This window comes from Muntiacus reevesi, chromosome 16, assembly GCF_963930625.1.
Source record: "Muntiacus reevesi chromosome 16, mMunRee1.1, whole genome shotgun sequence".
NCBI classification, from domain to species: domain Eukaryota; kingdom Metazoa; phylum Chordata; class Mammalia; order Artiodactyla; family Cervidae; genus Muntiacus; species Muntiacus reevesi.
This window is the reverse complement of record NC_089264.1, coordinates 45,353,126-45,497,304: the sequence shown is the minus strand read 5'-3', so window position 1 is coordinate 45,497,304 and position 144,179 is coordinate 45,353,126. Positions and strand designations below refer to the sequence as shown.

At 36.6% G+C, this 144,179-nt stretch overlaps 1 pseudogene; it reads right to left on the bottom strand.

Moving 5' to 3' along the window:
- Positions 1–59,674: 59,674 nt before the first annotated feature.
- On the bottom strand, positions 59,675–134,985 carry LOC136147889 (3-oxoacyl-[acyl-carrier-protein] synthase, mitochondrial pseudogene; annotated as a pseudogene).
- Positions 134,986–144,179: the final 9,194 nt, after the last annotated feature.

The window sequence follows — 144,179 nt, the reverse complement described above, 5'->3', positions numbered from 1 at the left end:
AGATTTCACATCCATTAACTTTCAATTGATATCTGCTATTAAGCCAAGGAGAATAGTAGAAAAGTGAAAAGGAACTAATAATTATTCAGTATTAAAATTCAACTAACCACTAAAAGTAGAAGTGATCTGCACTAATAATGTATAACAAAAATTTCTATTTTTAAAATAACAGTGAAGACTTACTAAGAGCTTATTTTGTGCCAGGTACTGTTTCAAATAGCAACATATCTAATATGAATTAATTTACTAATGTTCACAATAACTCTAAGAATTTGATGAAAAAAATGAGACAGAAGGAATAAGTAACTTGCCTAAGATCACACAGCTAGTAGTGATGGAGTTAGGAATCATACCCAGGATGCATTATTACACATTCTCTTCCATTTACTTTTATTTTTATATTAACTCTTATTTTTCCCTGCTTCATACTGACTCATATCTGTACAGACAGACACACACACAAGGCAAAACAATTTACACTTTTGCCTTATTGGGTTTCTAGCCCCAGAAAAATGTGTCATAATGTAAAAGAATTTCTTCTAAGAAATAAGAGCATATTGAGGTCATTTCAGATGTTTTCTTGTCTACTTCAAAAAAATAAAAGGTGATTTCATTGAAGACATTGCCAGAATTGTGAACCCAAATAGTTTTGAAAGTCAAGAAGAATAAAATATGCTGCTAGTCCAGAGTAACCATCATCTTACTGTGAAAATGATGCTTTAAGATTCCTATTCCAAGTGATGCAACTGGAAACAAACTCTTACTTTAAAAAATCTAAAAGTAAAAATAATTCTTTTAATTGAATGTGAATAACCTTAACTAAAAGTAACAATGAAAGTGTGCTGTTGCCAAAAAAACTGTTTTGTTATATGATGAAAGATGTAAGCAAGTTTGTGTTTGTTATGTGGCATGGACCTAGTGAACACTTATTTTTGTCCTTAAATATATACATTAGCATACAAATTCTTTTAGGAAATGGATTGCAGCCATGTGATGGAAAAAGAAATAAAGAAAATATGTTTTAAGAGGCTGTACATGCATTTTAAAATTTCTTGATTTTCATTTTTATTACCCAAGTCATTACAAGCCTGTATCTACTATAAGTTAGCAAGAAAATCAGTTAATTCTTTTATATCCCTTTCCTGATAGTATAGTGACATTAAAGCAGTATGTTTTGACACACTTATTAACAAGATTAAAGTACATTTTCCTTTAATTATATTTTTTGGTGGTCTTGATGGTTTGTAGAATTATTGCTTTATTCAAATGGGGAAGACAGATAGCACTGATATATATTTATATAAAATAATATATGATATATAAAAGTATGCTAATAAAAGGCGTGCATAAGTATAAAAAGTGCTTTCCTCAGATTTTAATACATTTAAAAGGCTGTCAAAATATTTTACTTTCTGATTTTTAGATTAAATAATCTTCTATAACTATCTCTCTACATGCATTAAAGCTCTTTAAAGCAGTCTGAAACATAAAAGTCTTAGTCTCCAAGATCTTGTAATATGAATTAATTTCTTATGCTTAGTAGAGTTTACAATTTTTTTTAAGGATTGCAGCATTTTTGGAACTTTTGTATACTAAAATAGAAAACGTATTACCCTAAAATCAAAGATATTATTTAAATTTCTTCTTTTCCATCACCACCATTGTCATCATTATCATTATTTTTGTGATAATAATCAACCATCACCAATTCCATCTTTTATTACAGCTGCTTTTATTTAACAGCATTACATATTTCTTTCTCCAAACACTTACCTTCATAAACACATGTGTCCAAGTGATTAAAATTGGTTTCTCTCACCAAAATCTGCTTGCTCCTTTTCTTTATGCATTTTAAGAAATAGATTTTGGTTCATTCCTCTTCTTCATATTCACTTCTATCTTTTTTGACTCTCATTTTCATCCTCTCAATTTCTTTCACTCCTTGTTTACTTCATTTTACAACAATTATGAATGACAAAGTCCTCCAAAAATTTCAGTCTAGTAAAGGAGACAGACAAGTAAACAGGCTACAATAGTACAACCTGCCAAATTTTAGGTAGGTATAAGATATTATGAAAATCTATAAAAGGAAGCTATGTCAGTTTTCCGTGTAAGTTCTAGAAGGTCTTATAGGTCTTCATAGAACTGTTCAACTTCAGCATTACTGGCCAGGGCATAGACTTGGATCACTGTGATATTGAATGATTGGCCTTGTAACAAACAGAGATCATTCTGTCATTTTTGAGATTGCATCCAAGTACTGCCTTTCAGATTCTTTTGTTGACTTTGAGAACTACTCCATTTCTCCAAAGGAATTCTTGCCCACTGTAGTAGATATAATGGTTATCTGAGTTAAATTCACCCATTCCAGTCCATTTTAGTTTGCTGATTACTAAAATGTTGATGTTCACTCTTGCCATCCCCTGTTTGATCACTTCCACTTTGCCTTGATTCATGGACCTAACATTTCAGGTTCCTATGCAATATTGCTCTTTACAGCATCAGACTTTACTTCATCACCAGTCACATCCACAACTGGGTGTTGTTTTTTCTTTGGCTCCATCTCTTCCTTCTTTCTGAAGTTATTTCTCCATTGATCTCCAGTAGCATATTTGGCACCTACCGAACTGGGAGTTCATCTTTCAGTGTCTATCTTTTTTGCCTTTTCTTACTGTTCATGGGGTACTCAAGGTAGGAATACTGAAGTGGTTTGTGATATCCTTCTCCAGTGGACCGGGTTTTGTCAGAACTCTCAACCATGACCCATTTGTCTTAGGTGGCACAAGGAAATGGCAACCCACTCGAGTACTCTTGCCTAGAAAATCCCATGAATGGAGAAGCATGGTAGGCTACAATCCAGGTGGTCGCAAAGAGTCAGACATGACTGAGCGACCTCAATTTCTTTCTTTTTCATAGTTTCATTGAGTTAGACAAGGCTGGAAAAGGTAAGTTTTCATTCCAATCCCTAAGAGAGGCAATCCCAAAGAATGCTCAAACTACCGCACAATTACACTCATCTCACACGTTAGTAAAGTAATGCTCAAAATTCCCCAAGCCAGGCTTGAGCAATACGTGAACCATGAACTTCCAGATGTTCAAGCTGGTTTTAGAAACGGCAGAGGCACCAGAGATCAAATTGCCAATATCTGCTAGATCATCGAAAAAGCAAGAGAGTTCCAGAAAAACATCTATTTCTGCTTTATTGACTATGCCAAAGCCTTCAACTGTGTGGATCATAATAAACTGTGGAAAATTCTGAAAGAGGAGGAAATACCAGACCACCTGACCTGTCTCTTGAGAAACCTGTATGCAGGTCAGGAAGCAACAGTTAGAACTGGGCATGGAACAACAGACTGGTTCCAAATAGGAAAAGGAGTACATCAAGGCTGTATATTGTCACCCTGCTTATTTAACTTATATGCAGGGTACATCACGAGAAACGCTGGGCTGGAAGAAGCACAAACTGGAATCAAGATTGCTGGGAGAAATATCAATAACCTCAGATATGCAGATGACACCACCCTTATGGCAGAGAGTGAAGAGGAACTAAAGAGCCTCTTGATGGAAGTGAAAGAGGAGAGTGATAAAGTTGGCTTAAAACTCAACATTCAGAAAACTAAGATCATGGCATCTGGTCCCATCACCTCATGGGAAATAGATGGGGAGACAGTGGAAACAGTGTCAGACTTCATGTTTTTGGGCTCCAAAATCACTGCAAATAGTGACTGCAGCCATGAAATTAAAAGATGCTTACTACTTGGAAGGAAAGTTATGATCAACCTCAGTTCAGTTCAGTTCAGTCGCTCAGTCGTGTTCGACTCTTCGCGACCGCAAGAATTGGAGCACACCAAGCCTCCCTATCCATCAACAACTCCCAAAGATTACTCAAACTCATGCCCATCCAGTCTGTGATGCCATCCAGCCATCTCATCCTCTGTCATCCCCTCCTCCTCCTGCCCCCTATCCCTCCCAGCATCAGGGTCTTTTCCAATGAGTCAACCCTTCACATGAAGTGGCCAAAGTACTGGAGTTTCAGCTTCAGCATCAGCCCTTCTAAGGAACACCCAGGACTGATCTCCTTTAGGATGGACTGGTTGGATCTCCTTGCAGTCCAAGGGACTCTCAAGAGCCTTCTCTAATACCACAGTTCAAAAGCATTAATTTTTTGGCGCTCAGCTTTCTTCACAGTCCAACTCTCACATACATACATGACCACTGGAAAAACCATAGCCTTGACCAGATGGACCTTTGTTGGCAAAGTAAGGTCTCTGATTTTTAATATGCTATCTAGGTTGGTCATAACTTTCTTCCCAAGGAGTAAGCGTCTTTTAATTTCATGGCTGCAGTCACTATTTGCAGTGATTTTGGAGCCCAAAAACATGAAGTCTGACACTGTTTCCACTGTCTCCCCATCTATTTCCCATGAGGTGATGGGACCAGATGCCATGATCTTAGTTTTCTGAATGTTGAGTTTTAAGCCAACTTTATCACTCTCCTCTTTCACTTCCATCAAGAGGCTCTTTAGTTCCTCTTCACTCTCTGCCATAAGGGTGGTGTCATCTGCATATCTGAGGTTATTGATATTTCTCCCAGCAATCTTGATTCCAGTTTGTGCTTCTTCCAGCCCAGCGTTTCTCGTGATGTACCCTGCATATAAGTTAAATAAGCAGGGTGACAATATACAGCCTTGATGTACTCCTTTTCCTATTTGGAACCAGTCTGTTGTTCCATGCCCAGTTCTAACTGTTGCTTCCTGACCTGCATACAGGTTTCTCAAGAGACAGGTCAGGTGGTCTGGTATTTCCTCCTCTTTCAGAATTTTCCACAGTTTATTATGATCCACACAGTCGAAGGCTTTGGCATAGTCAATAAAGCAGAAATAGATGTTTTTCTGGAACTCTCTTGCTTTTTCGATGATCTAGCAGATATTGGCAATTTGATCTCTGGTGCCTCTGCCGTTTCTAAAACCAGCTTGAACATCTGGAAGTTCATGGTTCACGTATTGCTCAAGCCTGGCTTGGGGAATTTTGAGCATTACTTTACTAACGTGTGAGATGAGTGTAATTGTGCGGTAGTTTGAGCATTCTTTGGGATTGCCTCTCTTAGGGATTGGAATGAAAACTTACCTTTTCCAGTCCTGTGGCCACTGCTGAGTCTTCCAAATTTGCTGGCATATTGAGTGCAGCACTTTCACAGCATCATCTTTCAGGATTTGAAATAGCTCAACTGGAATTCCATCACATCCAACCTAGAAGGCATATTAAAAAGCACAGACATTACTTTGCCAACAAAGTTCCATCGGATCAAGGCTATGGTTTTTCCAGTGGTCATGTATAGATGTGAGAGTTGGATTGTGAAGAAAGCTGAGCACTGAAGAATTGATGCTTTTGAACTGTGGTGTTGGAGAAGGCTCCTGAGAGTCCCTTGGACTGCAAGGAGATCCATCCAGTCCATCCTAAAGGAGATCAGTCCTGGGTGTTCATTTGAAGGGCTGATGCTGAAGCTGAAACTCCAGTACTTTGGCCACTTCATGTGAAGGGTTGACTCATTGGAAAAGACCCTGATGCTGAGAGGGGTTGGGGGAAGGAGCAGAAGGGGATGACAGAGGATGAGATGGCTGGATGGCATCACCGACTCAAATGGCATGAGTTTGAGTAAACTTCAGGAGTTGTTGATGGACAGGGAGGCCTGGTGTGCTGCGATTCATAGGGTCACAAAGAGTCAGACAGGACTGAGCGACTGAACTGAACTGATGGTCCATGTGATCAGATTGATTAGTTTTCTGTGATTGTGGTTTTCAGTCTGTCTGCCCTCTGATGGAGAATGAAAAGAGTCTTATGGAACCTTCCTGATGGGAGAGACTGACTCAGCAGGAAACTGGGTCTTGTTCTGATGAGTGGAGCCATGATCAGTAAATCTTTAATCCAATTTTGTGTTGATGGGCAGGGCTGTGTTCTCTCCCTGTTATTTGACCTGATGTCAAACTATGCTGGAGGTAATGAAGATAATGGTGACCTCCTTCACAAGGTCTTAGGTATACACTGGTGTTCTCAGTGCCCTCAGTGCTACAGCTGGTCACCGCCAAGCCACACCTCTGCCGGAGACTCCTGGACCCTCACAGGCAAGGCTGGGTCAGTCTCTTGTGGAGTCACTGCTCCTTTCTACTGGGTCCTCGTCCACACAAAGTGCTGTCTGTGCTCTCCAAGAGTGTGCTTCCTAGTCCTGTGTAAGTTCCGGCAGCTCTATGGTGGGGTCAGTGGAGACCTCCTCCAAGGGGGCGTATGCCATACCCAGGTCTACTGCACCTAGAGCCCCTATAACAACAAACTGTGGGAAATTCTTAAAGAGATGGGAATACCAGACCACCTGACCTGCCTCCTGAGAAATCTGTATGCAGTTCAGGAAGCAACAGTTAGAACTGGATATTGAACAGACTGGTTTCAAATAGGGAAAGGAGTACGTCAAGCTTGTATATTGTCACCTTGCTTATTTTACTTATATGTAGAGCACACCATGAGAAACACTGGACTGGATGAAACACAAGCTGGAATCGATATTGCCAAGAGAAATATCGATAACCTCAGACAAGCAGATGACACCACCCTTATGGCAGAAAGAGAAGAGTTAAAAAGCGTCTTGATGAAAGTGAAAGAGAAGAGTGAAAAAGTTGGTTTAAAACTCAACATTCATAAAACTAAGATCATGGCATCTGGCCCCATCACTTCATGGCAAATAGATGGGGAAACAATGGAAACAGTGAGAGAGTTTATTGGGGGTGGGGGGCGGGCGGGCGGGCTCCAAAATCATTGTAGAGGGTGACTGCAGTCATGAAGTTAAAAGACGCATGCTCCTTGGATGAAAAGTTATGACTAACTTAGACAGCATAATAAAAAGCAGAGACATTACTTTGCCAACAAAAGTCTGTCTCATAAAAGCTATAGTTTTTCCGGTAGTCATGTATAGATGTGAGAGTTAGGCTATAAAGAAAGCTGAGCACTGAAGAATTGATGCGTTTGAACTGTGGTGTTGGAGAAGACTCCTGGGACTCTCTTGTACTGCAAGGAGATCCAACCAGTCCATCCTAAAGGAAATCGGTCCAGAATATTCATTGGAAGGACTGATGTTAAGTTGAAATTCCAATACTTTGGCCACCTCATGTGAAGAACTGACTCATTTGAAAAGACCCTGATGCTGGTAAAGATTGAAGGCAGGAGGAGAAGGGGACCACAGAGGATGTGATGTTTGAATGGAATTACCAACTCAATGGACATGAGCTTGAGTAAACTCCAGGAGTTGGTGATAGACAGGGAGGCTTGGCATACAGCAGTCCATGGAGTTGCAGAGTCAGACACGACAGAGCAACTGAACTGATATCAGTCTTAAGGGATTAGGATATGACCACAAAATGTTTACATACTTGTCTTTTAAGCTGAATCTGCAAGATTCACTATCAGTATTAGAGATAGGGGGCTGAATCCAGATGCTTAGCTATAAATTTGTGCCAGACTTTTCCAGTGTTATATTTCTGGAATTCTTATAGAAATAAACCAGTTTAATCAGTTTGAAACTGAGTTTTAGGTGCTAGTTAATTAGTTGACCAGTTCACCATAAAGGTTAAACTGGAATCATAAACTAGATCATGATCTATAATTTGCAATAACTCCTGGGGAGTTTCATTCTTTATCACTGACAAGTGAACTAATGACAAGCCTCTAAATCTTTGTCTTCTTTTTGCTCTTCTCTGAAAGAAAACGAAATTGCTCGAAAAATTCAATGAAAATGCTTTCCTATCACTAGGCAGTCTTTCTTCAGTTAATATTGTGTTACAATGCAAAAGAATATGGAATGGTAAATGTGAACCTTTATACTGCATTAAATAACATTTTATGAACAAAAATAGAGCATATAATATCGTAGCACAGAGGAAGAACATAAGAATGTGGAATAAGATGTAATTTATTTTCTTAAAATGGCTGTTGTCTATTACATCTCAGTTCTATATCTCTTTATAATAGATGTGCTTATCAGACATTTATCTTCCATCACTTCCTGACATAATACACATCTTGTGATTTCCAATTTTATCACACATAAACTTTATGTTCTCAAAAATAACATGAGTTAGAATTGACTAAAAATAATCCATAGTATTGCTATAGATGTTTCAAACTAAAGAACTGATTCTTTGAACTGCAACTGACTATAGAAAATGGATTTTGGAGGACCTTGAAGGATTCTCCCCAAACAATCTCAAGACATTTCACAGATTTTATTTATACTTAAATAACAGATAATTTGTTAAGACCATTACCTGAAAATGAAGACAAGACAAAAAAGATTTCTGCTTGTATTTCATCTTTTGGGGGCAGTTTTCTCCATATTAACAGTTGTGCTTAATATCAATATAAAATTTGCTTGAGCTACATCATTGTGCTAATTTTCTTATGACACACTTTAAATTAAAAATCAACAATGACTTTCTGCTTGATTATGATACAAAATTAAAAACAGTTTCAAAGCATCACATAAAATAATGCTCTACTGAAATCTACCAAATTTGAACATTTTTGCCCCATCTGTGAAATGTCTCCTTTTCCCTAATTTTGCCTTTACAATCATCATCACTATCATGTTACTAAAAGCTTCTAAACTCCTGTTTCATCTAAAATGCTTTACCAGTAAAGAAATACAATCTGTCTTATCCCTCTTATTCAGTCCTGAAATACCTATGGATCTTTCCTCCTAACCTTCTTTTACAAAATGAACTAAAATGATGTACTTTTCTATTTTTGACATACTTGATTATTTTATAAAATGAATAACAACAAATAAGCATTGTTTTGCCTATAGATGACCTATCTGGATACAGGACAGATTGATTCTATCAGATTTGATTAGCAATTTAGGGAAATTAATCATATTAACCTTATACCCATTCTTCGGTAAAGACAATTTTTAAAAATGCTTATCTGAGTGACAAATTATTAGTGTTAACATCTGACAAAATCATGTCCTTGTTATCTGCTCACTGACTTATTTTTTTTTTCACTTCTGCATTATCTAAAGTCAAATGCAGTTTAACATCTGTAGTAGTATAAATCCACTGTGAGTGGCCTGATGCTATAGAGAGCTTTAGAATAAATATTTTGCTGCAACTCTACAAAATTCAAAGAGGAATCTTGTGTTAGACAATGAGGATTTGAATTCCAGATCCAGAGAGAACTAGCTTTGTTGCCATGAGCACCAAGATGTAAAGTGATAATAACAACAGCATCGAGTTAATCAATTTATAAGGTAACAATTAGCACATTGCTTGGCACATAATATTTAAATGTCAATTGTTGCTTTAATGACCAAAGATAGAAAAGGTTATCAATAAATGGAATGATTTACATATAAATGCATTACCATATTCATTTTTACTATTTCTAAACTGACAACTAAACAGCGACTGCGCTGAACTGAACTGAAACTGAAAACTGCTACAGGGCAGAGATAAATCTTAAACTCTTCCTACAATCTATCTAACACAATCTCTGTAACTAATTTCTTTGTTGTTGTTCAGTCACTCAGTCATGTCCATCTCTTTGTGACCCCATATACTGCAGCACACCAGGCTTCTCTGTCTTTCACTATCTCCTGGAGTTTGCTAAAGCTCATGTCCATCAAGTCAGTGATGCTATCAAACCATCTCATCCTCTGTTGTCCCCTTCTCCTGACTTCAATCTTTCCCACCATCAGGGTCTTTTCAAATGAGTCAGTTCTTTGCATCAGGTGGCCAAAGTGTTGAAGTTTCAACTTCAGCATTAGTCCTTCCAATGAATCCTCAGGATTGATGTCCTTTAGGATGGACTGGTTTGATCTCCATGTAGTCCAAGGGACTCTCAAGAGTCTTCTCCAACACCACAGTTTAAAAATATCAATTCATCATCACTCAGCTTTCTTTATGTTCCAGCTCTCACATCCATACATGACTACTGGAAAAACCATAACTTTGACTAGATGAACCCTTGTCAGCAAAGAAATGTCTCTACTTTTTAATACACTGTCTAGGTTTGTCATAGATTTTCTTCCAAGGAGCATGTGTATTTTAATTTCATGGCTGCAGTCACCCTTTGCAGTGATTTTGGGGCCCAAGAAAATAAATTTTTTCACTGTTTCCATTGTTTACTCAACTATTTGCCATGAGTGATGGGACTGGATGCCTTGATCTTAGTTTTTTTTTTTTTTTTTTTTTTTTTGTAATTAATAAATTAGTAACTAATTTCTTACCAATGATTTTGATACACAGAACTAACTCCCCCCCCCCTCCCCTCAAGAAACTATAATTTAGGAGAACATAGTCCATATGACATTCTGTAAAAGAAACCTTTTGGTACATTTCAAAGGAAGATATATCACCTAACATTACTACAGGACTGTACTTTGTATATTTAACATTAACCAGTGTCCTATTAAAGCCTCACATTCAATGTTATGAACTCAAGCTATTTTTATAAATATATTTTAAATATGTATCTGTTACTGGATTCAAAGTTAAGAAAAACTCTCAGAAAAGCAGGATAATATAGTAAGAGCAAAACAATTGTTTGAACAGACTTAAGATTTTCATCACACAGTGTCATGAAAACTGGTGTAGAATTTAAAAATTCTGGCAGAGAGCCAAAGGGTTTGCAATAACAATGAGTTTTAGTTAGTTAAAACATTAGATTGGCAGTGTTTGAGAATGTGTTGATCATTTCAGTGAAATATACTATTTATTATTTGAAATTAGTTATCAGAAACAAACCTCATAATATTTTTACACATAATTGAATACCAGTACTAAATAACACTAAGAGATTTTATTTTGAAAATCAAAAAAAAACAAGATTTTATTTTAAAGCTTTATTAAAATATAGCATATGGCTACAAATAGCCAGACGTTTAGGTAGCACCTGCATTTTTAAATATGTCCTGTATAGTCTATGGCCATACCACTCTGAATGCATCCAATCTCGTCTGATCTCAGAAGCTAAATATGCCCTGTATATACTTGAAAGAGTGAAACCCATTCTGGAGGGTATGAGATATAAAATTTCACTCTTGATTTATTAAGTAGAGTTATTTTTAGTTTTCTATAAATTTTAGTGTATTTTCAAGAGACTTGGGAAGGCTATAATTATTTTAGATACTAACTGCAGCTAGTATTTAAAATAGAAAAGTAAAGCAAAAGTTCTAAGATATCAGTGGTACTGGGGGCTTATTTGGAAGATATAATAGCTGAAAGTATCCTAAGATTTATTTCTAAGCTTTTTCAAACTTCTCCCAATTGTATTAAAAAGCATACACACACATAATTTTAATGTAAAGCTGAGGGAAAGGTCTATCTTAAGCATTAAAGAAGCTAAACTATAAACTATTTAAATATTATTGTAATGTTTACATCTTATTTTTAGAGAAGTAGTTTATTGCCAAGTTGTGTCCAACTCTTGAGACCCCATGGACTGTAGCCTGCCAGGCTTCTCTGTCCGTGGTGTTCTCCAGGCAAGAATACTGGAGTGGGTAGCCATTTCCTTCTCCAGGGGATCTTCCTGACCCAGGGATTGAACCCAGGACTCCTGCATTGTAGGCAGATTTTTTACCAACTGAGCTACAAGGGAAGATTACAAAGACAAATGATGTAAAACAACTCTCTAAAAATGTCATTCAGACCTTAAAATATTTCAAAGCCATAAAGATTAAATTTTATAAAAATTTTATTTAGGCTTTATTTTAAGAAAAATTCATGCAATAAAATATTCAGTCTATTTTCTCATAATCTGAACTATATCAAATTGTATTTGAAATCTCAAGGCTCTAGAAATGGTAAACTTGGTAGTAATTTATTTTCCATAATAATTCTATGATGCTGATATCATGCAGTGTTACCTACATTCTTAAATTATCGGTTTCTCTGTCACCTGGCTTTTCTTACATTATAAATCACCTCAAAATTTAGTGGTTTAAGAAAATAAGATTTATTTAGTTCATCAGTCAGTTCAGTTCAGTCACTCAGTTGTGTCCAACTCTTTGCAACCCTATGGACTGCAGCACCGCAGCCCTCCCTGTCCATCACTAACTCCTTGGAGCTGCTCAAACTTATGTCCATTGAGTTGGTTATGCCATCCAAAGATCTCATCCTCTGTCATCCCTTTCTCCTCCTGCCTTCAGTCTTTCCCAGCATCAAGGGCTTTTCCAATGAGCCAGTTCTTCACATTAGGTGGTCAAATAATTGGAGTTTCAGTTTCAGCATCAGTCCTTCCAATGGTTATTCAGGACTGATATTCTTTAGGGCTGATTGGTTGGATCTCCTTGCAGTCCAAGGGACTCTCATGAGTCTTCTCCAACACCACAGTTGAAAAGCATCAATTCTTCGGCACTCAGCTTTTTTTAGAATCCAACTCTCACATCCATATTATTTATGTTCTATTTAGTTCATAGATCTATTTAGTTCATAGTTCAGAGAAATAGCAAGTTAGCCTAGACTCAATAAGGCAGTACTGCTGGTTTGAGCTAGGCTCGAATGATTTTGACTGGGCTTCAATATTGTATCTGCACGAGGCTGCTAGCTCCACTGGGGGCTAGCTGACAGTCAACGCTTTCCTCCCCATGGTCACTCATATTCCAGAAATCTAGTTTGGCCTGTCCACAACACCAGTAAGAAATCTCTTTTCAAGTCTCTGCTTTCATCAGTTTTGCTACTGTCCCTAGTGACTCAGATAGTAAAGAATCTGGCAGCAATGCAGGAGCTCCATGTTCAATCCCTGGCTCAGGAAGATCCCCTGGAGAAGGGAATGGCAATCCACTCCAGTGTTCTTGCCTGGAAATTTCCATGAACAGAGGTGCCCGGTGGCCTATAGTCCATGGGGTCGCAAATAGACACAGCTGAATTACTAATACACTTTATTGATCAAACAAAGTCACTTGTCAAGCCCAAAATCAATGTGGGAAAGTTTCCCTAAGATGGAGCTAAGGAGTGGCTAGGATAAGTTGGGGGCCGTTATTGCAACAATCTGCAATAGCCATTTCAGCATTTTTATTCTAATGCCAGAAACCAGTAAATCAAAAATTATTGAAAAAAGATTGGTTACCATAGAGAATTTCACATACTGGATTGTTCTTAGTAGATAATTGATAAATGTTGGCAGATTGAAGTGAGTTTTTATGAAGGGCATAAATTAACAAAGCATGTTACAAAACTACTTTCAACTAGAGTGAAAACAATAATCATGGCAACCAATTCATTATTAGAATGATGATAGAAGTAAAACAAAAAAGGAGTGAAATTAAAAGATAGCTAATTGAGAATCTTAAAATCTAAGTGACAGATTTTAATTGATTGAGAAAGGTTACTGAAGTAAGTGTTAAAAATATTGGATAGAAAAAAGTTGATTATTGATTAAATAAATATAGAATATAAATTTTGGATTGGGGGATCAGTCACACTGGATAAAAATAGACTTGAAAAATTGTTATTAACTTATAAATTTCATAATGACAGGGCCTACATATGTTTTTACTTATTATACTCCGTTGATACCTTTATGTTTAGTGAGATGCCTGGTGTAAATTCAGAACTGATCATTATTTTTATTGAATTAACTAATTAAATAGTTTTATTTTATTTCATTTTATATTTTTATTTTATTCAAATATCAGGATCAGTTTTCATTTACCAGGCTTGATGTAAAGTCCAGTATTAGTCATCTTTGGACTCTATCCAAATGCATGAAATTGTATGTCTCAAAAGAATGAGAACTGAGCCTGGATCTTAGTCCATGATGGTATACTCGGTTGATATACTTTGGTTGATATACTTTGGTATACTTGATATACTTTGGTTGCAAAATGCTGCCAAACTGGTCCTCCACATACTGTCAATGTTTCACAGAGCAAGCAATTGAGGTGTCTTTCCAGAAACCCTACTCTCTGGCTATAGGCTCTTACAAGGGACCTTTGATTCTGTCTGCAAGGCAAGGAGCTTAGTACACAAAGCATGCCCCCACCTACCTAAGATAGGTATAAGGATGAAGACAAGAGATTGTGGCCAGGAAATGATGTTGACTTCAGATAGGACAATGGTAGTGGACATAGAGGGAATTTTATGTATGTGTGCATGCTCAGTCACTCAGTTGTGTCCCACTCTTTGTGACACCAGGGACTGTAGCTCACCAGGCTCCTCTGTCCATGGGATTTTCCTAGCAAGAATACTAGAGCGTGTTGCCATTTCCTCCTCCAGGGGATCTTCTCAATGCAGGGATCGAACCTGCATCTCCTGCATTGGCGGGAGGTTTCTTTACCACTGAGCCACTTGGGAAGCCCATAGTGGGAATTAGATGGGTGTAAAATATGTCTTGAGATTGGAGTTAGTAACAGTTTCTGATTGATTCAATGTGTATGACAGTGAAAATAAGACTTGCCCAAGGTCCTGGATCTGGACACTCAATTGGATCAGGAGGTTGTTGACTCACACAGGAAACTAGAAGGTAACAAGAATAATTTATGGAAAAGATTAAGAGTTTGACTTTGTGTCTGTGTAATCTGAATTACATTTTAGGGAGTCAAATGGAATTACTGTATAGGCAAATGCATATTGGAGCTGGGCTTCCCAAGTGGTGCAGTTGATAAAGAATCTGCCTGCCAATGCAGGGGACATAAGAGATGTGGGTTCAGTCCCTGGATTAGGAAATGGCAACCCACTCCAGTGTTCTTGCCTGGAAAATTTAACAGATGGAGGGTTCTAGTGGGTTACAGACTATGGGGTTGCAAAAAGTTGGACACAACTGAGCACACATATAAGAACATGTTGGAGTTAGATGACAGGGAGCTGGTTTGGGCTGGAGTTATACATTTTCATTCTTATCATTATATAGTCACCTGAAGTATAAGCACCTGGAAGGCAGGAACAAAGGGATACATATTTTTACCCTTTTCACAATGCTTGCCATTTTTAATACCATACTAATGTGGTCAGCAAATGTCTTAGGCCAACAGTGTAACTGTTAAGGGTACACATTGGCAAACTCAGACACAGCCTGTAGTTGTGGGTAACAAAGATGGGTTCTGTCAACTTTGGAGAGATGCACGGGAGCCAGGCACAGCTGGTTCCACCTTAGCATGTTCACCAGGAGAGAAACCTGTCTTTTTTCCTATTTTTACAGAAACTTTGTAAAAGTGCTTGTGACATTTGTCTGAGTTTCTGCCATTTGTTTTAATGAAAGTGACCTTGTTTTCCATTAGAAAGACAGCATGGTCTCAACTGTCCAGAGAAATTGTAAACCAATGCTGATATTACCATTTAATCCCATAAGAAATAGAATATTCCATGACTCCTGTTCATGAGAAAGAAAGCCACTGGACCAAGGAAATCTATATCTAGGTAACCGTAGAGGTACTGAGGTCCTCAATAGATGATTCTGTTTTTCTATCCACAAGATAAGGTAAAGTATTGACACTATTTATTGGGCATGGCTACCTATTTTATGCCAATCAGTTCATAAGTACATATGAAAGTGAAAGTTGCTCAGTTATGTCCAACTCTTGCAACCTCATCGACTGTACAGCCCATGGAATTCTCCAGGCCAGAATACTGCAGTGGGTAGCCTTTCCCTTCTTCTGGGGATCTCTCCAACCCAGGGACCAGACCCAGATCTCCTGCACTGCAGGCAGATTTTTACCAGCTGAGCCAGAAGGGAAGCCCAAGAATACTGCAGTGGGTAGCCAGCCTATGCATTCTCCAGCGGATCTTCCCGGCCCAGGAATCAAACCAGGGTCTCCTGCATTGCAGGCAGATTCTTTACAAACTGAGCTATCAGGGACACCCATAAAGACATATATAGTAACTTGTTTCATCTTATTTATCATTATATGAAGGAATTATAATTATCAACATTTTCCTAGTTAAATAAACTTTGAAAGAGCAGTAACAACAACAAAAACTCACCAGTGTCACCCAGATAGTTACAGATAGAGCTATAATTTAAGCCTGATTGACTCCAAAAACACTGAATCTCTGAATGGAACTACTATGAGGAAATGCTTCTTTATTGAACTGAAGGGTAGGGGGCAGGGAGGAGTAAGCCAAGAGAGGATGAAACTGCAAAGTGAGGAAAGGAAAGTCGCCGGAAGACACGCTGCATGAGGCAGTTTGCTATTATTAGCCCACCCTGCCAAATGCTCTACTTGATTCTGCCCTTTGGTTTGGTCCTAGACAAATTCTGTGTGCCAAATCCCCTAGGTGACGCCCTGCACTTGATACTTTCATCACTAGATCGTAATACCTGTTGTGTATGCGTGTGTGTGTCTGTGTGTGCCCGCACGCATAGTGCTCTTTTAAATTTTTCTTTTAATTTATTTTTTATTTAAGGATAATTGCTTTACAGAATTTTGCTGTTTTCTGTCAAACCTCAACATGAATCAGCCATAGGTATACATATATCCCCTCCCTTTTGAACTTTCCTCCCATCTTCCTCCCCATCTAGGCTGATACACAGCCCCTGTTTGAGTTTTCTGAGCCATGCAGCAAATTCCCTTTGGCTATCTATTTTACATATGGTAATGTAAGGTTCCACGTTACTTTTTCCATACATTGCACCCTCTCCTCCCCTCTCCCCATGTCCATAAGTCTATTCTCTATATCTGTTTCTCCCTTGGAGCCCTGTAAATAAGTTCTTCAGTATCATTCTTCTAGACTCTGTGTGGATGTGTTAGAATAAGACATTTATCTTTCTCTTTCTGACTCACTTCACTCTGTCTATTTTTTATAGTTTACAGTTCAAAGGCTTTTTCAGATCCATAAACACTGTTTACTCTGAAGATCATCTTCCTGCTTTCTGAGGACTCTATAGATGCACCAAAAACATGTACTCAGGAAAGAGGCAGTTTTTATTATTTCAAATTGCAAAAATCAACAATTTTTGTGAAAATCACAGCTATCATCTGAAAGTTATATCAATTTAGTGCTTATAATATGGAAGAACTAATAGCTCAGAATTGAAGAAGCTCCCCTATATATCGGTAAGTACTTTTTCAATGCTCACTCACTGTTTTGCTAGGACACTTGGCCTTAGTTCTCAACCTGTATAATTACTCTCCTGTTTTGAGTGAAGAAACACAAATTATCTAGAAAGATGCAAACACATTTATTCCAGACCAAAGTTTGGGGCTAACCAATAGTTTTACTTCTGTTTATGAGTTAAGAACTAGTTATTGAGTGTCCACAAATGGGATCAGCTACAAGCCTAGATTCTCACCTCCTATATAGGTAGTTAGTGGTGGAATTGACATCCTGAAAATCTTTAATAGAGAACAGAAGGAAAAAGAGTTAAAGGTTATGTAAGAATATGGATTCCTTGGTGGCTTAGTGTAAAGAATCCACCTGCAATGCAGGAGACAGAGGAAATGAGGGTTCAATCCCTGGGTTGAGAAGATTGCCTGGAAGAGGAAATGGCAACACACTCCAGTATTCTTGCCAGGAAAATCCCATGGACAAAGGAGTCTGGTAAACTACAGTTGTGGGATTGCGAAGAGTTAGACATGACTGAACGACTGAGCACACATAGACAAAGAAATGGATAACTTCTCTGACACTCTTGCATTTCATGCATGAGCTCAGTGCAGTGAAAGGATTAGCATATTTAGTTTACAATTCAGTAGCTGAGGGTTGTTATGAAAGTCGAGTGATACAGGTGGTAGGCAATTATTCATGCTGCATCAGAAAACCACTATGAAGACACGATTAAACTATGATTGTTGATTAGTAATCATCATGGTTTCTGTGAGAAAAAAAAAAAAACTTTAGTAAAAATGAAATCTCTGGTGGGGATTGCTAATGCATTAGGCAAAGGGAAGGTGAAGATGTCAATGTCATTAACTGTGAGATCAGTGATGACCTAGATCATCATTTTCCCCTTCCAAAGTCTGTCAATTTAAACCAGTGCTTTTATTATGATTATATTATTATTATTATCCATGTGCCTTTCTAATGTATCACAGCAGTCATGTAGCCTTGAAGTCACTGTATTTCTTCTTTTTTAAAAGTGACCCTTATTTCCTCCTTGTTAAAGCATTCATTTAATTGGGTATTGCTTTTAAGGGAATTTGAAAATTCATAGAACATGATTTTGCCTTTGGTGAAGAACCCACATAGTGTAACAAAAAATTTCATTGCTAATAATGATAACTTAATGAGAGTTCAGTATGAGGTGAATGTGGTCAAACTGGATTCTTGTAAATTAAAGTAGATTATCTCTAACTTTGCACAATAATGTGTCAAGACAGTATGGACTGAATGGTGCCCCTGCCCCCAAATTAATGTGCTGAAGCCCTAACCTCTGATATTTGGAATCAGGGCCTTTAAGGAGATTGTTCTTGTTGTTTAGTCACTCAGTTGTGTCTGACTCTTTGTGACTCCATGGACTGCAGCCCACCATGCTCTTCTGCCCATGGGATTGCCCAGGCAAGAATCCTTTAGTGGGTTGCCATTTTCTACTCCAGGAGATCTTCCTAACCAAAGGATCAAACCCACATCTCCTGCATTGGCAGGATGATTCTTTACCGAGTCACCTGGGGAGCCCCTTTCAGGAGCTGGTCATAAAGTTAGGACCCTAAGCCAATAGGACTGGTGTCCTTTTAAGAAGAAGAAGCGGCACTCTTGGAGTGCGCATACAGAGAAAAAGACAGAGAAAAAGGCCACATGAAGACACGGAAGAAGGGGGTCAGCTATGAGCCAAGGAAAGAGGCCCTAGGGAAAACAACAACCAGCCAACACCTTGATCTTGGATATCCAGCCTCCAGTACTGTAAGAAAATAAATTTCTCCTGCTTACTCCATGTGTCATATTTTGTAAGGGCAGTCCTCATGCAACTGTTTACAAGAACCAGTCTAGGTTTGGTCAGTTCCATGCCTTTCTGATTTCATAGCCTAGATTGACTCACTGTATCTACAAATGCACTTTCAGAGCTGAATTGCTCTAATCAAGTACTAATCAAGTGCTCTTGAGGTATATGGAATTTGGGATAAGGGAGTAAATATGTTAAGTTTTATCCTTGTTTTTTAAATACCATGTTGTTTGATTCTACTTTTCTGACTTTCCCAAGTTTGGGAAGTCCAAGATTCTTGAGTGTTTTGAAAGGACTTTGAATATTTAACTCATACATGCAATGCACTAATATTTACTAGTTGCCTACTATGTTCCAGGCATTATTCAATTATTGTGGATACAAAAAATAAGACAGAATACCTCCCTAACTAGCTCTAAGATACCATCATCCTGTGGGAGTGAGAAGCACAAAAACAAATCATTACAATACTCTCTGACAATGAATTAACAGTACAGTCCATGATCTCACTCCAGTTTGCAGACTCTTACTGATCTGCCATGTGATTAGCACAGATTATGAGAGAGAACATTTAGAAATGTTTAGAATTATTTTTGCATAAGAGAAAAATCCAAGCCTTTTGTTTGTTTGTTTTTGTATTTACACAAGTATAGGTCTGGTCTATAATTAGCTGGGAATTAAAAAAGCAAACAAGCATACAAGAAATAGACCTTGATCACAGATAGATTGGAAGTCCTCTTCTGTGTATTGTCTGTGTTTACTTCAGCTTGAGGAGGGAAAATAGGAAAAAAATCAAAACTGGCAAGCAATTTACTCATGATTTATCATATATTTTTATTATGTTTACTTCCACTTGGGTCAAAAGGAAATAAATTAATGTTATATTTAGAGTCAGCTATTGAGTATATTTTATTTTAAAGTATAAAAAGAAAGAGAAATCAAGGATAATTGTATATATATCAAGAGTTTTTCTTTCTTGTATTAGGTACCTTTTGTCTCAATAAGGAAAATAAAGTAATTGAGCTTACTTTACTTAATAAAGTATATAGTAATTAGACACCCATCCTCTGACTTAGTTTTAGAAAGGTATAAAATAATTACCCAGAAGTCTCTGTTTCTTACATTACAGCCGGCAGGAAGGTGGACCAGTCAGGAGCTGGCTTTGTCTTGAAGGCTAGAGTAAGGTGGAAGCTGAGGAAGAAATTTTTCAGTTTAATTCCTTTAGGTAATGTACAGGTCATTCTTTTCTGACTTTACCAAGGTGAGACAGTTAGGAATTTGTGTGCCTAATCCTGGCCCAGGAGAATTCACTAACATCACATGGGCCATTAGTCACATGCCTCCTAAAGAAAAGAATGTCGATTGTGAGAATACCATTTGAAGCCAGGGTAGACATAGTCTTAGAAAACTGGCTGATGTCACTATTACTCTCTTGAATTTCAAATAGGTTGACTGTAAAGAAATCAGAATAAAAAATTACAAAAGCTTTTGATAAAGTGATTGAAAAGCTTTTGATAACCTAGTCCAGAAAATACCTGGCAACCCGTACAGTAGAACAATGCAATGTTAGATATAGTTATAAGCTGTATTGTCACAGGGAAAGAAATGATTCACCCTTATATGTTCATAAGTAGCAAAGTTCAAAAGATGTAACATCACATTTTTGTTAATGGAAAAAAATTAATGCTATGCATATATCTAAGAAAAATTACCATAGATATGTAATTACTAATAAACTTTTTTCCTCTTAAATTTTAACGGAAGTTACACTTGAATGTGAATTGCTCTTACTATGCAGAATTTCTACTCAGCCTGCTCTAATCTAGAAAAGAGATCAGTTTTTGTCAGTTCTATTAAAACACCTCATATTCCACCTTTCCATGCAGTGCAATCAGCTCTCTTCTTTTTTTAATTTCCACTTTTTACATAGGAGAACCTGGATAGGTTTTGTGTTTCTTTCTCCTTGGAAAAATTGGGATAGAGTGTAATAGCATCCCCGCCCCTATTCCATTACCATGTGTAAAATCTTTATAGAAGATTTGTTCCCACAGGAAATAAATCATTTTCTTGGACTTGTTCTTCATTTCCCAGATTTTTGGATTTTGTTTTGCATTTCCCCATTGGAAAGCTTGTGAAGAAAGACCAATTCAAATTTAGGGTATAATTGGTTTCTCTACTAGTTTGTGCATGCTTTTCTGTACAATTGCAGGTATTTTTCGAAGAGAATAGCCTTTCCTATAAACATTGAGATTTATTTGACTTTGAAATGTTATTATATTTGAGCAGGACGTTGGCATTCTTAATGTGGCTATAAGAATAGTTTCTTCAAGAAAAGCATCATCAATCATTTCAGTATTTTTATGATTAACTGGAAAAAAATATTTACCTATATATAACCCAAATTATTAAAAACTATATTTTAAGTTCTATAAATTATGTGCAAAATCATGGAAGTAACAGATAGCTGTAATTAAACATTATGATGTTTATTTTCCCTTTTTCCCCTGCTCAATAAACATGAAAAGAAAGAGAGAACATGGTGAAGTGCCATGGTGAGTGCAATTAACAAAGAATGATTTTCTTCCACTTGGGAGAAATTATGAAATGTAGAGTTCTTCTTTGTTAGGATCTGATCTAGCATCTTGGATCTATCACTTATTATTTTCTCAAATCTGGAAGCTTGCCTATGCTCTTTGAATCTTAAATTGAGACTAATAGGTTGCCAGTGTTAATGTGAAACAGTGAGATAAAATGGGCACATGCCCTGTTAACTGGAATGTTCTCTGTATGTGTTGATTTCATTTATTTGGGTTTCTTGAAGTTCATTTCTATTTCTTCTCTGTATAAAACTTGAAATATTTAATCATATTCTGGCCTGAGGAAAATTTTCCAAGCTCATGTTAAAATTATTGACAATATGGACTATAACTACCAATTGAGCATATTTATTTACATTAATATCTGAAATAATGGACATCTTCTTTTGCTGTTTTCTTCTGTGTGACTCAAAATATATGTCTTTTCCATAGATTTATCAGGTGCCTTCTTATACTTACTGATGTCTTTATCCATTGATGTCAATTTATTTTATAAATTTTTTTTTCCAAACTCTCCTTTTGAATTGCCACTGCAGTCAGAGGCATGGATTCTGGATCCATATCTGTGTGGCAGAGAAACTTAGATTAGCATCCTAAAGTTAATAGAAAGCATTTTCAGTGCAGTGCTCTTTCTCCCAGAAGTTTGTGGCATTCCTTGGCATCTAGTGTAATCCAGAAAAGACAAACATTTGTCTGGCTGCTGAGAACTAGAAAAATTTCATTACCCTCATTCACCAGAGGGATTCCACAGAGAGCAATGTGACATATCACAATCCTTTCAAAGAAGTGCATTTTGACCCAAGATTACATTTGTTACAAAAACATTTTCTCTTCCAAGGCAACACAGTAGGAGGTAATATTCAGGTTTCCTTCTTCTGTTGAGCTTTATCAGTTTTCTGATTTTCATGACTTACACTGATCTTGAAATCTCAGTATTTTCAACCACTTCACACTGCTGAAATAAAGATTAATATCATGCCTTTAAGATTGCAAGTTGTGGTAGTATTTCTTAGATGTGTAATGTGTGATTTAGTGTGGGAATTTGTGAATCAATTGGAGACAATCTTAATAAAAAAATCTATAGACTAGAAAACGATGAATGGTGCTGATCTCAAAAAATATATATATATTTAGTAGCAAACAGTTGAGTAATATTCTATTTTGTCCATATCACTGTCCATTCATCTGTCAGTGGACATTTAAAGTCTGTCATACAGAATGAATGACAGAAAATGCATATGTGTGGAATCTAGAAAATGGTACAGATGAATCTATTTGTAGAGTAGGAACAGAGATGCAGTTGTAGAGGATGGATATGTGGACATGGGAGGGGAGAAAGGGAGACGGACATATATACACAGCCATGTTAAAAATAGCTAGTGGGAGTCTTCTCTATAGCACAGGGAGCTCAGCTCAAGGCTCTGTGATGACCTAGATGGGTGGGATGGGGAGTGGGGTGGAGGGAGGCCCAAGAGGCAGGGGATATATTTATACACACAGTTGATTCACATCATTGTATAGCAGACACTGACACAACACTGGAAAGCAACTATACCTCAATTTAAAAAAATTAGCAGGAAACAAATGTGAATTTTAGCTGACAAAGCTACTCCTGTTTCAAGAACTTTTCACTTGGTCTTCCATCTGCTTGAGAAGTCCTGCTTCCTCCTTCCAGACCATTCCCAACTTCTGCAATATCTTGTTTATACTCATCCTCAACCACTCTCTCATATTCACTTCTAGATCTAGAAATGTTTATTTTTCTCAATACTTAGTAATATGCTAAATGAGAGATTTTCCCTGACCACTTATCTTCATTTATTTTCTTCATGATATTAAAGCATTCAATTTAACCTAAAAGTGTATGCTATTAGTTATGCATTTATAAAACATAAGTTTCATGTAGGAAGACATATAATCTGTTTTATATACCATGGGACTATTACTACCTAGAATAATGTCTGGCATATAGCGTTTCTCAGTTTTTAATGTTATTGACTAAATGAATGAATTCAAGCTTCTTTGCACCAGATCTGTCACAAAGAAAAAGATCGGATAATTAAGGAATTAAATATTTTCAACATTATATTGGAGTTGCTTTATTATTTTGAATATTTAATCTCTGTAAGTAAACATTCTAAAAGAAAGGCCATGGTGTATGCCATCAGGAAAAGCTGCATCAGCTTAGAATTCTATTATTTACAAGTTAGGTGGACTTAGAAAATAAATCATCCTATGTAGACATTAAGTTTTTCATCTGTGTATTAGGAAGAATAATATTTTCATTAATAATTTTTGTGAGGCTTTATTCTTTGAAATACCCTTTTTTCCTGACCTTACTCTAAACTCAAGATTCTTATGTACAACTACTTTCTTGAAATTTCCACTTGGATCTCTAATTCATATCTCAAAACAACATTTACAAAGCTGAGTTCAGTGCCTTTCCCAATTAGCTTCCCTTCTAATCCTCCCAGGGAATATCCCCTGGGATCTATAGTCCATATAGGCTACAGTTCGTAGAGCTGCAAAGAGGTGAACACTATGGAAGCAACTTTGCACACACACATGCACTAATCCTCCCAGCCTCGGTATATGGTAAGACCAGTTGCTTCACAACCAAGACCTTGGAGACAACATTGTATAATCTATTCAAATCTCACAATTCATAGTCTTTAAAGTTGTCTTTCCTAAAGTTAAATATGTAATCAAAATTCAACTCTTACTTCTCAAAGGCTTTTCCCTGGCTTACAAAAACATAGACATGTTGTAAACTTACTACTGTCTGCACTACCCTCCATAAATCTCCCCTGGCTCCATTCAGTATTCATTGACTTTGTTTTTATGGCTTTAATGTGTTGAGTGCTGAATGTTCATACTTTAGGACTGTTTTCCAGAATAATCTTCCCCAGTTAGCTATAGGTCTGACTCTCTTCTTCCTTTCATATATCTGCACAAATGTAATTCCATCAGACAGTTTTTGGCAGTCTGCTATGGACTGAAAGTTTATGTCCCTCCAAAACTCATATGTGGGAGGTTTATGGTGATAATATTTGGAAGTGGGGCCTTTGAGAAGTAATTAGATCATGAAAGTAGAGTCCCATGATGGGATTAATGTCCTTATATGAAGAGGAAGCAGAGAAGGAAATGGCAACCCACTCCAGTATCCTTGCCTGGAGAATCCCAGGGACAGAGGAGCCTGGGTGGGCTGCCATCTATGGGATCACACAGAGTCAGACACGACTGAAGTGACTTAGCAGAAGCAGCAGCATGATGAGGAGGAGAGCTAACTTGTTCTCCGTTTGCCTCATAAGCACATAAATAGAAATGACCATCTCCAGGTCAGGAATTGTCCCTCACCAAGAACCAAATCTGCTGGCACCTTGATCTTAAACTTCCCACTCCAGAATTGTGATAAAGAGACATTTGCTGGTTAAGCCCCCCTGCCTATGTTAATTTGTTGTCACAGCCCAAGCCAAGATGCTGTCCTATCTAATCCCTCCTCATGCCCATCTTTCCTATTTCCTGTTTTCTTCTTCACCATAAAACTTAGACTGATATAGTCAATATGAATTTATTATTCACTTACTATTAATTTTCTCACATTAGAATATACTCTCCTTGAACTAGGATACTATCATTTACTGCTTGGGACAGTAACTAGCACAGAGTAGATACTAAATAATTATTTTTGAATGAGCTTATAAATAAATGAATGACTATTTTTGGCACTTAGAAGGTTCTTAGTAAATGATATACCTTATTAAAATAATCAGTTTCAAACTAAAGGAAATCAAGAGTTTCTATTTTAAACGTGTGTCAAATAGAATATCATTTTTTTTTATTTTTTAAAGAAAAATGTTTTTCAAACTAGGTTTTTAACTACACATTATCTTTATAATACACACTGATTTACATGTTTAACATTCTCTGTGGTGAAGCTGATTTAACCCATGGATGATAACTATCTGTGGTGAACAAATGATGTATCAGATTACTCAAAACTAATAATATTTTTTCTGTGTTTTTAATCTGAGATTAAGTTTATAATCAACATTCCACAAGAGGACAAATCAATAATAATTGGTTTCTCTTTGGCACTTCTTTGCATTAATGAGACATAAAACTTAAATGGAATTCTCATGATATCTTATCAAAAATATCTACTACCAGCAATCTTTCAAAATTATACTTGATGTAAATATATCCTGATACAAGTCCTTTATCTAAAAATTCCAATGAGACTCTACCATCTCAGTCATAAGTATGCTATATCTCCCTGATTTTCTTACAATCTCCTATGAAGATCATGAATAGATTTTGTAATTTGATTTATCATGAAAAAGATTTAGTATAGGCTAAATATTAAATTTCAGTAACATCAAAAACAGCACTTTATCTCTTTTGCAATCTATATATTCTTTAAACTGTTGAAACTTCAACAAAATTTGTGATTTCATTCTTTCTTATGTCTCCCTCATTTTTCTTTTCTTCTTTCTGTCTATGAAGATATCTTTAATACATATGTTCTACATTGATCAGAGTTCCAATTCAAATACAAACAACCAAGATAAGAATGAACCTTCTTGGAGTAGTATACATTTGTGGATGGATCCCAAATCTTGTTTCAGAAATAAGAACTAACTTGAGAATGTGTTCGTATATATCTAAATAAAGCACTATTAAATGGAGTAGAAATAACATCAGTGATTCATTTTGAAAAGTAAAATGCATTTGTCAGTCTAACAAAATACCAATTATTAGATGTAAGCTTACTTTCAAGCATTATTTCATCAAATGTAATTTTATAATGTAGGCATTATATCCTAGAATTATAGATTATTCTAAGTTCAAAATCATATAAATAGACCTTTTAAACCACTAATTTGTAAATGAGAAAAATGATCGGTGTTCTTAGAATTGTTTAATCACAATACTTATGCTAGAATCTAGTTTTCTTGACTCTTAAGCTTGTTGCTTTTCTGGGTTTTTAATTACATTTAAATTGTTAATTTCTATGAACTTCTATACAGTAGGAACTATTTTTACTATTTTTTTATTCTAATTCCTACCAATTATACATACCTTGATGTAAAGTAATACTCAGCAGCGTTGACTAGATAATTATAGATATAAAAGAATCAGTTCAGTTCAGTCACTCAGTCGTGTCCGACTCTTTGTGACCCCATGGACTGCAGCACAGCAGGCTTCCCTGTCCATCACCAACTCCCAGAGGTTTCTCAAACTCATGTCCATTGAGACAGTGATACCATCCAACCATCTCTTCCCCTGTCACCCCCTTCTCCTCCTGCCTTCAATCTTTCCCCACATCAGGGTCTTTTCAAGTGAGTCAGTTCTTCACATCAGGTGGCCAAAGTACTGGGGCTTCAGCCTCAGCATCAGTCCTTCCAATGAATATTCAGGACCAATTTCCTTTAGGATGGACTGGGTGGATCTCTTTGTAGTGCAAGGGACTCTCAAGAATCTTCTCCAACACCACAGTTCAAAAGCATTAGTTATTTGGTGCTCAGCTTTCTTTATAGTCCAACTCTCGCATCCATACATGAATACCGGGAAGACCATAACTTTGACTAGATGGACCTTTGTCAGCAAAGTAATGTCTCTACTTTATAATATGATGTCTAGGTTGATCATAGATTTTCTTCCAAGGAGCAAGCGTCCTTTAATTTCATGGCTGCAGTCACCATCTGCAGTGATTTTGGAGTCCAAGAAAATAAAATTTTCTGTCACTGTTTCCATTGTTTCCCCATCTGTTTTCCATGAAGTGATTGGGCTCGATGCCATGATCTTAGTTTTTTGAATGATGAGTTTTAAGCTAGCTTTTTCACTCTCCTCTTTTACTTTCATCAAGAGGCTCTTCAGTTCCTCTTCACTTTCTGTCTTAAAGGTGGTGTCATCTGCATAGCTGAGATTATTGATGTTTCTCCCAGCAGTCTTGATTCCAGTTTGGGCTTTAATAACTAAGTTCTTGCTTTGCAGTTATAAATGCCTTGAGTATCGATAAACATTATTACATTTGATAAAGATGAAGATTCCTTTCTTGAGGAAGGTGGCCATGTGAGCAAGGTCTATGGCAACACAACAGTCCCCAAATAATTTTAGTGACAATAGTGACATTTGAAAATGCATACAAAGTTAAACTATAGTCTTCAACATGTATGCATTTAATTTTAATAGTTGCTCTCCTTGTAACATTGTTCTACCCAAAGCTATTTTTTCTATACATGAAGACATGTTAAGGGTTACTAAATTATTCCTTCTACAATCAAAACACCCATATCTCTCATTATTACAAATATGTGCAAATTATTTTCATGTTTTAAGTTCAGAAGTATCTTTAGAAACTTCCTGACTTTGCCCTCCTGACTGCGACACCAGAGAAGATCTCCTTTCATCATTTTGACAATAGGAATGATTTTGTTAATACTTCTTGAATGTATTTCACAGGTCAGCGGTCTCACTCCAATATAGATCTACATCTTAGATTAGATTATAATTTGTTTTCTGCTTCACCTTCACCTTGACATGTTATTTCATACAATGAAACAGTAAATCAATAGAGTCCTTGTGGGTGGGATTCTGTAAAGAAAACAACCTGCGTTCGCTTAATTATAAACTCGTTAAAATAAGAACATGACATTTCCAAAATACTGATCTATTCTTATAAGTCAGCTTCCACTGAAAGCTAAGTTTGGGGCTTACTTTCCAAAAAACAATCTTGGTTCACTAAAACCGTGCACAAGTAAAGTCATCATCACTGATCTGGTTGGACCTAAAGAGCCCACTGATTTTGTCCTCCAAGTGAATAGGTACAGTAGCTCACAGATAAGTAGTCTGCTCCATTACAGCTGGAATTTCCACTTAGTTAAGCACTCTAACAAAGGGGCAGCGGGAATGTATGATCTCAAAGAAAATCTCTTTTTTCTCATATGATTGCTGAGTGTTTTGATTATAATCTCAAGAGATAAACAGTAGGCTTATGTCTTATAAAAGAAATCGTGTTTGATGTTCAAGGGTCCTAATAGTCACATATAAATAGATAATTCATAATTTAACAATGACTTGCAACACACATTAATTTGCTAATATTTATTATTCTTCTCACTGGTCTCTTATTAATGGGTTTTTTTTTTTTTTTTTTTTTTTGACTGACTGTATAAAAATTATTTACCATGTTGCATTAGCTTCAAGGGCTTCCCTGGTGGCTCAGACAGTGTACAGCAAGGTAATTTAGTAACACATTTACATGCCTCTATTATTTTCCAGATTCTGAAATGCTTGTTTCACATTACCATCAGCTTCCTACAGCAGTTGGGGGAAAGCCTTCTTTGATAGCTATTATGGTTGCTGTTTGGAGCTAACCTGTGTCCAGCTCTTTGCTACTCATAGACTGTCTGTCGCCCACCAGACTCCTCTATCCGTAGGATTTTCCAGGCAAGAATACTGGAGTCAATTGCCATTTCCTCCTCCAGGGGAGCTTCCCAACCCACGGATCAAACCCACATCTCCCGCTTGGGAGGCAGATTCTTTACCACTGAGCCACCTAGGAATTTCCCTTGTTAGCTATTACTCTCTCACATAAATGGTCTTCCACTGACTAAGTCTGTCTATTCCTTGGAAGCAATGAAAAGAAGCACCTCCAAGGAAATAAAAAATGTTCTTTGGACACTGATGTAATTGCATTGGGTATATTTATGTTCTAGTAGATCAGGGTCAAAGACTTGAATTGAATTTAAAATTGCATTGTAATTCTACCTAACTGAAAAAAAAAAATTGGAAGAAATGATCTCTGGAACTATTTATCTAAAATTTGAGCTACTCACGCGTACAAGAACTTTGACTTTGAAACATACCTCCCCCCAAGGTCAATATTCCAAATAAAGAAATCCACATTACTTCTCACTAAAAGTGAGTATGAGTCAAAAAGAAACATGTCTAAGAAAACAGGCTTCTCTATACCTTCTTCATATAAGAAGAAAAAAAAGACAAGTCATTGTGGTGAGAAATAACTACTTTTGAGTTGTTATATTATCTGATATATTCCAAATTTTTTTGGTTGTTAGAAAATGTATTTGGAAATAAGTAAGTATAACTCATATACATAAATATACATCAAATATATCTAGCTATATATTTAAATGAGCTTTCAAGCAGAAATAAATATTAAGCAATAATTTTTTATTCTTCTTAAAATACTATTTCCTAGAGAGAGGAATAAGACAGCTGCAGTAAACAGAAGGGGACTTTTAACTCAAGCTTAGCACATTTAGATGTATGCATATATAAAACCAAAATAAATCTATACATTACCATTTTGGGATATGACATTTTTCAAATGCTGATGTATAAGTTAAGGCATATAAAATAATTTTTACAACTCTATCTTCCTTTGACTTTAGCTATTGCATATTCTACCAAAATTCTACACTATAGGGTACATTAACTTCATTATTTCTGTATGATTACATTATAGTCATTTGTTAAAAAAAAAAAGAAAGACAAATATATGATACTGCTTCTATGTAAAGTCTAAAAAAGGGTGTAAATGAACTTATCTACAAAACAGAAATAGAGTTACAGATATAGAACACAAGCTTAAAACCACCTAGGGGTAAGGAAAGTGGAAGGGATAAATTGAGAGATTGATATTGACATATGCACTACTATTAATACCTATAAGCTAGATAACGGATAAGGACCTACTGTATAGCATAGGGAGCTCTACTCAGTACTCTGTAATGGCCTATATGGTAAAAGAGTCTAAGAAAAATTGAATGTGTATGCATGAAAGTGAAAAGAAAGTGTTGATCCCTTAGTCGTGTCTAAATCTTTGCCACCCCACAGAGTATAGCCTGCCAGTTTCCTCTGTCCATGGAATTCTCAACCCAAGAATACTGCAGTGAGTAGCCATGCCCTTCTTCAGGGGACCTTCCAGACCCAGGGATCAAACCCAAGTCTCCTGACTTGCAGACAGATTCTTTATCATCTGAACCACTGGAATGTATGTGTATGTCAATGTGCTTCAGCCATGTCTGACTCTCTGCGACCTTATGGACTGTAATCCCCCCGTGGGGTTCCTCTGTCTATGGAATTTTCCAGGCAAGAGTACTGGAGTGGGTTGGCCATGTCCTTCTCCAGGGGATCTTCCTGACCCACGAATGGAACCCGTGACTCTAACCTCTCCTGCACTGGCAGGTGGATTTTTTTTTAACCACTAGCACCACCTGGGAAGCCCTAACTAGTATGTATATGCATAACTAATTCACTTTGCTTTACACTTGATACTAGCACAATTTTGTAAATCAACTATACTTCAATAAGATTTTTTTCTTTTAAAAGCATAAAACAAACAAAAAACCTTTTTAAATACAATGTCTTTTAAAATACAATGACCTGGAGGGTCACCTGAATGTACGTGATCCCTTCTGTATCAAGACACTGCTTTGCTGAAGGAAACAAATCCTGAAAGTGGCTTTTGGAGGAAAAAACTTAGAAATTTCATAAACATGTTTGCACTTAAGAAACAATAAATAAAACCAATGCTATGTTTTAATTTAAGGGGCAAAGTTACACTTCCAAGGTTCAAAGAAGGGTCTGATATTTAAATAGAATCAGCACTTTGATATGTTGCATCACTTAGTACTTTCCATTCTGAGATAAAGTTTCTTAAGATCTTCTGGTTATATTTACTTCATTACTAAGGGGTTTTAAAGCATTTTACATGTAAAAATTTTGCTAGCCACTCTGTATTTTAGTACCATCATCCTTAAACTATTAACTATTTAGTCATTACACTTAAATTTTGCCAATATTAATTGGAAACATTACATCAATATTTTATCCTTTACTATGGTCTGATTGTGTCCTCACAAGATTTGTATATTGTATCCTACCCCTAAAGGTGATGGTAATAGGAGGGGATGCTTTGGGAGTTAATTAAGTCACGAGCGTCAAGCCATCATGAAGGGGATTAGTGTTCTCAAAGAGTCCTCAGAGAGCTTCCAACCTCCTTCCAACACATGAGAACACAGAAGTAGGCAGTCTGCAGCTCAGGAGAGGGCCTTGACCAGAATGTAACCAGGCACAATGATCTTGGGCTTCCAACCTTCCAAACTGGGAGAAATAAATGTCTGTTTATAAACTATCCAGTCTGTGGTGCTTTAGTATGGTATAAAGCAGCCTAAACAGACTAAGATACATTTCTAGACGTAAAAATGCAGTGAAATATATATATATATATATATATATATATATATATGCAAAATATCTAGCACAATTCCTGGCATATGTTTAGAATAATGTAAAATGTTTGGGGTGTGTGTGTGTGCTTATATCTTTGTGTGTTAGTGCATAGGGGCACATACAGAGTTAATTCAGGAACAAACATATATCTGGATAGGAGAATTTGTAAAATGTTTAGCTATAAATACATTTCTAGAGATTGTATTTGTCCCCCAAACCATGTGGAAATTTCACTGAATAATATATTAATTTTGTTCCTTCTTTTTCCTTTCACAATTTATGTTGTTCATCATTTAGTTGCATAGTCGAGTCCTGTTCTTTACAACCTCATGGACTGCAGCACGCCAGGCTTCCCTGTCTATAATTTACACCAAGTAATTATTTGTGTGGAAATATCAACTATGTTGGATAACATGCAGGTCTTAATGGAATTTGTGAACCCACTTAATTTATATTTCCTTGGCGTCTACAAGACTTCTCAGTGGTCATGAAGGAATTATGGAGGAAATCACTCAAATCAAGTATAAGTCATTTAGACAAGAGTTTTAAGAATCACACCTAACCAAAAAATGTCCATTTCTATTTGGGGATCATGTGTTATCCTGATTTGTTTTGAATGCTTTATGTACATCTTATCATGTTATAATTTATCTTCAACTTGTTTCCCAGATAAATGATGTTTACTTTCTTTCTCTTTGAAGGAAAATTCATATAGCGTCTCTTAGAAACATTTCCAGTAAAACATTCCTCAGAGCTTAACAGCTCTCAACTTTATAAAGATTTCCATGATTAAACAGACTGCAATGTTATAAACAAATTTCTACATTAATAGCTTTCCTACCAAAATACCGGTGACAAAGTTTGAAGATGTGAGTTCACATCTATTTGAGTCTATTTCTTTTCCATATTAAATATAGTTTTATTTAGATCACAGTTCATAGAAGACACTCAAAGGCTCAATATTTTCACTAAAAACACAAGTGCTTAAGATGGAGTCATTCTTACATAAGACTAACAATTTTCATACAGATTATGATAAAGGATCCAGATGGCTTTTGTCCTTATTGTTTTTCTACCCCAAGTCCATCACAATATCTTAGCAGAGTACTGTATATTCAGTGGATAGTTATTAAAAAATTAACTAGGATTCTTATCAGCTATATAGAGACTTTATAGCATGAATAATAATAGAAATATAAGCAAGTGGTGTTTTAAAGGTAAATGACATTTATATTTTTTTGGATCAATGTTTTCTCCCTCTGTGTAATGTACTTGATATAATATTTAAGAAAATATAAAATACTGTGTCCTGATCACAGAGCCTTTATATTTCCTCTGGTCATTTCTTTCCAATTGAATGGTATTTTTTGAATCTGAGATCTAATTATCGTCATTTGAGGAAAGATTCTCACTACCAATTTAATATAATTTTTTTTTAGCAGTCTACAATGATACATGAAGGGAATATAACTATGTCCTTACTTGGTGTTAAATTATCTACTTCATGCAATAAGCAAATGTTGAAAATGAGGAGAGGATGTTCTGTACAATTTTTCTCAATTGACACAGATTGGATGTCCAGTAATTGGCTCCAGATTTGATTTCTGGTCAATTACTCACATTTGAGACCACATTTTATATATCAAGTTTAGCCTCTCTTTCTTGAGCTTTTTCCCATTTAATAAGCACTTTCTATTTATGTAATGCCTATATCTGAGAAATTTAATATAACTCAGATTTCTCATTAATTCTGATGATATAACTGTGAATTAGATGAGTCTGCCTTTGCAGTGATGGAAACTGAGGTAGAGATAGTTGGAGTGGCTTTCATACAATCTCACCATCTCTCATTTGTACAGATCTGCCTTCAAGGAGGAATTGTCAACTCATATCCATTCAACACTGGTAGGTCACCATGTTCAAAAATTTCCATAGTGACTCTCCCAAACTTTTATATTTTGCAGCTCATTAGCTGAAAGAGATGCTTCAGTTTTTGCTACTGCATGTACGTCTGGCAAGAAAAATCTCTGCACTCAGTAAAACAGGAGTGAGGAAAATAGTGGCTACTCAAGAGCCTCACTGGTGAAAACAGGGCAAATTTTCTTTCCTTGTTATTAATCCATTATATCAGGTTGTGAAGCAGGCATAGTTGGTCCTCAATAGAGGTCTAGTTTCTCAATATCTCAGACAATAACATATGCCAGCAACAAGGCTCAGGATCTTCGTCTAATGGTGAGGTCCTTGAAATCTGGAGAATGGCATTTCAATTTTCAATATAGGCACCAAAATAAAGGCTTTGAGCCTTCAATGGGAAGCAGAGAGATGACAATGAAGCCCTTACAACTGTATATTTCTCAGTCTATTATTTTTCCAAATACAAAATGAAAATAATAAACACAGAGTCTCAGGTATTACTGTTCAATAATCACTCTGAAAAGAGGAAAGCAGGTATCCATACTGAAATGTGTCCCCCTAGAGAAACCTCCTTTTTAAAGAGATATATTTAGTGTGAAATGATGCACCAAAGGAAATGTTAGCAAAAGTAGGAATGATGCCAAACTTAACCAAATAGTAGGAATTATTATTATTATTATTTTTTAACTCAAAGTTCAACTTTTTTTTTCTTTTTTTTTTTTTTAGGAAATAAAAAACATTTTATTTTGGACTGTGCTATTTTTTTCCCAATTATTTTTATTAGTTGGAGGCTAATCACTTTACAATATTGCAGTGGTTTTTGCCATACAATGACATGAATCAGCCATGGATTTACATGTGTTCCCCATCCTGATCCCCCCTCCCACCTCACTCCCCATCCCATCCTTTTGGGTCTTCCCAGTGCACCAGCCCCGAGCCCTTGTCTCATGCATTCAACCTGGACTGGCGATCTGTTTCACCCTTGATAGTATACTTGTTTCAATGCTGTTCTCTCAGATCATCCCACCCTCACCTTCTCCCATAGAGTCCAAAAGTCAAACAGTAGGAATTAAACTGATCATTAAATGATATTAAGAGTTGATATGGAAACATAGCATGTCAATTCTAGTTGTTAATCCGTAGCAGAGCCTGACTTCCCAATACTTGCTTTAAGATTCTATTATTTTGAGGAGTCATTTCTGAGATTCTTTTCATACAATTATAAATTTTGTCTTTTCTAGAGAAGTCTAAATTTAACTGAGTTCCTAATTATAGTAATAGAATGCTATCCTTGATTTTTATATTTTTAGAAAATAAAAAGTACTAGCATACCTAACGAATGACTAAAATTGTTAAAACTCTGAATGTGTATTTAATATGTATTTAATAACATCACAGTTAGTATAATTTAGTAATATTTGAATAAAACAGAAAAAATGTCCTCATAGCACATATTTATCATACTCTTCAAGAAGGAGACAAAGGAAACCACTACAATATATTCAGGAAAAAGGAAAGTAAGCATCGTGGTTTACAGTTAGAGATGTAGTACAGGCCAGTGGTGGCTCCCTGCAATGCAATGTGAACTTCTTTGAAAGATGTGAAATATTACAAGCAGAAATGATAGATGGAGGAGAATTTCTGCTTGAAACAATGCATAGAAGGGATTATCCAAATCAACCTCTGCGGAAACATGCTGTAGCTGTTGTTCTCTTTGTAAAAGCAAGAGGAGAAAATCAATATATAGTAGCAGAATATATTTTTAATAGCTTAGTTTTTTCTGGTTTGTTTTTCCAAAAATGTTTTTGCAATGTGACAAATTGAACTTGTGGAACTTGTGTCTATACTGATACTGTTGGGATCTTAACATTTTGTTTTTTTCAAGTACAAAATGAGTGGGATGCAATATATCAGGGTTTTCTAGATAATCACTGCCTCAGAAATACTGAGGGTACTTGGTAAATTTCAGATTCCAGACTTCATTAAAGGTCTACTACTCAGTACCTTTTGCTACTGTAACAAATTAACCACAAAATTTGTTAAAACAAGACAAGTTCTGGAGGTCAGAGTCTGAAAAATAGGTCTCACTGGGCTAACGTCAATGTGCCAGCAGGGCTGTTTTTGTTCTGGAAGCTCTAGGAACAACCTGTTTTCTTGTCTTCTCCAGCTTCTAAAGGCTCCCAGCATTCCCTGGATCTTTGCCCCCTCCTCTATCTTCAAAGCTAGTAGGGTCGCATCTTCAAATCTTTCCCTTCCTGGTACTAAAGTCACATGACCTTTTTTGATTTTGACCTCCAGTTGCCTTCTTTTAAGGACACTCGTGGTTATATTAAGTCCACCTGGATAATCTAGGATATGCTTGATGTCTCAAATCCTTAATTTACTCACATGTGATATGTATTTGTTATGTAAAATAATATATGTAAGGTTTTAGAGATTAAGACTTCAACATCTTTGGGGCCATTTTTCTGTTTACCAGGTCAAATTTTGGTAGAGCTAGATAATCTCACTTAGCAATTAAACTCCGTATTCAGCAACGTTTTTGTTAGTATATACAACTATTTACTTATTGATTCATCTATATAATCATTATTTTATTCATTATTAACAAGCGTTTTTTTCATACCTGCTGGATGTGAACCACAGAGTCAGTCCATGGAGACACAAAATGAATTAAAAAAGAAATGTCTACCCTCACTTCATCGAGCTTAATTGTTTGATTTTTTTTAAACTGAATTCATGTATTTATTACCTAATATGTGCAAGGTGTGGTCTACTTACAAATAATTAGACATGCTCATGTAGTAGACAGAGTATGTAATGTATTGTTTTCATTGAAATTACAGTTTTAATTTCAGAAGTAGATTGTAAAATAGCATAGACATCCATAGGAATATAACACAAATTTACAAAGTAAAAAAAAAAAAAAAATGAAGTCTGTGAAACTACAACCTAGGGAGATATACTAAGCAATTGACATAGTACGAGGGTGTCAATAACATCAAATTTATCCCATTAGAAGATAATGAGCTCTTTTCTCTCTGCACCCAATGGAGATTAATTTAAAAACATGTATTTTATGCATGTTCCTCACCTCTTTTGATAAAATAAAAGTGCTAAAAGTGGTCACCTGGGGGTGGTTTTTACTTTACTTTTTATTCTCTTTTCTGAGAAGAAACATGTTGCATAACTTCTATTGCACATAGAATAGTATTATAAACATTTTGCTATTTGGATTCCTGGCCAAGTGATTCCATTAAAGGATGTTCAATTAAAGGATGTGTTTTCTGTAATTATCATATCAGAACTGACAAAAAAGTTCCTCTACTTTAAAAATGTTCAAAGCTAGGCAACAATCTGTTAATGCCACGTGATCAGTAAAATTAGCGTTTCTTAAAGTAAGCAATAGCTCTCATTCTCCATAGGCATGTTTTTCTGAAATCAAGCTCCAGGAATTCTCATTTGTCTCAGGCTCATTCTGTTTCTCTAGGTTTCTGTCTTCCCTGATGCTCCAACCTGTTTTTTTGTTCGTTCATTTGCTTGTTTTTACCATAGCTACTGGCCACTCTTCCTCCCCTGGGATAGCAGCAGAGATGATTTGGGTATGAGTTCAGCCCCACATCACATAAGCAATTCTCACTTCTGTTTTCTCTGCAGTTGCTCCCTGCTTTGAAGCTGTTTCCTGGGTATTTATGTCTCCTTTTGAGTTTGCTTCCTGCTTTGAACTTTCCCTGAGTGCTCTGTTTCTTCAAATGTCTATACTGTGCTTTTGATTCTCTTAACAATGTGATGAAGAAAACCTGATGAGATGATCTGAGTTGTGTTGATATGTACAACTGGCTTTATATGATTCCACTTTCAGAAAACATGCTTAATAGGAGCCATCAATACTAAAAGCCTCTCAGTTACCTGTCCTTTAGTATATTCAGGATGCCGAGCCATGCTAAGTCAATTCAGTCATGTCCAGTTCTGTGCAAGCCAATGGACTGTAACCCTCCAGGCTCCTCTGAACATGGACTATTCCAGGCAAGAATACTGGAGTGGTTTGCCATTTCCTTCTCCAGAGGATCTTCCAGATCCAGGGATGGAACCTGCGTCTCTTAAGTCTCATGCATTGGGAGGTGAGCTCTTTCTCACTAGAGTCATCAACAGTAAAACATGATGTATATCTGAAGAATACATTTCACTTAATTTTAAGTAAATGAAAACACTGCTTTTGTATTATTCAATAGAATATACAATTAATGTTGGATTCTTCATGTTGGAGCCAACAAGTCTCTAATATATTTTGTCCTTGTGATAGTTCATTTCAGATTCACAGAGATCTAGAACCCTACAGAAAACACAGTTAAATCTGTGGCTATTACAGATATTTCTGTAGAAAAGTTTGGGAGTAACTCCCTAAAAATAGTGGGATTTAGCTTTAGTTGAACAATTGCTCAGAAGCCCTCATGATACACTTGTATCAACCTTAGAAATGGAGAAAGCAGAGTTTAGCTGTGAATTCCACATTTTGAGTAAATTTTTGTAACTACCTCTTAAGTGATAAGAGAAACAGTTGAGAAGTGGAGATATTAGAGTAAAAAATGGCTGCAAAAAATGGAATAATGCAAAGCATTATTTTTTTAATTCTTGCCAGCAGCTATCACACTTGCAACAACTTCAGGTGTGACAAGTTTTCAGCTCTGTGGGTCAAGAGGGAATCAGACTATGCAAGTTAGATGAAGATGACAAATTATTTAGATCCACACCCTCATTTTACAGATGAGAAAATGAGGTGTGGAGAAGGTGAAGAGATTTTTCTTTGATCTCACGTCCCCTTGTTGGAAGAAGTAAGCAGTGTATTAAGGGAATTAATCAAGAAGTATTTTTATTATAATTAAAATAAAACAGATTGAGTCAACTTAAGGTAAAACGGAAATTTATTAGATCATGTAAGCCAACCATAAAATGAGTGGCAGTTGAGTAGCACTGAGGGTAGCCTGGGAGTCAGGACTCGGATCGAGTTAGCGTTGGGTCTTCTCTCTGCTTTACTTCACAGATCAGCTTCATGTTCCCTTTATGTGTGTGGACTTCTTCTGAACATCAAAAATGGCACTAGGGGTCTTGTTCTTTTATTCTAACAGCCTTTCACCTACAAAGAAAATCTAGTCTTCCTGTTGCAGAATTTAAAATCAGAAGGAAGAAGTCTAGTTGGTTTGGTTCAACTCATTTGACCATTGCTTGGACCAAAGAGAGATAAATTAGATTAATTTTCTCATTCTGGGTAGCCAAAAAAAGAAATCATTTTTAAAGAAAATAAAGAGGAGAGGGTATTGGGTAGATAAAACAATTCCCTGGGGGCTGGAATTGGAGAAGGAACAAATCTAGGATTTCTGAAGGACACATTTTGTACTCTGGCTAGAATGTCTAACACCCAATGTGCTCTGATTTTGTCTATCCAGAATGTTCATTAGAGATATCAGTTTTAATTGGGATGTCAAATCAGTTGGAGTTAGAAGCATCATTTTTACTTCAATTACCTTTCCTTCTAAAAAATCCTTTTAAAAATTTGATGAAACCTGATAGCCATATATTGTATGAAACAATGTATACAGATAAGTGAAATAGTCATTTCAGATTACAGCAAATGAGCCATTTGTTTTCTAGAAATGGTATAATTTAGGTTTTTTTCCCCAAAATGCTGTTTTCCCTACAACTATTTTGAGGCATGCTTCAAAAAGTCCTTATTTATTTTGAAATGCAAATCAGGATGATATTTAAATTAAATGAATCTCTCTCTTCTATTCATACAAGGACTTTATCTTGTGGCAGAGTGTTTTATAGCCCTTTAGTTTTCAAAGCAGTAAGCTGTTGCTTCCCATAGACATGTGCCCTATGTCTACAAGAAATGCATCAATCCTCTTAATTGGATAGGACATTGATAAGGATAAGTCAAATATTATTTTTCCAATTGCTGTAATCAGTATACTAACTGTGCTTAGAATAATTTTTAAAAATTATTCCAACAGAGCTGTTGTTTTTCTGACTGTATATGAAACTTGAAAGTTTTATTTCAATTGAGGAAGAAGAAAAAATAAAGCAGCTGTCTGACTTCTATCTCCAAATGGGAGATAGAAATATATCTCCCATTTAAAGAAAGGTATAGAAATATTATATATATATATATATATATATATATATATATATATATTCTTTAATAACAAAAGATTATTTATAGAGTCCAGCTTTAATGAACCTTAGCGAACCCAATGTAGTGTTAATTATGGGTTCTATTTAGAGAAAAAAGAGGCAGCAAATTGTAGAGAAAGTGCTTCGTGGACATAATCAGGCCACTAAGCTCAACTCTAATCTCTGTGATCTTCGAAGTAGCATTGTCACAGATACTAGGACACCTCCTCCTCTTTCACAGCTTTGGTTCTTTTTGTACTATAGAGTAATATAAAGGAAAAAGTAAAGGGAAAAAAACATTTCACCAAGAAAAAATTTAATCTTGCAGTATTTTATTAGCCAAATGGTGATCACTAGTTATAAGATAATGTTGCTCTTTCACGTGCTCTCAGAACAAGAAACTTTCACTCCATCTTACTAACTAAAATATTAGAATAGCTTCAATTCTTTCTTGGAGTCAATACCTTTTGTTACCATAGCAACCTACATGTATAAAGAAGCAAGACAAGATGCTCCTGATTCTGTCATGCCCAAGTAACCTGTCTACTACTTGTGATTCCATGATTTCTAACTACAGCAAATGAAGGATGTCATGTTATCATTTTCAAATCCTTAAATTATTCTTCGTGCACTTGAAACTGCAATGAGAGCTAGGAAGACAACACATTACCAGCTGTATCTTGTTTTAAATCTCTCCATCTGGAATATTCTATCTGCATTCTTATAACTGAGTAAGAATATCATCTGAAAACCCAAAGTTAGTATTTCCACAGCTTTATAAAATTGCAATTCAGTCTTCTAACATAGATATAGAATAAAAGAATGAGAATATGAAGGAATGAGTGGTCCAGAGGGAAGACCATGAACTTTAGAGTGGGACAGACCTGTTTCTAATTTCAATCATACCAAAAAGAATTTAGGTTAGTCACTTCCATATCTGCAGACTAGACCATTCAGGTATGACCTAAATCAAATCCCTTATGATTATACAATGGAAGTGACAAATAGATTCAAGGGATTAGATCCAATAGTCAGAGTGCCCGAAGAACAATAGACAGAGGTTCCTGACATTGTACAGGAGGCAGTGATCAAGACCAACTCCAAGAAAAAGAAATGCAAAAAGGTTGCCTGAGGAGGCCTTATACATAGCTGTGAAAAGAAGAGAAGCAAAAGGCAAAGGAGAAAAGTAAAGATATACCCATTTGAATGCAGAGTTCCAAAGGATAGCAAGGAGAGATAAGAAAGTTTTCTTCAGTGATCAATGCAAAGAAATAAAGGAAAACAATAGAATGGGGAAGACTAGAGATCTCTTCAAGAAAATTAGAGATACAAAGGGAACATTTCATGCAAAGATGGACACAATAAAGGACAGAAACGGTATGGGCCTAACAGAAGCAGAAGATATTAGGAAGAGGTGGCAAGAATACACAGAACTATGCAAAAAATATCTTCATGACCCAGATAATCATGATGGTGTGATCACTCACCTAGAGCCAGACATCCTGGAATCTAAAGTCAAGTGGACCTTAGGAAGCATCACTAGGAACAAAGCTAGTGGAGGTGATAGATTTCCAGTTGAGTTATTTCAAACCCTGAAAGATGATGCTGTGAAAGTGTGCACTCAATATGCCAGCAAATTTGGAAAACTCAGCCGTGGCCACAGGACTCGAAAAGGTCACTTTTCATTCCAATCCCAAAGAAAGGCAATGCCAAAGAATGCTCAAACTACCACACAATTACACTCAACTCACACATTAGCAAAGTAATGCTCAGAATTTTCCAAACCAGGTCTCAACAGTATGTGAACCGTGAACTTCCAGATGTTCAAGTTGGATTTAGAAAAGGCAGAGGAACGAGAGATCAAATTGCTAACATCCATTGGGTCATAGAAAAAGCGAGAGAGTTCCAGAAAAACATTTTCTTCTGCTTTATTGACTATGCCAAAGCCTTTGACTGTGTAGATAACAGCAAACTGTGGAAAATTCTTAAAGAGATACCAGACCACCTGACTTGCCTCTTGAGGAATCGGTCCACAGGTCAAGAAGCAACAGTTAGAACTGGACATGGAACAACACTGGTTCCAAATCAGAAGAGGAGTACATCAAGGCTGTGTATTGTCACCCTGCTTATTTAACTTAAATGCAGAGTACATCATAAGAAATGCTGGACTGGATGAAGCTGGAATCAAGATTGCAGGAGAAATAAAAATAACCTCAGATATGCAGATGACACCCACACTTATGGCAGAAAGCAGAGAACAACTAAGGAGGGTCTTGGTGAAAGTGAAAGAGGAGAGTGAAAAAGTTGGCTTAAAGCTCAGCATTCAGAAAACTAAGGTCATGGCATCTGGTCCCATGACTTCATGGTGAATAGATGGTGAAACAATGGAAACAGTGACAGACTTTATTTTTGGGGGGCTCCAAAATCACTGCAGATGGTTACTGCAGCCATGAAATTAAAAGATACTTTCTCCTTGGAAGAAAAGTTATGACCAACCTACACAGTGTATTAAAAAGCAGAGACATTACTTTGTTGACAAAGGTTTACCTAGTCAAAGTTATGGTTTTTCCAGTAGTCATGTATGGATGTGAGATTTGAACCTTAAAGAAGTTTGAGCCCTGAAGAATTTATGCTTTTGAACTGTGGTGTTGGAGAAGACTCTTGAGAGTCCCTTGGACTGCAAGGAGATCCAATCAGTCCATCTTAAAGGAAATCAGGTTGAATATTCATTGGAAGGACTGATGCTGAAGCTGAAACTCCCATTCTTTGGCCACCTGATGGAACAAACTGACTCCTTGGAAAAGACTCTGATGCTGGGAAAGATTGAAGGTGGGAGGAGAGGAGGACGACAGAGGATGAGATGGTTGGATGGCATCACCGACTCAATGGACATGAGTTTGAGTAAACTCTGGGAGTTGGTGATGGACAGGGATGCATGGTGTGCTGCAGTCCATGGAGTTGCAACGAGTCGGACACAACTGAGTGACTGAACTGAACTTCCCTGAGTCTCTGTTTCTCTATTTTGAAAACAAAGCTATTGATAGAAACTTCCTCAGATAATTGAGATGGTTTAATGAGACTGCACCTGTAAGTCCTCTAGCACAAAGTGAACTGAAGTACAAAAAAAGGTAGCGAATAATCTAAAGTATAGTCTTCCCTCCCTTCTGATAGTCACAAGACAGAGTAGATGTGAGAACCACATCCTAATTTGGGATGATCGATGAAGCAAAACTGCAGAAACATGGTGTCTCCTCAGATAAATCTGAAATTCCTGTTGGTATATTGACACTGATTCCAATGAGCCAAACCCAGATGTTGCTTCTGTAAGCAACTGGCTGTCTTCCCTTAACAGTCCATCAGTCTCTTGAGTCCTTCCGTCAGCCAGTCGGCACAGCTGTTCTCTTTTTTTTTTTTTTTTTTTTTTTTTTTTTTAATTTTATTTTATTAGTTGGAGGCCAATTACTTCACAACATTTCAGTGGGTTTTGTCATACATTGACACGAATCAGCCATTGAGTTACACGTATTCCCCATCCCGATCCCCCCTCCCACCTCCCTCTCCACCCAACTCCTCTGGGTCCTCCCAGTGCACCAGGCCCGAGCACTCGTCTCATGCAACCCACCTGGGCTAGTGATCTGATTCACCATAGATAATATACATGCTGTTCTTTTGAAACATCCCACCCTCACCTTCTCCCACGGAGTTCAAAAGTCTGTTCTGTACTTCTGTGTCTCTTTTTCTGTTTTGCATATAGGGTTATCGTTACCATCTTTCTAAATTCCATATATATGTGTTAGTATGCTGTAATGTTCTTTATCTTTCTGGCTTACTTCACTCTGTATAATGGGCTCCAGTTTCGTCCATCTCATTAGAACTGATTCAAATGAATTCTTTTTAACGGCTGAGTAATATTCCATGGTGTATATGTACCACAGCTTCCTTATCCATTCATCTGCGGATGGGCATCTAGGCTGCTTCCATGTCCTGGCTATTATAAACAGTGCTGCGATGAACATTGGGGTGCACGTGACTCTTTCAGATCTGGTTTCCTCGGTGTGTATGCCCAGTAGTGGTATTGCTGGGTCATATGGCAGTTCTATTTCCAGTTTTTTAAGAAATCTCCACACTGTTTTCCATAGTGGCTGTACTAGTTTGCATTCCCACCAACAGTGTAAGAGGGTTCCCTTTTCTCCACACCCTCTCCAGCATTTATTGCTTGTAGACTTTTGGATAGCAGCCATCCTGACTGGCGTGTAATGGTATCTCATTGTGGTTTTGATTTGCATTTCTCTAATAATGAGTGATGTGGAGCATCTTTTCATGTGTTTGTTAGCCATCTGTATGTCTTCTTTGGAGAAATGTCTGTTTAGTTCTTTGGCCCATTTTTTGATTGGGTCATTTATTTTTCTGGAATTGAGCTTCAGGAGTTGCTTGTATATTTTTGAGATTAATCCTTTGTCTGTTTCTTCATTTGCTATTATTTTCTCCCAATCTGAGGGCTGTCTTTTCACCTTACTTATAGTTTCCTTTGTAGTGCAAAAGCTTTTAAGTTTCATTAGGTCCCATTTGTTTAGTTTTGCTTTTATTTCCAATATTCTGGGAGGTGGGTCATAGAGGACCCTGCTGAGATTTATGTCAGAGAGTGTTTTGCCTATGTTCTCCTCTAGGAGTTTTATAGTTTCTGGTCTTACATTTAGATCTTTAATCCATTTTGAGTTTATTTTTGTGTATGGTGTGAGAAAGTGTTCTAGTTTCATTCTTTTACAAGTGGTTGACCAGTTTTCCCAGCACCACTTGTTAAAGAGGTTGTCTTTTTTCCATTGTATATCCTTGCCTCCTTTGTCAAAGATAAGGTGTCCATAGGTTCATGGATTTATCTCTGGGCTTTCTATTCTGTTCCATTGATCTATATTTCTGTCTTTGTGCCAGTACCATACAGCTTCACAGCTGAATTCTACCAAAAATTTAGAGAAGAGCTAACACCTATCTTACTCAAACTCTTCCAGAAAATTGCAGAAGAAGGTAAGCTTCCAAACTCATTCTATGAGGCCACCATCACCCTAATTCCAAAACCAGACAAAGATGCCACAAAAAAAGAAAACTACAGGCCAATATCACTGATGAACATAGATGCAAAAATCCTTAACAAAATTCTAGCAAACAGAATCCAACAACATATTAAAAAAATCATACACCATGACCAAGTGGGCTTTATCCCAGGAATGCAAGGATTCTTTAATATCCGCAAGTCAATCAATGTAATACACCACATTAACAAATTGAAAGATAAAAACCATATGATTATCTCAATAGATGCAGAGAAAGCCTTTGACAAAATTCAACACCCATTTATGATTAAAACTCTCCAGAAAGCAGGAATAGAGGGAACATACCTCAACATAATAAAAGCTATATATGACAAACCCACAGCAAGCATCACCCTCAATGGTGAAAAATTGAAAGCATTTCCCCTGAAATCAGGAACAAGACAGGGGTGCCCACTCTCACCACTACTATTCAACATAGTCTTGGAAGTTTTGGCCACAGCAATCAGAGCAGAAAAAGAAGTAAAAGGAATCCAGATAGGAAAAGAAGAAGTGAAACTCTCGCTGTTTGCAGATGACATGATCCTCTACATAGCAAACCCTAAAGACTCTACCAGAAAATTACTAGAGCTAATCAACGAATATAGTAAAGTTGCAGGATATAAAGTTAATACACAGAAATCCCTTGCATTTCTATACACTAACAATGAGAAAACAGAAAGAGAAATTAAGGAAACAATACCATTCACCATTGCAACAAAAAGAATAAAATACTTAGGAGTATATCTACCTAAAGAAACAAAAGACCTGTACATAGAAAACTATAAAACACTGATGAAAGAAATCAAAGAGGACACAAACAGATGGAGAAACATACCCTGTTCATGGATTGGAAGAATCAATATTGTCAAAATGGCTATTCTACCCAAAGCAATCTATAGATTCAATGCAATCCCTATCAAGCTACCAACGGTATTTTTCACAGAACTAGAACAAATAATTTCACAATTTGTATGGAAATACAGAAAACCACGAATAGCCAAAGTAATCTTGAGAAAGAAGAATGGAACTGGAGGAATCACCCTCCCTGACTTCAGACTCTACTACAAAGCCACAGTCATCAAGACAGTATGGTACTGGCACAGCTGTTCTCTTAGCAACATCTGGAGAAGGCAGCTTGAGGAAGGAGCCCCACTGAGGTTTCTAGGGTAAGTCTGATGTTCTAAACCACTTGAAAGAGCTGATCTTTTAAAGATCTAAACTCCCTTGAGTTACCTTAAGAAAGCAGGTCTGGGGACTGGGGAGCATTATGCATCACTGTTTCCTCAATATCTTACGTGGCTTCAGGAATCAAGTGTAACCCAGCTGAGCTCAGTGATCATGTGAACTCTCACACCTCCCACTGGTGATGGAAGAGGATGTTAGAGCACAAAGGCCATCTGTCTCTCCCAAGAATTGCCTTCCCAGGCACCTAACAACCTTGGACAAAGACACAAATGCTTCTTTACATTCACTTTTCCTAAAATAAGCCCCAAATAGTCCCTAATTTCTAACAGAAATAAACTTTAAAGCAGCTTCTGGGTTGCTAGTCCATAATCGTGTTATATTCTGAGAAGTAAATTTTAAGTCACCAAGGTCAGGCTGATATGTTAGCAGTCATATTCTAGCTTCCTTGGGGAGGGGTAGCCCAGGGCCCTCGACTCTGTCATTGGACAGGGGTTCTAATCCCAGCTCTGTCACTAGGCAATTATGTGAACTTATGTGAATCATTCAACAGCTCTGGACCTAAGGGCCCTCATCTATGCAGACTAAATTATTTCTGAGCTCCCATCCAGGACTAAGATTCTATCATCTGTACCCTCAATTTGCTATTACTTGGAGAGCCAGGCAGATTGAATGTTCTCTCAGAAGTGCTAACTGTCCTTACTGAGAACACTTGCACACAAGCTTATTAGGTAAATAAAAAAGTTTCTTTTTGCAGGAAAAACCTCTTGGCACTATGGCTTCATATTAATATTTAATGCATTAATTTTATAAAGTTTATGCACCTAACATTTCTATTTCTTCCCTTTTATTCAGCAAATGTGGATTTTGTAGTTTGATATGCTAGACAAATATATCTCCATGACTTATATACATAATTTGTCAGTCGCGGGGCTGTTTAAAATACTTTCAAATGGGGGATGCCATTCAATACTTTTCTTTTATCTATTTAGCAATAATTTCATATTTATTTTGATGCCCATATTACATTTATGAGTAGTTCAGTATTTTCAAATGTTATACATATTGCACCTGCATCTATAATGAATCATTTAGTCATCAATTATATTACCAGTAGATAATGATAACTTGCATATACCAGAATTGAAGCTAATAATCTTGAATGTATTTCTTCATTGACACAGGTCTCGTCATGCTCATGTGTTAAGATGCCAGTTATTGTAGATCACAGCATATACTACCTTTCATACTGTGCACTGCATGGTTATACAGCTTAAATTCACATCTTTCTAACATTATATAGGATTTCCACAAGACTTCATTGGAGTAAATTGCTGAATATGATACAATAATAGCTGCAAACTCCTGGCATCCTGGGCTCAAGATGAACGACGATAGACCCGAGGCTAACCATTTCCATAATTCCACTTTCACTGCAGCTGTGAAAAGACTTAGACCAAAACATGCCATTGATCCATTTGAAATACTTTTGCAGGGGCAAAATGTTTCAAGTGGTATATTTATATACGTTACGGTTGAGAGAGGTGGAACCTGTGTTTATTCTGATCTAAATTTTCTATATCTGCTTTTTACTTCATGCTTTAATTTGTTAAAATTATGAAGCTCTCTCATAAAACCTGGTATTCATAGCCACAATAATAATAGATCCTGCAGAACCCATTTATAATTAAGGAAGCTGGATAATCACAGTTTTATCTGTCTATAGAGATATATCTGGTCTTAAGTGGAAGGATTTACTCTTTCCTGTATGTGACTTATCCATGGAAAGGGATATAACCCCAAATAAAAGAACATCTAGCTTATTATCTCAAGATTCTTGGGGGAGTCTTCTTAGGTACATCAACAATAATTCATGGAGAAGACACAGAGAAAGAAGTTGCTCAACTGCTTATGTAATAAATCAATCTTAATATACTAATAAATCTCAGTAAATCTAATCTATTACTAATAAATCTACTTGTGTAATAAATAAGTAGATTTAAGTACTAATGTCATCTGTGGAGTACCCATAATAGGTCAAGTATTCTGTTGCATATGATATTCGGTGAAGGCTGAGTTAAGGTCTCAAAGGGCTCAAGTACTATAATAAACAGAGACAAATAGAGGCCAGTTAGTATGGCTAGTGCTCTTTAAATGTCAAGTACAAGTATCTACCATGATACTGAGCTGTACATGAGGGCAAGGAAGGCTTCACAGATGAGAAGCACTTTTTGGACATCCAAAAGAAGGTTTTTGGATGGAAAGAAGGATCTTGTCACAGAGGCAACAGCAAGTTAAGGGAATACATCTTGACTTACATATGCCAACTTTTGTGAATTTGATCAATATGAATCTGTTAATCAAGTCTAGTTCATAGGTAAACAAGTTTTTAACTAAGGCACTATTCCACATCCATAAACCAAAACATAGAACTTCGGATCAGTGGTGAGTTTGCTTACCAAGTGAGGCTAGTGGTAAGGAACCTGCCTGCCATTGTAGGATATCAAGGAGAGTCAGGTTTGATTTCCTGGTAGAGAAGTTCCCCTGGAGGAGTGCATGGCAACCCACTCCAGTATTCTTCCCTGGAGAATGCCATGGACAGAGGAGCCTGGCAGGTTACAGTCGATAGAGTTGCAAAGAGTTGGATGAGTCTGAAGTGACTTAGCATGCACCAAGCCACATTACTCAAAGCTGCCTCATATCTTTCTATTTTTCTTTTTTAGCATCCCTGCAGCTATTATACATATAGATCAAGTAAATAATGAATTCAAAAAACAACAATAACAGCAATGCACACATGTCTATGTATATTGCATATGCATTTAGAATTGGGTATGCTTAGTTCCTGCTTCTAAGATAAACAAAGAAGCCATTCATGTTAACAAAAAATGTCCAGTGCTATGTGATATATGATTTAGTAGGTAAATATAGAAGAAGCATTAAGAACACAGGTGGAAAAGATGCTCATGTTCCCTCAGATTTGATTTAAGTGAGTGATTCTGATGGTATGAGCTTTTGCATAATTACTCTCCAGTCAATGAAAGACCAAAATAGAGAATTGATTTTAAATGTCCACTAAATCCATCTGGAGGCACCCAAGCAATATTCAAACTACAAACCAAATGAAGTCTTTATAGAACAGCTGGTTTCAGAATCATACACATGATATATATCCCATGTGTCTTCTTAAATACATCCCTTAGCACCACTGATCATACAGACTGTGGATGAACAAATCTAAAATCACTACCAACATGTTATTAGAATTGGCTGAATGCTTTCATCGAGAAAATGCCAACCCCAGTGAAAATTCACTGGAGTTTGAAGAAGTCTTAAAACTTTTATTGGTAGAGTTAAACATTAGTTTCTATAAATAGGGAAGACAAGAAAAAGTAAAACCTGTTTTTACCAACAAAAGAAAAATTTCATGTAAAGATGTAAAACTATGGCTTTGAAAGAAGAAAACGTTGGAATTGAGAAAATATGTATAGCACTTTCATTGTAATCAAGATGGGAAACCTACTTAAATGATCTTGAGTTGGAAACTGTGGCTGTATACAGACAAATGTGGATAATATGATCCAATAACAGGAATGGCTGAATTTTAAATAATTTTTCTTTATAATTATTAGGTCTCAGTGTCACCATTTTTTGTTTTCATGAATTTATTTGTTCATATATCTGTTTATCCAGCCTTAATTAGTCTTTTTGTATGTATATTCACTCAACATTTGTTGTGTTTATGCATGCTGGTCTATTTTGCTATATTCTGAGGATTTTGAAATTCTCATTAAGGAGGATAGATAGACTAGAGCATTTTAACCTGAAATTACCATGTGAGAGACAATCTGTTGTCATCAAAGAATTATTTCTCCTTTTATCTGGCATGTTGTTGTTATTGTTATTAATCAGAGTAGACTGATGAAACTTTATAGTATCCAGAAGTAACAGGTAGCTCCTTGAATTTACCTGCTTGATGGGACAAGGGCGTATGTGAACACTGTTCATTAGAAGCACATCTAATTAGTTAGTAGAGAATAAAATTATGTGTCCGTCCACTCCATGTGAAATAATTCTCAAAACTCAAAATTCTTCAATGAGAGCTTATTTTTTTGTGATTCAGACCATATTAGTTGATGGTTATGAAAAGAGACAGTGTGAACATCATCTTTGTCTAGCTGGTAGTTCATAGAAAATTGATAGGCTATTATTTAAAACATTCCCACTACCCACAAACTTCCTGATCTTCTTGTCTTTTGAATTCATCCTTCACTCTGATGTTAAATCTCAAGTACTTTCTCACAAAGGCAAATTGCTAAGTTTTTAACCTCAAGAGCCTGAAAGAAAACATACACAAAGTCTCCTAAGCACATCAGCTACATTTCTCTGAAGTGTACTTGACATGAGGAAGATGACTGACACTTACATCCTGATGACAACAAGAACTGAGAGAAAGTAAACATGGTATCACATATTTGCTTTAATGAATCAAGCATCTGTTGAGTGATGTGGCTTTGAGTCCTTACTCAAAAAGTCAAAATACATTAGCCATAAAATACTGAAACAAGTATGTTTCTTGATTCATCATTTTATTTTTTGTATATTTGGTACCTAAGGATATCTTTATAAAGGCAGGCCATTTTACTTAATGTTGGTAGAGTATTCTTTTTTGTTTGTTTGTTTATTTTATTGAAGTAGTTGATCTACAATTCTGCGTTAATTTCTACTGTAAAACAAAGTGATTCAGTTATACATATGTACACCTTTCTTTTCATATTCTTTTCCACTATGGTTTATCATAGAATACTGAATATGGTTCTCTGTGTTATAAACTAGGATATTGTTTTTTATCCATTTTCTATATAATTGTTTGTATGTGCTAGCTGCTAACTCCCAGCACATCCACTCCCATCCCCACTCTGGCACCCACAAATGTGTTCTAGTGTTGATAGGGTATTCTCGCATGTATTTCTAATGTGCAGTGTGATTTCACATATAAAACAGAGATTATCTGCACAACAGATTTAGCTCTACCCAGGTAGCTTTCTTCTGAGTACTACAATGAAGAACAAGATCTATAAGACACAACTGTGGCTGTAACTGTGCTGATTATTTAACTGTGGAGGCCTGTCTAGAGACAAGAATCTACAATAAAAGGATGTGCATGCAAAGAGACAGATGATTAGTTCAGCTAAGTAAGAAATGTTCTTCTGACTTCCAGAACTGAAATGCTCATTTTTTTTTCTAATTCTATACCAGCTATTTCATTATTTAGAATAAGGTCTTGCTCAAGTACATGTCTGCCTCTTCTTCTGTATTATTACATGATCATTAGAAGCTGCTGCATAGGGAACATATAAATGAAATGATATGAGAAGTGGAGGAGTTTCAGCAAATAGAATGATAAAATGCTTTGAGGGGAACTGGCTCAAAGAAAGACAGCAAAAAGGCCTATGGTTAAAGCAGCCTTCCTAAAGAACACTATAACTCAACTGCCACAGGTTACTGGGTTCTTGGAGGGCTGACAATGATGAAAGAGCAAAGCTGAATCTATAGTATGACTCAAGTCATGGGCTTAGATACACTCTCATGTTCAAGTCAGTTTTTCCACATGTTCATCTGGACCCCTTCCCAACAAATGTAGCAATGTCATCATTCATTTGTATTTGGAATGCAAAAGTAGGTGGTCAGATACCTGGAGTAACAGGCAAGTTTGGCCTTGGAGTGCAAAATGAAGCAGGACAAAGGCTAATAAAGTTTTCTCAAGAGAACACACTGGTCATAACAAACACCCTCTTCCAACAACACAAGAGACAACTCAACACATGGACATCACCAGATGGTCGACAGTGAAATCAGATTGATTATATTCTTTGCAGCCGAATATAGAGAAGTTCTATACAGTCAGTAAAAGCAAGACCTGGAGCTGACTGTGGCTCAGATCATGATCACCCTATAGCAAAATTCAGGCTTAAATTGAAGAAAGTAGAGAAAACCACTAGGACAATTCAGGTATGACATGAATAATTTATGATTACACCGTGGAAGTGATGAATAGATTCAAGGGATTAGCTCTGGTAGACAGACTGCCTGCAGGACTACGGGCAGAGGTTCATAACATCATACAGGAAATGGAGCCCAAAACCATCTCCAAGAAAAAGAAATGCAAGAAGACAAAGTGATTGTCTGATGAGGCCTTGCAAATAGCTGAGAAAAGAAGAGAAGCAAAAGAGAAAAAGAAAGAGAAAGATAAACACAACTGAATGCAGAGTTCCAGAGAATAGCAAGGAGAGATAAAAATAAATAAATAAAAAGAAAGAAAACCTTCCTAAGTGAACAATACAAAGAGATAGAGAAAAATCACAGAATGGGAGGTAAGGACCTAACAGAAGAAGGAGAGATTAAGAAGAGGTGGTAAGAACACGTAGAAGAACTGTACAAAAACTGTCTTAATGACCTGGAAAACCTTGATGGTGTGGTCACTCACCTAGAGCCAGATATCCTGGAGTGTGAAGTCAAGTGGGCCTTAAGAAGAATTACTATGAACAAAGCTACATGAAGTGATAGAATTCCAGTTGAGCTATTTAAAACCCTCAAAAATGATACTGCTAAAGTTTTGCACTCAATATGTCATCAAGTTTTCAAAATTCAGTAGTGGCCCAGGACTGGAAAATGTGTTTTCATTCCAATCCCAAAGAAGGGCAATGCCAAAGAATGTTTGAACTACCATGTAATTGTGCTCATTTCAAATGCTAGCAAGGTAATACTCAAAATCCTTCAAGTTAAGCTTAAGCAGTACATGAACCAAGAATTTCCAGATGTACAAGCTGGATTTAGAAAAGGCAGAGGGACCAGAGATCAAATTGCTATTGGATCATAGAGAAAGCAAGGGAATTCTAGCAGAACATCTATTTCTGCTTCATTGACTATGCTAAAGCCTTTGACTGTGTGGATCATAAAAATTTGTGGGAAATTATTAGTGTTGGGAATACCAGATCATCCTGAGAAACCTGTATTCATAATAAGAAGCAACAGAACAGGACGTGGGACAATAGACTGGTTCAAAATTGTGAAAAGAATTTGCCAAGGCTGTATGTTGTCACCTGCCTATGTAACTTATATGCAGATTACATCATGGGAAATGCCATGCTGGATGAATCACATGATGGAATCAAGATTACTGGGAGAAATATAAAAAACTGAAAATATGCAGATGATATCACTCTAATGGCTGAGAGCAAAGAGGAACTAAAGAGTCTCTTGATGAAGGTAAAGGAGGAAAGTGAAAAATCTGGCTTAAACCTTAACATTCAAGAAATCAAGATAATGGTATCTGGTCCCATCACTTCATGGCAAATAGATGGGGAAAAAGTGAAAACAGTAGCAGATTTTATTTTCTTGGGCTCCAAAATCACTGCAGACAGTGACTGCAGCCACAAAATTAAAAAATGCTTGCTTCTTGGAATGCAGTTATGCCAAACATAGACAGTGTATTAAAAGGTAGAGACATCACTTTGTTGAAAAGGTCCATATAGTCAAAGTTATGACTTTTCCAGTAGTCATACATGGGTGTGAGAGTTAGACCATAAAGAAGGTTGAGTGCCGAAGAATTGATGCCTTTGAATTGTGGTGCTGGAGAAGACTCTTGAGAGTCCCGTGGACTACAAGGAGATCAAATCAGTTAATCCTAAAGGAAATCAACCCTGAATATTCATTGGAAGGACTGATGCTGAAGTTGAAGCTCCAACACTATGGCCACTTGATGCAAAAAGTCAACTCACTGGAAAAGATCCTGATGCTGGGAAAGACTGAGGGCAAGAAGACAAGGGGGCACCAGAGGATGAGATGATTAGATGACATCATCAACACAATAGACAAGAGTCTGAGCAAACTCTGGGAGATACAGAACAGGGAAGGATAGGGAAGCCTGGTGAGCTGTAGTTGATAGAGTTGCAAAGAGCCAAACACAACTGAACAACTGAACAACAAAAACAATCATCACTCAGGAGATTCAAAAGGGTATCAGTCAGCTTTAGTCCATGAGTTTGGAGCATGGACAGAATGTCCTAAGTTCTGAAAGGAAAATTGAGTTAGAATGATGTTTATTTCATTTTTTGATGGCCTCCATCTTACCCACCCCTTATAGGTGCTCCACTAGAATATGAAAAAGGAATCAGAGTGATAGTGGAACTCAGAATGTGGCCAAGAAGTTAAGGCTCAGCAAACCATTTGGAGGGGGCAGACCAGTTGTTTTTGCTACTAGAGGTACTGATGGAGGGACGGAGATAGGAGAGGGAAAGACAGACAGAGACAGGCAGGATGACCAAGAGAGACAGAAAGGCAGAGAGAGAGACAGAGAGATCAGAGAGATTCATCAGGAACATAATGCAGTATCTTTCTGTTGTGCATCCTCATGAAGTTCAAGTTCAACATAGGCAAATGATGAGTAACACAGACATTTTTTTAAGGCAGTGATTTTCAACACACAACTGCACTTTAGAACAACTTAGACGTGCTAATTTATACTAGCTCAATCCTGGGTTTCAACTTAGACCAATTAAATCAGAATTTCTGAAAATATAAATCTCCATATGTAATTCTAATATAAAGCAAAGTTGGGAAACTATTGCCTATGGAAGTATAGAACAGGATGAGATGCATTTTTGTAGTTGAATATTCACTGTTTTTTGGATTTGTTAACATGTTGTGGTTAACATGTTGTTAACACCCATGCCTCAAACACCATAAATGGATATAATGAACAATTGTGAGAGAAACCATTGGCCTCAGGACACTTCGGATAAATATAATGAAGTGTCCTCCAAGTTTAGATATTCTTTACATACTCTGACACAATGACTATCCTACAAGTTAAGTATGCAATTTGTTTGTTTATGCACATATATATATATATATATATATATATATATATATATTCAGTCCCAAACTCAAGGGACTAGAAAGAGAAGAGAAACTTCAGGTAGGTTTTGTGGGATCTGAAACTTCAGAAACATATTTCAGGGATATTAAAATCCTGTGCCCAGAAACACATGGAAATTAGTGCTAGAAATTAAGGTTGATGTCTTTAGATAGAGATGGCCTAAGCTCCACCAGAGAGCTTCTAAAGGTATTACCATGGTCCCCAAAGGAATCACTTGTGAGCTTTGCTAGAGCTAGATTTAGAAAACTTCATATTTGGGAAGAAGGAATAACATAAGTGCAACCTTCTTTTAACAAAGGATGGGGAAGGACCAGGTATACTTCAGAGGACCAGAATGAATACATAGCCAATAATGGCCATATGTTCCTACAACAATTGCTAGATATAAATTTCAGTGTGACTGATTTTACTTTTCATCATCTTTCAGAACTGAGTTTAAAATAGAAATGATTTTGTCACACAGTTCTAAAGTCACACTTCATGCCTGCCTGAACTCGTGGCCTAGATTTGTACCAAATATGGAATGTGTATTAATAGCATTAAAAACCAAAAACAAACAAAACTCATACAAATCTATCATAGGATGAACTTTTCTAAGTCTCCTTAGACTGCTGATAATCTAGACTTCAAATAAATAAATTTTGCTGTGTTCAATCTCTCATATGAAATCTCCTTGAATATTTGCCCTATTTCTGGATTGTGCGTACTGCCTCTTGTTTCACAGTTTTCTTCACTGTTTTTTTTTTTTTTTTTCCCAGTGTCAAGTTCAACTTGGACTTCATTTATACTATGGCTTTTAGGTTGATTCTGGTATGCCAAGTCACCTAACTGGAGACCATGAAACTCATGCATTAGGCAAATTCAAATTAAAATATCCTATTTATATAGCATTAGCCAGCAAACCAATGAGCAGTCACACAAACAGAGTTTTACCATATTTTACTATGCTCAGTGCACTAAACATGGTCAGATACAAAATACTTCAAACTAGCTTGTTACATAGTTGTATTTTCAATACGTTAATTGATTGCAGTACTGACTTTTCCCTTAGGGAGACCAACAAAAGTGGGTCTGAATAGGAGCAGTGAGAAGGTCAATTGGTAGCTAAAATTAGATAAAGAGGGAGAATGATTTGGAATCAGGAGAGAGCCGGGCCCCCTCATTGCAGAACAAGGAACACAGCAAATTCTTCAGGGATGAGCTGCCTCAGAACAAGGATGCCCTGCCTTTCAGCAACTGGTGTGTGCCTGCAGCCCCAGCATCACCACCACCCTCCCCACCAACCCTAACCACACACACAGACAAGTGAAAAAAAAAAAGCAAAGGACAAGGAGTAGAAAACCCAGATTCCCTGAGAGGAAGTGAGTGCATAGAGCACCTTGATTTCCATTTCTGAAACTGTGGTGACATATTTTATCTTGACCATTCCTTCAGCTAATAACTTTTTAGCAGAGGTGAAAAGGAGATGATGCCATAGAGAGATTCAAAATTACAGTGACTGAAGAAGATGGAAATACACAAGTGTCTTTCTGTCATAAATCGTACTTAAGCTTCAGGTTGCAGTACTACCGGCAGGCTAAAGAATTGAGGGGGAGGAAGAGGGAGGGAGCATTGCTACTCAACTCTAATGAAACGGAGCTGAAACAATGGGGTGGGTCCCTACAGGTTGGGTCAGCAGTGCCACCACTAAACAAGACAACATGTACACACAAGCGCAGAGCTAAGGTTTTACTTTCTGTCTCACAACTCCCCGTATCTTCTATGCCAGTTGCAAATAAGAATATATACCCCCCCCCAAAAAAAAGAATATATACCCGAGAAAGGCAGAAACTGCCCTGTTAATAAATGCCCGTGGGATGAAGGTCAGCATCTGCTCAGTCATTTGAGTTTGATAATAGAAAAGACAAATCTGAAGAGAGTCTTAAAGTGGATATCAAAAGTGGAAAGCATTTCTTTTGGGGGATGGGGGTACAAGGGTTTGTTTTGCTGTTACAACTTTACTGGCACTCATCAATGAGATCCATCTATATATACACAAGCAACTTGTTATAGGTGTTATGAGTTAATGTGGCGTATTTTCACTCTTTATACATTGATAAATATAAAACATATTTCCTTTCAAGTCAAATTTCACTGATTTATTTGTAGATTTAATAATCTTGCTTATTCGGAACATTTCCTCTTCCTTTCTGATTTTGCAGTTATGAGTTGGCCTAAATATACTAAGACATATTCAGCTTTATAAATATATTGCAACCCCTTCAAAGCCTTGAATGCATATCATTCGGAGAGTGAAAATGACTCAAAAGCATGAAGTCTCATTATCCATAGGTAAGTAACCCAAATCTGTGTCTAGATATTTAAATATAAATAGTTCCTGGTATCTGGACTGTGACAGATGTAAGTCACCTTATTACTGCTTAATTGCCTCCATTGCTAACTTCATTACTTCTTTTTTGGCTCTTAAAGGACTCCGTGTGAGCTCATGGGGCCCAACTGCTTTGGGTGAGAGAGAAATGAGCACTTTTCCATGGGTACATGGCTGGGATTTTGTTGATCTGCATCGCACTTCCACCCCAGGTTATGCTAAATGAGTGACTTAAAATGATCCTTGGGGAGCTTACCTTACATGCCAGCTTCCTTAGCAACTCCAGTGCCTGAAGTCAGCTCTGCCTATCACATTTTCCCATCTCTCCCTGTTCATTTCTCCTGTCTCCTGCAGCCTGTGGTGCTGTGCTGTACCTAGAGGGGCAGTTTGTTTTTCTATGATAACAAGTCTATTTTACCATCAACATTCTTCTGCTACCATTGAGATACAATTTATTTTTTAAGAAAAATCTCCATAGTGTCGTGCTATATTAAGCAATAGAACTTCAACTTCCCCAGAAATATATAAAGTCTGAAGGGTTGAGTTGAAATTCCAAGATTACATTCCCTTAGCTGCTAATTGAAATGGAACAATTATCTCTGTCTTATACATGCACTTTGGGGCATATTTTGTTGGTGGTTGATATTTTTCAATAATACCCTCCCTAGAGTGGTCCTGTCTCAGATTATCAGCTGGTAATCTTCAAATCCCTTTGCCCTTTTCTCTTTCATGCAGATTTAAGCTCCTTCATTTATAGGTTTATGTAATATATTCACTGAATGCTTGTCAGAGCTGCAGTGCCTATTTTTTTTTTCCAGAATCTTTCTTGGGCAATTGCTAACTAAAATTATCACCTGCATTGAAAGAAACTTAGTCTATGTTGAAATTATGTCAAAATAGCTCATTGAAGAGTGAAACATTTAAGTTATCTCTTTTGAACTCTACAAGAAAATTATTTGACAGATATTTACACATTTCCTAAAATGTGTTAAGTCCTCTGCTGGGCAGTAGGTACATATAACATTCAGTACATTCTGTCTCAGTCCACTCCAGACAGGTTGAGAGCATCACACAAAAAAGGGTAAAAATACAAGTTATATGCCATGTAGGAAAATGATTAAGTGAGTGATGCTCACATCAAGTTCTGTTTTTGCCATGCTGGCTGTGAAGCTCTGGGAAAGTTATTTACTTTGAACTTGGTTTCCTCATTTAGATAATGGAATAGTAATATTGCCTTCCCTGGTGAAGAAATCTGAGCAAAACATTAGGAGCCAGAGCATTCTTAGAACAATGTCTGGTATAGAGTAACTATCTGATAAATGTCAATTATTTTTGATTGTCCCTAAAGCAAAGTCTAAATGCAGGGCTGTGTTCAGAGCTAAGAGGAGGGAAAAAGTTTCTCTCTCTTTTTTTTTTAAAGAAAATTTCTCTTGAATAAAAGTAGAAATAAGTGTAGCCACAGATTTTTCAGTCACTCAGTCATGTCTGACTCTGTGACCCCATGGACTGCATCATGCCAGGCTTCCCTGTCCTTCAAGATCTCCTGGAGTTTACTCAAACTCATGTCTGTTGAGTCGATGAAGAGGTAATGAGTAAATTAGATGAAGCTTTGTGGATTAATAGAAACATCGTTTGGCTTGGCCCAGCTGTTAAGGGGTGTTGTGTGTGTGTGTGTGTGTGTGTGTGTGTGTGTGTGTTTGTGTGTGAATGTGTGTGGGTAGGTATTCAGAAATAACTCTAAGCCGCTTTTGTTTCATTTTTTTTTTTTTCCCAAAGACAAATTAGTCTCACTAAATCCATTAAATGGAAGGGTAAAGAACCAGGGGTAGGGGATTCTCAGGTGGCTTAGTGGTAAAAATCCACCTGCCAATGTGGTAGACATGGGTTTGATCCTTGACCCAGGGAGATACCAAATGCTGCCGAACAACTAAGCCAGTACGCCACAACCCCTGGGCCTGTGCTCTAGACCCCGGAAGCTGAAACCACGAGCCACGTGCCACAGCTGCTGAAGCCTGCGAGCCCTAGCGCCCATGCCCTGCAACAAGAGAAACCATCTCAATCAGAAGTGCATGCACTGCAACTAGAGAGTAATCTCCGCTTGCCACAACTAGAGAAAAGTCTGCACAGCAACGAAGACCCAGCGCAGCCAAAAATAAATAAATGAAATTATATATATGAAGAAAAGTGCAAAGATGTGAGATACGGCAGTCATGGTAACAGGGTGTTCTCAAGAGGATCCCTCGGGTGCCTCTGCCAGAATGAATAAACTCCAACTGATTATTTCATGCTTCCCCTCAAGATTCAAGGTTCCCGCTAGTCCTACCTCTGACCGCTGCCAAAGTCTGCCACTCTCCGCTCTTTAAAGGTATCAATTCTAAAAAACGTCACACCAGTGACAGGATCACAGGTAATCATGTGGGTTATTACTCAGGAGAATGCACGCATAGGGAGTCCTGGGCGAGGGGTCACAAGCAGCAAGAGGAATAGGGAAAATCCTGCTTTTAGATTTGTTACATGTCATTTTGAGACATGCTAACTCTCCAAAAACTTCTTGAAATGAATCACTGACTATAGCACAAAAATTGCATTCAATAAATACTGAACCACTTTAATGAATTTACACTCAGTATTCTGTGAGATTTTCACAGAACATTGTATAATACACATGTCTGTATATCTATGAGAGCATTTAATTATAAAGAGCCACACAAAATATTTTGAAAAAATAAAAAAGTTTATAAAAACATCTTGCACTTCAATGTAAATTGCTAAACTGTTTACTTCATTTATGAAGTTCTTTACAAATTAATTACCATTTTTTTCTTGACCACTTAACTTTTATTAGAATTTGGACAAAGAAAGTAAAAATTAACACACCACTGTAACTCATCTATGCTTCAATAAAATAACTTTTTTTAAAAAAACCCTGAATTACTTCGCTGGACAGTAGGAATGAATACAATGTTGTAAATCAACTCTACTTCAATAAAATAATTTTTAAAAAAGAAAAAGATCGGGACAGGAAAAGATAACAGCTTCTCCAAAGATCACAAAGGGAATAGACAATATTTGGTGCAAATATTTAAAGAATTAAAGTGTTCAACCAAAACAAAAGATATGATTTAATGACACTAGTAATTTCAAGCCATATTCCAAATCAATTTAAAACTAGATGTTTTCATTCTATGCATCACTGAACAGAATTACTTTATGACACCTCATTCACAAGGTAAAAATAATCACCCACTCTTCTTAGTTTCATAAAAATACGTTAATATCTCAGTTGTAACACAAATAACAGTGTATACTATTTGGTCACATGCATCTATCTTTGGCTTACGCCTGAAGAATTAAAACAGAAGCTTATCTACACGCTTGTCGTCTCAACATTTAACACAAAGACAGATGAAAATTTGATAGCAGAACTAAATGTGATTGCTCTTCCTGTTAAAAAATAAAATGATCAAAATATGGTTCAAGAGGAAAAATAAAAACTTAAACACAGAACACTCTTTCTTGCACTTTCAAGTTCTCTGTCAACTAATTTCAGGACCTCAAGAAAATAATTCCTCATTGTGTGTGAAAGGATATATGACTCTCTGAGTTTTGAAGATGAAAGGTGATAAATATATCCTAATCACCATGCAAAATATTATTACTGACTTCAGTATGATTCTACATATGTTTGAGAATAACTGTTTTGTATTCAATATTCAGTAAAGCATAAGGGCAGTCTGGGAGTTAATGGAGAGAAGAATCTATATCACATTTGACATTTTCCTTAAAGTATTAACCAATGCCAAGCACCTAAAAAAAAAAAAAGACTTAAAAAAAGCACCTAAAAAAGGGGACTCCTGAGAGTCCTTTGGACTGTAAGGAAATCAAAGCAATCAATGCTAAAGGAAATTAATCCTGAATGTTCATCAGAAGTGCTGACACTGAAGCTCCAAAAACTTGGCCATCTGTTGCCAAGAGCCAGTTTATTGGAAAAGACCCTGATGCTGGGAAAGATTGAAAGCAAAAAGAGAAAAGGGCGGCAGATGATGCGATGGTTAGTTAGCACCACTGACTCAATGGATATGAATTTGAGCAAACTCTACAAGACAGTGGAGGACAGTGGAGTGAAGAGTGCTGCAGTCCATGGTGTTGCAAAGAATTCTGACATGACTTAATGACTGAACACAAATAACAACAAAGTACCTAAAAAATTCTTTGCATTAAGCCTAATGCTAACTTCCATCTGAAAGTCTTGGGAGGCAATACAATGAGACAATTCAAGGAATTTTGAACAGTGTTTTCTGAGTATTTATTATATCTAATGATTCCACTAACTACTATGATTATGAGTAAACTAACAAAAAAAAATCTTTCATTATAGTGAGAAATGCAGACTAGAAGACAAAAATAATAATAACGTCATAAATCATCGAAGTACCATGCACAATAGGAAATGTTTGAGTCATTTTTCTTGGAGCATTTGCTCTTGAACTCTTAAGATAACAGAAGGATATACAACTAGTAGTGGGTTGGAGCCGGTTTCTACAGGCTCAGGTGAGCTGATGGTGGGAATCTCTTCCCAACTCTTCTTCCCATGATGTCATATTGGTAGCTTGAAATTGCCCACGATGGGGGATATTTATAGCAAAGAAATAAACAAATATAAATCAAGGCTTTCCTTCACCATCACTCCTTAAGTCATTTTCAAAATGTTTATACAATGATGTTTTTATACTACTGTACACAATTCTAAAAGAAGGTATCTGATAAGAAAAATAAAATGTTTGTGTTTTAGGCTAGAATAACTTGATATTTTACATTTTGTTTTATGTCTGTGAAAGCATGGTTTGCACGGTTATGGTAGTTTTAGATTGTTTTTATCCTTTACTCTTTTCTAGGACCTTCCAGAACAAATAACAATAAATAAGTGAAAGGTCTTAATGAATGAGTTTATTCTTGAGACATGAAATAAATTCATTAGATAACATTGTTATGAGATTAAGTAATTTTTAAGTATTTCCCTCGTAGCTGATAGTCTCATTATTACACATCAGAAGTAATAACTCTTGTCATGTGTTATAGATCAGTGCATGGTAAAAATGAAATATCCAACTGGACAACTGTGTTGAAAACATTGAGCATAGCTACAGTGTTCAAATAACCTGAGGTGATAATAACTTGCCTAAATACTAACTGAAATTCAAAGGACAGCTTCGCTAGATTGAGTACTGTTGTGCTTAGTACAAATTAATATCACAGTTTCCTTTTTCACTGGCAATCACCAAGGATCCTTGTCCAATTGCCAATAAATAAGACTATTTGTTTCCTGAAATAACTATTTGTATAAAACAGAACTTGCAGAAGCCGGTTTCTTTCTTTCTTTCTTTCTTTCTTTCTTTTTTGTAGCCTGCAGCGATTTCTCCTCCACTAGAACACTCTAAATTTGTTAACTTTTACAATTACTTTTATAGCAGACAATTATCTTTCCAACCCAATCAGTTTGTCCACATTTTCATCACTGCAGTTTTTAGGTTGGGGAGAAAATCTGCTGGTAGAGTCCCAATTTCCATTTTAGAGTTACTCTTTTTGGTTTAGGAGATTGTAAAAACTTGAATTATTTAATCATGCTCTTTTCTAAAAGTTTCACCACACCTTCAGGGCTTCATTTACCATGACAAAGGGTTTTAAATGGTTTTGAATGAGTAAATAAAATATTTCTTCTGAATAGCTGCAGGTCAGGACTTGGTCTGGAATTGGGGCTGCTTCAACTGTATGCTGATCTGTTAAGCTCCCCGGTGTTGTGGGTGCTGTTTATAGCTGGGGATAAGGTTCTAATTGCTAACACTTCCTGAAGGCAGGTGGAGATCTGCAAGTAAGGTAAAGAGAAAAGGTCAAGAACACATAATAGCAATTTTCCCCAGAGTTCCAGCAGAAAAATGTAGAAAACAGAGAACCCCCACTGTATTTTTGAGAGGCAGTTTCCAGGGACTACTTGCAATGTTAGCGTTCTGATCTAGAGCCTTAAAGACATGAGAATTTATGGGAAGGACTTGGATTTTTAATGTTTCTCCATGTAGGGCTCCTCTCAATTTGTGAGATATCCTCTCGGCAATTGGAGAAGTTAGTTACCGCTGAAATGAGAAGCCCATGCAGCCTGAGGACAAACATGCAAGACTCTATTCCAAAGGCAGTGTTGGCTGAATTAATTCAGTAGGAATAAGTGCAGAGATCGGAAAGCCACCAGGTTTGAGGGAAAACTGACTTGCAGTCATGTGATTAAATCAAACTCACCTGGATAATCTTCCTTCTTGAAAGTCACATAAATATAACAGATCATAACCTGATCACAGGAGTAAAATACTCCCTATTTATAGTTCCAAGTGGTTTGCGGAGCATCTACACAAGGAATAGAAAATCTTGGACACCATTTTAGAATTCTGCCAGCCACATGATAGCAATAGTCTCAAAAAGTTGTGAGGATTAAGGTTAATAAGTACTGATTTTTAAAATCTTGATTATCATATACCACTTGACATTTGTAGCTATTAAAAAAGACTTATTCTCAGATCTAAGGGACAAGCATGGAGCCTAAATCAGAAAATAAGAGATTCAAAGTAAAATAATCCATAAAAAGAACAAGACAGAAATGAGAAATGATTGTTCAAATTTTGTTATCAAGGACCAATTTTAATTTTGAAAGCTGGCAGATTCTGTTTATTGGATGCTGGTAGCTCGTTAGGTAAGGACTGGACCAAATTTTAAGGCATAGGAGCAGGATCAACATTATCTTCATTGATATATGGATTTTAATTGCTAGTTTAGTTGTATTCAAGGTATGCAACTTCTCTCCAATTCAACCTGATGTTCTTGGAATAAACCACTATTTTTTTATCTATAATGCCAAACTCCCTAGTACTTTTTTACTCTTCTCTATCACCTGCTATTATCAATGAATAAATCTGCCAATAGAAATTTTATAACATCTATGTGATACTTTATTTTAGAGACTAGTAATTTGCATATAAGAAAACATATATACATATATATATATATATATATATATATATATATTCAAAGGCAGGTCTTAATATGCGCAAGTGATATAAAAGTTATAGTAGTTGGCTAATATAAATTATGTCCCTGTCAGATGAAGCTTTGGAGTAATATCTATTAGATCAAGTTATGGCAGCTGTGTGGGAGCTCATAATTCTTGTTCCTCTATATTTTATTACAGTTTATGTACAATCAAACTATAAGCAAAAATATAAGATAGGGTATGTTATTATTAATCATCAATTTTTGCAACAAAGCAATGATTATTAAGATATAGAGATTCTATTCAAGAATTCTTGGCATTAATGAGAATGATAGTTGTTGCATAAAAAGAGCTGCCTTCTTTCATAAAACATTTAATGAGAGCCTACTTTGTTCTAGGCACTGATGATATGTAGCAGTGATAAATAATATCTGCTTTTGAGAAGATTACAGTGTATTCAGGTGTAAAATAGAGAAATAAATCTTTGATTAAAAAGTCTAAAAAGAGTTATGCCAGATTTATGTTCAGAAAACTATAGGGACAAAAGTTCGTGGGATTGTTTTTTAATTCCAAAAGTTCTGTGACTTGGAATATAGACTGATTGTAGATTGTTCTGCCATTAGACATAGCTGCCAGACTTATCTTTCTTCACTTTTCTTATATTATCACATACCTGTTAGGTTTGCCGTTCATATCTATTCAGTAAATGAATGAGAAAATGTCTTTTAGTGAATAATTTGGCTGTTAGCATTTTTCCCCTTTCACTTTATCATCAAATAAAAAGTACAGACTTTCTACACCATTATCTTTCCAGGACCTAGCTTCAGGGGAACCCCTCTCTACTTTTGGCTTAGAGTCAAGGTTAACCTCATCGACTTAATTTAGTAGTCCTCAACTTGGAGCATGTTTGTTCTCCAGGGATCTTCAGAAATATCTGGACACCTTTTTTTCAGGAAGGGGAGGTAGTGGCATTGGTTGCCACTGGCATCGAGTGGGAACAGGTCAGGAAGTTATCGCATATCTCCAATGCAGAGGATAGTCCCTCTCCTCATGCAGAATTATCTGACTGAAATGTCAATAGTACAGATATTGAAAACTGTACAGAAATTGCACAGGTTTAATGTTACGTTTCTAACCCCAGGAATTGGTTCAGGGAAGAGAACTTGATCTAAACTGATCAAATCAGACCAAAAGTTGGAGGTGGTTTTTTTTTTGGACCATCAGGGGAAATGAATTTCTATTGATAGAATATATGATATGGAGAAACAACCATTGAATGTGGGACTCTGTACAGCTGAGACCTCAGGTAACTATCTGAGACATGAATAGTTATATGAGATTAGGATTCACATTAACAGGAATGAGTTAAGAAATTAAAAAAAAAAAAAAGAAAGATTAGTATGGTTTGAACAATGAGATTCAACAGAGTCTGAAGTCTTCCTTACCCTCTGAATGTTTTAGGAATATAATCCAAAAAATTCCCCTTATATTATTTAAGTTTGATGGTAGTAACTTGCAACAAAACCTTTCAATCTGATGAATAAACAAATGAATTATAAGTAAGACATAGGTAAAGAGAAAGGTAAAAGGAGGGGTTAGCAAATGTGAAGGAAGCTATGAAGCAGGACAATTTATTCCAGCATCCCCATGCTAGCAGATTTTTAAAATACTATCAAGAGCATGATTTTATTAGAAGACAGATTTTTTTATTCCACCAGCATGTTCAAAATTTTTTTTCTGATGCTCAGGACAATCACCTTGTCATTCTGAGATTCCTTCATCAAAAGATGCTATGATCCTGCTCCCAGTTCTCCACAATCCCAAGCATTTTCTACAAAGTCGACTTCCTGTAAGAAGGCTTCCCAGCTCCCATTGGTCATAATTAGCATCATCCTTTCCCCAGCAAGCATATATATTGTCTGAAAGAAAATTACTTAAATCTGTTTCTTATGTTCTATTATGGTCTGATAATTGAAAGTCATTAGTTATTTTTTGTGACTCAGATTTGTGCTACTGGAAGTTAAGAATTTTCTTCATCATCTTTGGACCTCACAATTTAAAAGACTATTTATACCTGATAATAATAGTAGTGAGAGTCACTCAGTCGTTTTTGACTCTTTGCAACCCCATGGACTATACAGTCCATGGAATTCTCCAGGCCAGAATACTGGAGTGGGTAGCCATTCTTTTCTCCAGGCGATCTTACCAACCCAGGGATTGACCCAGGTCTCCTACATTTCAGGCGGATTCTTTACCAGCTGAGCCACCAGGGATGACCATTTATTTATACCCGATAGGAATTCATGAAACTTTATTGAATTAAATAATACTTTATTACCGAACAAAATAGCATGAACATTTCTTCCTTTTTTTTTTTTAAGTAATATTTTAAAATCCTTTCAGGAGACTGTCTTTTTATAACCTGGGACACAGCTCACTATCCAAATGATCAGAGAGAGAGAGAGAGAGAAACTGGATCTAAAAAATTGAATCTAGATGCTCTTATTGATGATGTTTCCTTCAAGCTTGAACCCTTCCCCCATCAGTTTGATTCTAAAAATGTTCTTTGTACTTCCACTTTTGTAAATATTTATTGTTTTAAAGGATGGAAAGAGAGGAGAATCACAGAACATTGGTGTTTTCCTCAGAAGGGAGTGGTAGGGCATTGCTTTCATCCTCGGTTATTATGAGACTTTCATAGTGGATCAGATGGTAAGGAATCTGCTTGCCAATACAGGAGACCCAGGTTTGATGCCTGGGACAGGAAGACCCCTGTAGAAGGGAATGGCTACCCACCCCAGTATTCTTGTCTGGAGAATTCCATGGACAGAGGAGCCTGGAGGGCTACAGCCCATGGGATTGCAAAGGGTTGGACATGAATGAGCGACTAAGCATGTATGGACTTCAGTTATTGTAAGTGTATCTGTCTCAAACAAATGGAATAGGAACACAAACTTTTGGCTAATTAAAGTCAATGTTTATACTTTAAATACTTTCTGGGAGTAACACACTGTATACAATCACAGAATAGAACTATTAATATTTCATACTGCCAAGATAATATCCCTAAAAAGATGCTCAGATTCTGAACTCCATCTTGTAAAATCCTTCATCAGTTTCCCAAAGCAACAAAGATCCAAGCCAGAATCTATTTAGTTACATATTAGAACCATTTGATCCTATTTCTCGCCTCCACATGGGCCATTCTTTCTCCACATAGTGGGCTTCCCTGGTGGTTCAGTGGTAAGGAATCTGCCTGCCAACACAGGAGCTGCAGGAGATGAGAGTTCAATCCCTGGGTGTGAAGATCCCCTAGAGGAGGATATGGCAACCCACTCCAATATTCTCCCCTGGAGAATCCCATGGATAGAGGAGCCTAGCAGGCTACAGTCCATGGGGTCACAGAGTCACACAACTGAGCTTGCATGTTTCTTATACTCTCTTAGCTACATCTGCAACAATCTATTTATTACTAAAGTACTTTCACCATAGCATGATATACTACCTCATTGGTTTTGTATATCATACTTGCCCTACTGGAAAGCATTCTCCTCTTCCTTGGCCACATGACAGTATTCTGTCAATGTTAAGACTTAAACCTGAACCTTGCTGACCTTTACACCTCCCATCATGGGTGCAGATGAGTTCTCACTGCTCTCCACATAGCACCCTTCATATTTGTGCTTGTTGCTTATTTTGTCTCTCTTAGATAAAGAAATTTTTTATATGAATGTTTTTATCCTTTAAGAGATGGAATTGTCCAGGCAAGAATACTGGAGTGGGTTGCCATTCCTTTCTCCTGAGGATCTTCCCAATCCAGGGATCAAACCTGGGTCTCCAGTATTTCAGGCAAATTCTTTACCATCTGAGCTACCAGAGAAGCCTATCTATATGTAAAGAAATATTAGTCATTATTAATCTTCAACCAAGAAAAATTAAGTCCATTTAAGTTAAAAAAATAGCTTTTAAAGATGTTAAGTAATTATAGAACAAATGGTTCCCAATCTCTTTAGAAATATTAACATTGTAATAATCATAAATTAGGTTAAGATTTTAATTATTAATATTTTTGAATCATTGCAATATTCAAATATTGCTCAATTGTTTATTTAGAATTCTGTCTTTGACTTCAAAAATTGAAAACAAAACAAAAATAATGATTAAAATGTGCATTGTTATTCACCTTTCATACTTTAAAAGAGCAAATGAGAAAATTAATATAATAGGCATCAAAAAGAAAATGGCACTTCATTAAAATTACTCAGCATTGTATCACTTTTTATTAAATACCCATTATGTCAAACATATATGTATACGTACTATATATGCATACTTTCACTTTATGACTCAGGTTTGACAAGAGATGTAAGCATAGAAAGTGAGTATTTGGAATTGAAGTAACATTTAACTCTGCAGCAAATGCTTGTATTCTTCTCAAAGACATTTATTGACCATCAAATATGTGACTGGAGAAGGAAGTAGCAACCCACTCCAGTATTCTTGTCTGGAAAACTCTCATGGACCAAGGAGGCCGGAAGGTTACAGTCCATGGGGTCGCAAAAGAGTTGGATGCAGCTTGGTGACTAAATGATAACAACAACAAATAAATGATGGGGACTCTACTTTGCGTAAATTTTGATGACATACACTTCCTTTCCTCCAAGAGGTCACTTTTTAGTCTTATAAGAATTTTATGTTTCTCCCATTCATTTATTCAATAATTATTTACCGTGTGTCTACTATGTGGTGAGCATTATGCTATTTGTTGGGTATATAACAGTGAAGAGCAAGCCTGCATTGATCTATTTTTCTCCATTACACACACAGTAAAATAATCAATAAATTTCTTTGATTTAATCCAAATTCTTTTTCCTTTGTCCATGGCTAACAGATTGATTCACTTGTTAGGGAATTCCCTTCTAAGATTAAGGAAATAAGTTCAAACTCTCCTATCATGTTTCACCAAACCACTCTCTATAAAGCCCATTACTAGCTTTAATCACTTTCATTAAAATAAGAATAAAGTACAAATTCTGTTCTAGAAATCAAAAGGAACTCAAATGTAATCTCAGATAGTTTTGCCTCCAACCTATGTAGGTTATTTATCATTCCTTTTGCCTGTCCCCATTTCCACAGTGATTCTAATGGTTAGTTCTTTCCGATACTTAAATTTTTCTCTTAAATATCATTTCCACAGAAAAATCATCTCTGGTTACTCCATTTTCTTAGTTCCTTACCTCCCAGAATATTATCAACTGGAGTACCTTCTAAGTTTGTTGAACAGTATAAATGGGTGAATATGTTAATAGGATTTCAGTTTGTAGGAATTAGAAATAGGTCTACAGGAACTATAAATAAGCAAACACATTTATAACTTTGAAAAGTACTATGATGGTATATATACAGGTTATATAATAGTTAATAAAAATGTTAAACGTAACCTACTCCCTGTTTCCACAGAATGTATAAACAAGGATATAAAAGATAAGCAGAACTGACTAATCAAAACTGGGAAATTGAGAAAGAATTGAGAAATTTGGGGAAAGATTTATAAGCCACATAAAGAAAAAATACATTGGGAATTGGACACTGGGAGGTGATAAGGAATGAAAACGGGCTTCCCTGGTGGCTCAGTTGGCAAAAAATAAACTTAAGAGAGGATCGAACCTTGAAGTGCTTTATAATTCATGTGAGGAACTAGGGACCTCAGCTGAGAACAACTGGGAGTCGTTGCATTTACTTCAGTTATCAGCAAACTCTTGATATGGAACGAGGGGGAGAGAGAGATTATTTTTATGTTGCTGCTACTATAAATTGTCACACATTTAGCAACTTAACACCTATTTATTATCTCATGATTTACATGAATCAGAAGTCTGTGCACACTGTGGTCCAGTTGGTTGTGTGCTTAGAGGTCACCAAGCTGGAATCCAGTGTTAGCAGAGCTGTGTCCTTTCATGATTCCAGTCTCTTCAAGGTGATGGCAGAACTCACTTCCATAGGGGTAGGCTGAGGTCCCTGCCTCCTGGTTGGTTGCCAGTTAGGGGTCGTTCTCAGCTTCTAGAGTCTCAACCATATCCCTTGGCTCATGGCCCCTTTCAAAGACAGCAATAGCTGGTCAGTTATTTCTCATACTTCTCAGACCTCTCTGCCTCATCTTTTTTTACATAGTTCTGCCATCTTTTCTATTTGTAAAGGCTCAAGTGACTACATTGGTTAATTTGTATAACACAGTTTATTTCTTTTATTTCCTATCTTAAGGTCAGTTGATTACTAACCTGAAGTCCTCTGCAATTTCCCTTAGTTTGATATTTCTGCTGTTTCTTTCACTGAATTTTAGTATCATTATAATTTATTTTGGTGTGCAGTAAGAATCATGTCTAAATTCCTTCCTCACTGATCTCTAGCAACCAATACTAATGTTTATTAGTCTCATTTTCTTAAATTTTTTAATGGTTTTTATGGAAAACTAGTTTTTCTTAACCTCTCCCATTTTGAAAGCATTCTAAGCTATTCTTATATTTAGTTTTTGAAAATCCAAGTGTGTGTGTGTGTGTGTTTTTATAAGAAATTTATGGGCACGATACTATACTACTGTCCTTATAATGAGGACAAACATGTTTAATATATAAAAATATCTCCATTGATATGTTTGATTCACCTGAAAAGATGAATGAATATTAGGAGAAATGAAAAAATGAGTAAAGTAAAAAGACCCATAGTGGGCAAAAGTATATATTCCTTTGGCCTTAATTGAAAGGTGTCAAATGTCAAAGAAATATGGGGAATAAAGAGTGAAATGAGACCAAGACCAAAAAGCCCCCAAGGCTTTTTGGGGGAGGGTTTCCCGGTGGTGCAGAAGGTAAAGCGTCTGCCTGCAATGCGGGAGACCTGGGTTCAATCTCCAGGTTGGGAAGATCCCCCGGAGAAGGAAATGACAACCCACTCCAGTACTCTTGACTGGAAAATTCCATGGATAGGGAGCCTGATAGGCTGCAGTCCATGGGATCGCAAAGAATCTCACACAACTGAGCAACTTCACTGCCTAGAAGTTAAGGCTTTAGTTGCAAGTTAAATATAGGTGATTTAAAAATTTCTCCTTGGAATATATATATTTTATATTTTATAAAAACTATTTTATAAATATTTTATAAAAACTATCTTTGTTCTACTTCCTTATATATCAAAGTAACAATTTTTTTTTTTTAAACTCTGATTCGTCTCAACTATGCTTAGAAGTTATAATTGGTAATGACAACTGGGGAGAAAAAATCCATGAAGATGACAATCAAGTTGAATTAGAATATGTAATCTAGTTCATTTTATGCACCTGGGGGGTTTGTTGTCAAAGTTCAAATTTTGATGTGTGGTTGTAAATAAAGGCGTCAATTCCCTTAAGCAATAATTCTCAACTTTGGTTGAATATTATGTATAATTAGTTGGGGAGTTTTAAAAATCCCAATGCTCAAACCACACCCCAGAGCAATTAAATTGGCATCTCTGGGGTTGGCATCTAGTTAGCAGTACTTTTTAAAGCTCCCCAGGTGATTACAATGTGCAGCTAAAGCTGAGAATCACTGCTTCAGAGTGGTATTATATATTTATTAAATCATGTATATGTGTTTGTGTGGGCTTCCCAGTGACTCAGCACTGAAATATCCGCCTGCAATGCAGGAGCCACAGAAGATGTAGGTTCAATTCCTGGATCAGGAAGATCCTCTGGAGGAGGGCATGGCAAGCCACTCCAGTATTCTTGCCTGGAGAATCCCATGGACAGAGGAGGTTCTCGGACTACAGTCCATAGGGTCCCAAAAGGATGGACACAATTGAAGTGACTTAGCACACAGCACACATATGTATGTGTATATTTACATAAGTGTTACATGTTTATTTCTTGACTGTCTGTTCTACTGATTTCTGGTGTAATATTTGAATTACTGTTAATTCTTTAATGTTTGACTATAATTTGAAATAGGCATTTTTATATTTTTCTAAGTATCTTTATATTGTATTTATTTTCTTTTTAAAACAGCTATTTTAATTTAAATAGAATCTATAAATGCCCTATATATTCATCAGTGTTCATATTTCATTTACCATTACGGTAGATACTATTTATTCCCTATTTTTTTTTTCATTCATTACTCTTATAATAGAGAAATATATTGATCTGGAATTAGGCAATTTTTTAAAAGTTTTTGCAGTTTTTTGCCTGATTTATTAAAATACATATCAGGTACAGAAATGATATGTAAATTGATTTTCCACTTTAAACACTTATGATTCTGCTTATGAAGTCCTTAGATCAGGGGAAAAAATACCATATTTTTAATACTTTCAAAGGAAAATAATTTAGAAATGATCAAGTATTTTGACATTTTTGACCATAACTCACTGTAAACAAAATCATATCTCAGTATATTTATATACACTTAATCAGAAATAAAGTTTCATGGTGCAATATTAATATTCAGTATGTGTGGTGCTCCTATGATGTTTTCTCTTATAGTCTACTCTATGTTAGTCTTAATAATATTCATCACAATACACAAAATTGTTTCCATATCCTAATTAAGTATTGAGAGATATTTGAAGATTATTTTTAATCCAATACCTTTATTTAATAGATAAACTAAGGACCACAACAGTTAAGAGTAGCTTTTGTCCAGTGGTTACACGTGGTAACCCTTGATGTTAATAGCATTCTATTCAGTGGCTAGATCTTATCGAAATTTTGTCACATCAAGGCTCCTCAGGGTTGATTATTCATCAATATTACATCAGATATACATAAAAGATATAGATTACCAGGCACTTCCACCTAGAATTGCTAATTAAACTAGTTTTTCCTATATCTAACATGTATATTCTTCTATTTTAATGTGCATCTAAGCTTACACAGACTTAAAAATCCTGAACCTCAAAACAATCAGTTTCTTCTAAGCTTTTATTATAATTTTTCCCACCAGTTGGTAACCTCTCTACATGTTTTTGAGGTGCCTAGAGTTTATAGTAAATGTAATTAAAAATATAATTTCTAATTGAAAGTAATTTATTAAGGAAGAACAAAATTATATATCATACATAAGTACTTTATGGATATTGTTTCTTCTAAGATCACCTACCTGAGAATGAAATAGATGAATCTGACCCTTCATTACAAGTTTTTGCCATTGGTTTAGGCAGTTTTTGGCCTCTATTTTAACAAACAAAATATAGAATATATATAACAAGCACGTTGATTGATTGGTTAATTGAGTACAAATACCTGCAGTGCCCACTCCACTCCCAGTGTGAAATACAACTAATTCCAATGCAGTGTTTCAATTTATTTTTCACTTGAATTCCTAATATTTCCCTGGTTTCAAGAGTAAAGTTATACAATAGATTTGTTTTCCGATATTGTCCACCTGATTAGTCAAAATTTATCTTAGAAAAGGCTGAATGTTAATCACAGAAGTTTGGTATTTGATTTATGTTTTAAAGTTATTCTTTTATTTAGACAAGTATGCCTGCAGAATCCCAGGGACGGCAGAGCCTGGTCGGCTGCAGTCTATGGGGTAGCACAGAGTCGGACACGACTGAAGCGACTTAGCAGCCGCAGCAGCAGCTTTATAGAAATAAATACATTTTAACACTAAAAAGTTAGTTACGTAGGAAACATTATGCTTGAAAGAATTAATTCCAAGCTTTACATTTTATCTTTCCTTCAAAAAGGGAAAGTAAATTTGCCTGTATTATCTAAGTCATTTTTCTTATGTTTTTCAAATAATCATAGACTTCTAGATTATATAAAAAGATTGGAAACACTTTAGTAAATTCATTGCTTCTGACATTCATTCTAACCTCAAATACACACACACACACACACACACACACACACACACACACACGCACACACACATTGTAACATACTGTTGATACATTCAGTCAACCAAAAATTGCATTTAGTATTAACTTTAAAGTATTGAACAATGAGCTTTATGTGGTTCTCTATACTAAACATATAGGTTCATTTACATTGATGAGTGAGTGAAGTGAAAGTCATTCAGTCATGTTTTACTCTTTGTGACCCCGTGGAATATAGCCCACCAGGCTCCTCTGTCCATGGAATTCTTCAAGAATACTGGAGTGGGTTGCCACTTCCTTCTCCAGGGGATCTTCCTGGCGCAGGATCGAACCAGGTCTTCTGCGTTGTAGGCAGGTTCTTTACCATCTGAGCCACCAGGGAAGTGATAGATTATATCAATAACATAAACTTCCAGATTCCTACTCAGCTCTTCTGTTTATTGAAATAAGGGAGACAAATAGGATTTATCTTTAATTTTTGTGGGTTGAGAAGAATTGTAATTCTGTACTCCATGTTGAGCAGTGAAAAACAGTGAAATATCAGTGAAAAAACAGTGGAAATATCTATCTTATGATAGATAAGAATGTTTTTTCACATACAGTGAGCCTGAGTGGCAGTTATAAATATCAAATTATTGCAATATGCATTGGTGGCCTTAGTAATCTTCCTTAGAATTCTTGGCAAACCACTACCTTAAAAAAAGTACTCTACAAGCATAATGTAAAGTTTTCAAATGTCAATATATCAATCAATATATCAAAATACTATCAGTAATCCATAGGAAAGTCTTTTAGGGAAGTTTTCTTGCCTTTAGGCAACACCTCCTAAACATAAATTATTTCCAAACTTTGTTTTATTTATTTATTTCTAATACCTTTTTATAACATTCAGAGGGAATTCTCTGCTTCTTGAGTATCTGTTCCCAGTATACCATTTTTTTTGGAGGCGGGGGGCAAAAATAGAACTTATTATTGTTCATCAAAATTCAGAATTTAGTCATGTAAGTAGCACTAGCAATCAGGTAGCTCTGATTATTACTAGTTTCACAAAAGAGTCAAGTTAACTGGATGACTGCATTAATTCATTAGTTGGATAGAAGACCTCATAGCCGTCACCTACCTTTGACAGTAGCTAGCAAAAGATCTGACATTTATTTGTCATTTAGTTACTATGGGTGGCATAACTGACCAAATATCCAAGTGCCTGAATGAATGTATGAAAAACGCAAATAAGACTCATTCTTATGAGTCCATTTTGGTTGCTAGTTTTCGTTCCCTTTACCAGAACCATTTAGTGCCCCTTATATTTCTTAGTCTAGATCTTGTTCACTTGATCCACCATATGGTCAGTGAGTTTAACACTAGTTTCTCTTACATTCTCTCCACAATTGCCTTGTTAATAAATGATACGACTTTTTAAAAGGAAAATTGTACCTGATCTTGCAGTTTTTACCCATCTCATTAACAGTTAGAGTGTGTTTTAGATTTATTGTGATTGTGGAACATAACTAAAGATTATTAAACCCACATTATTAGCTATATAGCATCCCTTCAGTTTCCAGGGAGCACAGTGAAACTTGCATTACACTCCGAAGACATCTTTAAATTTGTAGAAGCCATTACATATATGTCTTGCAGAAATATAATTCAATCACATTTTCTAAGAGAATAAAATATTTTTAAAAATGACTAGTCACTTCTCAAGCATTTTCCACCCATAAAGCAAATAATTTCATTTTTAAACATTTCATTATATGACATATCTCTTAGTAAGAGCAGTCACGAGAGAAAAAAAAATGGTGAAATAACACAACTGAGAAATTATTGGAAAGGAGTTGAAGGTGTGTTTCCCACGTGGAGACTCCAACAAAGGGATTTGGCCTCTGGCTTACTAAGTACACAATGGTAACAGTTTTTGGAAGCTGCCTTGAAAAATTCAAATTTATTTGTGGCTTAAAGATCTACCTGGCATAGAAACAGAACCATTATAGTAATTATGAACATTTATTGAACACACACTACATGCTAGTCACTATGCTAAGTGTTTTAAATAATAACTGATTATTATTTTTAAATGTCAGGAACTCTGTGAGGCAGAGTTATTATTTTTTTTCCATTTATGTATGAGGACACTGAGCTCAGAAAATAAAGTAGCTTTCTCAACTAGTTAGTGGCAGTTCTAGAATTTAAAACACTTCTAATTCCAAAATCCACATTGTTGATAATCTTTTTACCCATTCTTTTATTCAGCCATCACAAAAAGATTTATTGAGCTTCTATTACTTACCAAGACCTGAACTAGACACCAGAACCACAGTAGAAAACATGGTGACATGTCCATTCTCATGGAATGCATTGATAATATGTAACTAATAGATATTTCTGAAATCACGTAAGTTAATGTGTTGAATCTTTTAATGGCATTCTTGTTTTAAATAAATGCCACAATTTTCATGCATTTCTTTCAACTTATTTCTCATGGTCTTTGGTCTCATGGAAAATGGGCTGGGATTGACATATCCTCCTTTGTTATTATTCAGGGAATTTAAAAGAAATATATTAGTACTTTTTCCTAGAGTAAACAAAATACATAAACATATATGATGAAACTAAATAAATGTTGGTGTTTTGAGCTGACATTTCTCTTGATTACTTCCCATTTCCTGGTTTTGATAGCATCAGTTAAATTTCAGTGACTAGAAACACTACAAACATTTCAAATTGGGTTTTCTCTGTATCATGTTCTCCTGATGCTTTTGCTGTGATCACTGGGTTGTGTTTATCCCTCTATTCTCATGTAGCAGTATTAAATCAGAGTTGCCACAATGATGAATTGATTTAATTTGCTTATTCTTAAATCCATGCCACACTACCAGCAAATCTCTCATCCTTAATCATTCACCCTGTTCCTCTGATTTTATCTCCTAAATACTTCAGAAACCCATTCCTGTCACTATTACTAATTTTCTAGTTCAGATACACATCTTTCTTGACTATTGCCTGAGTCTCCTAACTGGTCTCCCTGCCTCTATTGTTGCACTTCACATAGCACCCCTATCCCAGAGGTTGGGATAATAATATCCCAACCATATTATCTAGAATCAACTTGGATGGATTAAAGTGCAAATCTATCATAACATTTTCATAACCCAGTATTCCAACATCTATAATACTTTGTGTGTTAGTCACAAAGTCCTATCTAACTCTTTGCAATCCCATGGACTATAGCCCACCAGGCTCCTTTGTCCATGAGATTTCTCAGGCAAGAATATTGGAGTGGGTTGCTATTTCCTCTTCCAGGGGATCTTCCTTACCCAGGGATTGAACCAGATCTCCTGCATTACAGGCAGAGTCTTTACCACCTGAGCCACCAGGGAAGCCCTCTGTAATACTTTACTGCACTATAAAGAGATAGTCGTACTCCTAAATCATTACAAGCTCCTTAAACTTAACACAAATACATCATTTATCTATGTATTGTAGCACTCAGAAATACCTAAATTATGGTGGAATTTAACAAATATTTGTTGAAATGAACTGAAATAAATGTGCACTGAAGTTTCAGAAAGAAGAAAATGTTTCATTTATTTGGCTTATAATTGCTATCCTTCATTTATTTTTTCCTTCTATCCTTCCATCCTTCCCTGGTTTCTTTCTCCCTCCTTTCTTCTTTACATTCATTGTTAGAGCATTGTTTAACTGTTATTTCTAGGCTTTTGTGTTTGGGATCCAACAAAGCAAAAGTCTCTGTCCTACTGGAGCTAAGTTTTATAGTGGAGAATTTAAAATAAAACTGAAAATGTAGTAAATTAATGATCTAACATATTATCAGATTATCCTTGGGGGAAAATAAGTAAAATTAGAAAAAGTGAAGATAGTCCAGAACGCCAGAGGAGGCAGCTGGAACAGGGTGACATACTAAATAGAGTAGTCAGAGTGGATCTCATTAACAAGCTGAGATTTGAGCAAATATGTGAAGGAAATGAAGGCATGAAGCAAACAGATATCTCAGTAAAAATCATTCCAAGCAGAAAAAATAAAATGAAGCAGGTCATTATGGTCCTCTTCCCACCCAATGTCCTCCACTTGCCTTTTGTCTTGTAGAGAAACTTTAGCCAAGCAAAAAGTTTAATCAGAGAAGTGAGAAATACTGAAGCAAAGAAAAATAGCTAAGTAAGACCAATAGTAGTAATCATTAAACAAAGTCAAGGACCTTTTAGTTCCTCATTAGGGCTGTAGATAATATTCTGAGCCATATCCTGTGAGCTGTCTTGTAGATATTGAAACCCCCATGAGGTGTAAAAGTTGATGATGATCAGACTATAGCCATGACATAAGCTACCTTAAGTCCAAGAGTTGTCCTCAAGGAAATTGCAACAAAATCACTCTGGAATTGAAGACTAACTTAATCAAGATGACAATGACCAGACCACTGCATGACCAATTTCAAGATTACTGTCAGAGCTGACTGTTGTTTCTGCATGTAGCCCCCTCCCTTGGTCTACAAAATCTCTTGCCCACAGATCATCAGTGAGGGGGATAGATCTTTGGACGTGAGTCTACTTTGCCACCCCTCCCCCATTGCCAGTCTTCAAAACAAAGCAAGCTTTACTTTCCACAAACCTTGTACCTTTATTGGCGTTTGGCCAGTGGGCAGCCAGAACCCACTTTCAATAACAATAGAGCTGTAGCAAGGCCATCTCAAATGTGATATTTTTCTTTGTCTGATTCTTAGCTAAAGATGCAAGTCTAATCTTTATTTAGGGCTTAAAAAAGAAAAGAAGAATACTGCATTTGAATATCTGATCTATCCTATACTTCATGGCTCTAGAATTTGTACTGTAGTCTTTATTCACTTGTGTACGTGTCTGTTTCTATGCAGCAGCTCTGAATAATTGAAGGAAGATTTTGCCAGGAGGTGGCTGTGTTTGGGAGGAGGGAGAACCTATGAGCTACTCAGTGGAAGCCATTGGAGAGGCAGGCCAGGGTCACAGAAGAACCAGGGAGCAGAGGACCAGATAAAATGCTGGGAGTGAGGCTGATTTGGGAAAAGACAGCTTTAGTAGAAGAGGTAGCTTTTAGGCAACACTAGTTGTGTAATAGGAAGATGGAAGCTCAGGTGGGAGGAAAAGTAGGCTAGAGAAAATAGAGGCAAGAATTGTTTTCTTTTTCTTTTTAAGTCATATCAAATCAAGAAATAATTAGATTCACCAAATATTATTTTTCTGTGAGTAAAGGCTTAATTAAGGATTCATGAAACTAGTCAAACAGATGCAAATTGTGGGAACAATGAATAAGACTTCTTCAGAGTCAGGGATACATGCATTTATGTACTTGTGACATTTTAGAGACTATTTCCGCCCCCCTCCCCCCGGAAAAGTCAAATAAAAAAGCATGTCCTTTTTATCTTTCCTACATAATCATTTTGCTCTTATAGTGAATAGTAGAGTGTTATTTTAACATCTTAAGAACTCACAGAGCCTTTTCAGAAGAATTTGTGTGGATAAAAGATTTAATATAATATGAACATCTTAAAGAGTATCACTTTTTTCCTCATAATTTTACAAAACAAACATACACACACAGCAATTCAGAGGACAGACTATAAAATTATGCTTGTTTTCTTCTCTAATGATTTTTTTTTTCCTTTTCTGCTTTTTTTATTTCTTTGCTCAATTGGGTTGCACAAAAAATTCCTTTGATAAAAGAGTTCTATTATCTTAGGTTATACATTTGATATGGGGTTATCTAGTTAGGGTTGAAAATGATTGAAAAGTCAATAGTTTACAAGATGGGCAAACCAAACAAAACAAAATACGTGCAGGGGCATTTTCAAATCAAGGAAAGAGAAGCCTTGTCCTTAGTGATTAGCTAACAGATATTGACTATGGCAAAGGACAAACAAGGAAGTTAATGCTTCCAGGGGACACACATACTCAAGGGAAAGTAGCTAACGTAAGAGACTAGTAAGTGGAAATCAGTGAAATAGATGAAGAGTTAGAAGACAAAATGCTTAGAAAACATGGGAAAGGACAATTTTAAAACAATGTGGTCAGTCCTTGTAAATGTTACAGCTTAGTGATATACAATGTGAACTGAGATGAGGTCATGTGAATTTAGTCATTAGAAAGTAGTGACGGAGCACAAAACAATCAGAAAAGGAGAAAGCAATTGAAGATGAAGCCATGAATGCAGTGAGCACAATGAGTACATAAATACTAAGATTTCAGGAATTTAGCAATGAAAAAAAGACAGGAAAGAAAAGACAGAAAATAAAGAGTCATGCAATTGGAGAGTGGTGTGAGCCAAAGAATTATCTATTAAGAATAAGAAAACTTTCTTCTTTTTTTTTTTTAATGGGGTTAAGGTAAGTGAAGGACACATACTTTATATATTTTATCTCCTGTAATCTTCCCCCAGAAAGAAAGAAAGTGAAGTTACTCAACCGTGTCCAACTCTTTGCAATCCCATGTACTATAGCCTGCCAGGCTCCTCCATCCATGGGGTTTTCCAGGCAAGAGTACTGGAGTGGGTTGCCATTTCCTTCTCCAGAGAGTAGTATTAATACTTTCAGCTTTCCAAAGAGGAAACTGAAACATTTATTATATGACCAAGATCACATAGCACATTGTAAAAGGTTATTTAAATGCAATTTTGTTAGACCCAAAAAAAAAAGTCTCTATTACAATGCTTGTGTGCCTGATAGACGGAGTTAGGATCAAGAGGCCTGTGGAAGGCTCAGTGTTGGATCTAAGTAATGATGATGAGATGGAAGGTAAGAATACTTATTGATAACTCTGTGTGTGTGTGTGTATGTAATAAAAAAGGGAAGGGGCTTATTAAACCTGAAATAATGTTGAATTGTAGAGGATTTAAAACCTGCAAAGCAGACATTATAGGGAGTCAGTAAGGCAGTTGGTTAAAACTGAGCAAAATATTTGCAGAACAATGTTGAGAGACAACATGGTGGAAAATATTGGCATACAGGAGCAGGAAACCCAGAAAAGTACGTGTGCAAGCCTGATTCTTCAGTCACCACATTGAGGGCACCAGTCCCTTGCCAATCTCCATTGTATCACCTGGAATGGGATACAAATCCGATTTCATTAGAGAATCATAGAAGTTTAAGATGAACAAGAGAGATTAAAAGTCTGCTGCTCTTTCATTATGTGAGTGGAACCAGGTGGATTTGAACCGCTAGAATGTACTTATGTTACCAAAAACTATGGAACGCTAGAGATTTTTAAAGATATTTTTTCTTTAAAGATATTTTTTGGCTTCTTGAGCAATGTGAGTTGATATATTGAAGAATACCTCTTTACCCCAGATTTATTTGCTTTTCATATTTTCAAGCATGATAGATCTAGAGCCATCTACTCTTGTTCAAAAGGTAACAAAACTTATCTCTCCGCAGGAGCCATGGAGAAATTCTAGCAGTTGTAAACCTGCAGGCTTGTGCTATTTCCCCTGTGGAGACATTGATTCCGTTCCAAAGACAGAGAACCCAGAGTCTTTACCCTTCTCTTCCCCAGGAAAATTTGTTGTCATTAGAGAGGTAAAAGCTCTCTCCTTTCAAGAGGTGAAGGAGATAAGATGTAATTAATGTGCAAGATTCATATTTTCAGGGCTTCTCTTCTATAATACAGACCCCAGTACATGAGGAGGATATCTAGCTCTCATCACATTGCTCTAGAAGATAGAAAAGTTGAGCCCACAAGGAATCAGTGTGGTTATTGTTGTAACAGTAATAATCTCTCTCAGCTCCAGAAAATTCAGGTCTACTCTCAAAATAAATAGGAATAAATAATAGTTATTAGAAACATGATGTAACATCTATGTGTTATTGCTTTTACTATTTGCAGGTCAAGCTCGAAAATAAAATTATTGTTGAAGTGACAAGCAATCTGAGTTTGGGAGCAGCTGTTTCCAGGAGTTGGTCTGAGGAAGCCAGGCACCTGATATTTAGAGACCAGGGCACCTGTAAAATTCTCCCATCATCTGCGAGAAAGGAAAAACATTGACTCCACGGAAAATCTAGCTTGAGTGCAGTTCTTTTGCTTGGAGAAGGAGTCCTGATAGCCTAGTCTTCCAACAAACCTAGAGTAAGCATTAGGGTTATTTTTAGACATGCCTCATCCTCGCATCACAGAAAACAATTGTGTTTGGATGGCATAGCACTGGCAATTTAGAGGCAACACATAAGAAATGCCTACGTTTAAAAATATAAGAATAATGGATACTAGTGAGAATATTCTTGAAATTCTAAGCAAAGTTTCTAAGTTAAATTGGAATGTAACACGAAGCCGGATGGATTTTTGTAAGAATTAAAAATGGGAAATTAAAGAGTAATTTTGGTAATGTTAAGCCGAACACCAACTTTAGTGGGAGAAGTGTGGGGACTTTAAAGAGTAGTGATTTAGAATCAGTCAGAGGAATATTTGATTTTAAGATATGAAAGATGTTACATCTTCAGATAGTAAGATTGCTTAGGATGCTATCCTAAGAATAAATTGTTGAAGTGGAAAAGAGCAGAAGTGGGTGAAAAGAAAATGTCAAAGAAACCTATACTCTCAAATCCTTTGCACAAATCTCAATCCCTTTGCACACATCTTAATGTTACCAATCATTAAAGCAAAGGGTTGGAGCTAGCCTATGATTCAGGTGCCAAAAGGTATGAGGGAGAAGTGGTGAGGATGGGATGGAATCAATATCATTAGGAGATGCAATTTTCAAAAGATTTTTGCAAAAAGCAGTCTAGAACTGGAAAGGAAGTATCCAGTAAAAATGCTAACCCAATAAAAAGGCCCTATTCTCTAAGGTCCTAGATATGAGAAATAAGGATAAGAAAAATGACAAGTCTGCATTTGAGAGCATTCTGTTAAACCTTTTTTCCATACATCCTATAAGTAATGATTACCCTTTAAATTCTCTTGTCACTAATTCCAGCTTGAACTTTTTTTTTTTTGATCCAACTTGAACTTTAAAACTAGTTAAGTGAACTAATTCTGAATTCAGCAAACTGGTTTTAAAAGCAACTCTGCCTCACATTAATATAGGAAAATTAGTTGTCTTATCTATGCTTAACTTTACTCATCCACAAAATATGGCTACTAATGCCTGACACTGTGTTGCTTTGGATATTAAATGAAATAATATGTATAACAGTATGTATAACCTGTATATACCATGTAGCATAGGGCAAGGCACAGAACCTTGTTTCAGTAGGATAGTTTTACCATTATTTTATGAATGTCGCTTCCCCAGTGATGCTCCCAATTCCAAATCTATTGGTCTTTTATTCTATTTTTTTTTTTTGCTTGTTTTTTTACCTCATTATATCCTTGAGCTATTCTAAAGGTCACAGGTTATGTGTTCTCTCAGGAGACACTGAGATGGAGATTAATGCTTGTTAGGGATCCAAACTTGTGGAAGGAAGGGGAGAGAACAAGAATTGGACAAGAGAAGAAATTGAATTGCAACACAGGCCTAATAAACTTTGGTAAATCTCCTGTGTGCATCTGGAGTGGGGCTCATTTTTACTGTGCCAAAATGCCAAATATTTATATGCTTAACTCATCCAGTCTACTAGATATGGACTGACAAAGCCATAGAGTAACCTGCAGCGAGGTGTCTCTCTGCAGTTGAGGTAAATCCTCAGGTAGGCTGAAGGAGCCAACAGCTGGAGGCTGTCCCCTTATTCACATTCTCAGCAGCCAGGACAAGTCCTTTCTTGAGAGAAAATATAGAATTTTCCACCCACATCTATTGTACTGATCTGTGTCTTACATTGGGCTTCCCTGGTGCTTCAGATGATAAAGAATCTGCCTGCAGTACAGGAGACCCAGGTTCAATCCCTGGGTTGGGAAGATCCCCTGGAGAAGGAAATGGCAACCTACTCCAGTATTCTTGCCTGGAGAATCTCATGGACAGAGGAGCCTGGCAGGCTATAGTCCATGGGGTCGCAAAGAGTCAGGCACAACTGGAGTGAGTAATGCTTACTTACATGTATGCCTTCTATTAGGCACTTACTTAAAAGTACTTATTTATATCAGTATTTTTTAAATTTTCATTCTTGTATTTGATATTGAAATATAGGCTACATACTGCACAGAGCAAGTTTAATATTTCAATTTCAGGCATCATAGCACCATAGACATTGCTCAGCAAATAAGAACCATGAAAAAAATAACTACTTATTGAATCATGGATAAAATAATTCATATGAGAGCATTTCCTTTATTCAGATTGCATTGTGAATGTTCTATCGTCTGTTCTAAAGGGTGAGTCAAGTGTATATTTTAGCATAAGTATTGATTCACCAAAGTTTAGAGCAGATTTTGTATAAGCACACCTTAGTCCTAACAGAAGTTATTTATCTGACATACATGTATTAAATTCCTATTATATGCCAGATGCTGTTCTAAGTTCTGGGAATACAGCAGTAAACAAAATAGACCACTCCACTCTCATGGAGTCATGGATATTATATTCTAGTAGAAATTCAGTGGCTTTCTGAAGAAGAACAGCATAGCTTCAGCTATAAAAGGAAGAAATAAATCACCACAATGAACCTGACAAAATAGTGGAAGAGGCAGCCATACTTACTCTGCTTTGTAGAGGAAAATATCTCTGTCAACTGAAAAGATTCCTGGACTTGGCAAAGTGTTTTAGGAACAACAACCTCAGATGAATATTCAAAGTCTCTGACTCATTTGGTAGGGGCAAGCAGGCAAGTCTTTTATTCCCAGTGGAAATCACAGTGCTAGAATTTTTGTATTTTGATAACTGTTTTGGTTTAATCCACAAAACCCACAACCTTCCTGTAGTTCCTGATTACTGGCATGGAGCAGTTTCTGCATCCTGGTTGTGTGTGTGTTTGTGTGTGTGTGTGCACGCAAAACCATATCAATCTCACCAGCATTCATAGCCTCTGTATTGCCTTCCCTAACAGAAGAGTAAAGAGTAGTACTCGTATCAAGTATTCTTTAGTACATCAACATGTAGTTAAAGCAAGGCGTTGAGGAGGTAATTTAAACTCAAAAAAAAAAAAAAAAAAAAAAAAGGATTACATGAATTAGTGAGTGTGATCTGGCTATCGGAGAATGTGGATTTTCCCCTTGCCTACCATGAGACAACAGTCCACTTAGACAATGACAACAGTTTGACTTTCCCTATTACCGTCTTAGATAAATAGGATTTAGAATTATTCAAACACTCATAGAAGTATTGCTTACCTAGCTGTGGTCAGCCAAGTAGTGTCTATAATAGGAAGAGAAAAGTTGGAACTTAGAGCTGCATTGTGAGCAAAAGCAAAGGTTAAAAACATTCTTTTTAAAGCCCTTCACTCTGAGAAATGTCTTCTGGAGGTGTGAACCAGACCTCCTGAGAGAAGCTGGAGTGCCCTGAGCATTTGTGAATCTGTGATTTTGTCCCAGAGGAGCAAATTTCTTACATGCAAACAAAAATTTGTGTAATCTGCAGAGCCTTACTTGCTGTGACTTCAGTCATGTTTAAGTCACATGAGTTAGTTCAGTGAAATACAGTGTAAAGGCAGAAAATCACACCCTAGCATCTTCCAAAAATAGGAAATGAAATGACATGAAAGATGCAATAAAGGATACTGAGTAGGCGCCACCTGAGCAGATAGATTGTGAGCAGATAAATTTTTACGTAGGCTATTTCATGTATCTGTGCCAGTAAAGTCACTAAGGATATTATGAATGGCTGTACAACCATATTATTATTAATTAAATATTTCTTTTTTTTTTTTTTTTTTTTTTTTTTTTTACAAGGATGACACATATTTATTACTGGTCTCAGACTGATTGTGAGGAAATAAGAATTCAATTTCAATCTGCAATATATATATTTCCCTCTTTCAGAAATATTTTCCTACTGAGGGCATTGTCTACCCAGGAACAACAAAAAAGATTGATTACCTTCCCTGAAATCTCTTTGTGACCCACTAGTGAGATAAAAGAATTAAGAAGGTAAAGAATCAGGAAAAGGTCTCTGCAGAATCTCTCCCTAAGTTTTGCATCTTTTCTTTGACCAGCACCCAGCATCATTTCCCTAAAAGGGTGAAATGCACTAAGTATTTTGACAGATTGTAAAATACATCCTTTCTTCTTTTTGCCGACAAAGATCCATCTAGTCAAAGCTATGGTTTTTCCAGTAGTCATGTATGGATGTGAGAGTTGGACTATAAAGAAAGCTGAACACCAAAGAATTGATGCTTTTGAACTGTGGTGTTGGAGAAGACTCTTGAGAGTCTCTTGGACTGCAAGGAGATCAAACCAGTCTATCCTAAAGGAAATCAGTCCTGAATATTCATTAGAAGGACTGACGCTGAAGCTGAAACTCTAGTACTTTGGCCACCTGATGCCAAAAGCCAACTCATTGGAAAAGACCTGACACTGAGGGAGATGGAAGGCAGGAGGAGAAGGGGACGACAGAGGAAGAGCTGGTTGGATGCATCACTGACTGAATGTACATGAGTTTGAGCAAGCTCCCAGAGACGGTGAAGAACAAGGAAATATGGCATGCTGCAGTTCGTGGCGTTGCAAAGAGTCAGACATAACTGAGTTACTGAACAACAACATATTTTTATAGACTGTAAAATACATCCTTTCTTCTTTTTTAGCTTTTATTCTTTCCTTCATTTTTTACTTACTTTTTTCCTTCTTCCCTTCCTTCTTTCAATCAACAAACATCTAAGAAGTGGTATGTGAAGAACATTCTAGAAGTAATTTATCATGCTGCTGTTGAGAATTTATGGTACGAGAATGAAGGTTTGCCTCTGCCAAGGATTTGTGCTTGATAGTTTCCTTCATGTAAAATTTAATTCATTTGTCTCAAGATCAAGGCCAAAATATTAATTTACAACTACTAGTTTGTATTTTCTTAATAAACATAACTTTAAAAATTAAAGTATATAAATTATATGAGATTTCTTTATTTAATCTATTTAGCTTAATAGTGGGAAATTCATGTTACTTTTTTATGATCAGATTCAATAGATTATACAAAAATTTTGGTTTTAGAGTTAGGGATAATTAGCTAGGGTTTAGGGACAGGGAAGCCAAAAAATGATATATATATATATATATGTTTGTTCATTTCCTAATGCTGCCATATCAAATTAGCCACAAACTTGGGGGCTTAAAACAACCAAAATTTATCCTCTCTGTAGTCAAAAGACCAGAAGTCCAAAATCAAGCTCTCAGAATGTCCATACTTCCTCGAAAAGCTGTATATAAGAAATCTTCTTTACCTCTTGCAAATTCTGATGTCTGCAGGCATTTCCTTATCTTGTGACTACTTAACTCTAATCTCTGCCCCCATCGTCACCTGGCTGCCTTCCTTCTGTCTCTGTGTGTCCTTTTCCGTCTTTCATAAAGTTATTCTCACTGGATTTAGGACTCACAATCAGCCAGTATAATTTCATCTCTATCTTTACCTTTATTATGTCTGCAAAGACTCTGTTTCTAAATAAGTTCATATTCTGAGATCACAAGTGGACATGAATTGGGAGGGAACACTGCATGTGTTAATCCAAAATGTGACTATTTTAGAACTTTTACAAGATTTGTTGGATTCTGTGATATGCCACTATGATCTCCCTTCATGAATGAAGGGCCTACTGGGTATGGTGCTGGCAGATAATCTTCAAATATTAGTAAAACTAATATTCGGAAATCACTTCAGCTGAAAACAGTCACTTCCCCCCAAGATTCCCTAAGTAGTTTGCATCCAATGGCTGATTAACACAGGAAGAAGGGTTAAAGACACAGTATACTCAACATAGTTCAGACTGGACTTCATATCTTCATCTCTCTGTGCAGGGTCAACCTAAGTTTCTACTGAAATTGCTTTACATCTTGACCTTTCCAATTACCATGTGTATTTCTTCCCTTTGCTAAGTGCCTCTCACATCCCTCCCCCAAAGGCATTCCGTTGTAAACATCCTCCTATACACTGAACTTTGCCCCAGATTCTACTTCCTGGGACAGAATTCCTTCTGATGTATAAGCCATGAATACACAACTTAAATGACTCTTTCACAAAATAATACTAACCCTCATTATTATGATACCTTCTACTCTATTTTTATTCTATTGTATCCCAGTTTAGTCTATCTTATCACATTTTACCTGTCCTCTCCCTATCTATCTTATCTTAAACGACTCCATCTATCTCAAAAGAGGAGACAGAGATTAGAGAATCTATGTCAAGATCAGCTCAATGGACACACTAAATCATAGTCTGAAAAAAATTTCTCCAGCATGTTTGCTCTGAAAATAAGGTACATCCTTCTAATTACAGTTACACTGACCCCTAGGGACAATTTTTAAAAAATTATAAATACAGTTACAATAGTCCTCTAGATCATGCAAATGATAACTTGGTTCATTGTTATAACAAAACATCATTACAATGTCTAGAAATGCTTAAAAAGATGCACATTAAACAGGCAACCACTCATCACATTAATAAAAAATTATAAAATATAAACTTAAAAGATTCTTTTAAAAAATGTGTCATTGATCTTTCTAAATTAAGATAGTCAAGAAAGTTTGATCTAATTAACCAATTGCTTAACAGATAAGCAAATAAATATTTCTAACCGTAAAACAGAATTTGTCCTGACACCCTTAACTTGCAAGGTAGTGTCCACAACAGACCCTCTAATGGTAGCGGGTTTTGTTTTTGTTTTTTGCCTGTGGCTGGTCTTTGGGGGCTTTTCTCTAGTTGTGATGAGTGGGGGCTGTCTCCATTTGGGGTGCCAGGGCTTCTCATTGCCATCGCTTCTCTTGTTGGGTTCTAGGCACATGGGTTTCAGTATTCACAGCTCCCTGGCTCCAGAGCACAGATTCAGTAGTTGTGGCACATGGGTTTAGTTGTTCTGGGCATGTGGGATCTTCCTGGATCAGGGACCAAACCTGTGTCTCCTGCATTGGCAGGGGGATTCTTTACCACTGAGTCACCAGGGAAACCCAGTCATAGATTTTTGTCAATTTTCACTGTAGTTTTCTACCTTCTACTTGGTACACTTCCAGGATGAGTCACACACACACCCCAAATTCTTTAAAACCAGGTGTCAAGCCATTCTAAGTTCCATATCTTGCCATCACTTATATTATCCACATGGATTTTTTTTTCTTATTCTGACATTTAATATATATGTATATATATCATTAAAATTTAAAAGAAACAACAAAATTTTTGCTTCAATATGTCATCTGTTGAAAGTAAATATTTGGGGGGGAAAAAAGATATAGGCATGATATAGTATGAAAATGCTAATCATGTGTTCCAGCTTTCTGGGTTTGAATTCTATTGTTCAATGTTAAAAGTCCTTTGTTGCTTCACTTTAAAAATTATAATGAGGGAATTTCCTGAGGGACCAATGGTTAAGATTCTGCATTTTCACTGCCACCCGCCTGGGTTCAAACCCTGGTTGGGGAGCTAAGATTCCACAAGTCACACAAGTCACACACAAAAATAAATAAATAAAAAAAAAAATAAATGATATTGAGACTGGCAAGAATATTTTGAGGTAGGCTGAATGGAAAAGTAACTTTTTAAGGAAAGTAATCAAGAGTGCTAGACAATTACACAGGCTTGATGTTAGTTTAAAAAATTAAAAAATAAAGATTCAGAAGTTGATTTTAAGTGCATTTCTGAGTTGATATTTTGGTTCTTATCAAAGTATTTAAAAAATCACATTGATTTTAGAGAACTATCTTCTTTCCATACTGAGAATCTAAGAAGGCAGAATACTCTCTTAGGACTTAACTGGTTATAAAATTGAGGTAGACACATTCTGAGGGCCGTAAAAACTAGAGACAAAACAGGATAAAACATAGTTATCAGCACGTTTGTCACTATTAACAGTGGGAGCATTTCCATAAGAGAGCTGCAATTCGGATATCTTAAAATCCCTCTGTGATATTTGTTTTCCCAGCACAATGTTTAAGCGGTGACAATAGCTCTGTCTTGTTACCCAAAGCAGAGACACAGAACCAGAAAGGTCACAGTGCTCTGATAAACTCCTCTGGGAAAACAGCACGTACATCCAGGATTTCAACCCTCTTGAAATCAATAAGCTTCCAAAAGTCTCTGGGAAGCCATGCTTCTTGCGAGGCAGGTTGTCCTTTCCAGATCTACAGGCACCTTACTTTGGGTGCTTCAATACTTAGCGGGTCGATCAGCTGTTACAGAACTATTCCCCTGAGGAAATGGGTCCTTATCTTTTCAGGCCAGCCAGCTGAGAGATCCTGACTAGAGAGGAGAAAGTGAAGGAATCTTGCGAGTAAAGCACATAGGGGAAGAGCAGACTGATATGGTACATAAATGGGATTTGGTTTGCTGTCTGCCTCTCTTCTCTTTCCTAGTCTGTGCTCATATCTCAATATTTCATAGTTCCATTTCTTCATCTTTTTCTTCCTCCCCATAATGTGAAAATAAAAGCCTGGCTAAAATCCAACATGATAGCAAAAGCAGCAAGATAGTCTACAAAACAAAAGCTCCCCTTAGACACATTAGAAGCTAGGCAGAAATTGCTTAATATTTTTCCAGTAGCTGTTTTGCTCAATATTGTGGACTCTCCCCTGGGAGGTCATAACACTTACTGTAAGTATATTTGCGCTCCATGAATCCACAGTCAACTGAGCTAGCTATAAATCAATTAGTACTTTGCATGAGCTGTGCCTTATTTCAAATGTAAAATCAGCAAAATCCACATGTTTAAATAGTGCATTTCAGATATCTTACAAACACTGTTTTCAGAACAAAATATTTCTGATGTAGGAACATGCTGCGCTGAGCTACAAAGAAAAATATATTTTTTCCCAAAGAATTGAATTCATGTAGACTTCCATAAAGTGAAAATAACTGGCCTATGTTAAAATTATCTTTTTCTTTTTTTTTGTCTTTTTCAACAAATTTTACTTTAAAATAATTAAATACCATTTACTTAAATCGGGCCTCTCCTCTTCCAATTTCATATAATTTCTGAAAAAATAGTTTTTTTTTAAACTTCCATGTGTTTCATAAATATACTGTTATCCACACATGCTTCTCCTTGGTAGCACCTGTTTTTTCCATCAAGAGGTATACTAAAGAATTGACTCAGGTACCATGATGCTTTCCCTAAGCTCATTAAAGAAATTGGTTTTATATTTACAATACATAAAACAAAAGTTTGAGGTGAGTTAAAAACTTAAAGACCCATCTTTGCACTTTTTCTGTAAATGTCTGCGTTATTTTATCAACTACTAACTGCGTCAGTAAATAGCAGTTAAAACCAGATACTCTGGAGCCAGACTGCAGAGGTTTATCTACTATTTTCTCCATTTATTTTCTGTGTGGCATTGTTAAATTTTGCTTGATTTCCATCTAGTTAATTCACTTGTAGAAAGTGGATGATACTACTGTGAAACTAAATTCATAGGCATATTATTAAAATTAATTGAATATGCACATATGCACTTAGCAGTTAGAATCCGCCTTTGTGATATAAATAGAAGATGGATAAATAAATAGATATATGTAGGTACAATGAATATACTAGCCATAATTCATAAATTCATTGGCATACTATGTGCCCTATCAAACCTAGAGACTCAAAAGTACACATATTACAAAAGATCTAAAACCAATACATGCAATTCTTGGTACACAGAAGGCATACAGGAAATGCCTTCTGACCTGAAGTAAAGCAGGAGCAAAAGAAACCTCTGCCATTGAAACTGATCTTTTTCAGATTGAGTGAGTATCTGCTATGTGTAGGACAGTCACCAAGTTTAGGACAGGGCCCAAGAGTACAAAAATTAATTTAAAAATGTGAATGTTTGTGATTTCATGTCACAAAGTATTACATTAGCAGAAACAGAAGTTTTGTTTAGAGGACAAGAAGGAAATGAGCCTAAGTGAAAAAAAGCTGGACTAGTTTGCCCGATGAGATTTTACAGTTGAATTTTGGATAGGCAAGGCATTTTGAGCTTGCAAAATGGACATTGAAATGAGAATGAATGGCATTTGAAATTATATGAGAAGTCTGCTTGAATCTGAGGGAGATGAAAATAATTCTACAGGCATAACATTTGGATACCTGACACCAAGCAGAAGAGTGTTTTGGAGAGATAAGTAAAGATCACACAGTCTACAAATGGCCTGCACAACGTGAGTAGGAATTGATACCTTATTTTCTAGTATTTCAGAGCTCCTGTGACTGGTAAACAGAAGAATTATATAATCAGATTTTCATTTCAGAAAGAACACTTTAATAGTAGTGTTGTAGGAGTATTCCCATGAAGAAAGGATACAAATTTTGAGGAAATTATTTCAATGATACACTTTGAGTATAAATGGACATATCAGAATTAAAAGAATAGATCAACATGAGATAAGTCAAACATCTTTAAAATCCTGACTTATGTGAAGTGAACTGGAAAAGGAGAATAGCTTTCATGGTGAATGCTCCCAGGGATGTACTGGTAAGTGGGCTCTCTAATAAACAAACAAACAAAAATTTTTAAAATCGAAAGTGCTGAATTATACAACTTGGCAGTTTCCATGGTATATATATTCCCCTGAAGGTGAATGAATTTCAACCTATCAGCATGATGACACCAATTCAGAGTTGGGAGAAATGTGCACAACTGACTCTCATAAGTCAGGAAGGATCTGGCTTCAGCACACTGTTCCCTGGGGTCGCTGGCTTGCATAATCAGATTGGTTAAGATGCCATTAAAAATGGAGGGGATTGAGAATAAACAGTTTTTTAGGGAGATGAATTGTGAATTTAGTTTGAAATATACTGAGTATGATTTGCTTCTGAGACATCCAGACATAGAGTCCCATGCTAGTGGTCATTGAGTGGATGGAGTTGACAGGGAGCAGTCAGCCCTGACTATTATTATAAAACCTTGGTGAAAATTGGCAAATACCTGACTTAAGAAGCATTTGTATGGATTGTGGTGGAAAGGACATATTCAAATGATGCATCAGAATTGATGAATTGATTTATAGGAGAGAAAGAAGCTAAGGATATTTACAGATTTATTTCCTGGATGACCTTTTTTTTTCTAACAATGACATTAACTAAGGTATACAAAAAACAGGTAGGTAGAAACATACAGTCCTGGGTATTAAAAATAATAAGTTAATTATTAAAAAATAATAATTAATAATATAGTGAATTTTAAATATCTGTAAGTTTGCATAGAAATTATAGAGAACTACACTCAGCTAAACTTAAAAGAGTGGATGAAATATCAATAAATAGCAAGATAAAAATATTCCTAATGGTTAGAAAGGAGCAGGAAACACTATGGAAAAAAGAAACACAGGATACAATTAATTTGCATTAATTATGTGAGAAAATAGTAAAAGATAAGACTAGGAATCTTGTTCTAATATAAATTGGGATGGACTCATGAGAAATGAAAGGAAATTAGAGAAAGGCACTGGAGATATTGGAGAAAAGAAATATGATCAAAGAACTTTATGAAGAAACAACAATTTATAAAATGATTTAGAATGGGGGGGGGTCAAAACAGAAAGTCTTATGGAGACATTTGCTATAGTTTAGACTTGAGTAGACGGAAATTGGAAATGTGAAGAAGATCATAATATCTGAAAAGAAAAATGTTTAAGAATACCATTTTCCTTGTATACAGTTTAAAAAAAAAAATCTCTCATTCCCTATCCAGATGTTCAGAAACTGAAATAGTAGCCAGCAGAGGCATTAACATTTAAAAATTAGCTGTAAGCTTACAATTTTAGAAAGAAAATAAAGAATGAAGTCAAAGAGCACCATGCTTATCAGAGAAAATACCAACAATATACTCAGAGCTCAGAAAGTTTAGGCTGCAAATGAGGTGGGATAACATTCCTAACGAAACCAAGACAAATGCAGCTTGGTAAGGAGAGAACACTTATGTGGTATCACAAATAGCTGCCTCACCATGAAATGTCAATCTCTTTCCTCATGGTGGAAGCACAGTTGACATTGTATTTGGCCATCCAAAATATAAAAGTAAAAGTAGACCAGCTCTGAATATTGATGTGCTCCCTTCTAAAGTTCATGCCTTTCAGAAAGGATAGCTACAATTGATTACTTAAAAGAAACATAGTTTTTAAACTTTGTTATAGTACAAAATATTGGGTTGGCCAAAGAGTTCATTTGGGTTTTTCCATAAAATCTTATTGAAAACTGAACAAACGTTTTGGCTAAACCAACATTAGCTATGGGGCTTCCCAAGTGACTCAGGGATAAAGAATCTGCCTGCAATGCAGGAGACCCTAGTTCAATCCCTGGGTTGGGAAGATCCCCTGGAGGAGAAAATGGCAACCCCCTCCAGCATTCTTGTCTGGAGAATTCACATGGACAGAGGAGTCTGGTGGGCCACAGTCCATGGGGTCGCAAAGAATCAGACATGACTTAGTGACTGGACAAGAACAACAACATGGACATATTAGATTTTGTTGTCATTTTTAGCTCAAATATTTTTATACTTTGAAAGAGGATTTATTTATCCATCCTTTGTTTCCTACTTTTGATAATATTCTATAATCATGACATAAAAAAGTTTAATAGCAAATACTTCTTTCTTTGGTTCTCTTAGCCATTGATTATCTTTTATTTTTAGGAAATTATTTAGAAATCTTTACTGAAACAATTTTTTCACAATTGATATTGGACATATTGTTAATGAAACATTTATTACCACTGATTACTTTGATAATTGTGTATTTTATAGGATAAGCATTTATGGAGTTTTTCTTAACTATGATAATACTTAATATGGTAACATGATTTATATAGGCCAGATCTGAGGCTTGATATTATCATTGTGATTTCATATTAAACTCAGTGTTTGGGTCAGCATGTTGAAATGCAGTATGTGCACTTCACACCCTTCCTTTCTTTTCCCTTTACATCTCTCAGAAAATCTTATGTTCCATATAGATTGGGTTCTTACAAACATTATCAGAATTTTGTAATTCAATTTCAACTTAAACACTTGTTGTCGTTCAGTAGCTCAGTCGTGTCCGACTCTTTGCAGCCTGTAACACACCAGGCTTCCTTGTCCTTCACGTCTCCCTGAGTTTGCTTAAACTCAGGTCTATTGAGGCGGTGATACCATCCAATCATCTCATCTTAGGTTACCCCCTTCTCTTCTCTTCTTGCCCTCAATCTTTCCCAGCATCAGGGTCTTTTCCAATGAGTCGGTTCTTCGCATCAAGTGGCCAAAATACTAGAGCTTCAGCTTCAGCGTCAGTCCTTCCAATTCAGGAAGGACTGAATATTCAGGACTGATCTCCTTCAGGATGGACTGGTTGGATCCCCTTGCAGTCCAAGGGACTCTCAAGCACCTTCTCCAGCACCACAGTTTGAAAGCGTCGATTCATGAGCACTCAGACTTCTTTATGGTCCAACTCTCACATCCATATATGACTACTGGGAAAACCATGGCTTTGACTATGTGGATCTTTGTTGGCAAACTGGTATCTCTGCTTTTTAATACGCTGTCTAGATTTTTCATAGCTTTTCTTCCAAGGAGCAAGTGTGTTTTAATTTTGCGGCTGGAGTCAGCATCTGCAGTGATTTTGGAGCCCCCCAAAATAAAATCTATCACTGTTTTCACTTTTTCCTCATCTATTTGCCATGAAGTGATGTGACTAGATTCCATGATCTTAGTTTTCTGAATGCTGATTTTTAAGCCAGCTTTTTCACTCTCTTCTTTCACCTTCATCAAGAGACTCTTTAGTTCCTCTTCCCTTTCTGCCATGATGATGGTGTCATCCACGTATCTGAGGTTGTTGATTTTGATACATGTCTCTGTTCATGTCTTTTTCAAGCTGCCATTCTAGTAGCCTCATGCCTCTTCCTGGTTCTATTTTAGGCACCCATCCCTCTCCCACAGCTCTCATGAGCAACGTTATTGAAGATGGAAAGGAAAGGAGACATTATTTATCTCAATCATTTCCTCTTTTTTTTTTAATTTCCTCTTTACTCTAACCTATTATTTGAAACCAGCAAAGAAACAAAAGAAATAAAGAGAGAAATTGTGTACATATGTATGGATTCCAATTGCCTGTGTTAATCCAGTTAACATTTACTTGCATAGTTGAAAATTGATGGCATCAGAAATATTATTATTAGATCACACCAAACAATCCAAAGTGACCTAAAATTCATGCAACTCCTACCAAGAAACAATATTACTATGCAAATATTAAATGCCCTAAGTTGCAAAGAAAGGACAATTGAACTAGGGCTATAAATAAATTATGGTAGATATTAAAACAGAATAACAATATTAAGCTCATCCTTTGAAATCACATTTTTAAATGTAGTAACACGAAATTTATCTTTTACATTTCCATTTCCTGCCCATTTCATGTCCATCCTATTTCTAACTGAAAATCTGTAATTTAAATAATATTTGGTTTAGATTTGTAAACTTTGAAGGAATTTCTTTGGGTTGACTTTAAATATTTACCTATATATTTTAGTCAAGAAATAGGTATGATATTCTGACTGACTAATGAATTAGTAATAAGTTAATAGAGATATTCCCTTAGGTATGTGAAATGTCAGCTGACTTGCACTTAAATTGTGCATATTTCTCAAGGGAAAAAAGTCATTCTGTCATAGAGGATGAAAAATTTGAGAAGGTGTCAGTGATATTCACCAGAACTGATGGCGATTGTTAATGTGTGATTTTTTTTTTTTTAAACAAGCTGGTAGCATCTAGGATAAAATCTTAAAGTCATTATTAATTCAAGATATTATTTTCTTAATGGTTATAAAAATCAACAATTTTATAAAGAGTTCTCATTAACTCTGGTTTGTTTTCACTTTTCTAATCTGTAAGTCTTAGGAGAGTCTGTTAAAACTAGTTTTACTAAGTAGTATTAATGATTATTCCCACATGATTGAAAAAAATATAGAAATTCAAGCATTTGTAATGACTAAGCCATGTTTCATTGACTCAATGGACATCAGTTTGAGCAAACTCCAGGAGATAGTAAAAGACAGGGAAGCCTGGCATACTGCAGTCCTTGGGGTCACAGAATTTGACATGTTTGAGCAGTTGAACAATAATACAATAAGCCAAATTTACTAGGGCTTAATACAGATATTCTAGTTGTAAATCCTCATACTTTCGCTCTGGATGAAATAGATATAAAAAGTTCATCTCCAACTTGTTTACATTAGACTTTCAAATACAATCTACAGAGAAAAAGAATGTGAGTCTGAATCTAAAATAATAGCAAATAAGAGAATGTCTGCTTTTGGTTAGAACTTAAAACATTGTTAGAGACTATAGTCTTCACACTAGCAAGAAAAGATAAACACATAAGCTAAAAAGTAACATATTTTAAGTTTACCAGAAAGCTGAAGATTCAAGGAAACCTAACTAAACTTCATTTCAGAGAAAGACAAACCAATTATAGAAGGAGGAGACTCGGAGCTGCTTTTATCCCTGGCAAAATGATAGAGTGGTGAGAAAATAATGAACATGTCAAAGACTGGAAAAAAAAAAGAAGTCCAACTAAGTGTTAATGAATCATTAATGTCTGGTTTTACACTGGATGGCAGAATAGAGTTCTGAGATATCCTAAGCACAGGACAAATTTCAGCCTCTTTTTGTTTCTTTCCCAAGGACCTATGACAGCTGTTTTGAGTCCATTATACCAAAAGGGGGTAAGGAAAGCTGAGTTGCAAAGCACCTTGGTTTCTTAGGAACCAAAGACTGAGAGGGCAGGGGGAGGTAAAGCTGAAGGAAATCTGAGCGTTTGCTGGCTTTCCCTTGCAGAAGGCTGAGAGTTGGACATGAGAATTTGTGATTATATATCTATTATCTATCTATCCACCTGTTTCTGTTCTCCCTGAGCAGCCATGATTAAAGCAGGAGAGAAGGAAAATGTGGGCTAAGATTCTTTTTAATTCAGCATGGCTTAGCTGTCAGTTTGAACAGTTTAATAGCTATTTATGACAAATAGAGCATCTGTGTTCCTGTGGATGGATTTTAGGACACTGGGGTGATTCAGTGTCTCAAGCTAGCTCAGGCCAAGGCAGGAACTCCTAAGAAGATAATACTTCCTCAGATCTCAGTGATGCTTTATTGCGACTGTGCTGCTAACTACAGTTACCATCTTGATTTTACACACTTTCATCAGCCTTTTTGGAGAAGGAAATGACAACCCGCTCCAGTATTCTTGCCTGGAGAATCCCACGGACAAAGGAGCCTGGTGGGCTACAGTCCATGGGGTCACAAAGAGTCAGACACGACTGAGCGACTCTCTCTCTCTCTCTCTCACACACACACACACATATACATACACATTCGGAGAAGGTGATGGCACCCACTCCAGCACTCTTGCCTGGAAACTCCCATGGGTGGAGGAGCCTGGTAGGCTGCAGTCCATGGGGTCGCACAGAGTCAGACACGACTGAGCGACTTCACTTTCACTTTTCACTTTCATGCACTGGAGAAGGAAATGGCAACCCACTCCAGTGCTCTTGCCTGGAGAATCCCAGGGATGGGGTAGCCTGGTGGGTTGCCATCTCTGGGGTCGCACAGAGTCGGACACGACTGAAGCGACTTAGCAGCAGCATACATACACATATATATACACATAGGTATAGAAATATATATATATACATATGTATCTATATTTAAATGCCTATATCTCTGCATGGGCTTTCCTGGTGGCTTAGGCAGCAAAAAATCCACAAGCAATGCGGGAGACCTACATTCGATTCCTGGGGCAGGAAGATTCCCTGGAGGGGGAAACGGCAACCCACCCCAGATTCTTGCCTGGAGAGTCCCAGGGATGGAAGAGCCTGGTGGGCTACAGTCCGTAAGGTCACAGAGAGTCAGGCACAACTGAATCAACTTAGCATGCACGCACGCATTTCTGCATATATATAAATCTACACTGACATTACATAAATTTCAAAATTTATCCAAAAACAATAATCCATAGATCCAGTAAGCTTATAAAATTCTGAAGAGAGGGGAACTATAGTTTCAGTATTTTTTCGATCAAGTGGGAATACTGATTAAAATTACTTAATAAAACTAGTTTCATCAGACTTTCCTATGACTTACAGATTAGAAAAGTGAAAACAAACCAGTGTTAATGATAACTCTTTATAAACTTACTCATTTTTATAGCCATTAAGAAAATAATATTTTTGAATTAATAATGGCTCTAAGATTTTTCCCTAGATGCCACCAGCTACTTCGTTATGTTTAAACTCTCTATTTGTCCCTTTACGCCCACTAGAAATGTAAATGTCTTTGTAAAGACTTTTGAAACCCTGTTCTGTCAGAGTTTATCACTTCCTCTTCAATGGACCTATAAAACTTTGTACTGCACTCTATTACACGAGTGGCATTTGTATTGCAATATCTTCAATATGTACATCTCACACAGGATTATGAGTTCCTCAAAAAAATGCAGTTTATCCCATTCATTTCTGAATCCCTTGTATCTGTTTCATTGCCTGAAGCTCAGAAGATGCTCCATAAATATTTGCTGAATGAATCTATTTTGTTAAGCAAAGAACACTTGCAGTAAAATGACTGCCCCAGAGTTTTTAATAAATGGCATATCTTTCTGCAAATATTGAAGCAAGATTAGATTTCTTTAACATATTACACACATATATTAACCAAACACAAACAATCTAGCTTCTGAGTTTCTTCTCTCCCCTTTGGACTGAAAACTGTCTAAAAACAAATGAAATTATTTCCATCATTTAAAAAATGAAGAGATAAGTGATTTGCACATTTAAAAGGGTATTTTTGTCTCAACAGTGAATTTAATGATCATATATTAAATGTAAGATTCTTGACTAATGAAATCAGATCTATCTGTAAAGAAGTTTTTGAATTGATTAACTTATATTCATTATTCTTCCTGACCTATGTATTGTTGTACCTCTTTCTTATTTCTCCATATTGCTGTGCAGAACTCTCTGAGTCTTATCCACACAGAATCCAGGATTATGGCCATGGATAACAATTAGAAATTACCATGTAATTGTTTGATAAGATTATGCAGAGCCCCATAATTCTTAACTTCCCTAGAACCCAATCAATATTTGCTTGCTTTTTATTTTCTTATTTAATATTCCATTCTTCTAAGGAATTAGCAAAACATAGTTCAGGAACAAGTGATAATAGCAGAAAATATCTTGATCCCTATGTTCATATTAAAAATCAAGTGAGAATTCAATATATTCTTATTAGTTGATTGGATTTTTCTATTGGAAAACTGTGGATTTCCAATGATTTCTTTCACTGATTTAATTAATGGTGCATGCCTGCTTGGTCACTCAGTCATGTCCAATTCTTTGTGATGCTATGGACTGTAGTTCACCTGCAGGATTCCTCTGTCCAAGGGATTCTCCAGGCAAGAATCCTGGAGTGGGTTACCACTCCCTTCTCTCGGGACTCTTTCCTACCCAGGAATCAAACTGGTGTCTCCTGCATTGCAGGTGGATTCTTTACTGTCTGAGACACCAGGGGAGCCCAATAATTGGTAACATTTAAAAAAATGTTCAAAAAATCCAAAAAGAATTTTTCTTGGTCTTTTCAACCTGCTCCCTCAACAGAGATATGTCATTAAGGTAGCTCTGATTTGTTGCTGCATTCCTCGGAAACTTCCTTGTTATAACCTACTTGGAGTGCCACTGATACCAGTATTATCTTTGTTCCCCTTAAACAGCGGTAGATATCATTATATTTTGGTGGACATTTCCTGTGTCTAACTGCAAGGTCAACCTTGGCCTTGTGGTCATTGGCCTCTGACTATGAAGTCTTTGGAAGTAGCAGCAGTTGATTGCAATAAAGCTGATCAAGTCTCCCACCAGGGTTGAAACAAATATATCAATTCCTTCTCTATCCTCCAAATATTAATAGTACCTCTTATGGAGTTCAGGTTATCAAGCACAAAAGTTTTCACATAGTTTAAGATAATAGAAATAGAATTACTTAGAAAAGTGCTAAGTATGCTATTACCATCCTTTTCAAAGATTCTTAGGTTTCTGTTTTCAGCCAATGCTTTTCTTAGAATGAAAAACTCAGAGTCAGCATATATTTATTTTATCTTCATGACATATATTAATACATTGTTGGGCAATGTATATAATTTATTAAACTCAGTGCTAAATTTGCAGCAGAGTACTACAAAAAATGGAGACAATTTTAATGTTTAATTTATAAGGAAATTATCATAAAATGAAGGTGTCCCAGGTAACACAGTGGTAAAGAATCTGCCTGTTAATGCCAGAGATACAGGAGACATGGGTCCAATCCCTGGGCAGGGAAGATCACATGGAGTAGGAATTGGTAACCCACTCCAGTATTCTTGCCTGGGGAATCCCTTGGACAGAGGAGCCTGGTAGGCTACAGTCCATAGGGTCACAAAGGGTGGGATTCGACTGAGCACTCATGCACCCTTCAGGAAGTAAAACTTCTAACCTGGCTATAAGACTTAATAACAGCATGTCCAGGGGTAACACCCTATTTTCTACTAGAAAAACTAAATATCTCAAGGAAGAATTTTTTCTTAATGTCATTTAAAATGACATTATTTTATTTTCAGAAATATTTAAGTAAAACTGGGGAATATTTTTACTTCCAAACTTCCCTTTCACTCCCTCACATGCACACACATCAATTGGTTCTGCAGTTAATTTTTAATGAGGCAAATCCCTGAAATTAAAGTTGAAATCTTAAAAGCCCCCTATTAGTTTCTTTCTACTAAGCTAATAATATTTTAAAAGAAATTATCTTAGGGAAAAAATAATGGACTTAAAACTGTTTTCACCCTAGTTAAAAAATCTTCCGGCAGGATATGCTTTATAAAAGGATACTTTTTTTTTTCTCATTTCTAAGAAATGTGCTTTCCAATTAGTGAAAACAAATCAGTAAGATGAACTTGGGGCTAGAAGTAACTTCTGTGGCTCTCAGGGCTCTTTAACTTGCTTTTGACCAAAACTCAAAATGTTCAACACAATCGGGAATGTATTAGTAAATTTTATCCATAAACACTTTTATTAATATATATAAATATTTAGCTTTTCTTTCAAGCTATTCTATTGTTTAAAAGATCAATTGGTTAAAATCCTGTCCTTAATATAAATAATATCTATAATTCTGCTGCTTTTCAAATATTTTTCTTTCTTGTTCAAGAAAAGAGTTATGTTTTTGTGAGTCTTCTTTTCCTAAAAATTAATGAATCAGCTTATATTTTTCTCATTGAGTTAATACATGTTGAGACTATGAATCTGACCTTAAATTTCCAGGTTCTTCCTAGCCCTTTTGAGTAACAAATATTTCATAATTTGTATAAGATTTTTTCATCATTAAACATCATGCAGTTTGAATGTTATCCATGAATTAAAGTAGTTACTATTGGTCTTATTTATAGACATAGATGATAAGAAGAAATATGCATCTATAATTATTCTGTTTAAAAGTAGGAATGTACAGCTAGGAGCAAAAAGAAAAAGGAAAAATTAAATAAATAGTATTAAGAGAGAAAAGTGTTTGAGATGAGAAAGAGTGCTACTAGTAGTTTCATGAATAGTTACATGATGATTTTCCAAATACTTTATTAGTAATAAGTGTGTTAAAAAAAATGAAAAAATTACATCATTTCTGTTTTATTTTGGTTTTTCAAATTATAAATAAAAATGTTCATAAAAACATTTACAAATAAAAATCTGAAATGAAGGCCTATGGAGCCATTACTTTCTAAAAGAAATCTGAATTAAGGGAAAACTTCTATTTTTAGTAGTTTGTGTATGTGGACTCATCATGTGTTATGTTAGCTCAATTCCAACTCTTCAAATAAATCTATTCAAAGTAAACCTCTTCTTCTCACTTGCTTTTCTCTCCCGTATCTCAAAGCTAGCTGTATTTCAGCAAATAAATCTTTGGTGCATAGCCTACATTATGCTGCCATGTACCATCAGGTTATTTGGATGTGGTAACGTAAGTACAGGCTTCCCAAGTGGTACTAATGGTGCAGAACCCGCCTGCCAATGCAGGAGACATAGAGATTTGGGTTAGGAGCATCCCCTGGAGGAGGGCATGGCAGCCCACACCAATATTCTTGCCTGGAGATCCAATCTTGACAGAGGAGCTTGGCGGGCTACAGTCCATAGTGTCGCAAAGAGCTGAACACGACTGAAGCAATGTGTCATGCATGCAATGAAAGTATAAAGGACCCAGACTCTGAAGACAGACAGCTCACCTATTACTTGTACGACAATTGACAAAGTATTCTCAATTTCAGTTTCCTCATCTCTAAAGAAGGAACTCATTATACCTACTTTGTATAGTTGTAAAAAATGACTTGAATTCATGTAAAACATAGAGCACGACGTTTGACATAGTTCTCCATTTTATTCATCTATGTATTTCCATCACCTGGAATGGGTGATGAAATAGAATAGATAATAAAATCTATATTAGTTTCCTAATGCAGTAGTAACAAATTATCACAACTTTAGTGGCTTAAAACAGTGTACATTTATTATCCTACAGTTCTAAAAATGGAGATTTATTATCTAACAGTTATGGAGATCAGAAGTCCTAAATCAAGGACTGAGCTTCTTCTAAGGGAGAAGAATATTCCATGTTTCTCTAGGGAGTATTTGTTTCTTTAACTTTCCCAGCTTCTAGAGTTTGGACACATCCCTTGGTTCTTGGTCCCTCCCTCTTACCATTCCATCATCTGCTTCCTTTATCACACTTTCTTCTTCGATTCTGTTCCTCCTGCCTGTCTCTTATCAGGTCTTTTGTGACTATATTGGGCCCACCAGAATAACCTTCTCATCACAAAATTCTTAAGCTGGTTACATCTGCAAAATCCCTTTTACCATGTAAGCTAACATATTAGCAGATTTGATGGATTAGATATGACATTTGGGGGGCCATTAATATGTGAACAACAGTATCTTATCAATAAATGTATGTTACACAAATTACCCACAGATTGTAAGTAAAAACCTGGTTCTTTTACTTATGTATTTATGCATCCATTAAATAATCATCCACTTAATTCATGTGTGTACAGTTTATTGAAAGCTTGACTAGGTAGAATATAAGCAGAAAACAACTTTGTTTTTTTTTCCTACACTGTCCAATTCAAAACCTTTGTTTGTTTGTTTGTTTTTTCCTCTTTTACAACAACTCTGTCACCCTGACAAAATTTTTCCAATTTTGTAGAGAAAGAAACAAATACAACGAGGTCAAGTGACTTCTCAAGCTTATAAATCTCATAGTTAGCAGATTTATTCAAAGAATCCAGGCTTTCTGCCTCCTTTTCTCTTCCAGAGTATTATAATAATTAATACTTTGTTTTTGAAATTTGAGTTGAGGGAATACTGAGACCAATTAACTGAAGAGAAAGGCTGTGGAAAGGGATGTTCCTAACTTTATGGTACTTGTGTTTCTTCATACTGTAAACAAAGGCAGATTTCTGCTAATGAGAAGCCCATAGGGGAGCATTCAGGGTGTTGGGATTAATGCAACAGATTTAGCCACAAAAGACCTCATAATATTATGGTGCTGTGTCCAGTGCACTTCTCTGAAAAGAACTCTATGGTTGACATTCCACTGTCATGTAGACTTCCAAGTAGAAGGACATCTCCCAGGTTGGGATATTAGAATTAAGGCTGTTAGGAATAGCCCTGATCATTTTGAATTGTTGGAACAGATTTGTAGGGACTTCTATTTTACGTCCAGTTCTGTTTTTAGGGAAAGTTGACACAAGTCAATAAAGTAATCCAATATCCTAGACATTCACCAAGTTGAGAATTTAATGCTATATTTTTGTGTTTAACTGACTTGACGTTAGAAAGATTGACATTAGAAAGATGGCTTTGAGATTCCCAACCAGAGCTAGAACCAGTACTTGTTAAAATTTACCCATAATCAGAACTAGTACTAGTTAACATTAGTGATTTGTTATAGAACTGGTATTGTAGGTAATAATTAATGTATATGTGTGTTTGTGTGTGTGTGTGTGTGTGTGTGGTGTGTGTATAAGGGAGGGATTGATCCAGTGACAAAACAGTTCCAGATTTGTTTGAAAATATAGTACAATCAGTTGTGCTGGTATCAGACCATTTTACTTCTCAAAGGAGCATTAAATTTTTGGACTTGAGGGATGCAGAAAGATGGAAGAAAGGAAGGGAAAGGGAAAGAGAGAGTGAGAGAAAAAAATTAGTATGTTGTGCTTTTATTCCTCTGACTATTATTTTCATTTTACAATAAGACAGATAGAAATGAAAAAGCAAAAAAAAAAAAAAAAAAAAAACGAAGCCAACAAAAAAACCCCACAGACATAAATTTTCATTTTGTGAAATTTAGGGTAATTTACCTACAAGCTAGGTTCAAATTATTATCACTTACATGTTTGGCATGTTTGGATCAGGGGATTGAACCCAGGCCCTCTGCAGTGAAAGCCCAGAGTTCTAATAACTGGACCACCAGGGAATTCCCTAGACATTCTTGATAAAATAATTTTTGATTGATAGAATGACAGATAAATCAATTATTTCTAACAAGACTTGTATAGCATCATTTATTTTTATAATTCTAAAGACTTCATTAGATATCAATTAATGTTCAAATTGCATTGGTAAATTAATTAGGATGTAGTTAACATTTGCCACAGATTATAGAACAAACAAATCAAGAGATTCATGATTATCTATCTGTGATAATAAAGGAATTTTTATTTGGTTCACGTGAATTGACATATTAGTAATTAGTACTAATTCAGTTGTTCTTTTGTTGTTGAATAATTAGTTTACTATGAACCATATTACATTCAATAAACAGAAGTTAAATAGTTTTCATACTCTTTTTATCGATTCTCACTCTTTTCCAGCTAGCAATATTTAGATTGTAAACCAAATCAAAGTTTTTTAGATTATCTTCTAACTCCTGCTATGACCCTGTATGGCTTAGAATCATAGAAGTAGCACCTAAAAATACCCCAATTTATATTTGCTTTTAAAATGAGTACATTTATTTTCTCACATAAATGGAAGTCCAGGGTTTCTAGGATAAGTTGGTTGGAGTAGTTCATTGCATTCAGGAACACAAGTCATTTTCCTTTTTACCACTGAAGTCCACTAGGTTAGATTCATCTAAAAGCTCATTTCTTTCTTGATTGCAAGATAGCTACCAGTATCCCTCAGTATTACAGACTTTTTTATTCGTTGTGTAATATTAAGGATGGCCACAAATAAGTTGACAATGAAGTTGCCCTTGAATCTAGGTGGGCTCTCTAACTGAGCAATAGAATATGGCAGAATTGATAGGCTAAAATTGAGACCCCAACATGTGGGACCCTTATTCTAAAAGAATAGGTCAGACTAAGGTGGTTCAGAAATTCTACTGGCCTATTCTATTCTGTTTTATTGAAGAGACATACAAAAAATCTACAGGTACTTAGTACAATATAAAAAGAAAAAAGATGAGATGCAATCAATCAACAATCTAGGTAAATAAGCTGAGTGCTGAAGAATTAATGCTTTTGAACTGTGGTGTTAGAGAAGCCTCTTGAGAATCCCTTGTACTGCAAGGAGATCAAACCAGTCAATCCTAAAGGAAGTCAGTCCTGAATATTCATTGGAAGGACTGATGCTGAAGGTGAAGCTCCAATACTATGGCCACCTAATGTTTAGAACTGACTCACTGGGAAAGACCCTAATGCTGGGAGAGATTGAAGGCAGGAAGAGAAGCGATGTGATGGTTGGATGGCATCACCGACTCTATGGACATGAATTTGAGCAAGCTCCATGAGCTGGTGATGGAAAAGGAGTCTGGCATGCTGCACATGATTGAGTGACTGAACTGAACTGAACTGAGGTAAATAAGAATCATTTATTAATTTGTGGGTGAGATGAAAGATGCCCAAACCCTTATGCAAATTTGCTGACTTACAAATGAAATTTGAGAATGCTCCTTTTAAAAGCCCGATATCTTATGCCCAGTGCAGGATTTCCAGTAGTCCATGGGTAGATCACAAACAGTAGGATGGGCCAGTTCCCAAGCTAGAACATGGAAATAATCATTCATCTTCTATGTGACCTTAGAAAAGCAGCTTACTTTTTTGAACTTGCTTTATCCATTTATTAATGATTTAGACTGATGCTGAGGCTGAAACTCCGATACTTTGGCCACCTAATGCAAAGAATGGACACATTTGAAAAGACCCTGGTGCTGGGAATGATTGAAGGCAGGAAGAGAAGGGGACATCAGAGGATGAGATGGTTGGATGGCACCACCGACTTAATGGACATGAGTTTGAGTAAGCTCCAGAAGTTGGTGATGGACAGGGAAGCCTGGTGTACTGCAGTCCATGGGGTTGCAAAGAGTCAGACATGACTGAGCAACTGAACTGAACTGAATGATTTATTGATCAATCATGCTCTATGTGTGCTAGTGTGTTCAGTTACTTAGTCATATCTGACTCTCTGTGGCCCCATGGACTGTAGCTCACCATGATCTTCTGTCCATGGAATTTTCCAGGGAGGAATACTGGAGCAGGTTGCCATTTCCTACTTCAGAGGATCTTCCCAACCTGGGAATCGAATCTGCATTGGTCCTCCTGCATTGGTAGGCAGATTCATTACCAATAGTGCCATCTGGGAAGCCCATACTCTATCTTTATCCTCATCTACAAAGTGAAAATAAACTTATTTCTAAGTTACTGTGTAGATTTATGAGGTCCTATGTGTAAAAAAATAAAAAAGTGTTTAAAACTGTGCTTGATTATAAATCATGTGTTTTAAAATTCTATACACCTATAACTGAACAAGACTCAAAAGCAGAATGCAGAATTCATCTCTAAGACTTGCAGGATGTCTTAACTGGTAACAAACAGGATTATCAAGACAGAAGAGAGCCCACATACTCAATTATCTGTGGAATGATATGTAATACACTAGAACCACTTCTGTACAGAACACAAGGAATACCAAGAAGAATAACTGAAATAACTCATGTTTAAAGTGCTCAGAATGGCTTCTAACACATTATAAACATTTAAAATAAATGTTAACTAATAATAGTTGTTTTATTTCAATTAAAATGATTAATTAAGAACTTATTTGATGAACTGAGAATGAATGAAGGAGGAGGAAAAAAATGACCAAGGCCAGTATCATCAATGGGGTCAAGAATACCTGGTAGGCCATTATATGGGCAGCTAGATCTCTATACTGATGGGCTACATCAAGGTATATAATTTTGCTTTTGTTAGACATCTGAATACTATATATAAACCTCCTCCTTCTGATTTCATTATCCCCAAGCAGTCATCTGTCATCTGGCTCCCACCGGCTTGCATCAGTTCAGTTCAGTTCAGTCGCTCAGTCGTGTCTGACTCTTTGCGACCCCATGAACTGCAGCAGGCAAGCCTCCCTGTCCATCACCAACTCCCAGAGTCCACCCAAACCCAAGTCCATTGAGTCGGTGGTGCCATCCAACCATCTCATCCTCTGTCGTTCCCTTCTCCTCCTGCCCCCAATCTTTCCCATCATCAGAGTCCTTTCAAATGAGTCAGCTCTTTGCATCAGGTGGCCAAAGTATTGGAGTTTCAGCTTCAACATCAGTCCCTCCAATGAACACCCAGGACTGATCACAGAGAGGAAAATAAAACAATGATCTCTCTAGGCTCAAATAAATATCTGATCTAATTACTGGTTATCATTTTCACTGAAATGAATGCACAGATCTTCTGATTTATATATTAGTTTTCCATGTATTTCAATAGAAGGAGTCAACAACTCTAGACTATATAGCTTCAGGATATACAATAACATTTCTAAATTTACAAACTGGGAACACAACTTGGAATAATCTGACAGCAGTAAAACATGGCTTCTATTTAGGGATCCATCTGAAAAAACATGGTGATCTTCCGAAGACTCCAAAATCTTAAGCTTGTTTTCTCATGAGCATGAGTTTAATGAAGAGTCCAGTGAGAGAATGTAAGTAAAATATATTGGGTTAAGTTATAAAGCAAGGATGACAAAATGTGTTATAATATTTAGGAAAAAAATGAGGTTGATTCCAGGACTATTAGCAAAGAATTTCACTTCTGCCATAGTTAGGGGATGAACTAGGGATATGTATTAAATTATATGCTATTACTACATTTCAAGTATTACCTCTTACTTTTATACCAAGCAAATTATAGAAATAAAAATAAGATGTAAGAAGCACATTTAATATTTTGACAGTTTTATAATCTAACAATGCAGATGGAAGATACACTACTAACTCTTCTTGAATTTGACTATTTGAAGGGACTCTTCCTAAATTTGACTATTTGGTCTGACTTGTAACTACTGATAAGTTACATGTTACTTAGCAGTGGTGCATCTTTGTGGAATTTATTTTGATAAACAACATTCATAGTTAGCATATCAATATTATAGCATGTACATAGTTGCCTCCAAATTACATTTATGCCAATTAAAACAATTAATTTTGCTAAATACTTTAAATAATCATCCTAGATTTCAAAAACATTGAAACTCTGAAACTTCCTTGCTTTATTTGTAAGTGGTTTTATAAATAAGGATAAGTTTCTAAGAAGCATTTTATGTAAATTTACATAAATTTAGACTGTGTAATCTGAAGTGAATCAAATTAAACTGTAGCATCACAAGTGAAAAAACTATAGTATAGTAATCCCAGAGAAAGAAGTTAATAGCTAATAATGTTGCTGCAGAACTATTGAAAGAATACTATTTTAGAAATACACTTACATAAAATGTATTAGAAATATGCATTCATATATAATGCTTAGAAATACTTTTTCAGAACCTATGTAATGAATCTTCTCCATACTGAAATACTTATTATGTATTAATTGTCATTTATGGTAATTAAAAAGGTTAAACATTGGTTAAATTTTAAAATATACAAAGTAGAAATAAGGAAAATTCATATAAGCAAAAATATAAGCTATTTAATATACAGGAATAGCAACTTGTTCTCAAGTGTGTTTAAGAGCTTTAAAAAAATATTCGTAATTGATATATGTCAATAATATATCCTTATTTATTAAATGATTCTCAAGTTAAAACTTTTCTAAATAATACATTTATAAATCATGTTCTGTTTACAGGACTTGGTATACTGAGTCAAGATGTTGGTTTTCTTCTCAATTAAGAAAAAAATATTTGTCTTTAATTTGAGGGCCTCATCATTTCCCTTAATATATAAAATATGAATGCATTGACCTATAAAACTTCATATATCTTTAAAGGAATACATTTAAGTATGCTTGCAAAGAGTTAATCTTTTACAATGAAATGATGACCTATATTTCAAATATTTTATTATAATCTTTGATAAAAATATTATTGCTTTCCTCAAATTTGTAAAAAAAAGTTCACATGTTTTCACTGATAGTGATCCTAGAAAATGCAATGAACATCTATTATTCCTGTATTAAACTCAAAAACATTGAAACTCTAAAAGGTTTTATCATGCAGGTTATACAAGGTCAGTTGACTAATGTTAGGGAAACCAGCAATTATCTGACTCTCATTCTGATGCTTTCTCTATGACTTTAAAGAACCAAGTGAAATAATGTGATACTGTGCAGTAAATACAATATTCGTTACTATGGCCCAATATAAAGAATCCCTCATGTTCACAGAGTATTAATTTATTTTAAAAGAATAAATAATGATATATATTTAAAGTGTCAATTAAAATTAAAAAGGCAATCCATGTGTAGTTTAATTGCAAGCTTTGCTTTGCTTACAATCTGGGTATTGCTTTAATATTTGAAATGTGATTTAAAAAGGAAGAGTGGGCTTTATGTCATTTTATATCAAATCAATTGAAACAATAAAGAAAGGCAAATATTAACTATTTTAAAAGGAGAAAGTTTTTGTGTAGTTTTCTTACATTAGTTGTTAGAGGGATAAATTTGAGTAACTATTTTTCTAATTATTGTCTGTAATAACTAGATAATATAGTAGACAATAATTATTGTACATAAGTAATTGTTGTTTTGTTCTCCCAGTCATGTTTTTGAATCTTCATATTAAAGACATTTTTCCCTTTCCCATCAGATGCAGAAGAAACGCACATGGCCTCATGAAAACCCAGCCTGGGCTCTAAAAAACACAGTCAAACTAAACCCAGGAGTTAGTTCTAAATCTTTAGAGCTGTTTCCAGTCCAGATAGTCACAATTCATTAAAAACGTTGTGTTTCTTCTTGATAGAAAACACAACAGGAGAAAAGAATCAAGAAAAAGAGAATTATCTAACTCAGTCTTAAAATAATCACACATAAAATTGACCTCATTCCTCTGGGCTACTATTATTTAAAAAAAAGGGGGGGAAGTGGGGGAAATGACCCCCACCTATTCTTCTATTGGCTATGTGGGTAATATAAAGCATCGAAATAGAGAAACACTACTCCCTGACCTAAAAAATCATATATTATTCTCTGATTAAGAAGTGAATATGTTAGGGGAAGCACACTGATTGAAACCGCCCACCCTGGCCAGGCACCATAGTAACCATTTGCATGAGTTGTTTTATGACAGGAGATCCTGATAAGGAATACGGAACTAATAAGCCACCACCAGCCGGAAGAGTTCAGGAAAGATTGAAAGGAGACACTACCTGCCCGTCCACTTCCCAGAATCCCTCTCGCTAGCATCCACCTTGGCTGAGCGATGCGTGCGCCACCAGGAAAGACTCTGAATTAAAATGATTGGCCAAAGACTACCCGGAAATGAATCCCATCACCATAAAACCCAAGACTGCGAGCCACGCGGCAGAGCAGTTCTCCTGGGTTCCCTTACCCTCCTGCTCTCCACCCGGGTGCCCTTTCCCAATAAAATCTCTTGCTTTGTCAACATGTGTCTCCTCGGACAATTCATTTCCGAGTGTTAGACAAGAGCCCAGTTTCGGGCCCTGGAAGGGATCCCCCTTCCTGCAACAAATACAGTGACGTACAAAGCAGCTTTTACAAGTTGCAGTAGAACTTTCTTACTCCAATCCAAAAGAGGTTATTTTCTTCCTAAGCTCCGCAAACAAGTTTTCACTTTGTATAAAAATGCTGAATCTCTTCTCCCATCAACCTAGACTAAGTGTGCACCCCAGAATCTGACCTAGCAAATCAAATTCCAGTGATAAAACAGAAGATATGACAATAGAGGTTATGAAGATCAGCTCTTAAAAACCATTAAAAGGCAAAGCAGGTAGAATTTAATTAACTGCTTGCAATTGTTGATGCAAGATGACCGAGTTTCTCTCTTAGAGTACAGCAAGCTAGCTATTCAGCTCCTTAACATCTGGCACTGAATACATTTTCAGTGAATTTGCTGAAGGATGAGAAATGAAATTGTTTTACCTTTTAACTACAGTTAAGTAATTAAGAAAGTATTTTGCTCTTCTAGCTATTTTGTCCTCCTTTTGTGAAAGGCCAAAAAACTATGTGACTAATCCTATAGGCTTTAGCATCAGAAAGAATTGAGTTTAAGTTCTGGTTTACCTACTACTACCTAGGTAATTTGGATCTGGAAAATCTAAGACTTTTATTTTTCTTCCTTTCTTCATTTTTTCCTTCATTCCTTCCTCTTTTCCCCTTCTCTCTCTTCCTCTCTCTTATTTTTTCTAGACAAATTCTATGCACAGTTAATTTTATTGAAAAAACTAATTTAAAAAGGAAAACTATCATATTCCATCTTGCCATTTCCAATACTTGAATCCGGCTCCTGAGAGTCAAACATTTGAAGATCTTTCTTCTCTACTTACTTGGATTTTTTTTTAATAATATTTATAAAGCAATATTTTTGTAACACTTTTAATTTTACAGAAAAATTTGAGATATGGTGTTACTGGGCCCAAGCTCTTATTGTTCACCAGATGACAGGCCATTAGATTGAGAAATGAGTTGTTGGAACCAGAAATAGTGACTTTGTTTGGAAAGTCAGCAGACTAAGATGGTGAACTAGGGTCCCAACAAACATTTTGCTTGGGTTTAGAAGCTAGTTTCTTCTATAGAGTGTAGAGTGGGAGGTGAGGAAGTAAAGTCAAGAAGGGGGTAAAAGTGAGTGTTAGTGGCTCAGTTGTGTCTGACTCTTTGCAACCCCATGGACTGTAGCCTGCCAGGCTCCTATGCCCATGGAATTCTCCAGGCAAGAATATTGGAGTGGGTAGCTATTCCTTTCTCCAGGGAGTCTTTCCAACCCAGGGATCAAACACAGGTCTTCTGCATTACAGACAGATTCTTTACCATCTGAGCCACCAGTAAAGCTCCAGATAAGTTGTTACAAATATCTCCTGGTTCCAGCCAGACTCTGAAGGGTATATATTAATTTCTTCTTTGCTGCAGCCATTCACACATGGGCCTGGTCAGAATATTTCTTGTGAGTTTAAACAAAGAAATTGTATTCTAACATTTAAACATGGGAAAGGAGGCAATGTTCCAGGAGATATGCCATTATTTATACTTTAATACAGGTAATATCCCTTTAGTGATTAATTTGTAACAAAAGCAATAATATACAAAGGTGAAAGAAGAAAAAAAAGAAAAAAGATCCAACATGGAGTCAGATTTGTTCTTCCCTATTATAATAGTATGCAAAATTCCCATACACTCTCCATTAACTTTCCCCTATTGTTAACAACTTACACTAGCATGTTGTATTAACATCAATTAATAAACCTGTATTCATACATTATGAGAGCCTAACATCCTTTCTCTAGTCCAGAATTCCAACAGGAAGGCTACGTCACAGTTGGTTGTAGGTTGTCATTGACTCCTCAAGGTTTTACCAGTTTCACAGATTTTTTTTCCCTTGTTTTTGATGACTTTGACTGTGGTGAATAGTACTGGTTAGATATATTGCACAATATATATGTGTTTTTCTTATGATTAAACTGGGCTATGGTTTGGGAGAGGACCGTTACAGAAATAAAGTGCCATTTTCACTACATCATATCAAGGATATAAACTATCAACCTGATGCTAACCTGAACCATTTGGTTGCATGTTTGTCGGGTTTCTTCACTGAAAGTTTCTCCCCCTCCCCCATTCCCTACTGTCCTCTTTGGAAGAAAGTTACTAAGTAGAGTTCACACTTAAGATGTAGGCAGTTATGCTCTATCTCTTGAGGGAGATAGAGCTACATAAACTATTAGAATTTTTGTTCACAGGTATTTCACTTTTTTTTATTTATTTATTTTTTTTTCCACTTTTTTCTCATGTATTTACTTTGTAAAATATTTAAGTATATCAGAGTGACCCATGGACATTTATTTTATACTTTGTGATGTAATTTAATAGTACTTCATTTATTGTGGGATTCAAATTCCAACTGCAGCCACTGGGTCTTCTTTCAGTTGATTCACATGCCCTTTTGGCATACTCTCAACAATGTGGGTGTGCTTCCCTTGTGGCTCAGCTGGTGGAGAATCTGCCTGCAATTCGGGAGACCTGGGTTCGATCCCTGGGTTGGGAAGATCCCCTGGAGAAGTGAAAGGCTACCCACTCCAGTATTGTGGTCTGGAGAATTCCATGGATTGTATAGTCCATGGGGTTGCAAAGAGTCGGACATGACTGAGTGACTTTCACTTTCAACAAGGTGGGCATTTTGTTGTTGTTTGTTTTGATTTGTTAAACTTAGGAATGCTTCGGTACTTTCTGGCACTCTACTGGCTCCAAGATCTCCATAAAACTTCCCTGCCCTAGTCTTAGAATAAGCCATTTTTTCAAGGATGAGACCACCCTTATAACAGAAAGTGAAGAAGAACTAAAGAGTCTCTTGTTGAAGGTGAAAGAGGAGAGTGAAGAAGCTGGCTTAAAACTCAACATGTTCCATCTTTCTAAATTTCATATATATGTGTTAGTATGCTGTAATGTTCTTTATCTTTCTGGCTTACTTCACTCTGTATAATGGGCTCCAGTTTCATCCATCTCATTAGAACTGATTCAAATGAATTCTTTTTAATGGCTGAGTAATATTCCATGGTGTATATGTACCACAGCTTCCTTATCTCTTCGTCTACTGATGGGTATCTAGGTTGCTTCCATGTCCTGGCTATTATAAACAGTAATGATAACCCTATATGCAAAACAGAAAAAGAGACACAGATGTACAGAACAGACTTTTGGTGCACTGGGAAGACCCAGAGGAATCGGGTGGAGAGGGATGTGGGAGGGGGGAATGGGATGGGGAATACATGTAAATCCATGGCTGATTCATGTCAATGTATGACAAACCCACTGCAATGTTGTGAAGTAATTAGCCTCCAACTAATAAAAATAAAAAATTTAAAAAACTCCCAAAAAAAACCACACAAAAAACTCAACATTCAGAAAACTCACATCATGGCATCTGGTCCCATCACTTCATGGCAAATAGAAGGGGAAACAATGGAAACAATAACAGATTTTATTTTCTTTGGCTACAAAATCACTGCAGACGGTGAAAGCATGGTACAGCCATGAAATTAAAAGATGTTTGCTCCTTAAAAGAAAAGTTATGACCAACCAGGACTGCATATTAAAAAGCAGAGATAATATTTTTACGGCAAAAGTCCATATAGTCAAAGCTATGGATTTCCCAGTAGTCATGTATGGCTGTGAGAGTTGGACCATAAAGAAGGCTGAGCACCGAAGAATTGATGCTTTTGAACTGTGGTGTTGGAGAAAACACTTGAAAGTCTCTTGGACTGCAAGGAGGTCAAACCATCCTTCCTGAAGGAAATCAATCTTGAATACTCATTGGAAGGCCTGATGCTGAAGGTGAAGTTCCAATACTATGACAACCTGATGCGAAGAGACAACTCTTTAGAAAAGACTCTGATGCTGGGAAAGATTGAAGGCAGGAGGAGAAGGGACGACAGATGGCGAGATGGTTGGATGGCATCACCAACTCAATGGACATGAGTCTGAGCAAGCTCTAGGACTTGGTGATAGACAGGGAAGCCTGGAGTGCTACAGTGCATGGAGTCATGAAGAGTCAGACACAACTGAGCCACTAAATGACTGAACGCAACAAATATTTTCAAGTACATCTGGGTCTTTTCATTGGAAAATTGTGTTAGAAATCTAGATTTGTGCACTAAACGTGGTCTCTGCTACTAGGCTATTATTGTCTACAGATACCGAAAGAATTTCCAGCCACAGGGCTGGAAAAGGTCAGTTTTTCATTCCAATCCCAAAGAAAGGCAATGCCAAAGAATGCACAAATTACAGCACAACTGTACTCATTTCACATGTTAGCAAGTGAAAGTGAAAGTTGCTCAGTCATGTCCAACTCTTTGCGACCCCGTGGACTATAGAGTCCACGGAATTCTCTAGGCCAGAATACTGGAGTGGGTAGCCTTTCCCTTCTCCAGGGGATCTTCCAAACCCAGGGGTTGAGCCCAGGTCTCCCACATTGCAGGCAGACTCTTTACCAGCTGAGCCACACTTCAGCTCAGTCTCCCAGGTGTGTCTGACTCTTTGTGACCCAATGAACCCTAGCACGCCCGGCCTCCCTGTCCATCACCATTCCCGGAGTCCACCCAAACCCATGAGATGGTGATGCCATCCAACCATCTCATCCTCTGTCATCCTCTTCTCCTCACACACTCAATCTTTCCCAGCATCAGGGTCTTTTCAAATGAGTCAGTTCTTCACATCAGGTGGCCAAAGTATTGGAGTTTCAGCTTCAGCATCAGTCCTTCCAATGAACACCCAGGACTGATCTCCTTTAGGATTGACTGGTTGGGTCTTCTTGCAGTCCAAGGGACTCTCAAGAGTCTTCTCCAACACCACAGTGCAAAAGCATCAATTCTTCAGGTCTCAGCTGTTTATAGTCCAACTCTCACATCCGTACATGACCACTGGAAAAACCATAGCCTTGACTAGACAGACCTTTGTTGGCAAAGTAATGTCTCTGCTTTTTAATATGCTGTATAATTTGGTCATAATTTTTCTTCCAGGAGACTTTTAATTTCACGGCTGCAATCACCATCTACAGTGATTTTGGAGCCCAGAAAAATAAAGTCAGCCACTGTTCCCCATCTATTTGCCATGAAGTGATGGGACCAGATGCCATGATCTTAGTTTTCTGAATGTTAAGCTTTAAGCCAACTCTTTCACTCTCCTCTTTCACTTTCCTCAAGAGGCTCTTTAGTTCTTCTTCACTTTCTGTCATAAGGGTGGTGCCATCTGCATATCTGAGGTTACTGATATTTCTCCCGACAATCTTGATTCCAGCTTGTGCTTCTTCCAGCCCAGTGTTTCTCATGATGTACTCTGCATATAAGTTAAATAAGCAGGGGGACAATATACAGCTTTGATGTACTCCTTTTCCTATTTGGAATCAGTCTGTTGTTCCATGTCCAGTTCTAACTGTTACTTCCTGACCTGCATACAGGTTTCTCAAGAGGCAAGTCAGGTGGTCTGGTATTCCCATCTCTTTCAGAAATTTTCACAGTTTATCGTGATCCACACAAAGTCTTTGGCATAGTCAATAAAGCAGAAATAGATGTTTGTCTGGAACTCTCTTGCTTTTTTGGTGATCCAGCGGATGTTGACAGTTTGATCTCTGGGTCCTCTGCCTTTTCTAAAACCAGCTTAAACATCTGGAAGCTGAGCCACAAGGGATGTTCAAAATTCTCCAAGCCTGGTTTCAACAGTAAGTGAACCATGAACTTCCAGATGTTCAAACTGGGTTTAGAAAAGGCAGAGGAATCAGAGATAGGTCAAATTGCCAAAATTCATTGGATCATCAAAAAAGCAAGAGAATTCCAGAAAAACATCTACTTCTGCTTTATTTACTATGCCATAGCCTTTGTCTGTGTGAATCATAACAAATAAAAATTTTAAAAGAGTTGGGACTACCAGATCACCTGACCTGCCTTTTGAGAAATCTGTGTGCAGGTCAGGAAGCAGCAGTTAGAACTGGACATCGAACAACAAACTGGCTCCAAATTGGGAAAAGAGTACATCAAGGTTGTACATTGTCATCCTGCTTATTTAACTTATATGCAGAGCACATCATGAGAAACGCTGGGCTGGAGGAAGCACAAGCTGGAATAAAGAGTGCTGGGAGAAATACCAATAACCTCAGATATGCAGATGACTCCACCCTTACGGCAGAAAGTGAAGAAGAACTAAAGAGCCTCTTGGTGAAAGTGAAAGAGGAGACTGAAAAAGTTGGCTTAAAGCTTAGCATTCAGAATACTAAGATCATGGCATCCGGTCCCATCACTTCATGGCAAATAGATGGGGAAACAATGGGAATAGTGGCAGACTTTATTTTTTCTCACTTTCTTTTTTTTTTTTCATTTATTTTTTGGGCTCTAAAATCACTGCAGATCATGACTGCAGCCATGAAATTAAAAGAGGCTTGCTCCTTGGAAGAAAAGTTATGACCAACCTAAATAGCATATTAAAAAGCAGAGACATTACTTTGCCAACAAAGTCCATCTAGTCAAACTTTGGTTTTTCCAGTAGTCATGTATGGATGTGAGAGTTGGATTATAAAGAAAGCTGAGAGCCTAATAATTGATGCTTTTGAATTGTGGTGTTGGAGAAGACTCTTGAGAATCCCTTGGACAGCAAGGAGATCCAACCAGTTCATCCTAAAGGAAATCAGTCCTGAATATTCATTGGAAAGACTGATGCTGAAGCTGCAAATCCAATATTTGGCTAGTTGATTCAAAGAATTGACCATTTGAAAAGACCCTGATGCTGGGAAAGAATGAAGGTGGGAGGAGAAAGGGATGACAGATGATGAGATGGTTGGATGGTATCACCGACTCAACAGACATGAGTTTGAATAAACTCTGGGGGAGTTGGTGATGGACAGGGTGGCCTTGCGTGTTGCAGTCCATGGGGTTGCAAAGAGTCGGTAATGCCTCACTGACTGAATTGAACTGAGCTGAACCCATAAAATAGATTCTTGAGATTTAATTGAGGTTCCATTAAAGCAATTCATAGAGGTGTAAAATACTGGTACTATGAAATGAAGAACATTGCCTGCCATATCAGTAGAGTAAGGATATTTCATCCATCAAGCCACAGCAGCTACCCCAGTGGGTGAGTCCCAAGGGAAATCAGGATAGAGACAGATGGACTGTCCTGCTGCCAAATAATCAACCACTGCAGTCTCTCCCCATTGTGCACCCCCATTTTGCACCCTGAGGGGGTTCAGGATGGACAAATGCAGGATTTGCACTGGTCCTAAATAGTTAAGATGCGTATCAAAGGAATGGCTTCAAAGAGCCCAGAGGTTTGCATCTTCCCATACATAGAAATATCTAGTTTTATTTAACTAATGGTAGTCCTTTGAAGTTCTGCCTACCTAACCCTTGTTGCAAAAACTCTTAGATATCCTGGCCGCTTCCTTATCCCTGCACAGCAGGCCCTCAGAGTTCTCTGAAAGGGTGCATTCCTGGCTTGGCCTAAGTCCTCAGTTTTGTCTACCAAATAAAACACAATTCTAAACTTTCAGGCTGTGCATTACTTTTCAGCTGACATCTTAATGATACTGAATTTGAAGGAATCTGCCTATAAATCTTATATAGATATTTTGTTAGATTTATAGATATTTAATTTTGCATTTTTAGGGAGGCTACCATAAATGGTATTATTTTGAATTACAGATTCCAGTTGTTTATTGCTGCTATTTGGGCAAGTAATTGACTTTACTCCATTAGCCATGAATACTGTGTCTTTTCTCTATTAGTTAGTTCTAGGAAGTTTATCTATCTATCTAATTAGCATTAATTAGTTCATAGGTTTGGGGGACTTTTTTACATACACATTCATGTCATCTGTGAACAAAGATGTTTTTATTTATTCCTTTCCAATATGTATATCTTTATTGCTTATTCTTTATCTCTTTTTCTTTCTTGTTGTGCTAGTTAAGAATTCCAGTATGACGCTATGATTGATGGGAAAGGACATTGTTATCATCTTCCAAATTTTAAGGTGAAAGAATCATTTCTCACCACTAAGTATGTTGTCTGCTATTTTTTTTTTTTTTTTTTTGTAGTGATGCTTTACGAAGTTGAGAAATCTCTTTCTTAGTCTGCTGAATGTTTTTGTCATGAGTGAGTATTGAATTTTGTTAAATGTATTTCTGCATTAATTAGTGCAGTCATATAATTTTTGTTCCTTATCCCCTTTATGGTGAAAGCTTAATAAATAATTTAGAAAATGTTCCTTGTTACTATTTTCTGAGAGATATTTTGCATGTAAATGTACCATGTGTATTTCATCATGGTTACTCCTCCATTTCAACTTGTAGAGTTCTGAGGCAATCTTTCCTGACTTTTTCCCTTGAGGACATGGTGCAGTGGGTAAAGCTCTTGAAGGTGGTCCTCCCCACTCCCTCTACACACACACACACACACACACACACACACACACACACACACACACACAATACTGCAGCCACCAGGAGTTTCTTACTCTCAAACTAGTTTATACTCAGCCTCCAGCAACTTGTAAAAGTGACTACTTAATGTGTTCATATCAGTTTAAAGTTTTAATGTTTCTGATCCAGATAGGCAGCAATCAGCTGTGAGTTTTGTTATTTGTCTGTCTCTCCAGATTTTAGGGTGGCAGTTTGCCCTGAGAACTCAGTTCTTCCATGGATTCTGTAACCATTATTGATTGTTATTTTCTAAGCTTTTTTTTTTTTTTTTTAATGTAAGAGGAGTAATGACTTTTCAGTTCTTTATATGTTAGAGCTGAAATTGAACACAAAATTCTTTATAAATGGCAATTTGCTACTTTTTTTAGAAAATTAGCTATGAATTTTTCTTTTGGAGGACCTTTCTTTCTTTTCCATTGACCTTGGTCTCTCTCTCTCTCTCTCTCTTTCTCTCTCTCTCTCTCTCTCTCACACACACACACACACACACAACACATCTCCCATCTTGCCAAGTAAATTTTTATTGCAAATTTAATGTCTATATCAATATTAAACAATGACTATATAATGAAATAAGCTGCTTTTTATCTGAGCCACATAAGTTTCATTTTATGAAAACTTACTTTGTTTTTGTTGTCAAGTTAATAATTGCTTTTTTTAAATAGCTTACTTTCCTAAGCTAAACATAAAAAAATTAAATTAAATAAAAAAGAAAGGAATGAAGGAAGGAAAGGAGAGAAAGTAGTAAGCGAAGAAAGAAGGAAGAAACAAATCCAACAAATGTCTTTCAATGGAGTCATAAAACATTTGGTTCTCTTCTCAGTTCCCAAATTTCCCTACTTAATATTCCAGGAACCCTTATTCTTTTTGTTGTATTTTTAAAAAAACATGAAGCTACCCCATTCTCAGTGTTACTGCTGAGAGTCCTGGTGACATTCATCTCATTTTTTGTACATGAGCTGTTGATTTTCTCTGAAAGATTTTTGGATCCTGTCCTTACTTTTGGGGTCTCAGATCTATCAATACCATATGAAGGTGTTTTGAGGATTAAATAAAATAATAGGTAGAAATTTGTTTAATCATTGGCTAATTTTTATCAGTAAATTAATACTTGTCATGATAATAAAACTGATGATCATAATGTTTCTATTGTAATGAGACATCATGAGAGTTCATTCTTCCATATGTTTGCAAGTAATACTACTCACACTTTGATGAGCAACTATGAACAACATTGAGGTCAATGGGTGTCAATTGAAATTTCATTGCTTATACTAAAGATAATAAGTCTCTTTATAAGCACAGTGTGTAGAAAGCAAATATAAACTCTGGTGGCAAACAGATCATGTTTTGAATGCTAGTGCAACCATAGTTAAGGATGTGATATAAAGGAAAACACTAAAAGTCACTGTATAATAAATCCCCTGCCTCTTATGTTTAGGGCAGGGGTACATAAAACAAAGAATATTAAGAACTCGGGAGGTGCCAGTGACACAGCAGTTTTCCAAAGATATTCATTTCCAGTTAAAATTTATTCTTTTATTCATTCATTCATTCCTTTAATTGGTGGGACCCATCCTATCATAGAAAATATTGCATTCAATTCTGTATGTACTACATTAACATATTCAAATAAAAGTTTATCAGGATACTAATAACTAGGGAAAGTTAGGAAGCCTGAGACCATGTCATGAGAAAGTGGTAAAACTTAATAGTACAGAGAACTCTACTCAGTACTCTGTAATGGGAAAAGAATCTAAAAAAGAGTGGTTGCATGTACATGTGTAACTGATCTACTTTGCTGTATGCCTGAAACTAACACATGTTGTAAATCAGCTATATTCCAATAAATATATTTTAAAAATAATAAATAATGCGAAGATATAACTAATACTACATAAGTTGTCAAAATGTGTTTGAGGGATTAGAAATTTCTCTACTGTTTCATAAAGCTGCAATAGACGTTTGGAAGCAGGAAATTGACAAACAAAAGGGCATAATTATATTTACAATAGAACTACCTAGATTTTGAGCTGTGTTAGAATGTAGTGTAGTTGCATCTTTTTCTCCAAGATATTTAACTATTAGGAAAGCTGTCAAAGAAAAAATTCAAGCCCAGCTGGAGTAGCAGTTTGACAATTTTATAATGTATAATATCACTTAGAGTGCCAATTTAAATTCAGATTTCTGGGCTTCACTCTATAAAGAATATGATGTTATAGGTGGTTTTGAGATGTGCTGCTGATGCAAGGTTTATACAAAATTTGAGAAATTCTGGTCTAAGGGTATGACATGATGAGTTCTAAGGTTTATTCCAGTCTTTGTATGCCATGAATTAATAAGATAAATGCCTCAAGCAGAGATATGATTCAGTCAGGCCTCAAATAATAAGTATAACTTCACAATGAATCTCACTATCATACAAAATGACATTGCCCTGACTGGTATTTTCTAAACCAGGGGACAGAGAAAATCTTTAGCTTCAACTAAATTTTTAAAATATTAGCAATTTCTACAACAGGGATCAAAGATATTTGACCTATAGATACTATGTCTCTAGTTACCATGTGTTAAATATAATGAAACAGAAATGAGGTGGCATTTACTGCTTCAGAGACAATACATGATATTTAATGTACTCTACATTAATGAGTGTTTATGTCATATGTCATGGTAACATTGCTGAGCAAACTACACTTATTTCAGAATACAATTGCTTCTTGCAGTAAGAAAAACAAAAAGTATTCTAACAAAAGTATGACCTAATTCAGTACTGATATAAAACTCAGAATGTACTTTTGAAAACTGACAGCATTTTAAGTCCAATTGGTTGGAATGAATAACGATAATATTTCATTCTTATAAAAACTCACTACTTATTAAGACTGCATAATAAGTACAGGCATAAGAATCATTTCTATGATTTTCACCCTAGGAACACCATTTTTTTTAATTTAAATAACTTTTCCATAATGCATTTAAGAAGAACAAGGATTTTATATGCAATTACAATATTTTAGAAGGTATAGTGGTAATTCATATCTATTAAATATTTAAACACATTACTATTCAAATATATTGGAAGGTATTATATAACTAAACTCTCATCCATCTCTCATTTCACTATATTTAAATAATCTTAACCAAGAAGTATAAACAGCTAGACTATAGCAGGGAGTGGCTACCTTTGACATTAAAATAGCTTCATGTGGAGATTTTATTATCATATTAATAGTTTAAATACTTGAGACATTAAAATTATATAATTTCCAAAAAAAATAAAGTGAGAAATGTTTTATGTTTTCAAATGAAGTTACTTTAATATCCCAGATTTTTAAGTGATATAATCTTAATTAATAGCCAAATATTCAGTTCAGTTCAGTTCAGTCACTCAGTCATTGCTGACTCTTTGAGACCCCATACACTGCAGAATGCCAGGTCTCCCTGTCCATCACCAACTCCCAGGGTTTAATCAAACTCATGTCCATTGGGTTGGTGATGGATCCAACCATATCATCCTCTGTATCCCCTTCTCCTCTCTCCCTCATTTTACCCAGCATCAGGGTCTTTTCAAATGAGTCAGCTCTTTTGCATCAGGTGGCCAAAGTATTGGAGTTTCAGCTTCAGCATCAGTCCTTCCAATGAACACCCAGGACTAATCTCCTTTAGGATGGAATGATTGGATCCTCTTGCAGTCTGAGGGACTCTCAAGGGTCTTCTCCAACACCACAGTTCAAAAGCATCAATTCCTCGGCACTCAGCTTTCTTTACAGTCCAACTCTCACATCCATACATGACCACAGGAAAAGCCATTGTCTTGACAAGATAGACCTTTGTGGACAAAGTAATGTCTCTGCTTTTTAAAATAACTTTCCTTTCAAGGAGTAAGGGTCTTTTAATTTCATTGCTTCAGTCACCATCTGCAGTGATTTTGGAGCCTCCAAAAATAAAGTCAGCCACTGTTTCCCCATTATTTGCCATGAAGTGATGGGACTGGATGCCGTGATCTTGGTTTTCTGAATGTTGAGCTTCAAGCCAACTTTTTCACTCTCCTCTTTCACTTTCATCAAGAGGCTCTTTATGTCTTCTTCACTTTCTGCCTTAAGCGTAGTGTCATCTGCATATCTGAGGTTATTGATATTTCTCCCAGCAATCTTGATTCCAGCTTGCGCTTCCTCTAGCCCAGCATTTCTCATGATGTACTCTGCACATAAGTTAAATAAAAAGGGTCAAAACATACAGTCTTGACATACTCCTTTTCCTATTTGGAACCAGTCTGTTGTCCCACGCCCAGTTCTAACTGTTGTTTTCTGACCTGCATACAGATTTCTCAAAAAAACAGGTCAACTGGTCTGGTCATCTGATCTCTTTCAGAATTTTCCACAGTTTATTGTGATCCACAAAGTCAAAGACTTTGAAATAGTCAATAAAGCAGAAACAGATATTTTTCTGGAACTCTCTTGCTTTTTTGATGATCCAGTGGATGTTGGCAATTTGATCTCTAGTTCCCCTGCCTTTTCTAAAACCAGCTTGAACATCTGGAAGTTCATGGTTCACATATTGCTGAAGCCTGGATTGGAGAATTTGGGGCATTTCTTTGTTAACATGTGTGATCAGTGCAATTGTGTGGTAGCTTGAGCATTCTTTGGCATTGCCTTTCTTTGGGACTTGAATGAAAACTGACTTTTTCCAGTCTCATGGCCACTGCTGAATTTTCCAAATTTGCTGGCATATCGAGTGCAGCACTTTCACAGCATCATCTTTCAGGATTTGAAATAGCTCAACTGGAATTCCACCAGCTCCACTCGTTTTGTTCATAGTGATGCTTCCTAAGGCCCACTTCACTCCATATTCCGGGATGTCTGACTCTAGGTAAGTGATCACACTCTTGTGATTATCTGGGTCATGAAGATCTTTCTTGTACAGTTCTTCTGTGTATTCTTGCCACCTCTTCTTAATATCTTCTGCTTCTGTTAGGTCTACCATTTCTGTCCTTTATTGAGCCCATCTTTGCAGGAATGTTCCCGTGGTATCTCTAATTTTCTTGAAGATATCTCTAGCCTTTCCCATTCTATTCAGTTCAGTTCAGTTCAGTTCAGTCGCTCAGTCGTGTCCGACTCTTTACAGTATCCCATTCTATTACTCTCCTCTATTTCTTTGCACTGACCACTGAGGAAGTCTTTCTTATCTCTCCTTGCTATTCTTTGGAACTCTGCATTAAAATGGATACATCTTTCCATTTCTCCTTTGCTTTTTGCTTCTCTTCTTTTCACAGCTATTTGTAAGGCCTCCTCAGACAGCCATTTTGCTTTTTTGCATTTCTTTTTCTTGGGGATGGTCTTGCTCCCTGTCTACTGTACAATGTCATGAACCTCCCTCCATAGTTCATCAGGTGCTTCATATATCAGATCTAGCCCCTTAAATTTATTTCTCACTTTCACTGTATAGTCATAAGGGATTTCTTTAGGTCATACCTGAATGGTCTGGTGCTTTTCCCCACTTTCTTCAATTTAAGTCTGAATTTGGCTATAAGAAGTTCATGATCTGAGCCGCAGTCAGCTCCCGGTCTTGCTTTTACTGGCTGTGTACTGTGTAGAGCTTCTCCATCTTTGGCTGAAAAGAATATAATCAATCTGATTTCAGTGTTGGCCATCTGGTGATGTCTATGTGTAGAGTCTTCTCTTGTGTTGTTGGAAGAGGATGTTTGCCATGACCAGTGAATTCTCTTGGCAAAACTATGTTAGCCATTGCCCTGCTTCATTCTGCACTCCAAGGCCAAACATGCCTGTTACTCCAGGTCTTTCTTGACTTCCTATTTTTGTACTCCAGTCCCCTATAATGAAAAGGACATACTTTTTGAGTGTTAGTTCTAAAAGGTTTTGTAGGTCTTCATAGAACTGTTCAGCTTCAGCATCTTCAGCATTACTGGTTGGGGCATAGACTGGATTGCTGTGATAGTGAATGATTTGCCTTGAGAATGAACAGAGATCATTCTGTTGTTTTTGAGATTGCATCCAAGTACAGCATTTTGGATTCTTTTGTTGACTATGATGGCCACTCCATTTCTTCTAAGGGATTCCTGCCCACAGTAGTAGATATAATAGTCATCTGAGTTAAATTCACACATTCCAGTCCATTTTAGTTTGCTGATTCCTAGAATGTCAACATTCACTCTTGCCATCTCCTGTTTGACCACTTCCACTTTGCCTTGATTCATGGACTTAACATTCCAAGTTCCTATGCAATATTGCTCTTTACAGCATTGGATCTTGCTTCTATCACCAGTCACATCCACAACTGGGTGTTGTTTTTGCTTTGGCTCCATCCCTTCATTCTTTCTGGAGTTACTTCTCCGCTGATCTCCAGTAGCATATTGGGTACCTACCGACCTGGGGAGTTCATCTATCTGTCCTATCTTTTTGCCTTTTCATATGTTCTTCAGGTTATCAAGGCAAGAATACTGAAGTAGTTTGCCATTCCCTACTCCGTGGACCACATTTTTGTCATAACTCTCCACCATGACCCGTCTGCCTTGGGTGGCCCTACACAGCATGGCTTAGTTTCACTGAGTTAGACAAGGCTGTGATCAATGCGATCAGATTGGCTAGTTTTCTGTGATTGTGGTCTCAGTCTTTCTGCCTTCTGATTCCCTCTCTCAGCACCTACTGTCTTACTGGGGTTTCTCTTATCTTGGACATGGGGTATCTCCTCACGGCCTCTGCTCCTGACATTGGATGTGGGGTATCTCCTCTTGGCCACTCGCCGCTCCAGCGCCGCGTGGCCACCACTCACCAAGAAACATTACTTCACAGTTGATGAAACTCTATATTAGCAAGGCTACAGTTGTCTCCCAGTTGCCAGTAGTCATGTATGGATGTGAGAGGTGGACTGTAAAGAAAGCTGAGCACCAAAGAATTGATGCTTTTGAACTGTGATGTTGGACTCTTGAGAGTCCCTTGGATTGCAAGGAGATCCAACCAGTCCATCCTAAAGGAAAGCAGTCCTGAATATTCATTGGAAGGACTGATGCTAAAGCTGAAACTCCAATATTTTGGCCACCTGATGTGAAGAACTGACTAATTTGAAAAGACCTGATGCTGGGAAAGATTGAGGGTGGGAGGAGAAGAGGACAAGAGAGAATGAGATGGTTGGATGGCATCACCAACTCAATGGACATGAATTTGAGTAAACCCGGAGTTGGTGATGGAGAGTGAGGCCTGGTGTGCTGCAGTTCATGGGGTCAGAAAGAGTTGGACACAATTGAGCAACTGAACTAAACTGAACTGAACTGATAACTGTCTCAACACTACATATGAGCACTCATCCTGGGCAAAAAAAAGGTATTTCATTTCCCAAAGCAAACACCTCAGCTAGTGAGGTTTTGTTATTTAGCTCATATCCTTTCCACTTTCTTTGTATTAGAAAAATCTCATCAACCAGAGCCTCATTTTCATATTGCTATGATAGTCACACCTCAAAAAACCAGCAAAGAAGAGGATGTCTATTTCTGGAACCACCACAGCATCATCAAGAATGGGGAACATTCTGTGGTTTAATCCTCAGCCTTGTGTTTGAAATTAGCAGTGCTGCGTAAAGAGATTTTAATAACCAAATAAAGGCTACAAAACAGTGAAGTAGCATATTGACTTCTTTATATATTCAAAAGATAAGAGAAGACTGTACTTAAAAAAGAGGCTCCAGCTGACTCCAAACTTTTGCTTTTTATTAACATTCTCTCTGTCTAGGAACCTTCCTGGCAGTCTAATGGTTAAGACTCTGTGCTTCTACTGAAAGGGAAACAAGTTTAATCCATGATAAGGGAAATGAGATCCTGCATGCCTCATTCCTGTGTGGCCAAAAAAGAAAAAAAAAAAAAAAAATGTTCACAGTCTATTATTTTCTTTTCTCTCATCAACATAGATGATTGAACACATCTCTTCCTCAACTAATAGCATCAAAGGAAGAGTTTAAAGATACACCATTGAACTTCTGTTATGTTTGGTTCCTCTTCATATTTTGTTAATTTCTTCATTTAAAAAACTTTCCCACTTACATAGGTTTTTCTTTATTAATAACTGCTTTAGTATTTTTCCAGTTTACAAATATACTAGTATTCTCTGTAATTATGCCTAAGTTAGTTGTTATTCCAGTTTTGAGGATACTTTTTATTTTAATGGTTACATATATTTTCTTACCCAAATTTCCTCTTGGTTACTTTTTATACCCATCAGTACTTGATATATATCCACTTATTTTGTTTCATTACTACTTCCTGTTCTTTTTTAATGCATACTGTTATTCCCTCAAACATACTGCGGACCTACATTTAGTGGACTTTTGTTAACTTTTACGTTATTGTGATCATTGGTGTATATTGGTAATTTAGTCTGAAATAAAATGAAAATGTCCAGCTTGCCCAGATAATAGTTGGTGAATGAGACTAGAAGCCAGAGGTTCCCCAGTATTCAAAGCTTATGATGGCACTTGATCTCTAGAGTAGATAAGACAGAAAAATAAACAATAATTACTTTTCTGGATCTTAACAGTGTGAGGCTCAGGGACCATATGTTCTAATAGGGTAAGGGACTTCATAGAAAAGAATCTTCATTTGTGACACTCACTGCATTCTGTAAGTGTTCTTGTATAAATATTCTGGAAAGTAAGGAACCTTTGTGCATACATTGATCACATGAAATCAGAGATACAGAGGAATAAACCAACAGATAATAAAGGTGCTAACATATAGAGGAAAAATGATAGACTTGAGATGAGAAGTCAAGTCCTTTAATTACAAATTTTACAACTATGGGCAAGTAAATTTCTGAATTTTCATATTTGTATAATGGGAATGAAAATATTACTTATATTCCAAAAACACCATAGAGACTATGCTATTCACCATAGCTTTGATATTCTTCAAAAATGTAGAATAAAAATATCAAGTGGTATTCAAGTATAACAGGAAAAAATTCCAGAAAATATATTGTGTAACCATGTCTGAAATTGTCAGAAATTGTTTGAAATTGTCTCTGGAACAGTAGTGGCTTAAGTAATGCAGCCCCACTAGAAATGGAAGAAATTATCTTGATATACTTTTAAAACACATCTGTCCCATACATGAATAACAATATCTTTAGGTTCTTTTAGGTCCTGGTTAAATAGTTTCACATAGGTTCTGGGAGATAACATAGGAGAGATCTGAGTCCATTAGACTTAGGATCTTGTCAGAGATTCTAGTGCTTGGCACTTGCCAAATTTGTACCTATGGAAATATGTTATTATCATAAACTTCTTAAGATTATTGTGAATATTCAATGTATGATTCCTAATGCATGCCTAGTATGTAGTAGGCATGTGAAATTGTTATCATCAAAGAAACAAAGAGAAACAGACTTAAGAAGAGTAAATTTGCCCATTCACTTCTTTCATCTTCAACAGAAACCACACTTCCAGTCAGTAAGGGAAAGTGGCTCATTGGACTCCCTGGCCTTATGGGTCATATTCAGCCAGTCCTGTAAAGAGAGCCCCAGAATGGGAACCCATCACCCTGCCATCAAGGCCTTGGCCCAACATAGGAGCGAGTTTCAATTACTTGGAGGACAGATGTTTTGCCAGTGGTCATGGTTTTGCGTTCCCTGGTAGTAGCGCCCTGTGAAGTCTATGGTAGCATAAATTCTCAAACTCCTCATCACAATTTTAGACAAAGGGAAATCATTTTTAATGCAATTCCTTTCCAGATGAAAATGACAATTATTTTTGAGCGTAGGCTTCCTGTTGTTCAGGTTGTTGCTGCTGTTTTCAACTCCTAATGAATCACTGTGCAACAGCTCATTGCATGTGAATTTATGCAAATTGACAATTAAACAAGGGGGTTATTTTAGTCAAATCAATCAGATATTGTATCTATTTGAAACGATAATATAAGCATAATTGATGGTGCATAATTAATGATTATCCAAGGCTCTTAATAATGAAATGATAAAAAGGTATGAAAGGAGAGAGATGCCAAGGAACCTGGCTCTAAAAAAACTGAAAAGGACTTTTGCTTCATTTTCTCAAACCACTGAAACCCTTTCTTGCATGTGTAACCAAATCCACTTGTGAACCTGAACACGTGCACACTGCTCTCCAGAAGCATTCTTAAATTAGTGAAGTGAATATATATGATGGTGTTACATACATCCTGGATCTTTCTGTGTTTAAATCTTGGCTCTAACAGTAGCCAGCTACCTGACCTTGGGAATACAATTAATCTCTCTTAGTTTCACATTTCTAATTTGTAGAAAGAATGTTGCATTATAGGACCATGTATCTATAACTGTGGTGTGGATTAAATCAAATATTAAATGCAAAGGTCTTAGGTGTTTTCCAGAAACTTTACACATACTAAATAAATGTTTATTATTATAATTCTTATTTCCTTTGAAACATCTTTAGTTCTCATTTTCACACGCAAAAAGTTATTTTATAACAAGAATTTAAACTATATCAGTTTCAAATTTCCACTTAATTCTGGGCTGAGAAACACTTACTTAAATATGAAGTCACAACACCAAAGGCACAATTTATGAAAGAAACAATTGGCAAGCTGGATTTCATTAAGGTTAAAAACTTCTGCTCTGAGAAAGATAACTGTCAGGAAAATGAGAAAACCAGCCACAGATAGGGGGGAAAATTGTGAAAACATAAAGAACTGTTATTCAAAAAAAAACAAGAATGTATAAAACTACCCCCCCAAGAAAAAACTAACATCCAGATTTAAAAATAGATAAATACCTGATAAGATACATCCCAAAGAAAGCATACCTTTGGTAAATAGACATATGAAAAGATGTTCAACCTCATATGTCATTAGAGAATTGCAAAATAAAAAACAATGAGAAATTCCTATGTATCTATTCAGTTCAGTTCAGTTCAGTTGCTCAGTTGTGTCCAACTCTTTGTGACCCCATAAACCACAGCACACCAGGCCTCCCTGTCCATCATCAACTCTCCTGGAGTCCACCCAAACCCATGTCCATGGAGTTGGTGATGCCATCCAACTATCTCATCCTTTGTCGCCCCCTTCTTCTGCACTCAATCTTTCCCAACATCAGGGTACTTTCAAATGAGTCAGCTCTTCACATCAGGTGGCCAAAGTATTGGAGTTTTGACTTCAAAATCAATCCTACCAATGAACACCCAGTACTGGCCTCCTTTAGGATGGACTGGTTGGATCTCCTTGCAGTCCAAGGGACTCTCAAGAGTCTTCTACAACACCACAGTTCAAAAGTATCAATTCTTTGGCAGTCAACTTTCTTTACAAGGTCAACCATAGCCTTGACTAGACGGACATTTGTTGACAAAGCAATGTCTCTGCTTTTTAATGTGCTGTCTAGGTTGGTCATAATTTTCCTTCCAAGGAGTAAGTGTCTTTTAATATCATGGCTGTAGTCACCATCTGCAGTGATTTTGGAGCCCAGAAAAATACAGTCAGCCACTGTTTCCCCATATATTTGCTATGAAGTGATGGTACTGAATGCCGTGATCTTAGTTTTCTGAATGTTGAGCTTTAAACCAACTTTTTCACTCTCCTCTTTCACTTTCATCAAGAGGCTTTTAGTTCTTCTTCACTTTCTGCCATAAGGGTGGTGTCATCTGCATATCTGAGGTTATTGGTATTTCTCCTGGCAATCTTAATTCCAGGTTGTGCTTCCTCCAGCCCAGCGTTTCTCATGATGTACTCTGCATATAAGTTAAATAAGCAGGGTGACAATATACAGCCTTGATGTATTCCTTTTCTTATTTGGAATCAGTCTGTTGTTCCATGTCCAGTTCTAACTGTTGTTTCCTGAACTGCCTTCACGTTTCTCAAGAGGCAGGTCAGGTGTATCTATTAGAGTGGCCAAAATACAAAACACTGAGAACACCAAATGCTGGTGAGGACATGGAGCAATAGAAATTCTCATTTATTGCTGGTAAATAAATGAGAGTAAATTCTCATTTATTGTTCTTGCCAAAATGCAAGATAATACAGCCACTTTGGAACACAATTTAGTAGTTTCTTTCAAAACTAAGCATACTCATCATATAATTCAACACCAGTCATTGGTATTTTGTGAATTATACATTACCTCCAACAAAAAACTGCATATGGATGTTTTATAGCAGACTTATTCATAATTGCAAAATCTTGGATCTAAGCTAAACATTCTTCAGTAGAAACATGAATACACTGTGGTGCATCACATAAAATGAAATAAAATGAATTCAGCATCTTAAAAAAAAAAAAGTTCTGTCCATAAAAAGACACGGAGAATCTTAAATGCATATTACTAAGTGCAAGAATGCAATCTGAAAGTCTATACTGTATGATTCCAACTAGATGATATCTATAAAAGGCAAAACTATAGAAATAGTAAAAAAAAAAAAAAAAGATCACTGGTTGTCTGGAGTTAAAGGGAAGGGAGCGAAGAACAGGCAGAGCACAGAGAATATTTAAGATGGTAAAAGTACTTTGTATGAGTTTATCATGGTGAATACAGTTCATTATACATTTGTCCAAACTCACAGAGTGCACAACATAGAGTGAAACCTAATGTAAACTATGGATTTTGTATGACAACAATGTGCCATGTAGGTTCATCAGTTGTACCAAATGTAACACTCTGGTTCAGGATGTAGACAATGGGGATTGTGCATGCCTTGAATGGAACATAATTGAGACCAAATTGTGATTCTGTACAGTCCAGGTTTAAAGTAGATGGCAGTTTTCTTTTTTTTTTTTTTTTCATTTATTTTTATTAGTTGGAGGCTAATTGCTTTACAATATTGAAGTGGGTTTTGTCATACATTGACATGAATCAGCCATGGATTTCCATGTGTTCCCCATCCCGATCCCCCCTCCCACCTCCCTCTCCACCCGACTCCTCTGGGTCCTCCCAGTGCACCAGGCCCGAGCACTTGTCTCATGCATCCAACCTGGGCTGGTGATCTGCTTCACTATAGATAATATACATGTTTCAATGCTGTTCTCTCGAAACATCCCACCCTCGCCTTCTCCCACAGAGTTCAAAAGTCTGTTCTGCACATCTGTGTCTCTTTTTCTGTAACAGCAAGCCAGGGTGGTAATCTTCTTCAGCGTCCCTGGCAGCCCCCAGCAGGTGGCCCATGCTCTGTTGATGGAGGAAATGGCAAGGGAGTCTGCATGGCCTTCGAAAAGATGTTTGATGGCTTCATGTTGGGCAGTGTCTCCCAGCAGTGTGGAAGTATCACACATGTTGATACAGGATATCTCCTCAGGTTAGACACCTGCATCTTTTATAGCAGAAGCCAAGCACCTTCTCCTCCAGGATTGGGGGCAGTCATGTGGCCGGCATCACCTGAGAGTCTGTAGCTCAAAATGTCTGCATAAACCCAGTCCCCTTTTTGTACAGCCTGCTTGGTTCTTCTCCCACCAGCACACTGAACCTCCTCCCGTTACAAAACCATCTCTGGATGAAATGGTCGACGTGCTGACTTAGGATCAGAGCCCAGGCTCTGGAAAATCCAGCAGGTGATAAACGGCTGATGCAAGAATCTGTCCCTCCAGTCACCATCACATCAGTAGAGTCATGTGCTATAAATCTAGAAGTCTCCCACTGTATGAATTTCCGTGGTACAGGCTGTGGGTAATGCTTGATTGGGGCCCTTGACTTTATATCGAATGATGACCTGGCCTGCTGCCATATTGATCACAATCTGAGGGACAAAGAGTGGGTTGACTTTATTGTAACCTTTTGTTTGAAACATCAAAGCAATTTCAGAAATAACTCCAAGAGGAACCATTCCCTTGCCAATTGCAGCACACGATCGGCTTCTGACTGAGGATGCCATTAGAATCTTTCAAGGCTAACTCTGCAGCTCAGATGGCCATAATGGTGGGAGAAGACATGCACTTGATATCTGATTAGGGCACAAAGCTTTTTTTATTGAATTAATCTTCATTGCAACCTCTTGGCATATAAGTGCAACACTGCAAGATATTGATACTCTTCACTGCCACTGTAAGCATTCCACTCTCTCCCTGGACAGACGATCCCATACCAGCTGAGCTCCAACTCAAAGAGGAGTCACTCAGCTATGCCTGTAATGACAACTTGCCTAGGTAATCAAAGTATTGGTACAGTTCCTAAACATTTCCTTTGACTTATTAATCCTTGGAATAATCTTGTATATATTAAATGAGAGTTTGTCACTTTAAGGAAATTTTGTAAGCCTTTTGACAGCATGGTTGAGATTCAGAGAATCACAAATATTCCTATAACAGACCATGACATGTCCAGCAGGTATTCACTCTTTTTTAAATAGCTTAAAGGTTTAAGAAGCAAGTGCTTGGGCCTGGTGCACTGGGAAGACTCAGAGGAATCAGGTGGAGAGGGTGGTGGGGGCGGGCATCGGGATCGGAAATACATGTAACTCCATGACTGATTCATGTCAATGTATGACAAAACCCACTTCAATATTGTAAAGTAATTAACCTCCAACTAATAAAAATAAATGAAAAGAAAAAAAAAAAAAAGAAACAATGCTGCCGCTCAGACGTTCAGTCGTGTCTGACTCTTTATGACCCCATGGACTGTAGCCCTCCAGGCCCTCCTGTCCATGGGATTTCCCAGGCAAGAACATTGGAGTGGTTTGCCATGTCCTACTCCAGGGGATCTTCCTGACCCAGAGATGGAACTCGTGTCTCCTGTGTCTCCTACATTGGTAGGCAGATTCTTTACCATTTCATCACCTGGGAAACCCAAAATAACGTTATCTTGTTTTAATTAATACTTGTCATCAAACCACCTGTTTGCATTAAACTGTTTTTAGACCCTAAGTCCTCTCAGACATTCCAAGACAATGAAGTGAAACGGTGATTCATTCGATTCACCCCAACAGAACTTTATCATGAAAAATATACAGAAACTCCAAACCAGATACAGATGGAAGAAAGCATCCTTTTTCAGGACTCAGTTCAGTTCAGTTCAGTCGCTCAGTCGTGTCCGACTCTTTGCGACCTCATGAATCAAAGCCTAATTATAAATACTATTTCTGGTGTCATTGGCACAAAACACATTTCAGGTCCTATTCTTTGAGGTTGATGTGAATGGGCATTTTTTTTGATTTTCACCTTGGAGACAATCAGGGTTTCTGGGACAATGAAGGTCAGTGCAGGTGATCAACTCTCTGTATCCCACCTGACACCCAAGGACAAGAGGAAAAGACCAGGCCCAGGTCCTCCACGAGCCTCTCCCTACCTAACCCCAAGCAGGCTGGCCGGCACACAGAAGAGCAGTGAGCCTGGTCCCTGCATCTTGCCTCTGGCATCCGTGCAACCGCAATCCTCGGCACAATAACCTTTTTTGGTTTTAACTGATCATTTTATATGATTCCTCTTTCTCTCTTTTCTTAATATATCAGTAATACCTCTCTTTTTAGTTTTTTTTCCTTTTCTTTTCTTTTTAGTTTTTTTAGTGGTTCCTCCCATTACTTTTTATTCTGTTGCATTTCATCTTTTCCTGTAATCTTTTGCACATTGCAATCCTGAGCGAATTATTCTTTCTCAGACACCCTTGTACTTCTTATGACACTACAAGACACTTTAAGGTATTTGAACTACAAATATAGACACCAAAAAGGCATTGTCAAATTATTAGTCAAGTAAAAATTCCATTCTTACACATGTGTAACTTTCGTCCCCATTGTAATGTTAAAGTCATTTGTTAAAATTAAATACAAGCTATATTCACTGTGTCAGTGCTGCATAATAACCATGCAGAAACTCAACAAGCTTCAATAATATGCCTTTAATAATGTCATGAGTCCGAGAGAAAGAGATTTATATTGACCTTGATTGGGTGATGTTTTCAATCTCTGCCTGCCTCAGTTTCACATCTGGGTTGGCTGGCTGTCAGTTGATTTAGATGGTCCTTTCTTGGGAGACTAGGCTACTGGTATTTTCAGCTCTTCTGCATGTGACTCCAACCTCCTATATGTAACCTCAGTCATGTTTTGATGGAAATAACAGAGACACAAATGCACAAGCAGATTTTATAAAGGTGTTTGTAAGCCTTTTCATGTTTCAAGTCTACTACCATCCACTGATCATGAGTCATAAGGCCAAGTTCAGATTCAAGAGATGAGGTACAGCTTGTCCATAATGGGCTGGCACTGTAAAGTTACATGACAGAGAATATGGGTTAAAGCAGGGCAAAAATTAGAGCTAAATACATCAGTTTTCCATATTCACTTCCCTTTTTTACTTTTAACCAGTTTGTAATGTATAGAACAAAACTCAAAAAAAAAAAAAAAAAAAATACCAGTTAGTGTTTTGCTTGAACTTTACCCAGAAAATCCCACAAAGATAATGACTTAAAAGCAAATATGCATTTCCTAGTTCTGACTTTTCTATTCTGAAAGGTAACTATTCAGTGGAACAAAAAAAGGGTTCTAGAAATCTCAGTTTGAAGTGCATTTTTTGTGTATTTAAGAGCCAGCACATTCGATAGTCAGGGCAAGTCTCTCAACTGTTCCTCTGAGTTATGTAAGACACATCAAGTTTCTGTAACATGTCCATGGTACTATCTCTTGATTTATACATATGTAAGTGTTTCAGTTGCAGCACTGCTTAGTAAACCACCACAAATCTGAGTAATTTGAAATAATGGCATTTTATTTGCTCACTTATCTGTAATTTAGGCAAGACTCGGTGGAGATAGCTCATCTCTGTTCTATATGGCATGAGCTGGGTCAGCCAGAAGGCTGAGGTTGGTTTGTTCATTTATATTTCTAGAGATTGACACTTAAGACTCAAATGATTAGGTACTGAAATTTGAAGGTTACTTGGACATCTTTATCTATTGCCATGTGGCTTCTTAAATATGGAAACCTCACACCAGATGGACACCTATACGTCATCTCATGTATCTCAAGTTTCAGATCCCCAAAGAGAAGGAGAAGCAGCTAAAAGCTGTCATCACTTCTGTTAGCCATGAAATTCCTGAAGTGTTACTTCTACCACACAAAGCATGTCACCACATATGATTCCTTCTTTAAGGGGACAACATTCAGAATTCACCTTTTGCTGAGAAGTCAAGGTTCTGAAAAATTTTGTACCACCAAATATATTGCCATGGTCATTTTTGTAAAGTGCAATTAACCAGAGATGCTCCAAGATAATCACCCTGTCTAGGGCCCACCCAAGTGGCCAGAGGAAGCTGTTCCCTCCCAGCACCATGCCAGGGACTCTAGCAGTTCACCTGATACTTTGTAATTTTATGTGTGAGTGTGCGCTAAGTCGCTTCAGATGTGTCTGACTTTTCAGACCCTATGAACTGTAGCCTCCAGCCAAGAATACTGGAGTGGGTTGCCATGCCCTCCTCCAGGGATCTGCTCCACCCAGGGACTGAACCCACATGTCTCTTACGTCTCCTGCATTGGCAGGCACGTTCTTTATCACTAGAGTCACCTGGGAAGCCCTTGTACTTTTTATACACTATAGAAAGTGTGTCTCTTTTCTTGAGGCCCCTGTTGTCTATAAGACAAGAGTCCTAGTAAGGGCTAATCAGATAAATACAGTCACTGAACATGTATAATATTTTAAAAATACATTAAATACTAATATGTAGAAAAGAAAAATGTATTTTTTGATTCTATAGTGATGGATTCAAACTATCCCACTGAATAAAACCAATTATCAGTTTTATAAAACAAACCTGAAATTAACTTTTTATTGCTTATAAATTCTCTCTAAAACTTTTCCCCCACTAGAATATATGATACAAAAAAACATAAACCTGTTTTTGTTGTGTTTTGTTTCTACCAACATATTCTCAATACACAGAACAGTTGAATGAATTACTGAATTGAAAGCAAAATCAATTATGACTACAAGCAAGTAAAGGAATTACTAGGGAAGTAAGATCAGAACTTCACACACAATAGATAAGAAGAAAATCATTTTGTTAACAAGTTTGACAGAACTTGGAGTCAGAACCCAACTGTGAAACAAATTTCTTTCCTTTCTTCAGGCAAGAAAACTGAGGTCATTTAGTTAAGACACATACTGTACTAAACAATGAATTGATCCTTTCAATTATATTTCCAGCGTCTGAAAAAAAAAATACTATCAAATATCTAGGGTGTTTATAAAAATATATATGACTAGAAAGAAATCCAAAAACCCTTCAATGTTTCTTAAAGCTCTTAAAAACTGAGATCAACCATTTCTATTTCTATTAACATAAAAAGTTTTACCAGCTCTATTTAGGAGCTGTATCAAGAATTAATGGCAATAGAGTCCACTTACAGTGAAGGCTGTAGGCATCTATCTCTTGGATTGTTCTAAGTGGAACTATGGATGTGAAATTTAAGAAAGAGCAACATTCCTTTTCTATCTAATCAGAGATGATTAATAACATTTTAATGCAAATCTTTACCACTTAAGATGAAGATTTTGATTTCTATAAGAAACCACATTATATAGATGTGAATAAGCCTTCCCTGATAGCTCAGTAAAGAATCCACCTGCAATGTAGGAGACCCCATTTCGACTCCTGGGTCTGGAAGATCTGCTGGAGAAGGGATAGGCTACCCACTGCAGTGTTCTTGAGCTTCCCTTGTGGCTCAGCTGGTAAAGAATCTGCCTGATATGCGGGAGACTCGGTTCGATCCCTGGATTGGGAAGATCCCCTAGAGAAAGGAAAGGCTACCCACTCCAGTATTCTGGCATGGAGAATTCCATGGACTGTAACTACCACATAATTGCACTCATCTCACACACTAGCAAAGTAATGTTCAAAATTCTCTGAGGCAGGCTTCAAAAATACATGAACTGTGAACTTCCAGATATATAAGCCAGGTTTAGAAAAGGCAGAGAAACCAGAGATCAAACTGCCAACATCTATTGGATCATTGAAAAAGCAAGAGAGTTCCAGAAAAACATCTATTTCTGCTTTATTGACTATGCCAAAGCCTTTGACTGTGTGGATCACAATAAACTGTGGAAAATTCTGAAAGAGATGGGAATACCAGACCACCTGACCTGCCTCTTGAGAAACCTATATGCAGGTCAGGAAGCCACAGTTAGAACTGGACATGGAACAACAGACTGCTTCCAAATAGGAAAAGGAGTAAGTTAAGACTGTATATTGTCACCCTGCTTATTTAACTTATATGCAGGAGTACATCATGAGAAATGCTGGGCTGGAAGAAGCACAAGCTGGAATCAAGATTGCCAAGAGAAATATCAATAACCTCAGATATGTGCCGGGAGAAATATCAATAACCTCAGATATGCAGATGACACCACCCTTATGGCAGAAAGTGAAGGGGAACTAAAAAGCCTCTTGATGAAAGTGAAAGAGTTGGCTTAAAGCTCAACATTCAGAAAACTAAGATCACAGGATCTGGTCCCATCACTTCATAGCAAATAGATGGGGAAACAGTGGAAACAGTGGCAGACTTTTTATTCTTGGGCTCTAAAATCACTGCAAATGGTGACTGCAGCCATGAAATTAAAAGATGCTTACCCCTTGGAAGGAAAGTTATGGCCAACCTAAACAGCATGTTAAAAAGCAGAGACATTACTTTGCCAACAAAGGTCTGTCTAGTCAAAGCTTTGGTTTTTCCAGTAGTCATGTATGGATGTGAGAGTTGGACTGTAAAGAAAGCTGAGCACTGAAGAATTGATTCTTTTGAACTGTGGGGTTGGGGAAGACTCTTGAGAGTCCCTTGAACTGCAAGGAGATCCAACCAGTCCATCCTAAAGGATATCAGTCCTGGGTGTTCATTGGAAGGACTGATGTTGAAGCTGAACCTCAAATACTTTGGCCACCTGATGCAAAGAACTGACTCACTGTAAAAAACCATGATGCTGGGAAAGATTGAAGGCGGGAGGAGAAGGAGACAGCAGAGGATGAGCTGATTGGATGGCATCACTGACTCAATGGCCATGAGTTTGAGTAAGCTCCAGGAGTTGGTGATGGACAGTGAGACCTGGTGTGCTGCAGTCCTTGGTTTTGCAGAATCGAACACAGCTGAGTCACTTTCACTTTCACTTTCAAGCCTTCTACTACTATCATTTAGCACTAGCAAGAGATGTGGAAGAGAGTGTTAATGTTGAGAGAAAGATACATCTGGATTCATACAATAGTTCCAACAACTACTACCTGAGTATGTCTTTGGACAAAGTAGCCAATCCTCATGAACTTCAATTGTTTATTCTTTTTTTTTTTTTTTTTCATTTTTTGGTTGAACTTATAAAACTTAGCAAACAGTTTGGCCTTTAAGATTAAGTAGCTTATTTAAGTAGAATACTGTGCCCAATCAATAAGTAGCAGTTGATCCCCAAGTTCCTACTTAGCATAAACCCTTAAAATTAAGTAAGTTATACATTTTTCCTAATAAAGGAATAAGAAGTAAGTGAGTGATGATAAGTGATTGAAGTACCAAGCACCCAGAGCTTGGGAAAGGTGGATATAATGAGACCAGCTTTTCCTGCACAATAGCACCAAGGAGTGCTAGATTTTAGAGTCATTCACGGAATACATATTTATTCATCTCACATGAAGTGCGAGGAAGTATGGCAAGCAAGATAATGTGCCCAAGGGCAGAACTCCTCAGAATCCATCATCACATTTTAATAAATATCTCATCTCTTCTGCAACAATGGGAGTTTTTATAAAGTGAACCTACTCATATGCACTTGACAAATAAGGGGCTGATGTTAGCATAATGGAGAAGTCACATTAGTTCAAAAGGGATACTTCCTAGCCAGCTAATTTTGTGGTAATTTTCAGCTGAGCATAGCAAGCAGTTGAGGAAATGGTCCTGTTCATCAGCCACATTCACTATCCTCCCAGGGCTCATCAGTTCAGTTCAGTCCCTCAGTCGTGTCCGACTCTTTGCAACCCCATGAATCATACCACGCCAGGCCTCCCTGTCCATCACCAACTCCCAGAGCTTACTCAAACTCAAGTCCATCTAGTCAGTGATGCCATCCAGCCATCTCATCCTCTGTCATCCCCTTCTCCTCCTACCCCCAATCCCTCCCAGCATCAGGGTCTTTTCCAATGAGTCAACTCTTCGCATGAGGTGGACAAAGTACTGGAGTTTCAGCTTCAGCATCAGTCCTTCCAATGAACAGCCAGGACTGATCTCCTTTAGGATGGACTGGTTTGACCTCCTATTTTGTTTTGTTCATTTTCCTGACTTGTATGCATTTTAACCTTGTCCTTGTGACACAGCCTTCCCAGCATTTTTTTTTTTTAACAAGCTCCCTTTGGCTACTTGTCTCTTACCTTTTTAAAGTAAAGTGCTATGATTTCCAGAGCAGTTTTTGTTTCTGCAGGATTTAAAATGTCTTTGTGTGCCCAGACGCTCAGTTGTGTCCAACTTTTTGCTACCCCATGGACTGTAGACCATCAGGCTATGGTATTTCCATGGGATTTCCCAGGCAAGAATATTAGAATGCGTTGCCATTTCTTCCTCCAGGGGATCTTCCCAACTTAGGGATTGAACCCGGGTCTCTTATGTCTCCTACATTGGCAGGTGGATTCTTTACCACAAGCGCCACCTGGAAGTTGCTATTTTTATTAGGATTATAGCTGTGTTTTATGAACATTCTGTTTATAATAGGTTTTAGAGTGATCTGCATTGGTCCAATTTTTTCCACAAGCCCCATTTTTTGTGCACAAATTTTCAGAATATACAATTTTTAAGAATGCTGTATCACAATATAGAATACATTTAGTTATTATCCCTCCTAAAAGCCAAAAAAAAAAAAAAAAAATGGAAGTTGCTCTTTAACTCTTACTTACCAGTCTTTCTCTTAGAATTGAACCTCAACTTCTGAAAACACAGGCAACCATCCCTGAAACAGTCCGTCCCTTCAGCTGGATGTTTTCCTCATGGACATCTAAGTTCAGTGTATCTCCTAGGAGGTCCCCAAATTCCTGGGCTTTATATCACAACACTGTTCACATTCAAATACAACTTCCCACTGATTTCTCAAATTCAAACATTGATTCCTTCTGTAACAGCTGTTATAGTTTATTATTATAGCTTTGCACAGCATTTATCACAGTGCATGGCACATAATAGGGCTTCAAAAAAGTGATTGCAGAATGGCAGGATTCATGGATGTGTCCCGTGTGTGCAAGGACACAGAAGCTTCATCATAAGTGTCCACATTCACTACTGTATATAAAATAGATAACTAATAAGGATATACTGTATAGCACAGGGAACTCTACTTGATACTCTATAATAACTTATATGGGACAAGAATCTAAAAAAGAGTGGATATATGCATATGTATAACTGATTCTTTATTTTACATCTGAAACTAACATAGCATTGTAAATCAGTTATATTCCAAAAAAAGTGTCCATACTTAGAGTTAGCGTGATCACACTGTCGTAATCATTATTATTAAAATTCAATTGTATATAATATTTTTTAGCTCTTGTGGTATATCTAATTCCCACCATTTCCAGGGTCCTGTTCCATTTTATAGCAATCGCTCTCAAAGAAAGTTTTATCATCAATTTTCAGGAGGTTAAATGTGAGGGCCAGAGGTTCAGAACAGTTTGTCTACAGATATACAGGCACTTAATAGCTCTGACGCCCTAGGAACCAATGTGTCCTACTTCTCAGGCCAGATCTCCCAGAATCGTTACAATTATTCCCATGGATTCCTGCTCAGGATTATTTAGAACACAGGTTTTGATTCCTGACACATTATCCTTTCTGCTCCTGTGGGTAAGTAGACCAGGAATTAACATATTTTGTATGGATTAATTCTTTCATTTAATATCTCTGTGGAGAAGGTCTTAGAGCATTGTGCCCTGTCCCCTGCATGCTGATTTGAGAAAAGCAGGAGAGAGAATGCTTATTTGTTGACATTTTGGTTTTGGTAAATAAAGTGACCTTTAGCTTCAGTCACACACTTGAATTTAAGTAAAGATAAATGAAAGTCTGGAAAGTCTGGCTAAAAACCAAGTATATTTTGAATGAAATATGCTTGGCTCAGAGCAAAATACTCATTACTTCTTCCTTCAGGCCTACTTTCCTTTAAAATATCCAGATAATCATGAAAGATAAATTAGATAAACAGTTCTTGACCCAACAGTTTCATTTTTCTTTGCAAAAGCATTGATAATAGAATTCCTTTAAAAGAGCAAGTACCTTGAACAGATGTAAAACATCAAAGACTCTGGCCCAACATCTTTGTGCATTTCTACAATGGAGATGGATGCAGAGGTCCAGGCACCATTGTGCTAAGTGGTGGGGCTACACAGGAGAGCAGAAGACCCAACAAGAATTTATGCTTTTTAAAATAAGCATCTATTTTGAAAGAACCTTCACTGTCAGGTAATATTAAACCTATAGACATAGATTCTGCTTTTATCTGGATAAACATGAACTATGCACTTGC